General features: G+C 39.5%; 2 protein-coding genes across 3 annotated transcripts; one reads left to right on the forward strand and one right to left on the reverse strand.

Moving 5' to 3' along the window:
* The first annotated feature begins 30129 nt into the window (after positions 1-30129).
* On the forward strand, positions 30130-91338 carry zdhhc5 (zinc finger, DHHC-type containing 5). Of its 2 annotated transcripts, NM_001044485.1 has the most exon segments (12): positions 30216-30297; positions 35080-35601; positions 60533-60654; positions 60741-60898; positions 64067-64239; positions 67768-67870; positions 72198-72289; positions 86937-87063; positions 88129-88252; positions 88730-88830; positions 89975-90402; positions 90485-91333. In NM_001044485.1, coding segments are annotated over 11 exon segments (1716 nt in total). In that variant the 5' UTR covers positions 30216-30297; positions 35080-35452; the 3' UTR covers positions 90624-91333.
* A 22323-nt stretch (positions 91339-113661) lies between these two features.
* Positions 113662-120559, reverse strand: clp1 (cleavage factor polyribonucleotide kinase subunit 1). The gene is made up of 3 exons (NM_001008001.1): positions 120498-120559; positions 116385-117023; positions 113662-114629 (listed from the first exon to the last, which is right to left on the reverse strand). The coding sequence occupies exons 2-3, from the start codon at positions 117018-117020 to the stop codon at positions 113952-113954; spliced, it is 1314 nt and encodes a 437-aa protein (NP_001008002.1). The 5' UTR covers positions 117021-117023; positions 120498-120559; the 3' UTR covers positions 113662-113951.
* Between the last annotated feature and the right edge of the window lie 1337 nt (positions 120560-121896).

Below are 121896 nucleotides of genomic sequence, written 5' to 3' on the forward strand. Positions count from 1 at the left end.
ACAAACACTATGGCTAGCCCATAAAGCAGTAATTAGAGAACTAATCAAACTCAGCAAACAAATTAAACACAACAGGGAAGCCCAACAAGAAACCCTAGAGAAACAACTGAAACAACTAGAAACCTCCTTTTAATCCACACAATACCAACATACTAAAAACTCTACAAAAAACAAAGAGGAAATTAATGAAATCTTAAAATGATAGCCAAGACAGAATATAGACGAAAAATAAAATACTACACCAAAAGCAAAAGGGCTAACTTAATGCTAGCTAATAAACAAGCCCAAACGAGAATTAAACACCTAAAATACAAAGGAAAACATATCATAAACCCAACAGAAATTGCAACAAGGAACGCAAAAAACTCAGAGGAGCACTGAAAGCTTGTGGCTACCCAGACTGGGCCTTTGTCAAAACAACAGCAATGAAGCCCAACAGGAATACCAAAAGGAATGACCGTTCTGAGACACAGAGTAGGCACAATATAGTCATCCCATAAGTAGCAGTGTTTCGGAGAAACTCAGGAGAATTTTCAACAAATACCACATCCCTGTGTTTTTCAAACCTAGCAACACACTGAGACAAAAACTTGTACACCCAAAGGATCCAACACCAAAGGAAAACCAAAGCAATGTTGTATATGCAGTCCAGTGTAGCGAGGAGTGCACAGACCTTTACATTGTGGAGACAAAACAACTGCTCTCCAAGCGAATGGCTCAACATAGGAGGGGAACTCTACAGGCCAGGACTCTGCTGTATTTCTACATCTAAAAGACAAGGGACACTCCTTTGAAAATAGCAACATCCAAATTTTGGACAAAGAAAACTGCTGGTTTGAAAGAGGTGTAAAAGACGCTATTCATGTTAAAGTGGAAAAACCACCCCTAAACAGAGGCGGAGCCCTTCGACGCCATCTGTCTGCTACATACAATGCTGTTCTTACATCTGTACCCCAGCAGTTTCAGAACTCTTCACACATCCATTCATGCAACTCTAGTAACACCTGCTTTGAAGAGTTGCATGATACTTTGGTAATCCTTTTTATGTAACTCCACAGCATTCACGCCTCTGTGAGTTTCAAATGTCACCTTTCTAAAGAGTTACAAAGTGCCATTGTGAATGGATTAGTGGAAGAGTATATATGCTGAGGCCTTCCCATACCAGTCAGTTGAACTGAAGAAGCTGCTCGGATGAGTAGTGAAACGTCTTCAATGATTACTTAATAAGTCCAGTTGCTTTAGATTTATTTATACAAGCTATACCATGACCTGGATGAGTGAAAATCTCCATAGTCATTAGAAAGGATAGCAACAACCAAAACGGCAATTCTACCTTATATCCTTTACCTATCCAAAACAATGCAGATCCATATACCACCAAATTTCATTAAATACCTCCAAAAGTAAAAACGTTCATATAGGAAGGTAAGAATCCTAGACTAGCTCTCAGGACTATACAACTCCCTACCAATTTGGGGGGACCAGGAATATCCAATGTCTCCCTATACCACAAGGCATCCACCCTTGAGAATGTGATAAGAATGCATAGTGCACCAAGTTACAAGAGATGGGTCGACACAGAGACTTTCTACTCATCAGATCACACAATAGCAAACATCCTGTGGATACCCCACAAACTAAAATCAACCCTACCAGACACACTGTAATCAGTTAGGCTACTTCTTAAGTGTTGGAACATATGCTGCAAACAAAAAAATGTTGGGGACTTTCCCTCCACTCTCACCCCCTAAGTGCTTTTAAAGTAATGTTTGTCTGTGTGGACAATTCATCATTTTGGTTAATAAAAAAACATATCCTGGAATGTAGGACAATCATGGATGTGATGTTTTACATGCAGTGATTCTAATGAATGCAGGAGCAATGTATTTTAAGGAGGTTTGTTGCCCAAGGGTAGTACAAATTTCCTTGTGTGTAATTGCCCTAAAGCTGACGTGATAAAAGGGGACCTATCATGTCCACATCTAACTGCTGTTTTTTTACAAATGATAATTAGAAAAGCCTAATAATTATAAATAGGTACATTTCCTTCATAAATAAAAGAAGTACATATAAACTGTAAATTACTGTCTAAGGAATTCCCTCCCTGCTCCCACCTCCTTCCCTGAACATAGCAGAAGACAGCAGCAGCACTGGATCATTTTACGTGCCTGTTAGTTTAGCAGCCAATCAAAAGAAAGGCATGAAGAAAGAGACAGGAAGCAGACATGAGCAGTAGCTTTAGAAGCTCCTAGTGCCAGTTACTCAGCGTTACACAGAGCTTCAACATGCTGACACAGGCTGACACAGGCAGAAAGGGGTCGGCGACCATCACCCCTGGTGCCTCCATTAACTCCTGCCCTATAAAGAGATACATTACATATTTTATTAAAATGATCTAATCTGCTAAAATAGCTTCATTTATGTGTAGGTGAACCATCTTTAAGTAATCAGAGCAGAATTATGATGTGGCCGTCTCAGACCTAGAATGTTGGTATCTTTTCTTTATGCAATTTAATTTTCAGCTTACCTATCACCCTGGCACTAGAACGTTTAAGGTTTATGCTCTTTCCAGAATGTTCTCCTCTCAGAATGAATCTTTATTCTTCAGCCACACAATTTCTGGCTAATTCAGCATTCACTTTGTTGATAGTTAGCTGATCATCCCAGAGTTAAGAAAACTATCATCCTGGCTAAAAAGTTTTTTGGTGGCCAAATTTATCTTCAGACTGTGATAAATATGTTATATCTTGTGAAAAATATGCTACATTCATAGACTCGCACACTAAACCCATGGGGTCACTCCTTCCTTTATTTATCACCACTAGACTCTATCTTTGTGGACTTTATATCTGAATTGCCTATCTTCTGGACAGACCACTATTTTTATCATTATAGATCATTTAACTAAGATGGTTCACTTTATTCCACTTTCTAAACTTTGCCTACAATAATAACTATCATTCCTTTATCCAGCAACAACTTTCTTTGTTGAAACAACCAGAAGAAACAAGAAAAACAATCAGCAGAAAATCATCCAAGGACAGATCTAATGCAACGTACAAGTGAAAATGTCCCATAGTGAAAGGACACACCAGCACTCAAGCCCCACTACAGTACAAGCAACCTAGGGGCCCAAGACTGCTACAGAGCAGGCCAGGCTGGAAACCTACCTTTTACCACACACTGAAACTACTGGCTTTAAGAGGCTACCAAACTAGCAAGTCACTGGTGCCAGGTTCAGGCACTGCACAAACAACCTGCTGATGGTAGATCAGCTAACCAGCCTACAATGACTGGTGTCAACTGGCATGCATCTAACCACTGGTGCACAGCCAACCAATGCTTGTGCTAGGTGTTGCACAAGCAAGCCACCCTGCATGAAAGTCACTAGTGCACAGCCAGAAACATGCATGCCACCAACTAGTCGACAAACCAAACACCACACAAGCAAAGCACTGGTGGACATGCCAGCTGTCATCCATGCATGCAAAACATCAAGGCACACAGGCAATAGCACATGTATGTACTGCCTGCCCTATGCTGCCTGTGTGTATGGCACACACAGGCACCATAGGGCAGGCAGAGTATGGCACACACAGGCAGCATAGGACAGGCATAGTATGGCACACACAGACAGGGTAGGACAGGCATAGTATGGCGCATACAGGCAGAGTAGGGCAGGGAGAGTATGGTACACACAGGGATCAGAACTGATCCAAGTGGGGGAGTGTAGTAATATGTGTGGGGACTAAGCATAAATACCTTCAAGTGTATGATATTAATATCATGTAATTGTATCAATGTACATAGTTACATAGTTACATAGGGTTGAAAAATGACCATCAAGTTCAACCCTTCCAAGTAAACCCAGCACACACAAACCAAAGCTTACCTAGCTACACACTCACATACATAAACTATATATACAAACATTAATACTAACTGCAGATATTAGTATCACAATAGCCTTGGATACTATGCTTGTTCAAGATCCCATCCAGGCCCCCAATCTGCCACAACCTCACTGCCCTCACCGTTAAAAACCACCTACATAGTGCACAATATATCTGCATAGATTTAAACAGCAAGTCAGTCAAATGTTAATTAAAGGAACAGTAACACCAAAAAATTAAAGTGTATAAAAGTAACTAAAATATAATGTGCTGCTGCCCTGCACTGGTAAAAGTTGTGTGTTTACTTCAGAAAGTCTACTATAATTTATATAAATAAGCTGCTATGTAGCCATGGAGGCAGCCATTCAAAGGAGAAAAGGCACAGGCACATAGCAGATAACAGATAAAACACTATTGTATTCTTTAACCCAGTTATGAGCTGTGCCTCTCACATGACCTCCTAATGAAGCACAAGGTGTAGTACAAAACATTTTGAGGCAAAAGGGGATGTGATTATATACTGCTATTTTTTTTTTAATACATTGTAAAAGTCTAATAAATTGTTTTTAAATAATGCATTTGGAGTGCTCCCTTTCCCTTGTTTTGTTGGTCTGTATTTTTTTTGTGGGGGGGGGGGTGGGTGGAGGGTCAGCAAAATGAAAAATAAATTGGAAGAACAAGTTTTTGGGCAAGGATGCTAAAAGCAGAGGGTCTGATATATGAGGAGAACAAGACCGAGAAAGGGAATACAACTTGTGATTGGGGGCAGAAATAAGTAAAGGTGTAACATACTGACTGACATTTGAAGGGTGGTGGGTATAGGGCCCAGGGATATAGGGGCCGATTCACTAAAGGGTGATAAAATAAGCACTATTTATAGCATGCTTTAAATATTTTATTGCTTCTTATTTTTTGCGACTTAACGCTAAAAAGGACTAAAAGGACAGGCATCATAATTAAGATGCAATGTTCTTTGCGTTATTTAACTCTCGATGAGCTCTTTTCTTGCGTTAATTACCGCCGTGTTCGTTATCTCCCGCTGCGCGATATATATTTTGTCGCTTGCTATATTAGTGCACGATTTTACGCACGTAATCATTACTTTCCAAAAACTACTGATCTGAAAATTACCATTCCCCTGAAAACTGGAGGTTGTGAGACCTTTACACATGGTTGATTCCAGCCCCTAGTGAACAGAGGCCTGTTAAATATCTGTTCCTGGTACATGAGGGAAGAGTTTTGGATACCTTGGCCTGCCAAATGACAATTGTCATAAAAATCTCACTCTTTTCACATACCTCCCAACTATCTCAACTTTCAGAGCACAGACCGCTATCCCAGATTATGTATGTATGTATGTTTGTATATCTTTATTTATAAAGCGCTACTTATGTACGAAGCGCTGTACAGTAGAATACATTAATACAAACAGGGTGTTAATAAGATAATAGATAAATACAAAGTATAACAATAAATACAGATAAATACAGCAGCAATAAGTTAAGAGTCGAGGACACAAGATTATAATTAAAAATAATTTAAAAAAAAACACAAATACAAGAGTATTGTAGAAATGATGCTTATATTTGCTAACAATAAAAATACATTGCAAGCTAATATTCCAGTTATCCATTTTCAGAAGTAATTATACTGGTATGTCTGGGTAATTATGGCTAAAGGGCGTGCCAAAGTGGTTTAAAAGAGTGGTCTTAAATTTTTTAGCACATCGCTATGGTGGGTGAGTTTTTTGGAGCTCTGGATTAACCTTTATCTTAGGCCCCATATATGTTTAGGTAAATCTGCTTCTTCACGTATATAGCGCAGGGTGGGCAACAGCAACAAGCTGGGGGGCACTTAGTGTGCTTACATGTTTGTTGAGCACCTGGGAAAAGGTTCTTAGGTGGGTCAGAGGTCTAACACTATTTCGCAAGATGAGACCGTGACATCACATTTGGACAGAAATGCCTGCTCACTCTATTTAGGAAGGCGAAAGAGGAGTAACAGTATATGGGCGGTGGAGAAGTGATGAGTCCAAAGTCCAAATGCAATAAATTTCAGTAAAGACAGAGTTTACAGCATTGAAGTCTATTATGCTTGTGCATATTTCCCCACCCAGGGTCATTACCTGGGAAAGCATGAAGTGCAGCTTTCTTTTGCACACTCTATACCGAAGTATCATTTCATACATGGGAGCAAATGAAATCACATGGAAATGAAACCTTTACAGCATGGATGTAACTTTGCCGGCCCGGGCAACCTGCACAAAAAGCTCAGGTCACCCATGACCTCCACTACCCTCACTTCTCTTCTCCTGCACAACATCACAGGTCACACACAATTTCATGTGCATGTGGGTCACACTAGACTCTAGTCTAGACTTTACAGCACTGGCACATACAGTGGTGGTCATTTATAAAATTAGCGCAGCACAGAATTATTCATACAGAGAACATATTTGCCCTGCCTGTGTTTATATTTATAAAGCAGGACAAAACGAGCATTTAATGTGCAAACATAATTACGATTTTTTTATTCACAGTGCAAAAGTTTTTTAAATATGGCATATTTTGCAAATATTTATGTGGACACTCTGCATCCGAATGATGCCACATCTTTGGTGCCAGAAAACACATTCACTAGAATTGTCACTATATTCGCACATTATAAATGCGCACAGGGGCCATGCCCATGCAATATTTTTGTGCACAATTTGCATTTCACTGCGAAGACGGGCACAGCAGTGTAGAATGTAAGCGTCCACAGGAAAACATGTGCAAACAACCATATGCGATGCGCAAACTTTAAAAATGACCCCCCCACTGAGTTTTATGATTGCTGCTAATTGTTGGCGCATTGTTGCTGGTAAACACTATGTACGTATTTCATAAGGAGATAGTAGCTGCTGCTTTTTACTGGTTGGAAATTTTGGATGGGGCCATTATAGACCACTTTACACAGATGGGGCCATTATAGACCAAATATTACACAGATTAGCGGCTACGACTTGCTGCTGGTTGGAAACAGGTTTCATTGTTTTATTTTATAGGACAAACATAATGCATGCATTATTTTGATCACTGTATTGAGATCAAATTATGGAAAAAGGGTGTTTTTAAGTTGTGTCACATAACTTTTACAAGTTTACACACAAACACTCACAGTTTTGAATGTGCACTTTCCAAAAATATATGGTTTCCTTGGGGTCTTTGAGCAGTATGACACTGACAGGGTGCATTGTTTGCAGCAGCTGAGTTGGCAGCCAAGAAAATGTATATGCTTTATTTTTATTTGGGGTCCGTACACACCACATACTGGTAAATCTATGCATATTGGCCATAAAAATGTTTAGTAGACCACTGGCATTCAAATTGAAAGTGATTTATCATTGTATGCAAGATATTGTGTAGGATAAATGCAGCAAATTGCAAATTTTTAGAAATGTCTTAAGAATCTTGATGTAACAAAAGCTTTGCAGTTTGGTTGTGTGGTGTAGAAAGAAGTCTTTACCCATGTTGGATACGTCTGAATGAGCAGCTTCTAAAAATATATGATTTTCTGGGGGTCTTCGTAGAGTTAAGGGGGTCTTACAACACATAATACACTTGGCCGGGTGCTTTGTTTGCATCAGCTGAGAAAATTAATTTACTATTTTTTTAATTAGGGGCCACATACTGTTTATACATATTATTTATTTAGAGGCCACATACTTAAGGATACCTATGCATATTGGGCATTAAACTGTTTAGCAGACCACTGGCATTCATATTTATGGTGATTTGACTTTGTATGTATAAAATTGTGGAAGATAAAAAAACTGCAACATTTTTAGGTGATTAAATCTGTCATAAAAAACCTCTACACTTAGGAAATCTTTGCAGTTTGATTTTTTTAGTAGAAAGAAGTCTCTACCCATGTTGGATGCATCAGAATGTGTACTTTCCAAAGGTTTTTCTGGGAGGTCTTTATGTGTCTTAGAACACATAATACGCAGGCAGGCAGGCAGGCAGGGTGCTTTGTGTTCAGCAGCTGAGTTAGCAGCTGAGAAAATTCCTATGAACTATTTTTATTTGGGGTCTGTAGAAGTCACATACTCTTTTGTAATTTTGGCAAAGCTTCACGGTTGGTGGTTTGGAGTGGAAAGAAATATTTACCCATTTTGAAATTAATATACACAAAGTATATTTTGGGATCTCTACATGAAATGTACTTTGTTAGGCTGATGTACATTAAGCATCAAACCCAGTGGACCCCTGGCATTTACAGTATATTTGATGTTTTATCTTGTTACTTAATGACAGTGGAGAAAAGATGTTGAAAAGTGGAAGCTTTGAGGTGATTTTTGGAAATTTTATTACAATGAACAACTTTAGGAGAGCTTTGCGGGTACTTTGAAATAGAAAGACATATTGGGGGGACGTGACCATGCAACTGAGAGGATGCATCTCCACGGTGCTCCCAGGGCCCTCGGCACTATATAAGGCCATCATCCCTGCAAACGCCACCCACACCTACCAGCAGGAGCGGGAGTGTCTGCGGTAAGAAACCCCTACCCAGCGACACCTAAATTAGACTCCCAGCACCAATTATTGTGGAGTTACGCCCACGGGCTACGAAAGCCCCGGACTCGCCTGTGCGACTACCCAATCACGGCAGACGCAGAGACCCTGAATACCCACTCCCGGACCTCACCCGACTTCTGGAGAGCCCCTGCCTGAAATCAGTGGGGGGGAGTGTGCTCAGGACCCCGGGTGGCACCCTTCCCTTACAGTGTGCATCTGTGCCTACCCCCACTCTCACCTGCTAGCAACTACACTAGTGCCTCTACACTATATACTATCAGCAGCAATTGTGTGCTTACATGTAGATACAGCTGACTAACCTTGAAATTATATTTTATGCACACTGATTTCTGAGACTGTCTACAAATACCACACAAACCGGATATACCCTAAAAATCTTGTGTGCACCAGCCAGCTTTTCTGTCATTAAACTGCTCAATACAGATACCGCTAAACTACAACTCACAGCATCATCTATACTTTAGTTACTACCAATACCTCCTATTCACAAAAAACCAGGGCAGATGCAGCGGGCCGACTTGAACGCTTTGCACATGCACAGCACCAACCTCCTCACGAGGAAGGCCCCAATAACTCGCCATCTCCATCCCACTCCAGGCGCCCCGCCAAGACCGTTCTTGCTGTGGCTCCTACACCACAGGCAGCTGCGAACCGCCAACATCACCTACAACATGCTCTACCCAGCTAAATTGTGAATCCTAGATGGAGGCCAGACCGTATTCTTCTGCATGACGGCAGAAGCAGAGGATTGGCTAAACCGCAAGTAAATTGATTCAGCTTTGTGATTGGCCAACTTTCAGTTGATCTGGTTGGCCACTTGATCTTTAAATATTGTGTGTCTGTAAACTGTTATTCAGCCTATGATTAAGTATCCTGTTGGTATGAAAAGGCTATCCTTTTGCTTTTTATGTATGGATAAATAAACTTTGAGAGTTCTTATTTTACAACGCTGCTTCCTGACAATTTTTTGCTTCTTGATATCCGGATGTTCCTGCCAGCAATTACTCTATTTGTGATCTCCCTACTGGCTTCCTAAGCTGAAGGTCTGGGGCATGAGCACCCGGACCCACCTATACAAAGGGTAAGACGTTTTACTTGAAACAAGCTAAAACTGTGATCCATCAATGTAACCCCTCAAATGCATGGGTTTGTGGGTTGGTGTGGTTTTTTTTACTAACACGAACACCAGTCCAGGGTATCAGGTAAGTGAATACAATCACTGGGTGGTGTCTAACATGGCACCAAACATTTTGGCACCCCCCAGTGATTTGACCTTTCTTTCTCCTTTAATAAAGTCTTCCAAAATATTACACTTGGGGAACAATTAAGGCCAGAAGCCTTCATTTCTAAATGTGGATGGGATAATACTTGAGATAATTTTCATCCAATATCTGTTTTATATGTTGATAAAAATATTAGCAAAGGTTCTACACAGTATTATTCACACAGACCAAGGCAGGTTCTTGAAGGGGAGATAAACTGCTGCTAATATCAGTAAAATTACCCATTTAATTGAGCGAGCAAGTAATCAAAAAATCCTGTCAATGTTATCACTTAATTTCACCAAGGCATTCGATTACATAGGATACGATTATTTATTTAATCAAACTCCAGCATTGTCACAGTCTCCAGGGGGAGCCGATGCAAATGCAGCTGACGGGTCAACATTAATGCAATTGTGCTTGTACTTCAAAGCAACTCATAGTAACATAGTAACATAGTAAGTTGGGATGAAAAAAGACATACGTCCATCACGTTCAACCATAATGCCTATATCTAACCTGCCTAACTACTAGTTGATCCAGAGGAAGGCAAAAAACCCCATCTGAAGCCTCTCTAATTTGCCGCAGAGGGGAAATAATTCCTTCCTGACTCCAAGATGGCAACTTGTACTAAGAGCTATCTCCCATAACCCTGTATTCCCTCACTTGCTAAGAATCCATCCAACCCCTTCTTAAAGTCATATAATGTATCAGCCAGTACAACTGATTCGGGGAGGGAATTCCACAACTTCACAGCTCTTACAATATTTAAATGGAACCTGCCTTCTTCTAAATGGAGTGGGTGCCCTCGTGTCCGTTGGAAGGACCTACTGGTAAATAAAACATTAGAAAGGTTATTATATGATCCCCTTATATATTTATACATAGTTATCATGTCACCTCTTAAGCGCCTCTTCTCCAGTGTAAACAGACCCAACTTGGCCAGTCTTTCTTCATAACTGAGACTTTCCATACCCTTTACCAACTTAGTTGCCCTTCTCTGGACCCTCTCTAACTCAATAATGTCCCGTTTGAGCACTGGAGACCAAAACTGAACAGCATATTTTAGATGGGGCTTTACCAGCACTCTGTAAAGGGGAAGAATAACCCCCTCCTCCCGTGAATCTATACCCCTTTTAATACAGCTCAAAACCTTGTCTGCCCTTGCAGCTGCTGCCTGGCATTGCCTGCTACAGCCAAGTTTATTATCTACAAGGACTCCAAGGTCTTTCTCCATTATGGATTTGCCTAGTGCAGTCCCATTAAGGGTATAAGTGGCTTGCATATTTTTATATCCCAGGTGCATGACCTTACATTTATCCACATTAAATCTCATCTGCCACTTAGCTGCCCAGATTGCCAGTTGGTCAAGATCCTGCTGCAAGGATGTCACATCCTGGATAGAATTGACTGGTCTGCAGAGTTTTGTGTCATCTGCAAACACTGATACATTACTCATAATACCCTCCCCCAAGTCATTTATGAACAAATTAAACAAAAGTGGACCCAGTACAGAACCCTGAGGGACCCAACTGAGAACCTTATTCCAAGTAGAGAATGTACCATTAACAACCACCCTCTGTACCCGATCCTGTAGCCAGTTTTCAATCCATGTGCAAATGACTTCACTAAGACCAATAGACCTTAGCTTAGAAAGCAGTCGTTTGTGGGGAACGGTATCAAATGCTTTGGCAAAATCCAAATAGATTATATCTACTACATCCCCACTGTCCAGCTTCTTACTTACCTCATCATAAAAAGCAATTAAATTGGTCTGGCATGACCTGTCCTTCATAAAGCCATGCTGATTACTGCTCATAATGGCATTCTCCAGTACATAATTTTGTATGTGATCCCTTAACAAGCTTTCAAATAACTTGCCCACCACGGATGTCAAACTTACAGGCCTATAATTGTCAGGCTGAGATCTTACTCACTTTTTAAATATAGGAATGACATTCGCCTTCTTCCAATCCCTTGGTACCATACCTGATGAAAGCGAGTCTGAGAATATCAGAAACAGAGGCCACTGTAATTCTGCCCCTAGCTCTCTCAGTACCCGAGGGTGTATTCCATCTGGCCCAGGTGCCTTGTTTACATTTATTGTGTGTAACCCTTTAACCCTTTAAGTGCCAGCCGAATTCGTCATTTCAGTTCCCCCCAGTGCCAGACGTTTTTTAAGCATTTTGTACTCATTCACTTTAAAAATGTTTTTTGGTAGGAAAACCTCCATGAAACTAGGGAAATTATATATTGTTTTTTTCGTCACTAATTGGGCTTCGACATACATACCAAATTTTATAATTTTTCTGGAGATATGATGTGTATTTTGGGTGAAATATGTAAAAAAAAAATAAAATTATGAAAAATTTCTGTATATTTTGAGTTTTTTTTCCATAGAAAAGTTAATTTTACACACTTTTTTTTCTTGTTTGTAAAAGCCCTGATACTCCCAAGTCCAACGATACCAAATATGTGGTGGTACCCCACAGTTCCTGTCCAGAAGTAACCCCCAAACTAAAGCAATACTTAGTACAATATCACACCAGAACAAAGCGGAAAAGCGCTTGTAACAGTTGATGCAGCATAACTTATATGTAAATCTAGAATATCCCCTCATGTTTGGTATCTTTAGAAACTACAGACCTTCAGGTTTCCAGGTGCAATGTAGTTTTCACTCAAAAGCCAAATACCTTTTGTCAGTGCATTGTGAAATTTGGAACTTTTTTTGACATTTTTTTTTTTTTCTAAAACGTAAACTTGGACGCATGATCAAATGTGGATTTGACAAAAAAAAAATCTCATAAAAATTTTCTAACAAAGGCAAATTTGAAAGACAAACTTCTCCTGAATAAAATGATGCCCCATATGTATGGGTGCACATAAAGACATGGGCATCAAACACTCCAAAGCAGGGGCAATGCACAAGGGCAATTACAGCTAAAAATGTGGGTGCTGTGCTCCATGTGCACTACCTGCAGTTTTTCAGTGTTAACCCCCCCTACTTGTGAAATAACCCCCACAAACTATATATGTCTGAAAAGTGCACACCTTCAGCTATTCAGAGATGCCACTCTCCTCTTTCTACATGGAAAATTGTGGCCGCAGTCCCTTGCAGAAGTCAGCGCTTTGGTCAGAAATCAAGAAAAAAACAGATACAAACCTAGATTTCTCCCCAAAATCTCCATGGCAACTACCAAAAACTTACTAAACATCAATCTGCAAGTTCCCCTGAATAAAACGATACCCCATATGTATGGGTGCACATAAAGACGTGGCCACCAAATGCCCCAAAACAGGGGCAATGCATAAGGGCAATTTCAGTTGAAATTTTGGGGGCTGCGCTCTATGTGCACTTCCTGCAGTTTTTCAGTGTTAACCCCCCCTACCTGTGAAATAACCCCCACAATCTATATATTTCTGAAAAGTGCACACCTTCAGCTATTCAGAGACACCACTCTCCTCTTTCTACATGGAAAATTGTGGCCGCAGTCCCTTGCAGAAGTCAGCGCTTTGGTCAGAAATCAAGAAAAAAACAGATACAAACCTAGATTTCTCCCCAAAATCTCCATGGCAACTACTAAAAACTTACTAAACATCAATCTGCAAGTTCCCCTGAATAAAACGATACCCCATATGTATGGGTGCACATAAAGACGTGGCCACCAAATGCCCCAAAACAGGGGCAATGCATAAGGGCAATTTCAGTTGAAATTTTGGGGGCTGCACTCTATGTGCACTTCCTGCAGTTTTTCAGTGTTAACCCCCCCTACCTGTAAAATAACCCCCACAAACTATATATTTCTGAAAAGTGCACACCTTCAGCTATTCAGACACACCACTCTCCTCTTTCTACATGGAAAATTGTGGCCGCAGTCCCTTGCAGAAGTCAGCGCTTTGGTCAGAAATCAAGAAAAAAACAGATACAAACCTAGATTTCTCCCCAAAATCTTCATGGCAACTACTAAAAACTTACTAAACATCAATCTGCAAGTTCCCCTGAATAAAACGATACCCCATATGTATGGGTGCACATAAAGACGTGGCCACCAAATGCCCCAAAACAGGGGCAATGCATAAGGGCAATTTCAGTTGAAATTTTGGGGGCTGCACTCTATGTGCACTTCCTGCAGTTTTTCAGTGTTAACCCCCCCTACCTGTAAAATAACCCCCACAAACTATATATTTCTGAAAAGTGCACACCTTCAGCTATTCAGAAACACCACTCTCCTCTTTCTACATGGAAAATTGTGTCCGCAGTCCCTTGCAGAAATCAGCGCTTTGGTCAGAAATCAAGAAGAAAACAGATACAAACCTAGATTTCTCCCCAAAATCTCCATGGCAACTACCAAAAACTTACTAAACATCAATCTGCAAGTTCCCCTGAATAAAACGATACCCCATATGTATGGGTGCACATAAAGACGTGGCCACCAAATGCCCCAAAACAGGGGCAATGCATAAGGGCAATTTCAGTTGAAATTTTGGGGGCTGCGCTCTATGTGCACTTCCTGCAGTTTTTCAGTGTTAACCCCCCCTACCTGTAAAATAACCCCCACAAACTATATATTTCTGAAAAGTGCACACCTTCAGCTATTCAGAGACACCACTCTCCTCTTTCTACATGGAAAATTGTGGCCGCAGTCCCTTGCAGAAGTCAGCGCTTTGGTCAGAAATCAAGAAAAAAACAGATACAAACCTAGATTTCTCCCCAAAATCTCCATGGCAACTACTAAAAACTTACTAAACATCAATCTGCAAGTTCCCCTGAATAAAACGATACCCCATATGTATGGGTGCACATAAAGACGTGGCCACCAAATGCCCCAAAACAGGGGCAATGCATAAGGGCAATTTCAGTTGAAATTTTGGGGGCTGCGCTCTATGTGCACTTCCTGCAGTTTTTCAGTGTTAACCCCCCCTACCTGTAAAATAACCCCCACAAACTATATATTTCTGAAAAGTGCACACCTTCAGCTATTCAGAGACACCACTCTCCTCTTTCTACATGGAAAATTGTGGCCGCAGTCCCTTGCAGAAGTCAGCGCTTTGGTCAGAAATCAAGAAAAAAACAGATACAAACCTAGATTTCTCCCCAAAATCTCCATGGCAACTACCAAAAACTTACTAAACATCAATCTGCAAGTTCCCCTGAATAAAACGGTACCCCATATGTATGGGTGCACATAAAGACGTGGCCACCAAATGCCCCAAAACAGGGGCAATGCATAAGGGCAATTTCAGTTGAAATTTTGGGGGCTGCGCTCTATGTGCACTTCCTGCAGTTTTTCAGTGTTAACCCCCCTACCTGTAAAATAACCCCCACAAACTATATATTTCTGAAAAGTGCACACCTTCAGCTATTCAGGGACGCCACTCTCCTCTTTCTACATGGAAAATTGTGGCCGCAGTCCATTGCAGAAGTCAGCGCTTTGGTCAGAAATCAAGGAAAAACCAGATACAAACCTAGATTTCTCCCCAAAATCTCCATGGCAACTACCAAAAACTTACTAAACATCAATCTGCTAGTTCCCCTGAATAAAACGATACCCCATATGTATGGGTGCACATAAAGACGTGGCCACCAAATGCCCCAAAACAGGGGCAATGCATTACAATGGGGCTGCAATTTATGTGCACATCTCAAAGTTTTTCAGACAAAATTGCCCCTTACCTGTGAAAAAACCCATATAAACTATACATTGATTAAAAATAGACAACTTCAGCTATTCAGAGACACCACTCTCCTCTTTCTACATGGAAAATTGTGGCCGTGGTCCCTTGCAGAAGTCAGCGCTTTGGTCAGAAATCAAGGAAAAACCAGATACAAACCTAGATTTCTCCCCAAAATCTCCATGGCAACTACCAAAAACTTACTAAACATCAATCTGCAAGTTCCCCTGAATAAAACGATATGCCATATGTATGGGTGCACATAAAGATGCAGCCACCAAATGCCCCAAAATAGGGGCAATGCATAATAATGGGGCTGCAATTTATGTGCACATCTCAAAGTTTTTCAGACAAAATTGCCCCTTACCTGTGAAAAAACCCATATAAACTATACATTGAAATAGACAACTTCAGCTATTTAGAAACACCATTCTTGGTTTTCTACAGGCAAAATTGTGGATGCAGTTCCCTATACAAGCTGGACTTTAGTCTGAAAAAAAATATAAAGTTAGATTTCTCCCCAAAATCTCAATGGCAACTATCAAAAAACTTGCTCAGTATCAATTAGCAAGTTACCCTGAATAAAATTACACCCCATATGTCTGGTTGCACATAAGTACATGGCCGCCAAACCTGAAAATGCATAATATTGGGGCTGCACTCTATGCACCCCTTGCAGTTTTTTAACTTTAACCCCCCCCCCAAATAAACCCCTAAATTGTACTTTACTCACCTATTTCAGTTTAGCGGAGCATCTTTGATTTGAGTTCCATCTTTCCTGTGGTGTTATGATACCAGTTTTTTGCTTCTTCCTACACTACTTTAGAAATGACAAAATCTGCACCACATTTAGAAGGATATTTGCCAAAAAAATCCATAGTAATTTGGCCCATAAATGATGCAAGTGTCCTTAGAAGTTGCACTAAAGGTGCCAACAATAAAGCTTGGGGCATTAGAATCAGAGATAAAATTATGTGCACCATTACGTGCCGTGCAGCAGTCACCAGTGGCACACCAGTATTACGCAAAGTTTTTATATTTAGAGAGCCACTGCAACTTGTGTAACCTAACCAGAACATACAGTAGATATTCAATTTGTACTACAAGCACAAAAAACCGTAATGTATCTGTCATCCTGTGCTCAAGAACCTTTGCAAAAAACTTAAGGCCTACACTTACAGTAGTTAAATGCTGCCCAGAAATACAAAGTAATATACAAAACTATGCACAGATAACTGCGCTGACAGGCATGCTTTTGAGGTGCCAGTAAAAGGACTTGTGGCATCAGCTTTAGAGATAAAAACATCTCATTGATTCATCACACACCACAAGTTTTATCATGCGCCCTGTCAGTCACCCAGCACCTCAGTTCGCTATACCAACAGCACAATACAAGTCCTACCCCATAACCAAAGAAACACTGCAACTAGCCTGAATAACCATAGCTCAAACACAAAAATCTGAATGCCCAAGAACAAGTCTAAACAACCACAAGCTACAAGCACACACTGTTTTTCTGACAACCTGTGCAAAAAACAAAATCACATACCATAAAACCCTACTTTACTAAAAAAAAAAAAAACTTTTGCCAATAATATGACACACCTTACCAAACTTTTCATCACATATATCTATAACCTAGTTATAAGTAAAGTACGGACCTGCCAGAATAGATAAACTCAATAAATAAAAAACAGCGTCACTTTGCCAGCACAGCTAAGTTTGGAGGCCTGCAACCTTGTGCATAAAAACCTAGAACATGCCAAGTCCACTATTCTGATATGCTAAATCCTTATTCCACTAACAAACCCAGAGAACCATAACCTACCTATAAAACACAAAATTCAAGTCCTCTCATAGTGTACCACAGTATGGTACACTTCAAAACATGGGTGGAAACACAAAGCAGGCTTGCTAGGACATTTGGGACAATAATACCGGACATCTCGCCTAACACCCTTGGAACGGCAAACCTTACATTTTCTCTGGGCATATCTTTTATTAGGTGTTGGTGGAATTTGTGCTATAAAATGCTTACCCACCATTCGGGCAACATTGTCATTACCTGGCATGTCAGGAACCTCCTCTACATCACCAAACAACAAGGCAGGGAGCAACTGCAGCAAATAATTATAATAAGACAATCTGGGGCCTGGTACTGCCGCCTTGTAAACGACATAAGAATTATAAAGGGCCATTTGGATCATATAAATTGCTGCTTTTTTGTACCAGGCCCTGGTTTTTCGGGTGGCATTATAATAATGTTGTATTTGGTCGGATTTATCAACACCACCCATATGCTTACTATATTCTTTACTACACAGGGGCTTTGTTTTTGAGGGCCTACCGCCACTTCTGTGTTGGACAATCATGGTCTCATCGTGGATAGTAGTAAGCATAAGAACAACTTTGGTGTCTGAATATTTTATGGCCAAGAGCTCATTGCTTCTTAGAGCATGTACTTCTCCACGCTTCAGTTTCTTATCCAGCAATTCCCTGGGCAGTCCTTTGCGGTTACGGTGGACTGTGCCGCAGGCTGGGGTAACCAAAGAATTTAGGGCTCTAAATAAAGGGATGCCTGTGTAAAAGTTATCCACGTATAAGTGGTAACCTCGGCCCAGCAGTGGAGTTATGAGCTCCCAAACAATTTTACCACTGGTAGTCAAGTCAGTGGGACAACCGGGGGGGTCCAAATTAGTGTCCTTTCCCTCATACAGCATGAAATAACTAGTGTAGCCCGTGCTGCTTTCACAGAGTTTGTAAAATTTAATCCCATAGCGAGAACGCTTACTAGGGATATATTGGCGAAATTTTAGGCGCCCTTTGAAGAGCAAAAGGGACTCATCTACACAGACATTTTGGGAGGGGGTGTAAACCTCTGCGAAGCGCTGAGACAGGCTATCTATAAGGGGCCTCAATTTATAAAGCCTGTCATAACCGGGCTCATTAGGGGCAACAGCCGTTGTGTTGTCGTTAAAGTGAAGAAACCGCAATAAAATTTGATAACGGTTTCTTGCCATAACGGCTGAAAAAAGAGGGATGGAAAGGACTGTATTGGTATCCCAGTAGGAAGCTAAAGAATTACGTTCTACGAGTCCCATTGCCAATGTAAGAGCCAGGAATCTTTTTATTTCGTTTATATTTGTGGGATACCATGCCTGGGCTCTTGAAAAACCCGGTAAAGGGTTGCTGGCAAGATACTGCTCAGCATACAAATTTGTGTAACGGACCATGTCCTGTAGGATGGCCTCTGTAATATAGAGATTAAAAAAATCTATAATTTCAAAATTAGTGGTGTCCACACTGATGCCAGGGACTGCAGTGAAAGGGGGAATTTCAGGGACATAATTACAGGGAGGCCCCCACGCAGGCTCTCCAACTGCTGCATCAGTGCTACCCTCACCCTCTTCTACATCCATGGGTACATCTTGGGCACTACCACTAGCCTCTGCCTCTTCAGCAGTAAGCGTGCCACCACTACTAAACTCTGCGCTAACCGTGTCACTATCCTCAATCTCTGATTCCTCAGTAGAGTGGTCAGATGGCACATACTCAGACCCAGAATCGCTAAATTCTTCTGAGCTGGAGTCCATGCAATACCTAGCAGCTTCCTCTGTGCTGTAAAACCGTTTGGCCATTGTGCCAGAAATATACAGACAACTACAAATCTAGCAATCAGCAGGCAAAGTCAAAACAAGCAAGCAAAAAAAAAAAAAAAAAAAAAGCAAGACAACACTTGTAATGATGTAATAATGTAATAGGAGAACACTTGTAATAGGAGAAGCTAGAAAAAAAAAACTCACTGTAACCTTTTGATAAACTCAAGCCAGCAAGAGATGACCAGGAGTTAACCTTTGGCAATAGAAACTACCAGAACAATCTGAACTTAGCACCTCTGGACCTTTCTAGAACAACTGAAATCAAATGGAATAAAACCACTAAAAGCAATCAAAGAACAATAATTGCAATGAAATCAGTGGTCAGAGCCCTGGATCCACTAATGTCACTGCAAAAGCAACCTTTTTTGGGGCACTAAACACACAATAAAGAACAATGCAAAGATAAAACACCATAAAATCAGTAAAACCCAATAAAACCACCTAAACCAACAGAAGAACAATAATTGCAATGAAATTGGTGGTCAGAGCCCTGGATCCACCTATGTCACTGCAAAAGCAACCTTTTTTGGGGCACTAAACACACAATAAAGAACAATGCAAAGATAAAACACCATAAAATCAGTAAAACCGAATAAAACCACCTAAACCAACAGAAGAACAATAATTGCAATGAAATCGGTGGTCAGAGACCTGGATCCACCAATGTCACTGCAAAAGCAACCTTTTTTGGGGCACTAAACACACAATAAAGAACAATGCAAAGATAAAACACCATAAAATCAGTAAAACCGAATAAAACCACCTAAACCAACAGAAGAACAATAATTGCAATGAAATCGGTGGTCAGAGCCCTGGATCCACCTATGTCACTGCAAAAGCAACCTTTTTTGGGGCACTAAACACACAATAAAGAACAATGCAAGGATAAAACACCATAAAATCAGTAAAACCGAATAAAACCACCTAAACCAACAGAAGAACAATAATTGCAATGAAATCGGTGGTCAGAGCCCTGGATCCACCAATGTCACTGCAAAAGCAACCTTTTTTGGGGCACTAAACACACAATAAAGAACAATGCAAGGATAAAACACCATAAAATCAGTAAAACCCAATAAAACCACCTAAACCAACAGAAGAACAATAATTGCAATGAAATCGGTGGCCAGAGCCCTGGATCCACCAACGTCACTGCAAATTCAGCACCCAATAGCAATACAAAAGTTACAGTGCAATAAAAACAGAAATCAATTATGAAAATGCCAAAAAAAACACTAAAATGCAACCAAATAAATCAGATAATTATAGAGCAAGATCAGAAATAAAGTTTTAGTAAAAAAAAAGACTGCCAAAGAAAGCAAAGAAAGAAAGAAAAGAAAAGAAAGTTTTTTTTTTTTTTTTTTCTAAGTGTAAGTGTGTGTGTAAGTGTCTGTGTGTGCTTTGGAAAGTTGTAAATAAGTGTGTATGTGTGTAAAAGTGTAATAATGACAAAGATAGAAGAAGAAATGGAAAAAAAAAAAAAAAATTTTTAGACAGTTGAGATAAAATAAGCAAAATAAACAGTGGTTAGAGAGTTGTAGTTCAGCTCACACAATGCAGGCAGGCAATCAGGGCGACCAATCCAGCAGGAAGGCAGCAGGAAGGCAGCAGGGGGGCTCCAGCAGTCACACGTGCACAGCAGGAGTGAAGAGGCGACGCGGGGGCGGCGACATTTAAAGGGACAGCAGTGGACACGTCATCAATGCGTGTCCACTGCTGTCATTGGCTAAGGGACCGGATCGGTGCGGCTGGGCGACCGGATCGGTGAGTATGTCCATTCTCGCTCGTTGCCTAGGGGGTTGTGCAGGCTTTACAAGCGCTGCGCTGCTTTAAAAGCGAGCGCAGCGCTTGTAAACCCGATAGTGCCATAGGACGTAGATTCTACGTTCTATGGCACTTTGGTCCTTTAGTGCCTAGGACGTAGAATCTACGTCCTATGGCACTAAAAAGGTTAAGCACCATATCCTGTGCCAACCACTGCGTAGTTGGAGCTGAGGCAACAGTGCAGCTATTGGGTGGGACTTGGCCCACTGGCTCCTCTACTGTATACACAGAAGAAAAGAACTGGTTAAGCACATCTGCCTTTTCTGTATCCGCTGTAACCATATTGTTACTATAACTCAATGGGGCCACACCCTCAACCTGCATCTTTTTACTATTAATATACTTAAAAAACTTTTTGGGGTTAGTCTTGGCCTCAGCCGCGATGCACTCCTCATTTTCTATCTTTGCCTTCCGGTTTGCTGTTTTACAACACTTGTTATAGTGTTTATATTCATCAAACGCAGCTACTGTCCCCTCTGACTTATATTTCTTAAAAGCTTTCCTTTTTTTCCCTATTAACTTCTTTACCTCAGAGTTAAGCCACACAGGGTGATTCTTAACGCTTCTACTTTTTCTTATTAATGGAATAAATTGAGAACAGTAATGATTTAATATCATTTTAAATGACAACCATTTCTGCTCTGTGTTTTTATCAGAAAACATAATGCCCCAATCTATGCCCTGAAGCGCTGCTCTTAAGGAGCTAAAATTTGCCTTCCTAAAATTCAGTGTCTTTGTTGCCCCAGTGTAAATTTGTTTCCTGCACCAAACATCAAATGAAATAACATTATGATCACTTTTACCCAGGGGTTCAATATTAACTGCCCAGTCATGAGACTCATTCAACCAAGTTTTAGCAACACCAATCACATCATATTTCCGCTCCAATGCCAGTACCTCCAGCTCTCCCATTTTACCAGTCAGACTCCTTGCATTGGTAAACATACATTTAATACTGGTACCAGCGTGAGAATGACGTGTAAACAACTTATGGGCCTCCCTGCCATTATCAGTATCCTGAAGCAAGTCTCCTCCCCCATTTTCCCTTAATATGCCCACTACATCATCTATCCTGTTTACCACAGAATTTCCCGCTGCACCCTCCTCCCCTACTCCTAGTTTAAAATCTCCTCCAACCCTCTAGCCATCTTTTCCCCCAAAGCAGCTGCCCCATCATCATTGAGGTGCAGCCCATCCCTGGCAAAGAGCCTGTAGCCGATTGAGAAATCAGCCCAGTTCTCGAGAAACCCTCCTCCCTGCACCAATCTCTCAGCCACGCATTAATCTCCCTAAGCTCCCGCTGCCTTCTTAACGTTGCTCGTGGCACAGGTAATATCTCTGAGAAAATTACCTTGGAAGTCCTCGCCCTCAACTTCTCGCCTAGCTTTTTAAAATCGTTCTTGAGGACTTCCCCCCCTCCTCTAACTTTGTCATTGGTACCTATGTGTACCGCTGGGTCTTCCCCAGCCCCTCCCAACAATCTGTCCACTCGTTCCACTACAAATGCAATTACACTGAAAAGTCCAGATAGCTTTACTTTTACTTGCGCATATTGCCACAGGGTGCAGAGCCCTGGAGCCACTGTCTGGTTTGCATGTGGCCGTAGCTCCAGGGACACCTTAATTCAATAGGCTCAGCAGCCCTTGATTTGAAACATAAGGCAGGCAGTAATGCCAAGTGCAAGTATATGGTAGTACAAGCAGCACATATTGACTCACCTTTAAAAGCAACTGACTGCGGGGAAATGTGGGAATGCAACTGAACTTGCAGTTGTAAATTACCCTAATTAATTATTGCACTGATATTGGTCTCCACTCTACCAATTATTGTTGATATATGGCACGGAAATCACCCCTGCATCTGAAATTATGTGTCAAGCTTAGATATTACCGGATGGGATTCATCCCAGGGTATTAAATGAGCTGAGCGCTGTGATTGCCAAGCCTCTTCACATAATTTTTCAGGATTCGTTGAGGTTTGGCATGGTGCCGAGAGACTGGCGGATTGCTAATGTGGTGCCGTTATTTAAAAAGGGATCTCGTTCTCAGCCTGAAAACTATAGGCCTGTTAGTCTGACATCAGTAGTAGGAAAGCTTCTGGAAGGGGTAATAAGGGATAGGATAGTTGAATACATTGCAGTTCACAATACTATTAGTTTGTGCCAGCATGGTTTTATGCGTAACAGATCTTGCCAGACTAATTTAGTTGCCTTTTATGAGGAGGTGAGCAGGAACCTTGATGCTGGAATGGCAGTTGATGTCATCTACTTAGATTTTGCTAAAGCGTTTGATACAGTACCTCACAGAAGGTTAATGATCAAATTGAGGAATATTGGCCTAGAACATAATATTTGTAATTGGATAGAGAACTGGCTGAAGGATAGAGTACAAAGAGTGGTGGTAAATGGAACATTTTCTAATTGGGCCAGTGTGGTTAGTGGAGTACCGCAGGGGTCAGTCCTTGGTCCTTTGCTTTTTAACTTGTTTATTAATGACCTGGAGGTGGGCATAGAGAGTACTGTTTCTATTTTTGCTGATGACACTAAATTGTGCAAAACTATAAGTTCCATGCAGGATGCTGCCGCTTTGCAGAGCGATTTGACAAAATTGGAAAACTGGGCAGCAAACTGGAAAATGAGGTTCAATGTTGACAAGTGCAAAGTTATGCACTTTGGTAGGAATAATATAAACGCAAACTATCTACTGAATGGTAGTGTGTTGGGGGCATCCTTAATGGAGAAGGATCTAGGGGTTTTTGTAGATCACAAGTTGTCTAATTCCAGGCAGTGTCATTCTGTGGCTACTACAGCAAATAAAGTGCTGTCTTGTATAAAAAAGGGCATTGACTCAAGGGATGAGGACATATTTTTGCCGCTTTATAGGTCCCTGGTAAGGCCTCACCTTGAGTATGCAGTGCAGTTTTGGGCTCCAGTCCTTAAGAAGGATATTAATGAGCTGGAGAGAGTGCAGAGACGTGCAACTAAACTGGTAAAGGGGATGGAAGATTTAAGCTATGAGGTTAGACTGTCGAGGTTGGGGTTGTTTTCTCTGGAAAAGAGGCGCTTGCGAGGGGACATGATTACTCTGTACAAGTACATTAGAGGGGATTATAGGCAGTTGGGGGATGTTCTTTTTTCCCATAAAAACAATCAACGCACCAGAGGTCACCCCTATAGATTAGAGGAACAGAGCTTCCATTTGAAGCAGCGTAGGTGGTTTTTCACGGTGAGGGCAGTGAGGTTGTGGAATGCCCTTCCTAGTGATGTGGTAATGGCAGACTCTGTTAATGCCTTTAAGAGGGGCCTGGATGAGTTTTTGAACAAGCAGAATATCCAAGGCTATTGTGATACTAATATCTACAGTTAGTATTACTGATTGTATATATATAGTTTATGTATGTGAGTGTATAGATTGGTTAGTATAGGTTGTGTGCTGGGTTTACTCGGATGGGTTGAACTTGATGGACAATGGTCTTTTTTCAACCCTATGTAACTATGTAACTATTAAAGTTCTGCCTTGTTTGAGAAGTCTAGAGCAGGTACCTGTTTGCAAATTTTAGACCCATACATCACAAAACTTCAATTTCAATTTCAAATTTCAATTTATGAAGTCTATAGGTGAAATCTGATTGCCTGTTGTTGGCCCTGCCCACTTTTCTAAACTTTGAATGTAATCACCCAGTGACAAACTGTGGAAAGTTTGGGGATCCTGACATTAAACATGTGAAAATGGCAGTAGTTAAAATTTCCCAGCTGAAAACAATGAAAGAAATGTTATTGGCTTTTCTGCCCCGCCTACTTTTTCTAACCTTGAGTACGTAGTCACTTAGTGACTGACTCTAGCATTAAAACAATAACATTCAATAGGTAAAATCTAATTGACTGCAAAAAGACAGAGGGGCAGGATTGCTTAGAAAAGCACAAGCAACCTGCGCCGCTATAGGGCGAAGGGGCGTGGAGAGTTTTGGTGTTGTACCCCTAAAACTGTAGGAAAAGGAGTGTTTAGAAAATGGGGAGCAGATTCTAGAGCAGATATGACATGGACAGCTTAATACTACACACAGGACATTTGTTACTATATAGGTTAAGTGACTTGGTGATAACTGCAGCCAAGGTGACAGGCTAGGCAAAAAGTAAATACAGGTGAGATTATGATTTGCAGGCAGATTACAAAAACCCTCATGACAGATGAATAAAGTGCCAAATTTTCTTAGCTGTTAGTCACCCTAAAGCCATTAAGAGGGTAGAGCTAGCCCTGGATGTATTTTTTTAACAAAACACATTAAAGCTGGCCATACACGCACCAATAATATCACACAAAACCTCGTTTCGTACGATATTCGGTGCGTGTATGGCAAGTCAGCGAGGCAAACGATATCGCAGGAGGCTGCTGAAATTGTTGACTCGCCGATCGGGCGGGTTAGAAGATTTTGATTGGGTGCCATTGAAGATGACCAAGCAAAATCTATGTTCAGGGCTGAATCGGCAGAAGAAGGTAGAAATCCTATTGTTTCTACCTCCATATCTGACGATTCAGCCCTGAACGTCAGTGGAGGGTTGGAAGGATCTTTCGTGCGATCGAAAATCGCCACCTTAAGACCCTTTCATGCCAGATTCTAAAAATGTATGATTACTATTGGACAGTTTCACCCATTATCGTCCCCTACATTATTTTGTCCCAAAATTGTGAAAAAATATTGCCCTAGTCATCTTAAAAAACACTAGACACAAAACAACAGTCTGTTTATGTGTAACACGGTCTTTTAAATTAGCCCTAATTCTGTCCATAAATTGTAAAAAGCTGGTCCGAGTTTTCACATAAAACACTGGGACCCACTGATGATTACTTTGGACAAGTTCATCCATTTTCTTCTCCTAAACTGTCACAAAGTTTAAAAAATACAACCCTAATCACATAAAACAGTGAAACAGAACCGCCCCAAAAAAACTAAGCCTGTTTACAATGACAGCTACTCATTATTTCAGTTTTTTTGGTTTTCTTCCCTCCACCTAAAAGATTTCAGTTTGTTTTTCAATTGAGTGGTACAGTTTATAGGTCACATTAAAGGTGAAAAAAAAGTTCTGAAATGATTTCTCTTTGTCTCATTTTTGTACAGCACAGGAACCTAACATTTTACCAGGGGTGTGTAGACTTTTTATATCCACTGTGTATATATATATATATATATATATATATATAAAGAGAGAGAGAGGTCGATGGGAACAGGCACTCACGTCTAGAGGCAGTTGAATATGCCTGGGTGCAGTGTATAGAATATCATACAAACTTGAATGAACATTCCACACTCGCAGGACTTAAGAAATAATAAAGCATTTATTCACGTGAGATTAACATTTCGGCTGTCTCCACAGCCTATTTCAAAGTGAGAGTGTGGCAAACAAACTCCCCTGAAAAACCCAAAATAGGAGTACATATGGCATCACCAGTGGTGTAAACAAACAAATAAAACAAAGTGAAAAATAAAGGTGGAAGTGAAAAAAACATACAAAGTTTGAACACAGAGATCAGTGAAATCTACTGCAAATAAGAGATATCAGGAAAGAGAAAAGCGGGTAACCCTATTCTGCTGAACTGCACCTCACAGCCAACCCCACAAGGGTCTCTAACTATACATATCTTCATGCTATACATAACAAGTGGTGAAAATGCAATGTAAGGATTATTGTAAAGGTCTTTATTAGCCAACATATAAGTATGTTGCAAATATCCGCCAGTGTTTTATCGGCGCTACCAAGGAGCGCGATGAACAGGTACATAAAACCATGGCACTGTCAATTCCTCTAGTAGTATAGTTATGGAACCAACTAGTGGTACCCTACTTACATTTATGTTCTGGTCGTATCAATGGACCAAAGATCAATTATACCATAAAGGAGAGAGCTGGTATACGTGTACAACTGTGGAGTCAATGTCCTTCCACGGGAGACCCAAGTGTCAGTACTGCGTTCCACGTTCATAGTTGATCTGGTGCAGAAGTGCCTTCTGCTTATTTCATAAGGCAGTGCTAGATTGCTAACAGCGTTAGAGTGCTAACAGCGTGCGGTATATAGGGCATCTGGTTTATTCATAATGATCCGACCTGATGGACACGATTAAGCCACCTACAGCTGAAGAGTTCCCATATTAGACAGAAGACAGCACACAGATCCAGATGAAGTAAAGAGTAATGATAAAAGGTGAAACAGAGCTCAAAGAATAGCGCAACATGTAAGCGGCAAAAAGTATCTAAGAAATTAATAACCCAAAGCCCAATGGGGAATAGGTTTGCAACATTTGTAGCTGGTAGAGATTAGCAAGAGTAAAGAGAAGTTATCCTACAAACAACACAATATAACTAACAGGTTCATTTCAAATAGAATGAAATATACAAGTTCATTCAGACTATAAGGGCTAATGGTGTTCAATTTGTGCATCCACTTCAGTTCCCTCTGTAGATGTAAATTTTCACGATAACCCACCTAATTGGAGAAGGAATAAAGTCTATGACCATACACCGTAGCCTTGCTAGCAAGGGTTTGTGAGTCAGAAAAAGACCAGCAACAGGAGTATCAGCCTTTCCCATTGCTAGCACAGAATGAATTGCTGACATGTGATTTGCCATACGATCCCTGATTATGGTAATAGTGTTGCCAATGTAGAGCTGCCCACAGGGACATTTAATAAAATAGATGATTAATTTTGATGTGCATGTAAGTCTATGCTGGATGGTTAAATTTAGGGCCGCCAAGTGCTCGAATCATTCTTTTGGTAGCAGTGTGTGTCATTCTTTACGTGTAGACTGTTACCTCCTTTGTATGCAATTTGTGGAGGGGTCCTGAAAACAGGGGGAAGTGTACAGTCTTTTTCCAGTACTGAGTATCGAGTCAGTAAGGGGTTTCTTGTCAGGAATGAAGGTTGTAATAAATGTCAATCTTTCACCTTGGCGATTTTGATGTTAGGTATCATCGGTCCACAGGATCTGGTTGCGTGTTAGTGCCAAGGCTCTCTCTTTGCAGCCAATCAGTTCTTGAAGGTGATATCCCTTTTGAAGGAAGCGTTGTATGAGATCATCCAACTGTTGATATAGTAGATCTCGATCTGCATTATTCCTCACAATGCGTAGCATCTGGGAGCACGGGATGCTGTTTAGTAGGTGTGGAGGATGACAAGAGGAGTGGTGGAGCAGGGTGTTGAGGTCAGTTTCTTTTATATAGGCAGTGGTCTTCAGGGTGGAGCCAGTGATGGTTAATGTTAAATCCAAGAAGGCAATTGAGGAAACATCAATATGTGCAGTAAACCATATTGTGGTGGGTAGTTCATTGAGTTCCTTGACCACTGATCAAAATTGATCCTCTGTGCCAGTCCGTCGTCAATGAAATGAAACATCTTAAAAATGTATAGCCCGTAAGTGGGATAAATGTATGTATTTTCATGTGACATGTATAAATTCGCAAGAGGGGGCAACATTAGACCCCATACTGGTCCCACTGGTCTGTAGTTCAGTGTCAGACCTATATATATGTATATATTGCTACAACTATTCAGGTAGCTTGCTTCATTACATGTCTATGAACACTGGTTATGCCTCTGTGCTTCCCTTATACTTTGTTTCATTTCTGTCCCTACACTGATTACGAGTCAGTACGCAATGGGTTCACGATTAGCTACTGTTGCCAATGTCAATCATTCATTTGTTACTTGTCTGCCTTTCACTTTTTTGCAACATTTGATTCCTGTATCTATGTGAAGTTTCCGTGTAATTCTGTGAGAGCCATACATGTTTGGCCGCGGATGCTGCGGGGCAAGGTAGGGTGGGTCCCAAGGATGCCAGATGCGATGCAGAGGAGGGCATGGCCTGCACTCGGCAGATAGAAGAAGTGTTCTATCTGCCGAGTGCAGGGGCAAGGTGGGGTGGGTGCCAAGGATGCCGGATGCGATGCGGAGGAAGGCGTGGCCTGCGTTTGGCGGATAGGGTGGATGCCAGATGTGATGCGGAGGGAGGTGTGGCCTGCGCTCAGCGGATAGAAGACGGTTCTAAGGCTTAGAACGAGTCTTCTATCTGCTGAGTGCAGGTCACGCCCCCCCGTTATTTTTTTTATTAAAGATTTGGCAGAGAGCCAGATGCAGCCATCAAAAGAGCCACATCTGGCTCCCGAGCCATAGGTTCCCTACCCCTGTACTACACAGTTGTCCCTGCATTACTTAGATCTGTTCCCTACACGTTTTTGTTTTTTGTTTACTCTTGTTACTATGGTTACCTGCACTAGCTTTTGGCGCTCTTTTTCTTGGAGGGGTATTTCTAGGGGGGTGGATGGGTTTGGTCTTTTGGTTTGTCCCTGAGGAAGAGTACAGTCAGTACTCGAAACGTTGGATTTTTTTGAATAAATGTTTTCACTTTATCGTTAAAGTCCCTGTGTGTGCGGCTCTCTGTCCATATATATATATATATATATATATAAATAAAATATCTAAAATACATTCTGCAGCACTGGATATGCACAAGGATATTGCCTTATACTTCTCATTGTAGTCACACACTGTACACAATAATGCTTGTGCAACATTAAATGTCTTGTGATGCTGGGGGACTCTCACTGTCATAAAATGCTTGTTGCACAGTGTTGTGGAACGTTTACGAGTATCATAGAATGCTTAGGGCCACAAAATGCAGGGTCGGACTGGGCCACCAGGACCCCGGGAAAAATCCGGGTGGGCCCTGCCAATCCCAGTCGGAGCCTGACAATATGTTATGAATTGGTGGAGGCTACTGCATCTTTGCGTGTTTGATACTACTATTCTAACCATGGAAAAGGGGTGCGTTTTGAGAAATAGACACAGCCAAAAGTTTCACCGCAGGGAAACAAATTATTTTGTCCCTCTTTGCAGTTTTCAAATGTTGGGAGGTATGAAAGCTAACCACGTGCAGAGACAAACTGAATTTTAACGTTGATTAAACATTGGCAGAGGCAGCACTGCTGGTGCCTAGTAACGCCAGTACCCACCATCTAAATAAACATTTTTTACTCGACACATTTAGGGGTTTCAGGGAAAAAAACAACTAACGCCATTAAGAGCGGAGGCTTCGCGGCAGGGCACAAGTTGGAAACCACCATCAAATGCTTTCTTTTCGCCTATCCCCTCATAAAGCTAACATATGCGACCACAGAATCTAAAATATCTGACCAATCAATACCTCTCCCCTACGTCTCATTTACGCCCAAGCGAAGCAGCGCGCAAGTCTCCGCACTTGGACATATTTGACGTCACCGTCTCGCGAGATGAGATTTGTGACGTCTGAATTAAGCGCCCGGAAGGATCCAAGGAGCTGGACGGTAACGGTGCTGTGGGACTTTTAAACTGAAATCGGGGACTGCGGTGTATGTTAGGAATATCGGGACTGCTGGGCGGTATGTAACCCGTTAAGAGCACGCAGAATTTCTTATTTCATTTGTACTTTTTTTGAACTCTTTATGTTCTTTTTCTTTAGGGGAAATTCCTTGGGGGACTTTTTGTCTGCCTAAGAAAACTATACATCTTTTTTATCTAAACGAGCCAGGTTTCTAAAGCGTTTATTGATACTGACAGAAACATTTAAATAGCAGATTACACATTCTAATGAACCTTTAATGGGTATTTCTATTTGAAACTAACAAGCTGCATAGTTCTTAAGAATCATCTCAGAGGTTGCTTATTACAGAATCTTATCTTCCATGTGTCATTAAGTACCAAGATGAAATGTCATAAATATAAATGCCAAAGCCTTCTGAACTGCTTGATGCTCAGTGTGCATAGTATTTTCTATTTTTTTAAATTAAAAATATCACCGTTCCCCCCCTAAGCCCCAGAGCAGAAATCTGGGGCGGGGGGAAGTCAGTGTACAATATTGTACATGAATTTTCCCATGGGTTGCCTGCACTTTTTTTTTTTTTGGCCAGCCTGCTCCCTAACCCTCCACACGTCACTCTCTCCAATAGCTAGTAGGACTGCGCAGTGTATTTGCAGAAGCAGAAAGTCCCACCTCATTATACATTATACCAGGGGTGGCCAATATGTTGATCACGGTCCACCAGTCGAACCCGCTGTGCGTACCTCTAAATTTTTAACCTTTACGTTTTTAAACTTAGTGGTGAACACAACTTTCCCTGTTTTGCTATTTCTTAATTAAAGTTCGATGTGCACAAACAATCAACCGCTTTATGGAACTAAAAATCAACACATTACACCTTTCCTTTCAGTACCAAGTGAATCATTGGGCTATTCTACAGGTATGCTTAAAAGTCCCCATGTGACCATCTTGTCATTTGGTCACTGTTTTATCACTGTTGTACATGCATTCATCACCCCTAGTACCCACTGGTGAAAAATGTTGTGCATCAAACAGTATACTTGTGTGTAAATGCTCACTTGTTGTTCTCTCCCTCACTACACTCCTCTAATTTGACTGTAACGCCCTTTTTACTGCCTCCATGAGTCATGAACCCACTTGCGTTTTGGTTTAGAACCTTCTTTCCTGTGTTGTGACATTTTACAATAGTGTTGTGCAACTGGCGGCCCACAACCCCCCTCTGTGTGGCCCCCCTGACTCGCTGCTTTGATGGTTTAACTTTGGGTTAAGATTTAAATGGTATCGGTACTGAGATTAAATGGCCACCTGCATGGTTCACACCTCAGATTCAGGCTGCAAATATCCCTGTTTTGTTTAAACATGTAATCCCCTGTACTGTGCACACCTTTTAATCTCTGCATTGTTCACACCCTGCATTGTTCACGCACTCCTACAGACTGTAGGAGCAGTGCCAGCATTGTGTCACTGTATGTACTGCCTGCCCTATGCTGCCTATGTGTATGGCATTCACAGACAGCATAGGGCAGACAGAGCATGGCACACACAGTAGCATAGGGCATGCAAAGTAGGGTACACAGGCAGTACTCTGCCTTACCTATGCTGCCTGTGGGAGGTTAACCTGGCAGGGGTTTGTTCTGGGAGTTTGTTAACAGTTGGAAATAGCCATTTAATGGTCCCTAAAGTGCGTAATTATGTGCTGGGCGTTGCTGTGCTATCCACAGGAGAGGAGAAGGCATATGGATTTAAGGGTGTATCTTAATATGACCTAATATAATTCTTTCACATATGAATGATGGTTAATATCCCCGCAGTGAGCACCAACCATTTGGCCCTCGGCACCACAGAAGTTGGACAGCATCTGTTCTACGTCCCCTCATATATAATGGACAACACCCAAAATGCTTTGCAACAATTCTGTGTAAAATATATCATGATTATAAATCAGTCTACAAAAAGAATAAGTAAACCTTTTTTTTTTCTATCAGTAAAATTACTCTAAACAGTCTCCAGAATTACCTACCTTTGTCCCAGCAGTCTCTCTGACCTGGTTCCTCAGTTAGAAGTCGATCGTTTATCTTTGCTTCCTTGTGCAGAGTGAAGCCCCGCCCCCACTCCCTGTTCAGGTCTCTCATAAAAAAAAAACCAAAAAAACCCTGCTAATGCGCAGACTGGCTCCTGCTGCCTCCAGGCATGCCCAGAAGGCTCTCCAGGCCGACTACATGTAGTCGAATTGAAGAGAGAACTGAACAGGAAGTGGGTACGGGGCTTTACTCTGCACAAGGAAGCTAAAAAAAATGATCAACTTCTAACTGAGGAACCAGGTCAGAGAGAATGCTGGGACAAAGATAGGTAATTCTGGAGGCTGTTTAGAGTAATTTTACTGATATTAAAAAAAAAAAAGGTTTACTTATTCTTTAAAGATTACTAGCTGGGAAAAGAGATCCCATAAGGGAGATCCATGTGGTTTCGCTCTCCAACAAGAGTCCCCCCCCCCCCCCCTTCACTGGGGTACTTAACATTTTCCAAAGACTGAGATTGGGACCTATGTTATCTTCTGCATGGGTTATCATTGTTCACCAATGCTCAAGGATTCTCATTCTGATTTTTCATATTGTCTTCCCAAAATAGTTTTTTTGGCTGGGGCAAATAAAAAACTCCCCTTGTCTTACATCTACCTGGCGTCACCAAACTCCTTATCATGACGCTGCAAGCCTCAAAATTTATGCATAAATAGTTACGCTTGATTCTCATTTAATCAAGCCAGGATCCTTGATAGAAGTTATAGAGGTAATGGCACCCTAGAAATACACTATTTTTAGAAAGGGGGGAGATAGTGGAGTGGCTAATAATGGTCCCAGTTCTGTATAAATTTGTAACTTATGTGATTCTCCTTAAGAGGAAATACATTGGGCCAGGTTGGAGCTGCAGAGTGCCATTGAGTCCTATGGGAGGCTTCCAAAATCATGCTAAGTCTGAAAGTTTTGGCCGCCGTTTATGAGCGCTCAATACGAAAAATTCGCGCAAGTTGTAACGGCTACGAAAAAGTAGCGACAATTTACGTAAAAAAACGTAATGGCGACGAAAAAGTTGCAAAATGTTCGTTTCCAATCTGAATTTTTCCCATTCAAATTCGTGGATTAGTAAATCAGCCCCTAAGTGTTGTATAATAGCTCTCGGCACAGTGGTATGGGGTCGCCACCACCAAAATAATGGATCAAAATTTGAAAGGAATCCACTGGAGAGCTCACGTCTGTGCAAACAAGTGTGAACTTTATTTAGAGATGCATAGCACTACATGTTTCGGACCACATGGGTCCTTCCTCTGCACTGGATACTGAAATCAAAGTTGTGTTACAAAACCATGTTATAAGAAACAGTTTAATGGTAATAATTCATTTAATCCTCTCGGAGCAACAGTCTGTAGGATATAAATCCACAGAGCCTCACACTGAAGCAGTAGTTTTATCTGTCACTCCTTCGTCTCAGGGGTGGAACATGATCGACGGCCATGCAGCGAAGGGAAGGTTAGGGGTGGGCCATTTTGACAAAGTGTCTGTTCTCAGGTTGTTCCCAGGCTTGTTTTTTCTCTTTGTAACCAACTGATTCCTCTGGTTGTTGATCATCAGCTTGTGTAGTCTGTTCTTTGGAATCTTTGTTTGCAACGGCTTCTTAATTGCCTTTCTTTTTTGCCTGTTCTTTCCTTTAATGGAAGTAGTTTATGCACAACTTACTGTGCTTGCGTTTGGAAATGAGCCCTCAGATGTGTTTAAGAGGCTTGTAGGAGTCCCCTCAATACCAGGTGTCATGGGTATTTCAAACATAATCATTTTACTATAGAACTTTTGAGCCCTATGGCTACATTTTGTGGACAATATTTTGTTGTTGTGGAGGGGTCCCCATAATGAATTACATCAATTTGTAGCAACAATGATTGTAAATAAGAATAATCTCAATTCGTGCTCTTGCCCTTAGCAAAAAAATCTGAGAAAGACAATTGGTGAGTAAGAACAACTGGTATAAAAATCCGTGAGCATAAGCGAACAATAATAATAATGTAAAAAGCTTGGTGTTCACCCATGTTTGGGACTCCAATGAAGAGAATTCCATGGGACACCAGGCTTGCATTTTGGAGAAACAAAGTTCCCCAGCAGAGAAGGTAAATGGGATAGAGAAAACAGGTTGGTCCCCCTTATAGGATCTTCCTCCCTTGCTTTGTGTCCCATGAGATCTCCTTTCAGTCCTTTTTGTAAACTTTAGAGCCCATTTGACTGCTGGTAGGAAAAAGTGTGCTTCAGTTACATTCACTCTTTTACTGCTAGTGTGCTTGGTGTGAATTTGAGGCATCTGTTATTACTCTAAAGTTTGAAATTGGTGGTGGCAAGTTGTATGGATTTTCTGGGTGGTTGTTTATCTTTAGGGTGCTTTTTTTTGCTGTGCATTATTGTGATATAAGTTATATTATACACACAACACAGGGCAATAAAAGCATGAGTGATTGGAGACTATGCATTACCATTTGTCAATGTTTCTGTAGAAAAATTGCATTTCTTAAATCTTTGTCGCACTTGCCTAAGATAGATAGATGTCTGATCACACCTTGTGTCTCAACCCTTTCTCCTTGTAGATTGTAAGCTCTTTTGGGCAGGGCCCTCTTCACCTCTTGTATCGGTTATTGATTGCTTTATATGTTACATGTATGTCCATGTATGTAACCCACTTATTGTACAGTGCTGCAGAATATGTTTGCGCTTTATAAATAAATGTTAATGTAATGTATGGTTAAACTTTTTACAGCCTCGAAAATCTGTGCTTAGTGTCGCTTCTTTTCTTTTTTTTTTTCTAGGCCCTGAGATACGTCTACCAAAAATACATGTTTTGCTTTTGTACTGCAAATGCCCACTAGTACATTTGGATTATCATCAAATTGCTAGAATCTACAGGAGAGAGAAACACTGGAAAAAGGAGCGTTGTCTGCTTTCCATACCAAATAATTGCTAGAGGAGGGTAGTGGTGGCAAACGTATTAGCTCCTGAGTTCTCAAGAAGGAACAGATTACAAATCATCAAGCCTTTTCCAGTTCTTTTTTTTCTGAAATACTTTGGATTATTCAACATGCCTGGTGATAGTTTATTGTATTTGTTTACCTTTTTTTGACATTTTTTGTTTACATACCTCATTCCCACTATTCTGTATTTCATATTACCTACCAACTTTTTATGGTGCTATGCTGTACTTCACTGACGCCTCTCTACATCTTCACGATGCCTGCAGAAAATGTTAAGTCATTTAAACCAAGCAAATACGTACCTGTGGCTGCAGCAACTGTTTTTTTGGTGGGATCTACAACACTGTTCTTCATTTTCACGTGAGTCCATGCTACTTTTAATCCTGAACACAGCAGTAAGCTTGCGTTATACCGGAGCAGTACAATATATGGCTGATTATTCGTTTAGTTGTTGACAACTTAGAATCCAGTGCAATTTGCATCAGAATTTAATAATCAGCCATGTAGCATGAGAATGTTATAATCAGCCATGTAGCATCAGCTTCTATGACATGTGAACCTTATTTCCTGCTTGATGATTTGCAACATCCCCTAAGCTTAGCTTCTCAACAGATTACTAGACCACACTGAGCATGCCATTGACAATCTAAATAAAACCCAAGATGGTGGATCCGTGTGCACATCTTTGAAGGCCTGAAGCATTACTGTTATAGAGATTCTGGCTGGGGAGTGAGTTCAGTATACAAAATAAGGAGTTTCTACCCATATTTGTTTTTAGGGTTTGGTTCTCCTTAAAGGAGAACTACACCGCCCTCCCCCCCCCACCCAGGTATAAAAGCCCCCTTAACTGGCCTGCATCGACCTCCCCCTTTCTCGCATAGTCTATAACTTTAAAAACTGGCCCTACAGAAAAACTCAACCTAAAAGAGCAACATACCTGGGCGGCATCTTCCACTCAATAGAAAATGCTTCGGGTCTTGGACCCTGCTTGGGCATTCACAGTTGAGGCTAGCAGGAAATCAGTTTCAGCTGTGTATGCTCAAGAAGGGCCAGGGCCAGTTTTTAAGTTATAGACTATGTGAGAAGGGGGGTGGGTGTCGATGCAGGCCAATTAAGGGGGCTATTATACCTGGGGGGGGGGGGGGGGGTAGTTCTCAACAAAAAAAAAAAAAAAAGATTTTTTCAATATGGCTTAATATGCCTTATCCACAGTACAATTGACAGTTTTCTTTTTCTCAGTAATAATAAAACAGTACCTGTACTTGTACTTGTACAGATTTGTACAGATTTAATGTATGGAGATCCAAATTAATGTATGGAGATCTGCTACCCATACAATTTTCTGCCTTCTTTTGGTTTCTCTTTTATTACTCTTTCCCTTTTTACACACCCCCTTGCTCTCCTTTTTCCTAACCAAAATGCGCAGTATCTGGACTGTCTTGCCTTTTTATCCTTCTGAGCTTTTATCTCCCCTTATTTTTATCCCCACTTTCACATCCTCTTCACTATTCTGTTTTCATTTTTGTTACCCCGCTCTTCCCCCTAACACACCCTGCTTCCGCCAATACCTTCATTATGCTACCTTCTGCTTCCCAGCACTGTATCTTCTGTACACAGTGCTGCAGTTTCTTTCAGTCCCTCACATGCTGTTACCAACAATGCTGCCCCCTCTGCCACAAGAGAGGCTAAATCTGATGTCAGAGGCTGCAATGGGACGCAATTCAGATTTCTGGATATTGTAGTCTTTTTGCCATTAGCAAAACATCAGATTTATAATAATTTAGTCTTTTTGCCATTAGCGTAACATCAGATTTATAATAATTTACTTTTTCTCTAGCCCCCATACATTGAACTCATAGGCCCAATCCAGCAGTTAGTAATACAGCATTAATCTCACATAACGTAAACAGTCTTAAGGTATTGCTATAAACAAGGGCATTATTAAGCATATCTCCATCCCTTACCTATTCCTGTACATTTAGTCCTGGGTGCGGATAAACTTTTGGTTAAGTGATGCACGATAAGGATAAAAGTCTGTATTAATTCCGGTGACATATTATTCCAAATAAAGGCTCAATGAAGTTCTGTGTGTACAAAGTCCTTTGGATTACAGAAACCGCCCGAATAAATGCAACATTCTGGCAAAAAGTTTTACTTTTGGACCCCTTTAGCAGCCTAGCATCAATTAGTATGTGCAACATATAGGCTTAAACGAGTTCAATAAACATTGCCACAAGTCACAGTAATTTCTTATTTTTTGTGCTAATAGCTCCATGGTCAGATCAAAATTCCGTTTAAGGGAAATTTCAGGAATGTTATGCCCGAGGCATTGACTCTGGCTGTTGGGTCTGAATACAAAGCCTTAACAGGTTTTATGAGCTGGTCCCCCAGATTGAACCTACTTATTGTCAGTTATACCAGACCCCAGTGAACCCGGCCTAAACCCTTTTCGGCGTCTAAAGAGAGTTAAAGGAGTGGTGACCGAGTGGCTTGGGCAGTCTGGACTAGGTCTGTTATTTTACTGGTGGCATCAGGGGCCTGACGTTGATGGATAAAGCCCACCTGATCTGGGTTCAACAGGGCCGGCAGAATGGATTGGAGTCTGGTGACCAACAATTTAGCATAAATTTGTATGTCAGTGTTCAAGAGGGCTATGGGTCCATAATTTTTTACCAATTCCTTGTAGAAATGGTTGCCTCCAGCATTTTCTGGGGGAAAGTGGAGGTGTTTTGGGCTGCTGATATACTGCAAGAAAGTGAGTGGCCAGTACGTTAGAGAATAATCGATAGTAGGTGTTGGACAAACCACCTGGGTCGGGTGCTTTGTGTAGCGGGAGGGCCTTGATCGCCTACTGGACTTCCAAGAGTGTAAGGGGTTCATTAAGGACAGTCTGCTGTTCGGGTAGAGGTTGTCGCAAGTGGAGTGAGGGCTAAAAATCCGTCTCTGATCTAGTAGTATCCAGAAAAAGCATTCGCTATTGCCAGGGGGTTGGGATAAGTTACACCCTGGTGCTTACCTGTCTGGCTAGGAGTTCATCTTTAGGCTGCTATATGTCTCAAGGGGCTTCATTTGTTGGCTCTCTTTGGGATCCTGCACACTTTCTGGAGGTTTCTTGTCAAAGAAAGCTGTCAACGTCATGAGCTACCTCCTACCTTATTTGACCATGATTTCTGGTAGGCAGGGTGTGATCGGGAATGGAAATCAAATGGTGGTCAAGGCTGGAATGGTCAGCCTATTATCTTGGTGCCTTAATTTTCTGAATACTGTGTTTCCAAAATTGTTTTCTTCCCTTTGGGTTAAAGCCCTTTTTTTTAATGCTAGACAGTATTTTCTTTGCTTTAGTAGCCATTGAATGACGCTGCTTTTATACAGATTATTCACAAAATCACCAGATCCTTCTTATTTACCATACATCTATCATCCTGCATGAAATGTATAGTATCATCGGCAAAAAATAGAGACAGTACCCTACAGACAACTCTGGTCCAATTAGAAAATGCTCCATCTAGCACCACTCTTTGTAATCTATCCTTAATTACATTTTCTATTCAAGTACAACTATTATATTTTAGGCAAATATTCTTTAATTTAGCCAGCAATCTTCTGTGTGGTACTGTATCAAATGTTTTAGCAAACTCTAAGAAAATCACATACATTGCCATCCTAGAGTCTAGGTTCCTGCTCACGACCTCATAAAAGGCAATTCATTTTGTCAAGATCTATTACACATAACGCCATGCTGGCACAAACTCATAGTATTGTGTCAATGTATTCAAGTATCTTATCCCTTATTACCCCTTCCAAAAGCTTTCCTATGACTGATGTCAATCTAACAGGCCTATAGATTTCAGACTGAGAACACAATCCCTTTTTGAATACTGGCACAAAATTAGCAATTCAAAAAATCTCATGGTAATTAACTTAGCTCTTCAACAGTGTTTTTCTGATCACAATTCATTGCAGGAAATACAGCAATAAATTCTGAATAAGTATCCACTGTAGTCAGAGCATAATTCTTTGTTGTCATGTGGCAGTGGCCAAATGTTATCAATTTCTTTTCCTTGCATCCCTTTTAATGTGTTCATAATTAATTGATCATTTTTCATTATAGCACTCCTGCAGTGCAATTTTTCTTGCAACTTGGATATTGGCATTCCACTTTTAATTGGTCCCTAATATGTTTTCTTTTCTCCCACATGACTGGTCCATTTATGGGCCCAATTAGCCTTAACTATTAACTGTTGATTGTCTACAGGTGAATTGTTGATATGTGTACTGGTCAGCTTGATGATGAGCCCAGACAGAGAAAGTAGCAAAAGGAATACAGTCACAGGGAAACATGCATCAGTGTAATAGAGCTTCTCTAACAGAATCTTGCATTGTAATTTTTTTTTTTTTGCAAAAAAAAAAAAGCACAAACGGATTTTCTTCATTTCCGAGGTGCCCTCAGCATGATCAGCAGAACAATGGGAAGGTAGCAAGATTCTGGCTCATGACTCCTCCAGATTAATGAGTAGGAGAAACAAAAGCTTATCTGAAAGCAGTTCCAATGTCTAGCTCTTGCTCACTCTGAAAGCTTAGGAGCCGGCACTATGCACTGGCTGCCTACACACCAATAGTACAACTAAAAAAATACATTTGTTGGCTAAAGAATAAAATGTTAAAGTGTACACTATAATATAGAGATTAAAAGTACACCATAAAAACCATGACATAATCCCTTTAAGGTAATATTTGCATCTATAAATCCTATTCCAACAGAGCTTTGCAAACCTTTTTGCCAGAGCAGTAGCCAAAACTCTGGGCTGCTTTATCAAAAAGGTCTATATAAATACAGCCATATGCACTCACAGAAAAGCTGCACCGAGTCCTCTTTCAAAAGAAACACAGGATTTCTTGTGTCTTGTGTACACATGTTCTTCTGTGCCAGACTTCCTGCTCTCAGAAAAATCCTTCAGGGCATGACAGGAGTCTGCTCCTCTTTCCCTCTGCCCCTCCCCCTCCTTCCTTCTCTCCCTTTCATAAGAAATTGCTAACCCTCCCATAATAATGTGTTCCCTACCTCCCATCTCTGTATAATCTTAGCTACCAGCTAGAGCTGCAGCACAGAAGCTACCGAGACAAAGCTAAAATGGCAGCTGCTATCTTAAACAGTGGGAGCTTCTAGGGCTGTTTACTTGGGTATGGTAAAGCTTTCTACAGAATAAATATAGCATTCTACCCTGCACTATTGTGACTAATCTGTTGGCAATAAAATGCAAAAATACCTTTCCTTCTCCATTAAAGTAGGGATGCACAGAATCTGCTATTTTAGGATCCGACCAAATCCTGAAAGATTTGGGCAAATACCAAACCGAATCCAAATTTGCATATGCAAACATTGGGGTAATTAAGGGTTAACAAGAACCATGTAGGGTTAAATTTTCAAATCCTGTGTTTGTGACAAAAAGTCACATGATTTGAAGGATTCAATTCGGCATGGATTTGTCCAAATCCTGAACGTCATCCTGGATTCACTGCATTTATTTGACACGTTTACACCTGTAAATACTTTAACACTGTGTACAAAGCTCCATCTACAAAGCTGTGGTTTACTATCCTAAATAGTCGCCCAGTCTAGTATATCTATAATAGGAGAGAACATATGTTTTAATAGTTTGCCATCATTTCAGGACTACTTTCCAGTGAATGATATGTGGTAGTAAGTAAGACAGCAGTATTTTAAGTGATAGTAACTGTTAACTAATTTAGGCCTTATCATGCAATAATTTCTCTTTGTGCAAACACAGTTTTAAAGTGTTAAAAAGACATGCATCAGTTTCCTGTGTCATGTAATTTGATGTTAAGTGAAGCCAGTTTAACGGAATTCTCATTATTGCTGTAGTGTTATATAATATCTGGTAGATTTAGGCCTCTGTGTGCAAACTGCTGTTGCAGTTTTATCATGCTAATGCATTGTTTTTTGTTATTTATAGTGAGGATATAGAAGAGTTCTATAATTCATTTAAAGGACATGTAAAGCCTACATTTGCCTACAATGTTTATCAGTTGGGCACATCTCCCTCACCCAAATGGCATCATTTGTACTGCATATATCCCTTTCGCTTGCCAGCACCATCACGTTTTCCTAAAGCAAATAGCAGTTTTCACCCGGTGGCCATTTTTCCTTTGATACATAATCAGTTACATTTAAAATCTGCGAACAGCATATACACACACACACACACACACACACACACACACACACAGACACACACACACAGACCCTTATTCAGCATACATTTCATCAAGAATACAGGCTCACATAGGCAGAACTGTCTCTAATCCAAGTTCTGCTTTGTTTGAGCTGAGCTCAGGAGAGGAGGTTAGGAGAAAAAAATTGAAGCAGACAGCTAGAGCTAAGTTTATATGGGAACCAGCAATGTCATCTCTTTACTGGCTGCTAGACTGGAGGGTGTGTTTAGTAATCTGAGCTGAGAACAACTGAGCATGCTCACAAGCCAGGAATCAAAGCAAATTCCTGAGGGAGGGGAAGGGAGTTACAGGAGCCTTTCTATTAAACTCTGGACAACCAGTGTGGCAGATATTGAAAGATTTCAAAGAGACTGTGCTCTGATTAAATTTTTGTGTGTGGGGTTTGCATGTCCTTTAAGGTCTTTTTGTTTCATCAATAATGGAAGGGTTTGTACGGGGTATAAGGGAAATGCGCCATACTGTGATTTTCCTTTCCTGGCCATCTTCAATGTAATCTGTGCATGGGTTAGCGCCTCCTCCTTGACCCCAGGAAGAAGACCCTCACCTATCAAAAACTTTAATGCTTTCCAACTCCCTTACACAGGTGTCTAAGTACCAAGATGTCAAGGTCTTTTATGATAGAAAATAGGGTGGGGGAAAAAAATGCTTACATGGAAGATGGCCAGGAAATCACAGTAAGTATGATGCAATTTTTCCTTTTCCCTTGGCCATCACCATGTCAGCTACATATGCGATATGTAGAAGCTTAACAATAGAAAGAAATCTTCGGCACACCACTTACATACATGCTTTCATAGAGTGCTTGACTTCCTCAGATGCTCCCAATCCTTTTCAGTATACCTTTGTGAAGGGAAGAAGCACAATAATATGCCAGCAGTGCCTTTAACACATTTATTGCAGAAATAAGTGGCACAAGCTTTCGGGGGATAACCCCTTCTTCAGGTGCAATACACACAAGTGAACATTTTACTCGTTAAATACCTCAACAGATCATGTGATACCACCACGTGACCCATTAACCCCATCTCGGGGTTAATAGTTCCTCACGTCTCACTCCATTTAAATCCTGTTTGACTTAAGTTGTTTTTCATTATAGCCTCTCTGGACGAATTTTTGAAACATCCCTTGTGCTTTAACCTCATATAGCTCCTCATTAGAATCCATCTCACTCTACTTAACTGACTATATGGAAGGCCTTTAATTTCTCCATGGGAGTGGCAACTATTGGGCAATAAGATAAAAAAAAGTTTTGCCACCAGTTTAACTGTTTTTTGGTCACGAAAGGCCGTGCTAATAGCCGACCTATGTCCATCCATCCAGATGCGAAGAGTCAAATCGGTTTTCCCAACATATGATAATCCGCAAGGACAGCTTACCAAATAAATTACATGAGAAGTGGTACACGTAATATGATGTTTGATTTTTTGTCCAGTTTGTGGGTGATAAAAAAAAAAAACTCAGCCGGTGTCATGTATCTGCACAACGTACAATTCGGACATCTAAAACAGCCTGACTTATACGTTTTAAGCCACATGGGCCCCTGTTTCTGATATATCTTAATCGGATCCATTACCACCAATAGATCATGTAAATTTTGGCCCCTTGTATAAGCCATAATTGGAGGTTCAGGGCATAACTTCCCAAGATCACGGACAGCTTTAATAATAGGCCAACTATCTTTTACCAGTTTACTTATTTGGTCTGACGCCACATTATATCGGGTAGTAAAAATCAATCGATCTTTTGCAGTTTGTTCTCTAGGGGCCGGGGAATTAACTCTATGAACCGCTGTATCTAGGGCTTTTTGTAACGCTCTAGCCTCGTATCCCCATTTCCTAAATCTCTCCCACATTTAGTCAATCTGCTCCTCACATTTGTCACCACTAGAATTGTTGCATAATACCCTGCAGAATTGAGAGATAGGCAAAGCCCTTTTCAACATAAATGGGTGGCAACTGGACCTGTGCAAGAGTGTGTTCCTGTCTGTAGTCTTTTGGAAAAGTGAATAATGTAAAGTTTGTGAGTTTTTTATCACTCACAAACTGGACAAAAAATCAAACATCATATTACGTGTACCACTTCTCATGTAATTTATTTGGTAACCTGTCCTTGCGGATTATCATATATTGGGAAAACTGATTTGACTCTTCGCATCCGGATTGATGGACATAGATCAGCTATTAGCACGGCCTTTCGTGGCCAAAAAACAGTTAAACTGGTGGCAAAACATTTTTTAGAAATGGGGCATAGACTGCCAACGTTCAGATTTATGGGTATTGATCATGTCCGGGCCCCTAGACATGGGGGTGATAGAGCCCGGATTTTGCTACAGCGAGAGATGTATTGGATTAAGAAATTGGGGACTTTGGCCCCAAGGGGGCTTAATGAGCAATGCCAGTTTAACTGTTTTTTGAGTACACAATGAAAGAAATGTACATTAATGTTTATTGCCTAACATGTGCTCTTGTGATTTTTTGATATGACCCCCCTTTAATTAAAGGGGAGGTGGTGGGGTGAACTGTTGGGACACGCCTATGGATATTTAAATTGATGTTTTATTGTGGCCATTTGTATCTTGAGAAAGGGTCTAGTCCAGAGCCGAAACGTTGATCGGATGTGAAAATAAAGACTGAAGAGCCTGGCGTGCACCTACGATGTGTTTCGAATTGTATAGTAAATATTATCAAAAGAAACCCTGAAAACAGTGACAACTCACAGAACATTGTCCAATGAGTCCAAGGCAGACAGATTCTGCTTATATTCTAAGTAGCTTATGCTAGTGATTTAAACTATAAATACATATAGTGACATGGTAACTATGTATAAATATATAAGGGGATCATAAAATAACCTCTCTAATGCTTTATTTACAAGTAGGTCCTTCCACCTGACACAAGGGCACCCACTCTGTTTAGAAGAAGGGAGGTTCTGTTTAAATATTCGGAAAGGTTTTTTTTTTGTTTTTTTTTTACTATATCTTATACAAATCTGAAGTTGTGGAATTCCCTCCCTGAATCAGTCGTACTGGCTGATGCATTATATAGCTTTAAGAAGGGGCTGGATGGCTTTTTAGCAAGTGAGGGAATATAGGGGTGTGTGTATATATGTATGTATATTATGCCAATAGAAAGCACTCACGGCCCCATGTGATTAAAAAAAAAAAATCCCAAAATTTTTTATTGCTCCACACTCGCATCAACGTGTTTCGGTTCACTGGGGACCGTCGTCAGGATGATGATCCAATCCACTTTTTTTGATGGTCCCCAGTGATGAATTTATTTTGGTGAGCACCTGGCGTGTATTCTGGAAGTGGGTAATGCCGTTAAGGAGAACTGTATATATGTATATGTATACTCCTTGAAGACTGCAGATGTGGGTCCTGTGGAAACAGAACAGAGTTTAAATCTCACATGCAATTTACATACAAGAAATTAAAAAACTGAAAGGCAACCATTACTAATAGCCAGCATGATAATATACCTTTAGTATACAGGAATTGTATGAACTAACACCTTCAAAATAAGTATACTGGTAAGAGATCTCAGAATCAAACAGGCTTGTTATAAATTACTCAAGCCAAGTTTAGGAAAACACCTGATATCTCAGCAAATACATACTGGTATCCGGCACTATAATAGAATCTGTGATTATTCTATAGTAAGGCACCTCTAACGTCTTCACCTTTACTCCCAAAAATTCCACACCAAATAAAGCAAAAAGTAAGACACTCGCTGAATGAGACCTGTGGGTGCCCAGCTCTTGGCTATACAGGTATAGGACCCATTATCTACAATGCTTGGGACCTGGGTATTCTGGATAAGGGATCTTTCTGTAATTTGGATTTCAATACCTTAAGTCTGCTGAGAAATAATTTAAAGGTTAATTAAACCTAACATGATTGTTTTGGCTCCAATAAGGATTAATTATATCTTAGTTTGGATCAAGTACAAGGTTCTGTTTTATTATTACAGAAAAGGAAATTATTTTTAAAGATCTAAATTACTTTATTATAATCGACTCTATGTGAAATGGCCTTCCCGTATTTCAGAGCTTTCTGGGTAACAGGTTTTCAGATAATGGATCCCATACCTGTACTAAACTTTGAACAAGATTCCTGATTATCAGGCATAGTGAAAAGTTTTTCCAGAACGGAAAAGCGCCAAAGTTAAATGCATTATGCTCCTTGCACAACCCTGATATATGAGGAAGGATAACTCAAATGGTAAACCTCTTAGATCCTATTAGAGAAAAAATAATACACCACCAATACACATTGCAAACTACATGTATTTAAGGATTGAGACCTACCAGAAATTCTCCTATTTCCCAAACCGGTCATGATATTAACTAAAATGGGCCCAGTGTAGGGGAAAAAAAACAAGATGAACACAAGTAGAATTCCTGACACTAAGCCAGAGAACAACTAATCTGGCAATGTCAGCACTTGGAAACCAAGATAGACTGTAAAAACCACACATCCATTCTTACGACAGGGGACACCATCATGACCTAGTCCTCAAATCATGAACTACTGCTGTAACAAATAAGTAAAATCAGGAATGCTAAAGGACTGTGTTAATATTTGTTCTACCCTGCATTTTGAATATATCTTATACAAATCTGCATCCCAGCGATCCTAGTACTACCAGAAGCCGTCATCTGTATTATCAGTCTTTAAAATACTGAATATTTGCGTAGTTCTAACCCACAGACACTGGTATTATAAAACTGAGAAGCACAGAGCCACAGTTATGAAAACATACAGTAGTGATATGCCCTGCAGTTCAACTGCAGCCATCTACATCAGTGGTCCCCAACCCTTTTTATACCATGGACCGGTTTCAAGGTGGTGGTGCAAACAGTGCATAGTATATAATTCAATTATTACATATATAATGTAAATGTAATTATTACATTTAATATTATGAACTTTATTATTATTATAAAATGATACAGCTCATCATAATACAAAATCAGTGGTAGACCTAAGCTTGTTTCCCTGCAACTAGATGTGCCGAGCTCCCTTGCTCTTCTTACTCCCACCTAAGTAGTGACGTCCCCTGCTGCTTAGTATGGAGCTTTAAGTACTTTGGTCCTTGTCGCAATCAGTAGAAAGCTTCCTGAGCGTCACATAGCTGTTGTCATTGCTGTGTAATACATCAGGGAGTTGGGATCACAGGTAACTGGGACCAGAGGTGGCCCAGCACTGGTCCCCGGCCCGGTGGTTGGGGACCCCTGATCTATACCAAATTTGTAATAGGGGGTATATCCATTGTGCAGAACTGCTGAAACAGTCACCAATGCCAGTGCAATTAAAAAGCACCGTACCAATGATAAGTTGTAGAAACACGCCAGAATCGGTGAAGAGAATTGCAGCCTGCAATTGCATAATGTATCCCTTATGGTTATACTTCACTGTCGCAATATAAACATCCTGCGTCATTTTCTCAGTTTTTTTTCTAACTTGACTAAACTCACTTCTTAAACAGAAATGTCTCTGCATTTATTAAAAAATACAATTATAAAAAGCATGATTGAAAAAAATTGTTGAACAAATATGAAAATTAACGGCATACCTTGAAATCTTTATTTAAGAATTTGCTATGCATTACAAGCAAAATAAACCCCGAAAAACTTTAAAACCTTGAATTAAATATTTTACAATTTGCAAAGGATAGCTCCTGCTAACATCTACATTGCCAGCTTTTAGATGGTGTAGAATGATATTAGAGTTATTCATGATTTATAAACATAATAAATTCCGAAAATGTGTGGTTTTAAAGTAATTTTTTAAATACACAAATTTTTGAGCTAAAACTTTCAGTATGGGGAAAAAAATACACACAATAATAAATCTGTCGCAAAGGGGGGTGGGGGGCTACTGTGTTCTACTAGTAATAAGCTAACTTTTTAAAAAAAGAGTGAATGTTTGCATATTTATTAGTTAATATGATTATTAAAAGCACAAGTGAAAAAAGTGTAACAAATATAAAACAAAATTAAAATAATAAAATTTGCTGCCTGTCGCTTTCTTTGGCGCAGGTGTCGCTCTCTCTGACGCGCGCATCAGCATTTGACTTGTGCATAGGTTTTTTTTTTAACCCGTGCGTCATTATTTTGCCAAAGAAAGCAACATGCGGCGAATTTTTATGCCGCAGGAATTATTTCGCCCATCCCTAATTACAGGTTAAAAAAAAAACAAAACCCATGAGAAACTCTCCAACTTTAAATTAAAGGAATATTTTACAATTAGCAAAGGACAGCTCCTATTTACTTCTACATGACCTTACTAAGCTTTTAGATGCCGTAGTTTGTTATTAGAGTTTTTTGTGTTTTTTACTCTTAATAAATTCCAATAATTTATAGTCTAGGTTAATTATTTAAATACAGGATTTTTTGCTCTAAAGTTTGAAATCTAGAGCGAAAATTTTTAACTTGGAGGCAAGTTTTGGAGGCATAAAGACCATAGTTACTACCAAACAGAGCGTCCTGTAGTCTGCCAATCCACATAGAGGCTACAAAATAACAAATTACATCCCCAGGAACTATTTTCATGCTTGTGTTGCTCCCCAACTTTTTTTATATTTAAATGTTACTCATGGGTTAAAAAGGTTGGGGTCTCCTGATATACAGTATTAGACTCTGTTGTCTAATACTGTAAAAGCATAAACAAAACAAGACCCTTGCCAGAGTTGGGCTCTAACTACTACACAAGGGGGCACATTTACTAAGATGCATTTTTTATTTTTGGCCATGAAATGGGATATGGTATAAATTCGAAGTAACCACAATCATTTCTGTAGTTCTAAAATTTCTTGGCAATGCTTGGCAAAATTAAACGTTTGTACGAAAATATTGCAATTGCATTCCGGAATTCACGCATTCCAGAAGTAAACACCATGAAAATAGTTCTGGCTTTGAAGCCTCCATGTCTGGCTTTGGAAGCCTTCTATAGGATTCAATGGCACTCGACAGATCAAACCTGACGAAAATATAGTCCTGATGAAAGTGTAACCTAAGCGTTACCGAATTCCGAAATTCTTTGCGAAAAGTACGTTTTTTTTTGTGGAAATTTATCGAAAACCACGAAAAACTAAATTTTTGCATACACTCTGAAATGTTCTATAATTTAGAAAAAATACAAATTTATCTGAAAATTGTTTATTAAATGTGCCCCTTCCGTTGTGTTCCGATACCAGTCCCCTTCTGGGATTCCCAGCTAAACCGAAAAATACAACTCCACTCCACAGAGTCAGTGTACCTTCAGAGTCCTTTTTGTTTGGGAGAAAAAAACAGCAGCACTCCAAGCTGTTCCACACAGGCACAGACCCTCCCACACCAGTTTCAGTTCTCAGTCTGTCTGGGAATTCACTCTGGCTGCTAGCAAATCTAGCCTGCTAATTATTTCCCAGGTGAGCCTTCTTTGGGGAATTAGCCCACTTAGGACCACTATACATAAAGGGAGTAGGAGATGAACATAGGGGAAATATATCACCCTTTAAACTATTATCCCATTACCAGTTCACAGTGGTTTTAACTAAGGATGCACCAAATCCAAAATTTTTAGGATCTGGCTGAACCTCCGAATCCTTTGCAAAAGATTTGTACAAATACTGAATGTAACCCTAATTTGCATATGCAAATTAGAATAAGGATATGGTGAAAAAATGTCAACTTCTGTGTTTGACAAAAAGTCGCATGATTTTGAGGATTCTGATTCAGTTTGGCCAGAAGCATAGATTTGGTCAAATTCCAAACCGAATCCTGGATTCAGTGTTTCCCTAGTTTTAACTTAGTTTTGTGGAACATTATAAGACTTCAAATAGTTATGTCTATATGGCACTTAGATGATTTGCCTCCAAATTATTGCTTTGGAGGCTCCCTAGAACAATCCTGGCTCATCATAGTACTCCATATTATCATCCTTGTGATTGTCCTAAGAAGTAGTAAATTTCCAGTTAGAGCAGCTAGTGGCTGATTTTAAGTGAATGGGAACATGATATAATTATTTAAATAATTATTGCTTTAATATCATCCAACATTAGAAGCCACACCCTACTCCCAGTGCATGAATATGTGTTATATAATGGAGAGAAGTATGTTTAGTGGGGTTGAGCAGTTTGTAAGAATCGGTGAGAGGCAGGGTGCTGTGTGTGGTAAATCGTTTATTAGTGGACAGCAGTTACAAAAATTTTGCACTCACAAGAGTCAAAACCCTAAACAAAGACATCAAAGACTTTTATAGTCATTTACGCTGGGAGGCAAGGAGTTACATGGGAATCAGAGGAGTATAGGACGTGTAAAAAAAAGAAAAGATAAAACTTTGTGGAAGATGCCACTGAAGCACCTGCTAATAACTTTGAACCATGTTGATGGATCTAACAAAAAAAAAAGACTATTGAGTGTCCTTTGTGATAAAACTCTCTTGTTTTCTTAACCTTTACTAAGTATTTGTCAACTGCCTTTTCTCTGTTGTGTGTGTTGTCAGTGTAGTTACAACATACTGTCTTGCCTAAGCAGTGCTGCATAAATTCTTTCTTCAACTGCTGAGGCTTGTGAATGAATGTAAATATATCCTCATATTCATTGGTGATGTCATGCAGTGAAAGATCTGCCATTATGTTGAAGGCCTTCTTGATTCTACAGCAATTAACCGATGTGATCCCATTTAATTAGGCGGTGTGCAGGATTATGAGAAAGTTTGATGTCTGTTGCTTTCGTGTACTAGGTAGCAGGAGTTAATCTTGCAATAATACACATACCATGCAAAGCCATAGGCACATTAACAGTTGTTGATGGGATGGCTACAACTAATCTTAAAATAAGAATTGTTGCTTCTTTGAGTGTTTACCCTAGAAGCATAAGCTAGGTGATGCCAATTTGTATGCCTATGCTGGTGGAAAGAGAGTTAATATTAATGGATCATTTAAACATAAATTACATGTTTTACCAAGATCCTCAGGCATAGGCGGATTTTCAATAATACTAGGGGAGGCTAAGACTCCCCAAACCTGCTTAGCACATTAGAAAAAAAAAAATTACTTTGTATTTGACTTTCTGAGTAGGTCCGTGCATTTCTGCAAGCTCCAGATCTGTTGTAATCAGCTGCACTCCGGAACTTTATTTTTGTGGCTTCTCCAATTTCCATATTTACGTTTTTTGGTTTTTTTTCTGTATGGTTTTGCATTCCACACAATCAGTTTCCCCATTTATACATGACATACGTTTGAAACACTTCATTATCTGAAAATTCTTTCAGATAATTTCTTAAACGCTGCGTAAAAATTCCATATAGTTTATCTTTCTCCTGCATTGAACTCTTAAACATTTAAACCAAAACAGAGTTTGCCAGTGCCATTTTAATTTCACTCTCGTCACTTCCCCGGGTGTGTCAGGTCTAATGCGCATGCATCCTTTGAAGTAATTTCCTGACCCTGCACTGTCGTATACAAACCAAACAAACAAATCCTTCAGCTCCATAGCAAGTAGTAACCATATAAATGCTGAAGTAGAACAGACCTCAATCAGAAAGATGTAAATGCTGTGTTCTTTTTTTCGAAACCTCCTACTCTGCTCGTTTGAGAAAGTGGCGTCGCTATAGTAACCAGATGCAATAAATATTACTGGTGCAACATCTATTCTGAAGCAGAAAGAAATACAGATTCCCCTACAGCATCATAATTATTTTTAATACATTTATTGGTTACTTACAAATGCTGGAAATATTACAGGAAATCACCTCTGGTAAGCACATGTAAATCTAGAAAGCAAAATTTGGGAACAAACTTTATGTTGGGTTGAATAACGTGAAGTCACTGAATGAAATTGATTTGTTGTTGGCCCCACCCACTTTTTCTAACCTTGGACCACAGTTATATTGTAAAAAACACTGTGCAAAATTTTGGACCCTGGTTTTAATAGTGTCTGAATGGCAACAGTTTAAATTATTTAAGTCAACAAGTGATATCTGATTGGTGGTTGGTAGCTGCAAAGTTTAGGGACCTTAGGATTAATAGTTAAAGAACGGCAGCAGTTTAAATTTAAACCATTAAAAGTCAATAGGAAAATTGTGATTGGTGGTTAGTGGGTGTGCCCACTTTTTCTAACCTTGAGTCGAAGTCAACCAGTGACAAACAGTGGGCACACCCACTAACCACCAATCACAATTTACCTATTGACTTTTAATGGTTTAAATTTAAACTGCTGCCGTTCTTTAACTATTAATCCTAAGGTCCCTAAACTTTGCAGCTACCAACCACCAATCAGATGTCACTTGTTGACTTTAAAAATTTAAATTGTTGCCACCCTGGCATAAACTGTGAAAATGACAGCATTTTAAATTTAAACCAATAAAATTTAAAGGATGAAATCTGACTGGCTGTTAGTGGCCCAACTCACTTTTTTTTTTAACTGCAGTCCCCCAGTGACCAGCTTTGCAAAATACACTTTGCATAAAAATTGTGAGACTTAGAGCATTTTACACTTCACCATTGAAATTAAATAGTCACCTAGTGACCCTGGTGTTAATACTGTAATACAGGTTGAATATCCCCATTGAAAATCAATAGTTAAAATCGGATTGGCTGTTGGTGGCTCCACCCACCTGGTGACTGCAAAGTTTGGGGACCTTAGTATTAAGAATGGCAGCAGTTTAAATTTGAAGATATGAAGTCTATAGGTGAAATCTGATTGGCTGTTGTTGGCCCTGCCCACTTTTCTAAACTTGTAACATAGTCACCCAGTGACTGACTGCAAACCAATAAAATTCAATCGGTGAAAGCTGATTGGCTGTTGGTGGCTCTGCCCACTTTTTCAAAACTAAAACTGCAGCCCCCTAGTGACCAACTGTGAAAAGTTTGGGGACCCTGGGGTTAATACTGAGAATGGCAGCAGGTTGAATTTATCCATTTACAGTCAATAAGTAAACCCTGATTGGCTGTTGGTGGCTCTGCCCATTTTTTTAACCTTGAACCGCAGTTACCTGGTGCCTTATTCTGCAAAGTTTGGGGACCCTGATGTTGTTATTGTGCGAATGGCAGCAGGTTGAATTTCCACTAAGTCAATAGGTAAAATCTGATTGGCTGTTCACAGCTCCACCCATTTTTGGGCAGCCAACAATCATCATATTTCCATTCAGGCTGACCCGATGAGTATGTCATTCAAAGCTGTAAGATTGGCAGCAGTTTCAATTTTCCCATTAAAGTCAATGGGTGAAATTTGATTGGCTGCTGTTGGCCCCTCCCACTTTGCTGGGGTTTTTTTTTTTTTTTTTTTTTTAAAGAAACTTGAATGTGTAGTCACCTAGAAACTGACTGTGCAAAGTTTGGAAACTCTGGCATCAAACCAATAAAAATCAATAGGTGAAATTTGATTGGCTGTTGGTGGCTCTGCCCACCAACTGTGAAAAGTTTGGGGACCCTGTGGTTAATACTGTGAGAATGGCAGCAGGTTGAATTTCCCCAACTGAAAGTCAATAGGCAAAATTTGCTTTAAAGACAATTGGGGAAATTTGATTGGCTGTTGTTGGCCCCTCCCACTGTGTGGTCATCCAACAAAGTCGCTGTTTCATTCGGGGTGACCCCATGATTATGTTATTCAAGTTTTGGGGGTGTAGCTTCAAAGCTGTAAGAGTGGCAGCAGTTTGAAAATCTTCCCTGTCAAAGTCAATGGAAAAATTGGGGTGTTCGGAGCGGCGCCACAAAACAACTGGGGGCGCAATCGCTTAGAAAAGTACAAGCAACCTGCTCCGCTATAGGGCGAAGAAGTGTGGAGAGTTTGGGTGTTGTCCCCCTAAAACTGTAGGAGGAGTAGCATTTAGAAAATGGGGGGCGCGAAGAAGAAGAAGAGGAGGAGGAAGATGATGATGATTATGATGATGGGTTTTACAATCCAACATAAATATTGACAAGTACTTTAACCTCTCTTTATTTTTAACCTTTCATTGTCCTTTAAGTGGAGTTCCTCAGGTGTTTGAGACCCTGAATCTACAGACAATTAACCATAAGAGTTATTTGCATCCTTAAAACCTTCTAAAGAGAATTGTGTTTTTCCAGGGTACATTTGTTGGGCCAGGGTGATAATCTGTAATTAATCTGTGTTAATACTGTAAGAATGGCAACAGGTTGAATTTCCCCATTGAAAATCAATAGTTAAAATCAGATAGGCTGTTGGTGGCTCTGCCCACTTTTTTTAACCTTAAACCGCAGTTACCTTGTGCTTAATTCTGCAAAGTTTGGGGACCCTGGTGTTATTACTGTGAGAATGGCAGCAGGTTGAATTCAATAGGTAAAATTTGATTGGCTGTTCACAGCTCCACCCACTTTTGGGCAGCCAACAATGCACTATCCTATATATAACCCTTTTTTCAGAGGCGGGCCATGTTGGCCAGGCGCCCTAGGCGACCCAGCCGGCCGCCTCGCCCACCTCTACCCCCTCCCCGCACATGCACAAATGCGTGCACCCGGGGGATGTCGTAGAGGGGGAAGCATGAAGGGAGGGACACCGTGAAGGGAGGGAACGCCGGAAAATCATCAGTGGGGGTAATAAATCCCGGACAAGGGGTTGGCAATAGGGCCCCCTCACTGTTGCGCCCTACGCAGGTGCCTCCTCTGCCTACCCCTGGTTCCGGCGCTGCCTTTTCTGTTGTTAACTCTCTGACAACTGTCACACTCTGACAAGTGGAACAGAGGTAACGTGAGTTTTTTTTTGTTCAGTTTCACAGGTAAGACTGGGAAAAACAAATCTCCTTAATGAGGCCAAAGTATTTCTTTATAAAACCAAGATTAGAGTTAAAATGAGTTTGTAAATAAAACCAAAACATATCCTGTGAACCATTCCAAAGGGTTAAGAGCTAGTGAAATAGTAATTTATGGTCTCGCCAGCAGCTGTATTGTGATACAACTTGATGTCTTTAGTTCTTCTGTCATAAAATTTGTCACGAAGGTCCAGAGGTACAGAAAACTACATTTTAAGAAGAAATTTCTGAAGCCGAGCATCTTTCTTGAGCATTTCATTCCACTCATGGTCCCACAGCACACGAACTTCATCAATATACGCTTCAGCATCATAGCAGCTATTACAGCCATAATAATAATTGAAATTCAGAAGCCATTAACAAACGCATAACCATCCAAAAAATAGTTTCTCTTCACCACCCCATAAACCATGCTATATGGTAATATTTGTGCAACTTACACCAGCCATTGGGTGGAAGCATAAAAATCCATTTTTGTGTCTTGCAATAATTATCGCAGTGTAAAATAGCTATGGTGTTTGTTGGGAGAAATTTAAACCTGTACATCACCATGCAGACAGATGTTTGTGTGATAAATTAAAAGGTGTCAATATATTTAGTGACTAAAAAAAAAAATATTTCTGTGCTTTCATTATTGTGGAACTTTCTTTTTAATCATATCCATGACACGGCCTCTTTAACATTCACAGTCCATCTCTAAATCTCCACGTATTATTGACATTGTTTTAAGTACTTCCTGAAAATATAATTTTGTGTTCCTTATACTAAATCATTAAATATTTTTTTCACCAAGCATCATGTTGCCCACACCAAGGTGAAGATACCCCGTATGATCAATCGTTTCTGTCATTTTAGCTCCTGCAAAATCAACACACATAATTTTACGTGGAATAAAGCTACAAAAAAAGTACACTAACCTCAGAAAGCCATATATTTTCAGAAATAAAAATCAAAAATGGGTACACGTGTCTTTCTACTCCAAAGTACCAAGCTGCAAAGCTTTCCTAAAGTTGTCGATTTTGATGACATTTCCAAAAATCACCTCAAAGCCTCCATTTTGCAGCCTCTTTTCTCCTGCAGGTCATTAGGTAACTATATTAAGCACCCTAAATATGAACCAAAAAGTCTGCTGAATAGTTTGATTCCCCCTGTACATAGGTTTATGAAAGCACATGTAACTTAGAGACCCCCAAAATATACTTTGTGCATACTACTGCATTTCATGGCTTACATTCACCTAATTGATAAATACTTTGGCAATTTTATGTGGGGTAAAAGCTGTAAAAAGGTAGGGTGACCCCTGAAAACCATATTTTTGTAGAGTACACATTCAGACAAATCCAAAATAGCTAAATATTACTTTTTACCCCAAAATACTGAACAGCAAAGCGTTTCTAAAGTTAGCGGTTTTTATGGCATTTTTGAAAATTGCCTAAAAATGTTGCAATTTGCCTTATTTATCTAGCTTTTTTTACATACAAGGGCACATTACCCTAAATATGAACAATAGAGGTGCAACAAAACTGGTAAAGGGGATAAAAGATTTAAGCTATGAGGTTAGACTGTTGAGGTTGGGGTTGTTTACTGTGAAAAAGAGGCGCTTGCGAGGAGACATGATTACTCTGTACAAGTACATTAGAGGGGATTATAGGCAGATATGGGGTGTAATTTTTTCCCATAAAAACAATCAATGCACCAGAGGCCACCCCTTTAGATTAGAGGAATGGAGCTTCCATTTGAAGCAGCGTAGGTGGTTTTTCACGGTGAGGGCAGTGAGGTTGTGGAATGCCCTTCCTAGTGATGTTGCAATGGCAGATTCTGTTAATGCCTTTAAGAGGGGCCTGGATAAGTTCTTGAACAAGCATAGTATCCAAGGCTATCGTGATACTAATATCTACAGTTAGTATTAATGTTTGTATAAATAGTTTATATATGTGTTGGTATAGATACCCCAAAGTATATGATATGTTGCACGCATTTATCTTGCACAATTTCTTACATACAAAGGCAAATGAAATATGAATGCCAGATGTCTACTGAACAGTTTGATGCCCAATATGCATATGTACTGTATATGATATACCAAAGTATGTGGTATATATATGGACTCCAAACTGAAAATAGTGAATATAAGTATTCTTGCCTGCCCTCTGTTTATACCAAAGTACCTAACTGCAAAGCTATGCTAAAAAAAACAGGAAAGGAACTATAATGCAGGGATAAAAATGCAATAAAACCACACAAACTGTGTAAATCAATGAAATAACAAAATAAGTCCGTCATGCTGCCAAAATTTGTTTTTAGGGGAAAAACAAAAGACAAATGAATAAGTTAAAAAAAGTGTATATATACATCTAAATATATTTAATATAATATGTTTTGTGACTGTGTGTATATAAGTGAGCAAAATGAAAAAAGGAAAAAAAAACTGTGCTACATGTGTGTACATTTATGTGTGTAATTTTGCAGATACCTTACCTGTTCTGTAGTAGGAGGGATAAAGGGATCACTAGAGCAGTGCTGTCCAACTGGCGGCCCGCGGGCCGCATGCGGCCCGTGACCCCCCTCTGTGTGGCCCCCCACCTGTCTGGCTGCTTTGATGGCTTACCTTTGAGTAAGCATTAAATGGTATCAGTACTGAGATTAACTGGCCCCCTGCATGGTTCTCACCTCAGATTCAGGCTGTAATTCCCCTGTATTGTTTAAAATGTAATCCCCTGTGTTTTCACACCTTTTAATCCCTGCATTGTTCACCCCCTGCAGTGTTCACACCTCAGGCTCAGACTGTAATCACTCCCATTGTTCACTTCTTCACACCTCAGACATAGGTACTGTAGGCAGAGTATGGCACATACAGCCAGCATAGGGCAGGTAGAGTATGGCACACACAGGCAGCATAGGTCAGGGAGGGTATGGCACACACAGGAAGGGTAGGGCAGGCAGAGTATGGCACACACAGTCAGGGTAGGGAAGGCAGAGTATGGCACACACAGGCAGGGTAGGGCAGGCAGAGTATGGCACACAGAGGCAGCATAGGGAAGGCAGAGTATGGCACACACAGGCAGGGTAGGACAGGCAGAATATGGCACACACAGACAGCATAGGACAGGCAGAGTGCTGCCTGTGTGTGCCATACTCTGCTTGCCCTATGATGCTTGTGGGAGGTGAACCTGGCAGGGGTTTGTTCTGGGAGTTTGCTAGCAGTTGGAAATAGCCATTAAATGGTCCCAAAGGTGTGTAATTATGTACTGGGGGTTGCTCTGCTATCCACAGGGGAGGAGGAGGCATATGGAATTTAAGGGTATATCTTAATATGACATAATTCTTTCACATATGAATGATGGTTGATATCCCCACAGTAAGGACCAAGCATTTGGGATTTTGCTGTGCTACCACCATTGTGATAAAATAGGTGTGGTTTGAAGTGGGTGTGGTTTCAAAAAGGGGAGTGGTCAAAACTGGCTTCCATTAGAGGCCCTCCACCATGTATGCTAGAGAAATTCCGGCCCTCGGCACCGTAGAAGTTGGACAGCACTGCACTAGAGTGTTCTGGATGGTCTTTGAGATGTACAGTGTTGGAAAGCAGATCTCCTGCAATGCTCCCCCTCCTGTTGGTCAGGCATGGTGTCAGCCTGTTTGGAGCTACATGGGACAGATATTGACAAGAAAATGCATAGTGGCCAGTAATAACAAAGAGAGTAAAAGTGATGTGACCTGAGGCAGCATAAATAGATGCATTAATGTTAAAACAATATCAGTAAATTAAACTTGAACCTCTAATGTGACAGAAAACAACACAACATTTTAACATCTGACTTTTGACCAAAAAAAAAAAAAAGGGAAACCCCACCTATAGCAGATGGCACTTAAAGGAAAATATATCCTCAAAATGAATACTTGACCAATAGATATCATATTAAGTGGCTTATTAAAGAATCTTGCCAAACTAGAATATATTAGTAAATATTGCCATTTTACATCTTTTACCTTTAATCTTTAAAGCGGACCTGTCACCCTAAGAAATAAGTCCAAATTATTTTCTATATTGTTAGTTGAGCAAAATAAACTTTACTTACTCTATATAAATAATATAAATCTTGTTTCCTTCCGTCTTGGAATTACTCAATCAAAGCAAGCAGGCAGGCACCATTTTGTGGACACTGTTATTAAGGCAAGCTTTGTATCATGCCAAAATCTTGTTTATGTGATAGAATGGGGGACCTGATGCCCATGCCCATGCGCTGGCTACACAGTTAGATAAGGAGGAGGGAGGGGAGAAGTGAGATGTGCAGTGACATCTAGGAAGTGCTGAATGGAAAGCTAAAGTTACTGTCTGCCCTAAGGCATAGAGGCGGGGCAAGCAATATATGATTGACAGCTGTGATTTTTAAATGCCTTTTATAATGGGTTTAGATGTGTTAATATAAAAATGAATTTGGGTTTCATGTTTAATTTGAACAGGACTTTTATTATACAGATTTTCATGTCTGGGTGACAGGTCCACTTTAACCATCTTTTTGTGATAGTCTGTGTGCAGCTCTAACTGTAACAGGAAGAAGTGTGGGAATGAACGACAGAACTTTGTCCATTAATTGGCTGATGTGGCCTAACATTTATGTATGCACCTTGATCCCTTGGGGAAATATTCTATTTAATATTACCCAATGGCACAAAAAAAGTATATTTCTATAAAAAATGGTTTATTTAGATGAAGCAGAGTTTTACATTTGAGCTGTTTATGCTGTATATTTTTAGACTTATATTACGTTGTTTGGGGTATAGTTTCCTTAAGAAAATAAATGTGGCTAAAGATGGCATATTTTATATACTGAACTTAATGCACCAACCTGAAGGTTTAGCATCTCTATATCTGCAATGATTCAGGCTTTCAAAGTTTGCACAGTACCATACCATCTTGGATTTTGTTAGGGGTGTCAGTGACCTTAGTACATGCTCAGTGTGTTCTGGGTGCTGTTGGGAAGTTGTTTTGTGGTTGTCAAATCAAATAAAAAGTGTATGTATGTATTCATTTATAAAGCCAGTAATTGACTGGCCTGCGAGGGTACCCAGATTTTTTCCCCTGGCTTTAGTGGGCCCTTTCTGGAGCATAGAGCATCAACTCTTAGGCCATGGGCACACACAGTATTTGCCGTGTTTTTTTTTCCTGCCCCAATTGTCTGCATTGAAAAGTACAGTTTCCGCCTGAGTGCAGTTACACAGTGTGATGGTTAGCCCAAGAAAGCCTGCTTAAGGGTTTTTCTTTGGCCCGACCTTCGCTCAAGCGGGAGCTGTACATGTCTCTCAGCCTGCACCCAGTTGTCTGTAACGGGATTGCGGTAATGTTAGAGGCAAGGGCTACCCAGGAAGAATTTATATAAAGTAAATGAGAGCAAGAATAATATATTACACAAAACAACCATATAATATGGGTTAAAACAGCAGAAAAAGAGGTTTTGCCTGTACACTGTCTGCACATTGGCATGAGAGCATTATTGCAATAAGGCAACAAACAGAACATACAAGGAAGCACAGCTGCTCACACAGAATTAGACCCAAAGTTGCCACATTCACTGCTGTGATATCTCTATTTAACATGTTTGTTACTTGAACTGCCATGTAGTGGGCAAAGAACAGTTCCAACTTGGTAATAATAATCAGTTATATTTGAACAACAAATCTCTCAAATATAGGGATACCAGAATTTTTCTCTGTAAGCATTAATGATTTTGGTGCTCATGATATTAACCAAAACAAGATGAAAACAGTCTGTCTGCAAGTTTGGATGTATGGCTGTAAATTATTATTAAGCTGTATCTCTGCTTTTAAACCAGCGGTTCTGGATGCATATTTGGTCACAGGGACATTAAAGGATGATTTGCACTTCTCCTCCCAAAATTCTTTAAATGAGAGTTAAAACCTCTCATTTTTTAAATTTAAGGACGGTGCTTTTTGTATACCATGAGGGAAGTGAATTGACTTCTTTTTTAAGAAGGATATTATTATTATGATTGCATATCGAAAGGAATGGAAAAAAGAGTCACACTGGTGGGGTGGAATGAAATAGGTCAGAAGTGTTGCCAGGTAGATAAATCCAGACTGGTGGCTGTGGGATGTTAGTGAGGCTTATTGTGAAAGATTTGTACCAAGAAGCCTGACAATGCTTTTAGTCAAACACATGGAGAAACACACGAAATGGGGAGGTATAAGAAGAACCATGGGATATCACATGCATCTGCTTATCAAATGAAACATTGAAACTGTATTTTCTTTTTGTCAATGCAGATGCCCCTGGCTTAGTGTGGAAGTGTCCTTTGCTCTCCCTGCCTATAACGCAGTCATGTTTCTCTTTGTACTGGCCAATTTTAGCATGGCTACTTTCATGGATCCTGGCATCTTCCCTCGAGGTGAGTCTGTTAATCCAATTACCAAACACCTACTATGGCATTGAATTCTGTCACCTTTAGCTGCTCCCTCTTAATTCTTTTAACAGCGGAGGAGGATGAAGATAAAGAAGATGACTTTCGGGCACCTTTATACAAGACAGTGGAGGTAAGGGGAGTGCAGGTTCGCATGAAGTGGTGTTCAACATGCCGTTTCTATCGTCCACCTCGGTGTTCCCACTGCAGCGTTTGTGACAATTGTGTTGAGGTGAGTAGACCTAGTAATTATAATGTTTAAACACAAAAATATTTGGTTTTGCACTGAATATCTGTCTGTTAAAGGACATGTAATGCAAATTTTCCCTAGGCTCCTGTGTAAAGTGGCATCAAGTCAATGTCACTATTTTTTCTGCAAATCTGAAGAATGATTTTAGGCAGTGGGAGGGGGGCTCAGAAACTTGTGGCCTAAGGTAACTATCTCCCTTGCCTTTTTCCTTGAGCTCCCTTGGGCCTTTCCCTTCTTTATGAATAGATGTTATTGTAGCCATATAGAAAGAATGTGAGAAAACAGCATTCTTAAAAACACATCAATAAATAAAAAGATATGAAAACTGAGCATAGTATATGTGAATATGATAGCTCCAGTGGTGTAGGGGCTAATGTGATATATATACAGTAGTGATGTGTGGGCCGGGCCCCATTTACTTGCTTACTAGGCCCCACCAAACTGCTTCATATGATCTTTAACATAAAAATGCTTGGTGTCAGGTATTGTGTTATGCTTGGAAACCCCCTAAAATTCCATAATAAACAGCATATCCTTCTAAGACCATGCTATGCTTCAAGGACATTTTGCTGAAAAGAGGGAAGTGGCAGATGAGGTCCTTTGTCTTAAGTGACACTTGACCGTTTAATCCAGTAAATTAATGGTTTCATGATCTAAACTAATGTATTAACTAATAAGATAACAAAATCAACAGTATGTAGTTAAAAGATGTTAATGTTGTTTATGTGAGGGTATAAAAGGGCATGTAATTAGGTGGGGAGCAGACAAGTTTGTCCGAAGTTGTTGAATGCTATATTGCTATTCCATGCTTGGTGCACCGAATCAGTAAACTTCCTTTTCTAAGTGAGCATTACAGACGTCTCCAGGTATGCTGGTTTGTGGGTAATTGCCCAGACTTGTCAAAGGCCTTATGGACAGAATTTATGGACTGTTCTTTAGACTGTCTTTAAGGACATGTAAACCCCACACACAAAAGTTTAATCAGTAAACAGCCTCTTTGAAATCTTTCAATACCTGCCACACTCGTTGTCCAGAGGTTAATAGTAAGGCTGCAATATCCCCTTAAAGGACAATGAAAGGTTAATATAAATTAAAAGTAAGTCTAAAGGCACTCTTTTTAAGTACTTACTGCATATCTAAATTCCCAAATCCCTGCTTGCTTCTCTGAGATATGGTGCTGGCAGCCTACAGCAGTGTGAAGACTACAGTGACATCACTGAAATCTCTCTTCCCTTCCTGTAGGCTGCCAGCGGCAACCTTCCTATTCTCTGAGCATGTGTGTAACTTGATCCTGTCTCCTGTTCTGAGCTACACATGCCCACCAGCCAATCAGAAGCGGATCTGGCAGAGGGGAGGGGGGGAGGGAATGAAACACATGTGCAGTATGAAGCAAGGAGGGAAAGGAAGGGAGAATACCTTTTTAGAGATGGCTGCCTGTTCTAGAAAATGTGAAGTAAGTGTGACTGAGTAAATATTTGATTAGGTGAGCCAAAAGTGTGGGGTTTCTACTAAACAATGGGAGGACTATTGGGCAGTATGCTTTTTAAATTTTGACTTGCATTCTCCTTTAATCACTTAGATTTCCTTTTCCTCCTGTAACCCACTCGCCCCCCCCCCTCGGGAATTTGTTTTGATTCCTGGCTTGCCAGTTGTTCTAAGCTCAGATTACTAAACACGCCCTCCAGTCTAGCAGCCAGTGAAGAGATGGCATTGCTGGTTCCCATAGAAACTCAGCTCTAGCTGTCTGCTTCATTTTTTTTCTCCTGAGCTCAGCTTTACTGTTACATTGCTCAAACAAAGCAGAACTTTTATCAGAGACAATTCTGCCTGTTTGAGCCTGTATTCTTGATGAAATGTATGCTGAATAAGGGTCTGTGTGTGTATGCTGCTTCCAGATTTAAATGTAACTGATTATGTATCAGAGGAAAAATGGCCACCTGGTGAAAGCTGCTATTTGCTTTAGCTTTAACGAAGGGGATATATGAAGTACAAATGATGCCATTTGAGTGGGGGAGACGTGCCCAACTGATATACATAGGCAAATGTAAGCTTTACATGTGCTTTAATTCCAATTGGATGGACTATTTTTGCAAGTTCTGGTATTCATGACAGTATAAACATGTGCCGATACTTCGCTTTTTTGTTCTTTGGAGTGCCACAGTTTGATTAGTGAGATGAGAGATAAAATGCTTCTGAGGCAAACAACTGAAGGATTGGAACTCGGCACCTTTAGGGCTCTGGTACACAGGGAGATTAGTCGCCCGCGGCAAAACTCCCTCCTCGCGGGCGACTAATCTCCCCGAGTTGCCTTCCCCCTGCCATCCCACCGGCGAACATGTAAGTCGCCGGCGGGATGGCAGACGCGGCGGCGCGATTTCGCGCAAATCGCCGAAAAAGACTCGCGAGGCTTTTTCGCCGGTGGGATGGCAGGGGGAAGGCAACTCGGGGAGATTAGTCGCCCGCGAGCAGGGAGTTTTGCCCCGTGTACCAGAGCCCTTAAAAACCCTAAGCAGATATTTTCTTCTTTTGCATTATGTATTGCTTAGTAGTTCTATGATGCAATGGAATGCCCCTATCTGATCAGATGGGAAACTGGTCAGATGGGCAAACGTGATTTTTGTGTAAACAGGAAGATTAAATCCTTTGAAAACTCCTAGGTTTGTTTGTCCTTTACCACAATGTCCTGCTTCATAGTTCTTCATTACATTGAAAATGTGTAATTTCATTGATCAGAATGCTTTTTTTAATAGATCTTTCTGTATGCATGGCATCACTTTTATATTAGAACAAATGAGGTCTCATATTCAGGTGTGGTATACATTTTTTACAATAAGAATGCGTCTGTTATGCACAAATACTCTAGTTTCAAAACAAAAAAGTATTTAAAACTGCAAAGTCACAGTTTGAGACCAGGTTACATGGTTGTAATGATTACGGATTTCAGTATGGTGTGGACAACATAAAAAGTAACCTTGCATTAATGTAGCTGCATACATTTGTTTTTATTTGTTTTCTCTTCTATTCGATCTTGCATGTAAGAAGATCCTGTTTACCTTTTATTCTTCACCCTGTGGCTACCTTTAAATGCAATGTAATCTTTCCCCTGTTAATTTTTATTTTGACATGATGATTTTTCTTTTCATGTTCCAGGAGTTTGATCACCATTGTCCCTGGGTAAATAATTGCATCGGGCGCAGGAATTATCGTTACTTTTTCCTCTTCCTGGTGTCTCTAACATTGCATATTATAAGCGTTTTCATCTGTGGCCTTTTCTATACAATGGGACACCCTGATCAGCTTGGAGATATTCCTGCTGCAGTCACGTATCCTTTCAGGGGGGAAAATCTTGGTCCCTGAACCTCTCCTTAAAAGGGATGTTTGCCTATAAATATAATAAATATAAATCTTTTAGTATATCATAGAAAAACCTATTCTAAGCAATGTTTTTAGTGGTCTGCAATTTTTTAATGGATTCTAAATTATTAGTCTTCCAGTTCTGCATTTTTTTTGTTGTAACTGTAACGCTTTCCCCAGCAACCAAAAGACAGATTGACTATTTATTATGAATTTTAATTGCCTTTAATTGTATTCTTGTCCTCTACTATTTGTCTCTTATTTTGACTTTCCTACTACTACCTGGTTGCTAGGGAAATTAAGCTCTAGCAACCTATCTCATATTTCACAGTAACAGTTTTTTACATCATGGCAAACTGTTAACCCTACACCTGCATTTTATCCTTTGCTCTTTTAAGCTCTTAATACATGGGTGAAACCAGACACTAAAGCACCAACTCTTAGGGGCCCATTTACTAACTTTAGTATTTATTTTTACGAATTGTGGTTTTTAGAGCTAAAAATTGTAGATTTTACTAATTAAATGAAAACTTGAAAAAACTGTGATTTAATAAGTGAAAAAACATGAATCCCCCCAAAAACTATACCATCTAAAAGTTATTGAGGTCATGTAGAAGTCAATGGGAGTTGTCCTAGACAAATTGTAACAATCTTAATTTGTGGTTTTAGAGGTTTCCAGGTCTTTTGTTTAATTTGTAAGCGCATCAAAATTCTTACATAATTCGAAACGTTTTTTGTATTCTTTTAATTTTTGATCTGCATTTTAGTTAGTTCGTGCATTTTATATTTGGATGTTTAAATAAATAACTAGACATTTGTTGTTTTAGTGAAAAAGAGTTTATTCGAGGCTTCAAAAAACTCTATAACCACTGAAACCAGAATGTTGATTAATGTGCCTCCATGGGGCTTATTAATCAAGTAGTTTTATTAAAATAAGCTCAAAGTTCTACCAGACTTAAATGTGTGCTTATTTATTTAAAAATTTGAATCTAAAAAACTTGATTGAATAAAACCTTAAAAAAAACTTTAATGCATCACATTTGTATTCTAGTTATATTTTTTAATGGGTCTTCAAACTCTCAAAAAAATTAAAAACATTAAAAAACATATTTAAAAAATCACGTAAATTTTGCCTAGGATAGCTCCTATTGACTACTTCATAAACTTGCAAGCTTTTAGATGCTGAATATTTACATATTAGTTTTTAGAAGTTTTTGCTCCTAATAAATATTAAACCTTCAAATTTTGGAAACAAAAAAAAAAAAAAAATTTAAAAAAATTCAAAACATTAAAAAGATTTTATTTTGAACATTGATAAATCATCCGCTCCTGACGGTCCTAAAACGTCATGTCTGTAAATGCAAAGGAGCTGATTAACTATAAAAAGGCATTAAACTGAATTTAAACAAAAAGCCAATTTAATTTGGGTTCAGGAAAACCATTTTAGACAAAAAGACCCTACCAGTCTTCAAAATAATGGTATATAACTTTAATAATTACATGAGCTAAATGTGAAATGTGTCTTGCAGACCCCAAGCGGTGATGTTTAATAATTGTTTGTATTATTAATCAGAAATGGTATACTCTAGTTAATATATACTCACCAAATAAAAATAAGTTACAAATTATTAAGCAAATTTTTGAAAACAATTTAAGCCTTATCTTATATTAGTACATTAGTAATTGGTGGTGACTTCATCCCAAGGTATTTATTTAGATAGAACTCCCTTATGAAACAATTAAAAAAGACACCAACTTTTAACCCAGTACAATTTATATGACCCTTGGAGACTACTGAACAATAAATTAGAGAATACACATCTATTTTATACTTGAATTTTTTTAACCTCAAACTTTACAAAAAAATAAATAAAGCAGAAATTGGCCATCATCTCTTGGTCTAGCCATGCTCTAATTACACTCTGTATTAAAGAAAAATATAAATATTATACTTGGTTTACCCTGGAGGTTGAATACTTCTCTTTTACTTGACCTTGAGATATCAACAGACATAAAACCATCACCGTTGAGCATCATCGAAGAGCATAATTTGATAACATTTTTAAAGGAGACATTTTATATAAAGTTCATATTCAGTTATAATATTCATCCTCCCTCAAAATGTAAAATGATGCAGAAAGAAAGAGGTTTTGAAAGCATTTTACCTAAAACTGCCATTATATGAGAGCTGCAGAGACAACCATTCAAGTCTGAAGCTAGAGCAAAATGAAACATGGGAGTGTCCTTCAGTCTCCCATAGGAACTGGTCACAGCACTGACTGACAGGCTTTACTCAGCGGCAGCAGAGAAAACCCCTCCCTCCTTCTGTGTCTCTCTGCTTTTGCTGCTGCCAGGGAGGGGGGGAGAGGAGCGAGTAGAGCAGGAACGACTGCCTGTGACATCGCTAAGCCCCGCCCACCCTATATCTTCATAACACAGATTTTAGAATCTATACAACTGCTTTGGCCAGTAGGCTACAGCCTGCCCTCCTTCAGATCAAGTGGGATTTATAAAGGGCAGACAAGCCTATGATAACTCCAGAAGACTAATTAATCAAAAGCAAATGTCAGCTTTAGTCCCTTATCTTTATTAACAACATTATGAACCTTTACACAACAGCCACTGCACAAGTCACCATTAATATTTTTTTATTGCAACCCTTCAATGTAACCAATGGTAGGAGATGGATGCTCCTTGACTCTTTTAATATATGTCTTTAGAATAGAACCTACCTATTAATCTACAACATAGTATAGTTAATGTTGTAATCTCATTGATGATGTCCTCAAGAAAGCAATACTTGTTACCCCTGAATTAGTGTTGCTGGTGTTATTGCATCATTATATTAACTTTGAGCAAAAACTATCCTTATGCACATATTATTAAGTAAATTACTTCTAGCCAGTTTTTGGAAACAACCTTCACAAAAATAAAAACGTTATCCATAAAGTAAATAAAAATAGAACAATGTAGAAATAGAAAAGATGTGCAATTCCTTAACCAAGGGGAAATGCAGGGGAAATATAAACCTGTAAACAACTTTCTGAAACAATGTAAAATAAATGAATGCCTACCTCTTGCTAATCTTGCATGTAAAGGATATAAGTTTAACAGCTTGCTTTACTTAACGTAAATCTTTTTTTTTTTTTTTTTTAACTTCTCATCTCTTCCCACCTCTCTTTTCTGTGTATTATATTTGATACTATAATACCCAAAATTATAAATTAAAAAACACAATACAAATTTTAAAACCAACATGATTTTTTATGATACAAAAAATATAAATTTCATCTGCAAATAACTTTCCTTTAATCTATGTAGGTGAATTATCTGCAAATTTAAAATAAGACACCATTGTACCAGTCAGATGACTGGTCAGATGACTTTGTTTAGACTGTGCTGATTTATTAGTTTCTTGAAAATTATAGCGTATGGTCAGCCTAATTTATCTCCTTTATCCTACTTTCAATCTCAAAGATTTCCTTACTCGCTTTTAGTATTTCAGTTTTGTGTGTCGCTGGCCTCTTCTTTTTTCCAGTGGCAGGTCTAACAGGATTTCACATTGTGCTTGTTTTTAGAGGACGCACTACCAATGAACAGGTAAGAAGCTTCTCATTCAAGAATCATTTCATAAATATTTGTATTTAAATACATTACATTGAACCACTATTTATTTATTTGCTAACACATTTATTAACTTGTTCTTGTGATTTCCAAACCTTAAAGTGCCAGCAGAATTTCACATTTCAGTTACGCTTAGTTTATATGTTTTTTGAATGTTTTGTTTAGTTTAGTGTAGGTAGGAAAACTATATATCATTTTTTTCTGGAGAACTTGATATTTCTCGATCTACCTGAGTTTTTGTGTATTTTAATTTCTGGAACAAGATTAAGAGCTCTACCGGTAAATACCAAAAAAGATATATATAAATATAGGGATTTATACCAGAAAAATATTTAATTTTGTGGGCAAAAGTTCAATTGATTCAGAAAACTTCAGCTACTGAAAACACATTTATGAAATTTTTAGTGGGGTAAAAACACACAAAATACGCAAAAAAGCATATATTTTTGGAAAGTACACATTTGGGTGAATTCAAATTGGTTACCCATGTCTTTCTACTCCAAACTACGGATTCTTAATACTTTCCCAAAATGTGTGCTTTTGATGAAAATTGACTCAAAGCATCTTATCTCCCACATATCTTTAGGTACCAAGAAAAAACATAACTAAGCTAAGCTGAAATGTAATTTCTGAAAATTGTCTCAAAGCTTGCAGTTTACCTCATTTTATGCCTTGCATTTTGTAACGTTCCAGCATAAAACATCCTAAATATGAACACCATGGGCCTACTGAACAGTTTGATGCCCAATATGCATAGATTTACCAAACTATATGGCGTACAGACACTCCAATGGAAATAGCGCATATGAATTTTCACACTTAACACTGACTCTGGATGCTGCAATATAAGCACCCGGTATATGTATTAGGTGCCATAAGTGAATTATTTGAAATGTTAAAAGTGTAATTTAAAAATAAAAAGTACATCCTAAAAATTGAGAATCCTTTTAAAGAACTTTTATAGTATAACAGGTAATGAATTGTCTTGATAGATATTTTTAGACAATATATCTGGTAGTATGGTGGAGAGTTGTGGGACCTTCCACCTAGAGACTTAAGTTCTATATCTGGGGCTTGATATTGCAGTCTGGGAATTTATTCTCCATCAGATGGTATGACCCATAGAACCCTTTATTCATAAGTTGAGTCCCCCTGGGGCGCGATCGCCCCTTTTTGTGTATATATTTTCTTTGATTTTGGTGTATTTTTAAGTCATTTTATTGCATTTTCAGTTATGCATAGGTGTTGTTCAATTGACTTTGAATGTAAAACTAATTTGCCCAAGCCAAAAAACTGTGATTTCACAAAAACATTGATTTTAGTGATTTTTTTTTCCTGGATTTTAGCGATTTTATTGCATTTCACATTATTCTTTGTTACTTGTCTTTGCCCATGGACATTTTCTCTGCTGTATATCAATTTGACTTTCTGTATACCACATAGTTTGTTAAATCTATGCATATTGGGCATCAAACTGTTCAGAAGACCCCTGGTGTTCATATTTAGAATGTTTTATGTTGATACATTACAAAATGTGGGGTACATAATGGGGCAAAATGCAAGCTTTGTGGTGATTTTCAGAAATGTCATAAAAACCGTTATGTTACGAAAGCTTTGTAGTTTTGTAATTTGCAGTTGAAAGATGTATTTACCCATTTTTGTTTTGTCAGAATGTACTTTCAGAAAATATATGGCTTTCTAGGGTCTCCGTACTGTTTGGGGGTCTGACGGCACATAATATACACACCGGGTGCAAAAATTGCATGAGCATCATATGTGAAAATTCATATGCACTATTTTTGAGTGCCACATAGTTTGCTAAATCTATGCATACAGTGCATCAAACTGTTCAGTAGACCCCTGGCATTTATAATTTGGAAAGTTTTATGTTGATACGTTACAAAATGTACATAATGGGGTAAAATGCAAGGGTTTTTCAGAAATGTCATAAAAATCGTTCTATTTAGTATAGCTTTGTAGTTTGGTAGTTTGCAGTAGAAAGATGTATTTACCCATTTTTGTTTTGTCAGAATGTGGACTTTCGGAAAATATATCGTTTTCTAGGGTCTTCGTACTTTTAATGGGTCTTATAGCACATAATACACATACCGGGAGCTTATATTGCAGTGTATGCACTTTGTATGCACTTCCTTTTGGGGTCTTTAAATGCCAGATACATTGGTGATCCTATGCACAATGAACATCAAATGGTTCAGTGGACCCTTGGCTTTTGTATTCAGGATGTGTTTTCTTGGTACCTAATGTTATGTGGGAGATAAGGTGCTTGAAAGTGGAAACTTTAATGCGACTCTGTAGTTTGGATTAGAAAGACATGGGTGCCAATTTTGAATTCACATGAATGTGTACTTTCCAAAAATATATGGTTTTGGGGGGTCAGTGTCTCTCTTTTGGTGTTTTTACCCCACAAAAAATGCTGTAAATCTTTTTATTAAACCTATACTTGCCAAGAAGTCAGGATTTTGGGGCACTGAGAGCAACATCCAGGGGGTTGGGAAGCCACATGTTGCTCACAAGCCACTGGTTGGGGATCACTGCCCTAACTCTACAGAAACCCCTGAAAACCATTTTTGGAAAGTACATATTCTGAAAAACCTAACATGGGTAAAGACACCTTTCTACAACAAAGTACCAATCTGAAAAGCTTTCCTGAAGTTTGCATACACCTACGTATGTGATATGTACTGACCCCAAATGAATATATTGCATGTGAATTTTCTAGCCTGCGAACCATATATTTTTGGAAAGTACATATTCTGAAAAACCTAACATGGGTAAAGACACCTTTCTACACCAAGCACATCAAAGCTTTTCTGAACTTAGCAGTTTTGAAGGCATTTCTGAAAGCCACCTAAAAATGTTGCAATTTGCCATTTTAATCTCACACAATTTTTTACATACAATGGCAAATCACCCTAAATATGAATGCCAGAGGTCTGCTGAACAGTTTGATGTCCAAAATGCATAGATATACCAAACTTTGTGCTTATGTACTGACCCCAAATGAAAGTAATGTATATAAATTTTCTTACCTACCAGAAGAGCCCCCAACTGCATATTATGTGCCATAAGACCCCCTAACTGTACAGAGACCCCTAGAAAACCATATATTTTTGAAAAGTGCACATTCTGACAAATCCGAAACAGGTGATGACACCAAACAGCAAAGCTATGCTAAAAGAAATGTAACAAACAACAATGCAAGTGTAAAACTGCAATAAAATCACAAAAATGAAATACAATTAGGCAAATAAAGGAAATAGCAAAATAATACAATAAGGAACTAAAAAAAAAAAAAAAAAAATGTATATGTGTGTCTGTTTGTGTATAATTGGTGTGTGTACACCTCCTAAAAGGTGTGTGAATATGTGTATGGAAGTGTGTGAATATGTGCAAAAGTGTATAAAAGAAAAAAGCTAACTTAAGTAAAATGTGTATTGTGTATGTGTGTAAATTCATGAATGTTTGTGTAAATGTGTTAAAAAAAAGGCCACTTTATAGTAGCAGGAGGGTTCTTTCCAGCGACACTGGTCCCAGGATCGAAAGGAAGGAAGTGCCTGGGCAGGCTCACAGGGCTGCAGAAGAAAGCTACAACTGAAACAAGTGAAGCCATTGCAGGACCGACTTTCCAGCCCCCTTGGCTCGTTGTCTAGGGGGTTGGGGGCGCACCGGACTCTCTGCATCTGCGGCAAAAGCCGTCCCTGCAGAGAGAGAAGATTTACTACTAAATGGGTAGTCACAATGCCCCAAATTGTAAATGCCTGAACAAAAAATTATTAATTGTCTATATCTTGATATCTCATCTTTTATCTGAACTTTCAGTGCATATTTATCTTTATTGCATTGTTACCATTTTTTTTTGTTTACTGGTGACATGATTTGTAACTAAGTGCTCTCTTATAAAATGTATTGATCATTTTAATTCACATTATTACCACTATATTATAAATATACCTTTTTCTTCCACTCTTTCTTTAATGCAGAAGGGGCCAGACTTTATAAATAAGGGGTCTTCTTTTAGTGAAGTTTACACATTAGGGGCTACCACTCTGTGTTATAGTAAGTTGTATTGTTATATATATATAAAATATATATAAACAGCACCCATTATTCAATCCATGAAAGGGTGGTCTAACAAAAGTTCTGTGGACAGTGCTAGACTTCTTTGATAGTAGTTTGCAGTCTACCTTTTGGCCACCCAAACTCTAGTGCCCGTATTTGGTACAAGTAATATCTTAAAGCTTTCATTCCCACTCATTATGCTTTTCCTTTTTTGACGTCATAGGTTACAGGAAAGTTCCGTGGAGGGGTGAATCCATTCAGTGATGGATGCTGTCAGAATGTGAGCCATGTATTATGCAGCTCCACTCCACCCAGGTACTGTTGTCTCCCAGGTTAAATAAAACAGCTGTCCCAATTGGTACAGTGGTACAGAGGGCAAGGGTACGTGCAGAGTAAGGATATATATATATATATATATATATATATATATTCCCATTATTTTATATATATATATATATATATATATATATATATATATATATATATATATATTATATATAATATACCCTTACTCTGCACGTACCCTTGCCCTCTGTACCACTGTACCAATTGGGCTGTATGCTTGCACACAAACCAAGGACACACATAGATTCTAGGTTACATCAGACAATGAAAAGAAAATAGATTTGTCTTTTCCTACCGCACATTTTCCAGATGTAGAAGGGAAATATATGCTAACATGCATATGCCAATATGATAAGATTCTTTTAGAGGTTACTTATTGCTATATAAAGTATTGGGGGGGGGGGGGGGACTGTGTAAAATATAAATAAAAATCACAAAAATGCAATACAATGATTTGCAAATCATTTAAACTCTATAATAAATTAAAATAGCACAAAAACAGCATATCAGATGTTGAAACTTAAGACATCTAATAATTTTCTGAAAAATATATGCTTGTTTTGAAATTGATGCTAGCAACATATTTCAGAAAAGTTGGGAAAGGTTGTGTAAAGCTAAAAAGAAAAAATTGGTGAGAACATCTCACCAATTGGCAACGGGTCATTAACATGATTGGGATTAAAATGAACATCCCAGAGGCTGGGTCTCTCAGAAGTAAACATATGAAAGATTACATCACTCTCTGTGGGGATATATTGCATAATTTTAAGAATAACAATCCTCAGTGTAAAATTGGGGATTTATTTATTATTAACAGTATATAACAGGGCTGTCCAACTGGCAGCCCTCTCTTTCCTTTATGTAAGCTTTAAATGGTATCTGTACTGAGATTGACTGGCCCCCTTAATGGGTCACTCCTCCGATTCAGGCTGTAAACCCCTGTATTGTTTAAACATGTAATCCCCTGTACTGTTCACACTTTTTAATCCCTGCATTTGTCACCCCCCCCCCCCGGCTCAGAATTTAAACCCCCACCTGTTCACACCTCGGACAGACTGTAGGAGCAGTGCCAGCATTGTGTCACTATATGTTGCCTGTGTGTCCTATACTTTGCCTGCTTTATGCTGTCTGTTTGTGCCATACACACAGGCAGCACAGGGCAGGCAGGTATGGCACACATGGCCCTCCGCCATGTAGGCCAGAAAAATTCCGTCCCTCTGTACTCAGTTGGACAGCACTGGTATATAATATTCATATAAATCTCTGTACACAAGGGACAAGGATAAAAACCAGTACTGGATGGTGGTAATGTTTATATCCTCAGGCACACTCACATATGTGTTCCCCTGTAGTGGCTCTTTCATGCTTTCAGCTGCTTGGGAATGCATAAGTTAGTACAGTTGAAAAATGGACTGTGTTGACTCATGTGTTTCGTTGCACTAGAATGCAAATGCTCGCCTGTAAGAACCTCAACAGCAGTAGCAGTATGAAAGAGGCAGGCATTATGGCCCACCCAGCAACCACACCACCCCAAATGGCCCAAATTGGGCTCTATTGGGCACCCCTACATACTGCCCAACCACACACATAAAATTAGAAAGGAACTATTGCCACAGGCCCTGGCCATTCAATGATAGACAATCTAGGCCAAGTTCAGAATCAGGGCAGCAGATACTTTAAATTACATTGGCAAAGTCAAACTCCTGACCATTTTCCACACATTCTCAAGTGCGATCCTTGATCTCAGACCTTCTTGTGCAACACATTACATTAGGAGGCAGACTTTCCTAATTCTTTACAGCCTGGTGCATATCTTGGCTGTTAAAAAATCATAAATCACGGGTACAAAATTCACTTCACATAAATGCCTCCTATAGACAGCTTTGTATAGAAAGTAGCTGCTACTAGAAGCCCAGTGTGTCTTCACCCTTAAACAAAGAAGTAGTACTGCACCCTAGTGTCCATCCAGAAAAAGTTCATGTGAATAAGTCCATAAAAAGTCAATTTTCCTGTTGCTGCTTAATAAGAGAAAACATATAGTGCACATTTTCATTCACCAACAAAAATGAAATTAAAAGACGGATATTACCTAATGACTTTTTCTACCTTACTAAACAAACAATTTTCTACCATTCTTTTCTTTTTCACCTGGAAGAAAATAACCAATGGTTAGTCATAAGGTGGATAATTATAAAAAAACTTTGAAAGTTAACATCCGCATTCAACCCATTTTTAGCAGTACTCTATTTCATCTTCCAATACAGTGTATTCTCCTTCTGTCATGGTCACTTGTTCAATGATATGCAGCCATAATTGGCTCACACTGTGCATTCGGTAAAATGTTTGCCTACACTTGTACCACTTTATGTACCATTTTTTATGTTACTTCTGTGTTCATTTAAACGTAATCGTTTTTTTCTGTCCTGTATTGACCAGTCCATAAGGGCATTTTTGGAGATAAATAAAATTTTTAGAAAGGTAAGTAAAATATCCTTTTACTTTAATGTTAAAACCTTGTAAAGGGTGTGTAATATTTGGCCCTTTATGATGCTATTACAATTTTGGCAGGACAGGGAAATGTGCTATACTGGGGAGTTCCCAAGAATTGTTGCTTAGAAACTAAAGAGGTTCTACTGTCAGTAGATATTAGGCTGTTACTTGTGTATAAAATGTACTGACAAATAAAGTTCTTATCTCTTTACAAGTTGTCTGTTTATTCTAACAGTTCCTCCCTTGCCACTACCTTCTTAGTTTTCACCAACATAGACATGGGGTACCCTCTTTTCTTAAATGTTTGCGTGATGATCTAAGCTTGCTTATTGTACAGATCATCTGATGGAGTTATACGCCTTGCACGTATATAATGACTTTTAGGTAAGCCTTGTTGAGTACCTGGTAGGTAGAAACTGTTATATAATAACATGTTATTCCTGTCTGTGGATTTTCAGTAAATATCTATCTGTAAGCTTTCTCCTTATTTCATTACCTTGACATCTAAGAAATGAATAGAAGTGATTTGATATTTCAGTGTGAACCTTATGGTTCTATTCGCTTTATTAATGTATTCTGCAAATTGCATTAACTTTTGTTCATCACCTCCCCAGATAAAAGGGATGTCATCCACATATCTGTAATAATGAGAAATATTGCGTGAGAACATTTGATTATTTATAGATATGCCTATTTTGATGTCATACATGAAATCTAAAATAATTTATAGTCAGCACAAATTCTTATAGGTTGAAGGGGACCTATCATCCTAAGAAATAATTACAAATTGTTTTCTATTGTGTTTGTCAAGCAAAATAAACTTCAGTTATACTATATAAATTATTTTAAACTTATATCCTTTAGCTCTGGAATTCACAATTGCAGAAAACAGGCAGGCTCCATTTTGTGGACACTGTTATTAAGGCAAGCTGTGCATCCTGCTAAGATCTTGTTTTTGTGCCAGTATGGGGGGACCTGATACCCATATCCATGCTCTGATTACACAATTTGATGGTGAGGAGGGAGGGGGAATGTGAGGAGTGCAGCGACATCTAAGAAGTTCTGAATTGAAAGTGAAAGTAACTGTCCACCCCACCCCTTTGCCTAAGGCATAGAGGTGGGGCAGGTAATTGTAATGTTGTTCCATCCATCCCTGCATGAATGTTAACTGTTCTTTTTAATATGCATTACCAGCTTAGCACTGGGTGGAGTAATGAGAAAGGTTGTGACACAGGAAGTGAAGGGGAGGGGACACACTGTGTGGAGAGAGCAGCCATGAATAAAGCAGAGTTCAACCCTGCTATCTAAGATCTTCATATGGGTTTTCTAGTTCTGCTACACCCCTGTACCTGGTTATCACAGTAATATATGATTTACAACTGGGACTTTTAAATGCTTATATAATGGGTATAGATGTGTTAATAAAAAAATGACTTTGGGTTACATGTTTAATTTGAAAAGGGCTTTTATTTTATACAGCTTTTTATGTCTGGGTGACAGGTCCACTTTAAATAAAAAGGAGATCTTAGCATCATTCAAATTTGTGGTATTAAAAAATTGTGAATACTCTCAATTCCCTCTACATGTTGGGATACGTATGTAAAGGCTATTAACGTCCACTGTGTACAAAAACATATGATCTCATATGCTTACACTTTTTTTTGTCTTATTCAGAAAATCTGTGATATCCTGCAGACACATAATAGATTTCACTATTGGTTGTAAAAAACATAAATAGCCATAAATGGCTGAAAGATGGCTTCCCTGCCTGTATGTGCCATACTCTGCCTTCCCTATGCTGTCTGTGTGTGCCATACTTAGGGTTGCCACCTCTGCCGGCTGGGGGCGGGGGTTATTATATGCTGGGGGTTGCTGTGCTATCTACAGGGGAGGAGGAGGCATATGGATTTAAGGCTGTGTGTTAATATGGATCTTTATTATAATCCATTAAAAATCAATCCAGCACTTAATCATAGGCTCAAAGAAATTTGTTTATACATCTATATATACATGGTAAAGCATACATCCACCAGGATTAAAACCAATCAATGTGGAGCAACATTCTACCCCCACTACTACAAACATTTCCATTCGGTTAACTCTATCAGGTACAAAGTCAGTTTCACCAAACTTAATAAATGCACAGCACAGGGTTAGGAAGTAAAAATACCAATATTTCAAAATAAATAATGTATTTTTCACTCAAAGCAAGTAACATCAAAAGTAAAATTCAAACCTAAAGGAATACGTGTGCGTATACTTCCCGCTTACGGAGATGGGTATGGGTATCTCCTCCTCTCCTTCCAATCCTTAAATGCATATTTAGTATTACAAATTTGACCAATATGCTCTCTTACTCTATCCTTCAGGGCCTGCATTGTGCACCCCACATTTGGTTTTTTTGCATTTTTGGCAGGTCACCAGGTATATTACTGCTGAAACTGGGAGTTTCTTTAACAAAGGTGGAGTTAAAAAAACAATTTTTGGATATAAAAGTTTTAAATGTGGCAACAAACACTGTGTAACATGTAAACACCTTGAAGTCTCAAAGGAATTTTGATTTTCAATAACGAATAAAAGTTATAAAATACAGAGTTTTATTAATTGTAATAGTGCAGCAGTAATATACCTGGTGACCTGCCAAAAATGCAAAAAACAATATGTGGGGTGCACAATGTGGGGTGCAAATACTAAAAATGCATTTAAGAGCAATGTCACTAGACATTTTGCAGAGTGCAATTATAGTGATAAAAAATTCTTTTCAGTACAAGTAATAGAACAAATAAAAATTTGAAGGAGGGGAGGAGATACCCTTACCCTTCTCCGTAAGTGGGAAGTATACTGGATTTTTTATTTACACACACGTATTCCTTTAGGTTTGAATTTTACTTTTGATGTTACTTGCTTTGTGTGAGAAATACATTGTTTATTTTAAAATAGTGGCATTCTTACTTCATAACCCAGTGCTGTGCATTTTTTAACTTGGGTGAAACTGACTTTGTACCCGATGGAGTTAACAGAATGGAAATGTTTGTAGTAGTGGGGGTAGAATGATGCTCCACATTAATTGGTTTTAATCCTGATGGATGTATGCTTTACCATGTATATATAGATGTGTAAACAATATTCTTTGAGCCTATGATTAAGTGCTGGATTAGCATGAAACGCGTTAGGCTTTGTACATGGGGTTTGATTTTTAATGGATTATAATAAAGATTAGATCTTTGCGGACTTAATCTTTAAAACTGTAAGTATTTCCCTCTTTTGGTCACTAGAGGGCTGAGTCTGCAATATTTAAAATTCCAATTTAACTAATTTTGCTTGATTTTTCCTGGTTTGGCTATTTTTGTAATATTCTGTATGTTAATATGACCTAATATAATTTGTTCACATATAAATGAAGGGTGATATCTCTACAGTGAGCACCAACCATTTGGGTTTTTGCTGTGCTACCACCATTAATGTGGGTATGGTCTTCAAAGCTCTTGTGATAACATGGGTGTGGTTTGAAGTGGGTGTGGTTTAAAGGGGGAGTGGTCAAAACTGGCTTCCATTATCGGCCCTCTAGGCCAGAGAAATTCCGACCCTCAGTACCACAGAAATTGAACAGCACTGCTCTAGAAGATATGTTGTATGCCAGTGTATTCACCTCTCCTGCTGCTACACCTTATTGTGAGCGATTTGGTGGAAGTTGTATGTTGCCCCTTTGAGCGCTGCTTTGTCCTGTTCGCCTCTTTGGGTTCCAAAGTGTTGCTCCGCTCACTGACCTGTGACTGCCCAGTTTTTCTCTGTGTGGGTACTCCCCAAAAAACCTGCATTCTGGAACTTCTTCCTCCTATGTCTGATCCGGAGCTGGTTGCCGGTGACGTAATCAGGCTGCACCTTACGTGTGCTCAACACTCTTGCTACCTCTGCAATATTTCTGTAGCTTGCACTGCAGAAATTCAACATTATAGAGTGAAACACCGGCCTTCAACTCTACTTCCATTTCGGTAAGTTCTTGCTGAGACATATTTTCTCTTACTTTCTGCAGAGTTATAGTGATGTCCTGTTGTACTCCTCTTGTACAGAATTTTAATAGCATCATAAAGGGGCTGAATATTAAGCACTCTTCACAAGGTTTTGACATTAAAGTAAAAGGATATTTTATTTGCCTTTCTAAAAATGTTATTTCTCAGTCGGCCCTACCTGTCAGTGCAGGATGACTGGGGTTAAGTTGATCCTCTGTGGAGGCAGGACAAACTGAAAAAAACTTTCTCCCATCTCTCTCTCCATCGTGGCTCCACCTCTTCCTCCAGTTTTTCAGTTTGTCCTGCCTTGGAGGCAGCAACTTTTCCTATCTCTTAAATTATTTTATTTCTTTCAGATTAATTATTATTTTTCGTTATGATTTTATTTATCCTTTTATCTCATATTAACCTGGCTTGGAGAAGACTCAGACAAGAGTACTAGCCAGTGGTTGAGCCCCTCTGTGTGTGCTTCCAGGGAAATGGTGGATAGTACTGAGAGAGTCTAGAGGAGTGCTTCCTACTATTGCCAAGCACCTCACAATGAGTCTAAGAAGGTACACTTAGTAGAGCCCCACTGCACAAAAACGCTCCTTATAACACCATTAGCTGTGCATTCTACCTGCAGACAGCAGTTCCAGCACAGGGAAAGTCATGAAAAAGGTTTCACTGCCACCCTCCACAGATAACATCTGCTGTATGTTACCATAGTTATACCAGGTACATTATCTAAGAAGTCTACTCCTGATGAGTTATTATCCCTTATGGAAGAAATAGATCTACCTGACAGATCACGTAAGATGAAAGCAAAATTAAAAAGCAGGGAAAAAATACTGCTAAAAACAGGGACCACTCTCCCTCTCAGGGCCACCTTAAGTATGGCCAAAAGGAGAGCATATCTGATCCTACAAAAATGACCATTACCGCCTTAGTACATGCTTCCCAGGACGCTCAGTCCCAATCACATATACAATCTTCAGATATAAATGACTCGCCAACACCAAGTGCAACACAGAATCCCTTAGTGGCATCTGACCTTTCACAACTTATGTCTTGGATTCAATCCACAGTGCAATCATCTGTACAACAGGCTTTCAAAGCGTAAACACTCGCCCTCATCGGTTAGAAGACGCAAACACTCTCCTTCTCCTACTCATCTACCAATCGGGCGAGTCCTCTGAGGAAATAAGTGACATAGATTCAGATGAGTAATTTTTTTCTGACTGTCAGTCTAGCGAATTAGATCATCCAAACAACCGGAAGAAGTCAAAAACATCCTTAAAGATATCTTTGCTACTTTGGAGATCAAGGAAGAGCAAGTAGCCGTTTCAAAAGCAGATAAGGTTTTAGGCAATATTTCAAAAAACACAGCACTAAAGAAAGAATTTCAAAACACAACGTCCATTCTGAGACCGGCGGCCGCATCTGCCACAGTCACCAGAACAGCCAAATTCTGGTGTCAAGAACTACAGAGGCACCCCCCTACTGACCCAAATCAGTTCAACGCAGAATTAGAAAAAATTAAATCTGCCCTAGCATTCCTAGGTGAGGCAGCCATGGAGACGGCTAAGCTGTCGGCCAAAGCTTCAGCAGCATCAGTCACGGCGCAAAGAGCCCTGTGGTTGCGCCAGTGGTCAGGTAACACAGCTTCCAAGCACAAGCTTACATCTTTCAAATTTAATGGGTCACAACTCTTCGGCCCAGAATTGAAACAGATAACATCAGAGGTCACAGGCGGCAAAGGTGTCTTTTTACCACAGGGTAAGCGACCCAGAAAAGAATTCCACAGAAGAAATTACCACCATCGCTCATGGCCTTCCAACAACAGACAACAGAACAATGGGAGTTCCTAAAACTTTGGGACAAAAATCATCAAGACCTGTCCCAAAAGATCAACCTATCCAGCAAGGTAAAACAGAGCCTATCCTGGTGGATACACCTTCCCAAAAACTGGGACCATCCAGTTCAAGAAATAGTCACAGCAGATGCCAGCAGAGTGGGCTGGGGAGCAACTTGGAAAATTAGTTACACCAGCACACCCTTACCTCCTCCAACAGGTTAACTACTTGGTTACACGGCCCAGAGAGTCGGCACTCTCAGCAAAGTCCAGTAGAAATTATTTCAGCTGGCACAACAAGTAAAGTGCAAGCGGGGTATAACCCCTGCGTGTTTATTCAAGGCGCTGGGGAGCAACTTGGCCATCAAAGGTTTGCCAGGGCACATTGTCACGTCAGGAACTCAAACCCAACATCAATGCATTAGAGTATTCTATGCCCTCCTTCATTGGCAGACTTACATGAAAGGCAAGCATGTGCAAATTTAATCCGACAACAGCACAACTGTAGCTTACTTGAATCGGCAAGGAGGAACAAGAAGTGCATCTGCACTTCGAGAAGTTTCCAGGATCATGACATGGGCGGAGACACACAAAGTACTCCTATCAGCGGTGTTCATCCCGGGCATCCAGAACTGGGAAGCGGGCTATCTGAGTTGCACCACGCTGGACCCAGGAGAATGGAAACTCAAACCAGAGGTCTTCCAACGCATTGTAAACAAATGGGGCTGACTATGTCTAGATGTCATAGCATCGCGATTCAAATCTCAGACCCCAAGGTTTCTGTCAAAAGTCCACGACCCCAAGGCGGAAGGAGTGGATACACTCACAAGCCCATGGCACTGTTAGCTGGCATATGCGTTTCCACCCATACCATTTATCCCTCGACTGTTGCACCAGATCAGGACGGAAAAGATTCCCACCATCCTCATAGGCCCATGGTGGCCACGCATAGCGTGGTTTGCGGAACTGATTCAGATGTCGCCAGAGCAGCCAGGACACTTCCCCTATCTGCCGATCTTCTATCACAAGGTCCAGCAAAGGCAGAGAACATACACAAGCTGAATTTAATGGCTTTGATGTTGAAACCAGAATATGGAAAGAGGAAGGATTCTCAAACCAAGTAGTTCATACCTTACTTGCAGCAAAGAAACAGTCCATGCATTCAGTGTATCACAGGGTATGGAAGCGGTTTCTTACTTGGAGTCAGACACGCAAAATACCTTGGCAGTCCTGCATATCCACTTACATTCTGGATTTCTTACAAGACGGCGTCGACAAACAATGAAGTACTTCAGCACTGAAGGTTCAGACTTCTGCCCTTCTGCTCAGCTCAGTTACGTAAACAGTGGGCCAATCTACCTGAAGTTAATTTGTTTTTCCATGCACTCCAAAGGATCCAACCATCATTGAGAGATCCAGTTCCCCCTTGGGACCTCAATTTAGTTTTCCGGGTCCTCCAAAGAGCCCCATTTGAACCTATGGGTTCGGTGGACCTAAAATTTTTGTCTTGGAAAACAGCCTTCCTCCTCGCAATCTGCTCAGCTAGGAGAGTTTCATATCTGGCATCTTTGTCACACCTGCAACATTGGACCATATTCCATCAGGATAAAGTGGTCCTCCGCACAATTCCATTTCACCTTCCCTAGGTCACATCAACATTTCATCTCAACCAAGAGATAATTCTGCCTTCCTTCTGCCCTAAACCTAAAATAGCCAAGAAAGTCAACTACATTCTCTGGACGTTGTAAGGGCGCTAAAGTTCTATCTACACAGAACAGCTGATTTCAGACGTTCCAATACCCTGTTTGTGTTGTTCGGAAACAACAAAAGAGGTCTGCAGGCCTCCAAACGCTCCTTAGCAAGATGGATAGTTGCAGCTATATTTGAAGCTTATAGGACTATGAAAAGAGAACCCCCCCCCCCTTTCTGTAAAGGCACACTCCACTAGGAAAGTTAGTGCTTCTTGGGCGCTCCACAATTTTGCATCAGTAGAAGCCATATGCAAAGCGGCTACTTGGAGCTCATTACACACCTTCTCAAAATTTTATAGACTAGATGTTATAGCCTCCTCAGAGGCGGCCTTTGGCAGGAAGGTGCTACAAGCAGCAGTAGCGCATAGCTAGCTCCTGCATTATCAGTTAGTTATTATTCTCCATTTGTTAATGTTACTACCCCCCCTGTAGTTAGGTTCTGTCTCCACTGGCAGGCTCTGGTACAAAACTGGAGGAAGAGGTGGAGCCACAATGGAGAGAGAGATGGGAGAACGTTTTTTTCAGTTTGTTCTGCCTCCACAGAGGATCAACTTAACCCCAGACGTCCTGCACCGACAGTACGGGCCTACGAGAAAAAGATTTTTCGGGTAAGAAAATCTCCTTTTATCTCCTGAAATGTCCTTGTGGACTGTGTAAGATAGACCTGCAGACAAATACAGTTATGTTTGAATGAACACAGAAGTAACATAAAAAATGGTACAAAAAGCGGTACAAACTTTAAGCAAACATTTTAACGAATGCAGACATAGGGGCTGATTTACTTACCCACGAACGGGTCGAATGGAGTCCGATTGCGTTTTTTTCGTAATGATCGGTATTTTGCGATTTTTTCGGATTCTTTACGAATTTTTCGTTACCAATACGATTTTTGCGTAAAAACGCGAGTTTTCCTATCCATTACGAAAGTTGCGTAAAAAGTTGCGCATTTTTCATAGCGTTAAAACTTACGCGAAAAGTTGCGCATTTTTCGTAGCGTTAAGTTTTAACGCTACGAAAAATGCGCAACTTTTCGCGTAAGTTTTAACGCTACGAAAAATGCGCAACTTTTTACGCAACTTTCGTAATGGATACGAAAAACTCGCGTTTTACGCAAAAATCGTATTGGTAACGAAAAATTCGTACAGAATCCGAAAAAATCGCAAAACATACGAAAAAGTCGCAAAATGTTCGTTTTCAAGGCGGAACTTTTCCAATTCGGGTCGGATTCGTGGGTTAGTAAATCAGCCCCATAGTGTGAGCCAATTACGGTAGCATCTTATTAAACAAGTGACCATGACAGAAGGATGTAATACACGTAAGTTACTGCAAAGGGAATTATACTGGATGATGAAATGGAATAGTGCTGAGAAGGGATTGATTGAGGATGTTAACTTCAAATGCTTTTTGTAATTATCCTTGGTATGACTAACCATTGGTTATTTTCTTCTAGATAAAAAAGAAAGGTAGAAAACTCACTCAATATTTGGGTTCTTGCTGCTCGTCACTTAGGCTAGTTAGGGATTCTGTTCGTTCTCCACTGTCAGGCGTGTTACAAAACTGGAGGAAGAGGTAGAGAATAGAAAAAAGGACATTTCACTTTCAAAGTTATAGCAATCGGTACCTCAGTCAAATGTTTACAGAGTGTTGTCAAAAGAAGAGGTGATATTTTTCAGAAAACAATAACGTTTCTTTGTTCACCATTTGCTATGTTGTCTTTGTACTGTTTTCAGTTTAATATAGGGTTTAAATGAATTGCAAATCATCCAGTTCTCTTTATATTTTACACAGTGTCCCAATTTTTTTGAATATGGGCTTATAGTTTAACATGAAATCTATTTTTTTCCAATATCATTATAGTTTAACTTTAACATGAAACCTAGTTTACTCTCATTTCAAGGGATAGTCTTGTGTGATCTGAATACAGTAGGTCTGTTAGTAATTATGGTCCTTCTATTTGGCAAAATTATTACGCTTTAAGTGCCTATACTATGTAATCTGTTCATTAATGGCCAGCGTCTCTTCCTAATTGTTATGCTCCATCACCTTTAAGTGTATTATTGGTTATGAAAAAACATTTGATTTAGAGATTAGGACAAATGTCGGAATTTTTTGCAGGTTTTAGATTTGATGGAATCGTCTGTGCTGAACTGAATCTGAACTCTAAAAATCATGTGACTTTAAAGTGCTGGACAAGTAAAGGTGGTTATTGTCTTTAAAGGATGCATTTTTAAACTGGATTTTCCTCAAATCTAAACTCGCTAATTAGGGTTTGAATTTTTCATGCAGAGGAATGTTTGGTAGAGGGTTTGAAATTTTACCAAAATGTATGGATTTTGTGCAGTTATAAATTATCATCATTCTGCAGTCAGTTACAGGAAGTTACCCGTCCGTCATTTTGGGTATTCCAATAGTCATGTCTGCGTCTGCACTAAGACTGCCCTTTCCGACTAACGGATTATGCATATCACCAGGGATCCATTCAGCTGGCTCCAGTGTCCTTGACCCTTTATTAATGTTAATTAGAGTTTAGGTGTGACAGCACCTTTCCCAGACCAGTACCTTTGTTTCCCAAATTAGGAAAATCCTATTGTTTGGACCAGACAACCAGGTGCTAAGTTATAATTAGACTGTTTCCTCTACTAGAGTTTCAGGTTTCATTATTGATTAATAAAAATATTGGAACCCACAATATATATCTATATTACAAGAGGGACTTGGATTTCTTGACAAGCATAGTATCGATGTTGGTACATATGGTTTATGTATGTGAGTTTATAGACAGGTCAGTATATGTTTGTGTGCTAGGTTCGCTTGGAAGGAATGAACTTGATGGATTTCTGTCTTTTTTTCAACTTCCATAGAATTAATTTTGACACTGTGGTGTTAATACAATATTAGTTTTTGGAAATTACAACACTATATTAATTTACCTTTTTTTTTCTTTCTTTACTGTTTCTCTCCTTGCATATTTGCACTGGTCCACTTCTACATTGTTATTTGAAGTTGAAAACTTTTTAACAGGCTTGGGAGCAAGCAGTGGATCTGTATATAATATTTACTTTGTACGTCAGAAATCGTATAAGATGTGCAACAAACTGCAGTATTTTTAGCCGATTTTCAGAAATATCATAAGACTGATGCTTTAGAATAATTTTACAGTCACAATAGGAAGCAGTTAGGAGTAGGAAGACATATTTACTTGTTTTGGATTTTCCAAAAATACATAATAACAAAATACATAAAGTCTGCATACACTTGTGCATTGTTTTCCTTTTGGGGCCCCTGCAGCCCATTTTAGAACCCTGGGGTTCTGGTATGTGGATATAAGATGCTGTAAAGCTTGAGGCAATTTTCAAGTTGTTTGCAGAATAAATACATATTTACCTATTTTGGATTTGATTCGGTAGAATGTGTATTTTCAAAAATATGTGGTTTTTCAGTTGTTCCGTTGACCCCTGACATTTATACTGTGTTTAGGATGTTATATGTTGCTACCTAATGACATCCTGTAAATTTTAAGCTTAGATTCTTTAGCATTTTCAGAAATTTTTATAAAACTAAAGTTTAGGAATACATTGCCGTTGGGAATTTGGAGTAAAATTAAATATTTATTCATTTTGCATTGGTCATTGTGTTCTTTCCAAATATGCATGGTTCACTGAGGTAAACCTGCTATTACTAAAATTTTTGCCTTAATCTAAAGTATACTTGTTTCTGGAACAGTGCTTTGTAAACTTGGCAGTGTAATGCTGGGAGTTTTTGGCCTATACAAGTCAGGATCTGACTGAAAAATATTTTATTTGTATTCCTGAAAAAATCTAAAGTCTTTTTGCCACTTATAGTTGAATTAAAGGGCACCATTCACCTAAAAAACACAGCCTCAGCACTGGATTTCTGTTTAGGTTCCAAGATGCATGAAGAGAAAACTTCAGCGCATCCTGTCCCCAGTGCTTCATATGTGAGCTAAAAGGATGCGCATGCATGCAATCCTGAGGGGAGGGGGCAGAGAATAGGGGATTCTCCACCCCCCCCCCCCCTCCCCTCAGGATTGTGTGCATGCACATCCTTTTAGCTCACATACGGAGCACTGGGAACAGGTGCTGAAGTTCTCTGCGAGTCCTGTCCCCAGTGATACTTGCATGCCCATCCTAAATTTATGCCGCCCTTGGCCCTGGCCTTTGTGGCCTTGCCACAAATCCGAGCCTGCACTTTGGGTGGGAGAAACAATAGTATTTCTTATAAGAAAAACCCATTTCGAGTGCTCTGGCTCCTGCTCCAGGAGGGAACGTCAAGTCCAGGCAGCCATGTTGGGGCACACGCATGTGTATAATAAGCAAGTGCCCCAGCTCACTCGCTATGCACATATGGGATGGGAATAGGACCTATGAATACTTAATACTATTCCTCCCTATTCATAAGTAAGAGTCATTGTCTCTTGATTGGTTAGCATTAACTTTCTGATGCTAGCTTGCTATATCCACCTTCCTGTTATGTATTTAATTTTGACTGATTTTTACCTATGTCTTCAATAGATACTTGAAGAGCAGTCAGCCCTTGCTTCATGTGTCTCCTCCATTTTTACACCCAGTAATATCAGAGAATCAAATTGGCCTGAAGATCTTGGAAAATGGTGTCCAGAGCCCCTCCCAGCACTACCAGGTATGTTCATAGCATATTCTCCTCATTGATTTAGTGTTTTACAGAAACTTGCTATATAACAGGTGTATGATTTGGCCCAGATCTCCCAACCAAACCCAATTAGATTGCTTGCAAACATGTAGACTTGTAAATGTTACCTGTTGAATGTTGCTGTAGTTTCCTATGCCTCTGTTATTACACTCCTCAAAAGCTATTTTTTTTTTTATTCACTACGGACTAGAAACATTCTTACATTAAATTTCCAAACTCCACCTATAAAAGTCACAAGATTAGTATTATTAGTCATTAACATTTCTTGTCAGCAATATTACAGACTCTGGAAAGATTATATAGTATATTGTTAATGATTAAACAATATATTGCTACAGTTTTGGTGTCTGTCTCCTTAACTGAAGGGAGAAAAAGGAAGGGGGGTTGGGGAAGGGAGAGGCATGGGAAGTGAAAGTAGGGTGAAGATCTAGTCCCTTATCTTATTGAGCCTTTTATTGGGTCTTGTGTGTCTCATATTACCACTTCAAGTAAGCTTACTTCAAGTAAGCTTGATCAGAAAGGTCTATGTAAATACAGCCATAAGCACTCACAGAAATGCTGCACTGACTTCTCTGTCAAAAGATTAGTTGTGTCTGCTTTCCTGTGCCACACAGCTCTCTGCTCTCTCCTGCTCCCCCCTCTTTCAAGAATGTTAAGAACTCACCCCCCCCCTTAGGAATGTGGATCTGAGCCAATCAGCAGGAATCTGACTCATAGTCTAACTAGTGAGGCATTATGGGAACTTTCTTTACATAGCTCAGCATTCTTTCTTCCTGTTTGACTTCTGATCATCTGAACGGGTTAAGAGCACTATTGGGACAACTGAAGGTATGCCTGCAGCTTGAGATTAACTCTTTATTAGCCTTTCCTCCTCCTTTAAATATAGTGAATTCGGTCAATTATGTTGTGTGAATTGCAAGCTTTCAACAAACAAGAAAAATGTAGCAGAAACAGGAACTAATGGTAGCTCCCCCACATCAATTTACCTTTTCTAAAAGTACCATTAAACCAAATTAAACATTTTGTACATTTTAGTCTCAAAGCAGCTTGGAATTGACTGAGTCACAGTCTGCTGATGCAGATCCCCCACCTCCACCAAAACCTGTTTTGAGCCATTTTACAGGACTACGTGGACACTTGAACACTACAGAAAAAGAGGGTAAGGAGCTGGGATACAAGTGGGAATGTAAAGGTGGCCATACATTGTAAGATCCCCTCGTTTGGCAAGGTCGACAAGCAAGTGGATCTTCTCCTAATGTCCACCAACGGGTCGAATTAAATTGGAGGGCATGGCCTCCATCAGTTCGGGGACTGCGTCAACGAGCCGATGTGGTCCCTGATCCGACTGAAAAATCAAACTGTCAGTTTGAGATCTGCCGAATTTAGGCCAGATGTCAGTTGGGGAGGCCCGTCATTGGTGCCCATACACAGGCAGATAAGATGTCAAATCGGTCTAAAGGACCGATGTCAGCAGCTGAAATCGTCCCATGTATGGCCATCATTACTTTAATGGGGTGCTTAGAATGTTTGCAGCTTAGTATAAAATATATCCGTCTATATCAGTATCAATAAAACAAAATGTTGTGATTTTAGTTATTCTGTAATATGTTGTTTCATATGTTTTATTTTCCTTTAGTTGAGAATGCTTTCTCAGCCACAGAGAGTGCCCCCACACCTACAATGTACAGATACAGGCCTGGCTACAGTGGAGGAAGTGTTCCTCAGGCTGGAACAAAGGTGATTGCTCAACATGACCAGACCTAAATAAGTGGGACATCCTGGGAGCGCTGTGCCACTGTATAAAAGAGCTACCCATGCATTCCTATAGGGAAATGTTAAAAGATTTTTTTTAATTGCTCTTATTTTTTCCCTTTGAAATTACATGAATTGAAACTATGGCAACATAGTAGATGCCCAAAATGTAAGCAGACATGTTCCCTGCTCTTTGGAGCTGCACAAAAATTAAGAAATTCTGGAGGGAGACTTCATTAATGATTATCTTTTTAATTGTACTCTAATCTTCCCTAAATGGGCCACTTAAGAGCAGCACCAGGTTGATGATCATAATTTCAGCAGTTGCAAAAAATCCATTCTTCAGGGACGGATCAACCCACAACCCCCACTCCATTTCTCGCTTTGCCTAAATCATCTAATTTATTCAACATGGACTGGATAGATGGCCTCTATAAAAAAAGAAAAACTTGGAAAGAAATTCTTTGAGACATGCAAGAGTTGTATAGTGGTGCTATCTATTGAAAAACACCCAATGCCGGTGCACTGCCTCAAAGTCACCTCCTGGTAAACATTGAAATACAATAACCACAAGTAGGCAATGTAGACAAGTTAGGGTGTGAAGGGATTACACTGGTAGATCTGAATGTGTGGTTCAATAGCAATAAGGCGATTATGTTATTTAATCTGGCAACAGATATACAAAAATAAATGTACTGTCTTAACACTATATCAAAGGTAACTTTATTGTTATTTATTGTAATGCATGGGAAACGTTTAAAATGTCTCCAGCCTATACTATTGGGAAAAGAGACCATGAGACTGTGTTGGATCATTAATAGTGTAATGTAACATCAACTATGAAATGTAATGCCTGTATTATATTGTGTCTCTCTAACCACCAAAAAAAAGTTTACTTAAAAAGAAATAAAATAACTTGCACACACTGTTTGTTATATTTTAGAATGGTATATAAAAGGTTGGACATTCATACAGTTTAACTAAACATGCATATAAAATGCAGAATGCCTTGTTTGCTTCCTTATCTGCCTGCTTTCTCTGTAATCTTTCATAGTTGGTATGTTGTCTATTTTATTTGTTTGGTATTCCACCTTACTAAGCTACTTTCTTGCCTTTATGTTTGCTTAAGCTTGCTCGTGTGGACAGTCTGCAGGACTCTTCCATTCCAACATCAGAGTTATCTCGTCCCTCAAGTTCTCGTTCTGAGCCAAGTCTGGATCCAGACCCTGAACATCTTCCTGCACGGTCTTCGAGTCTGCGTTCTGCAGTAGGAATTCCAGGGCCATTACCCTCCCTTCCCTCTGAAGGAACAACATCTACCTCATATAAAAGTTTTAATCAAACACAAAATGGGAGTTTATCCTACCAGAGTTTGCTTAGTCCTTCTGATGAAACAGATCCTGAAACAGCTGGATACTCTTCTCCATACCTATCAGCTCGAGAACGTCCCCGACCTGCATGCCCTCCTCCAATAGCCCCCCGCTATGGCAAACCTAGAATTAGCAATTATCGACCAGGTGATGCAGATGCAGCAACTCTTCCACTTTTGACTCTAAGGTAAACAGATGTGCATACTCATGTTAATTCAAATACTAGCTAACTAAATTTCATCTCATCTTATTTTCTCATCTTATTTTAGGGATGAGTCACCTGTAAAATCAACACATTCATGCAGTAATAGCCAAACTACTGTCTCTCCTTCAGTCAGCCCATCTCGACAAGGCGGAGTAAAGACTGTATCTGGTGTCGGAGGCACCACATATGAGATATCTGTATGAGTGTAAAAGCACTCTTATTATGTAAATGGTCACAAAGTGACAAAGTACCTGTGGGAGCATCAGAGCTGGCCAAGACTGACACTTTTCAATGTGCTTAGGTCAAGCTACCTGTGCGTTCTGAGGATTTATTTTGGAATTTTTATAATTGCAATCCACTTTTCTTTTGATACCTGTTCACCAGGTAGTCAGTGTTTTTAAAGGACTGTATCTGTCCAAAATAAGGATGTCTTTCTGGGGTTCAATAATTAGTAAATTGTATTGGCAGAAAAGCATTTTTACTGCAGAGGCAAATCAAGCTTTACCTTTGTGCTGCAATCAGTTTATAGGACATAGTATATTTCTATGTAATACTTGGATGATGGTGACACCTGATTAGTAGTATTGGATAGAATGTAATTCTCTTACATATTTGAAAGTTAAGGTGTCTCTTTCCGGTTTAATGCATATTTTCTTTTCTTTATCAGGTGATAATTACTGGCAGAAATATATGTATGTTTATTGTATATTTATACACACAAACATACAAATATATATAGAGAGAGAGAACAGACACTACATATCCAGTCCACTCAGAAGGAGAAAATTATCTTTGTTTTATTTTTAAAAAAAAAAGTACAATAGGAATGTGAGTCAGGTTGAACAAAATGTTCTTTGTCAAAACTACATTGCAGGTGACTAAACTGTATGACTGTCTAGTCATCCATTCCAAACTTGATTCTGTGTGATTTCTTCTTGACTCCAGAAAGGACAGACCAGTCTCTGGAACAAGTTAGCAATTTTCTCACTTATGGTATCCAGTCCTTTCTTGAAATCAAAATCTGTTTCTTTTGCTCTTGTTGTAAAATAATTTTCTGCACTTTAAGATGGCGCCGCCTTTCTGCTAGCATGTATGCATTTAAATGTAGTTATAATTTCCACCCTCAAAAGGGGCAGCATACCCCCCTTGTTCAACATGAGTTTTATTTGCCAATCTGGCCTTCCTTTCTTCATGAAAGACAAAATCTGGGAAGCATGTCCTCACCACAGTGGATTTAAAATAATAAGTGATTATGAATTTTTAAAAAAATGCTTTTTGTATTTCCTGCCCTCATCTAGAGCTTTACTTTATAGACTATATATTTGACATAGTTACAGTTACACAGGGTTGAAGGGTCCTTTAAGTAAACCCAGCACACACACACCTATACTGACCTATTTATACATTCACATACATAAACCATATATACAACATCAATACTAACTGTAGGTTTCCATATCACAATAGCCTTGGATACTATGCTTGTTCAAGAACTTATCCATGTCCCTCTTAAAGGCTTTAACAGAATCTGCTACAACATCACTAGGAAGGGCATTCCACAACCTCGCTGCCCTCAGTGAAAAACCACCTACGCTGCTTCAAATGAAAGTTCAGTTACTCTAATCTAAAGGGGTAGCCTCTGGTGTGCTGATAATTTTTATGGGAAAAAAAGCACATCCCCCAACTGCCTATAATCCCCTCTAATGTACTTGTACAGAGTAATCATGTCCCCTCGCAAGCACCTTTTTTTCCAGAGAAAACAACCCCAACCTTGGAATCCTCCATCCCCTTTACCAGTTTAGTTGCACATTAGGGGTGACATCCTACCCTACTGCATCTGGATTTGTTCTGATGCACTGGGGATCTGCAAGAGTTTTGATAACTTTTTACATCTCCTGCATGCCAATCCCCAGTGCTACAGACCCGAAGAGGAACAAGTTGCTCATGCATACATGTGCACATGAAGGGGATAGCGGAAGGCCAGGAGTGGTTTACAACACAAACATGAGAAAGTACAGTCACATGAGTCATATGACACATGAGTAAGGAGAGGGTAAAACCTTATACAGGTCCTTTTTTATTTTTTTCATTATGGAGACTTCCCATATTCTTTATCAGCTTAGTTGCTCTTTTACAAATTTCAGTAAAGTTCCTTTAGTATTGGCAAAAAGTTCTATCCTAGATGGAGCTTTACTAGTGCCATCTAAAGGAGACAGACAGTGCCTTTGCTGACTGACACTTCTTGTGGCAGCTAAATTAATTATCCACAAATACCCCTAGGTACTTTCTCAAGGATTTGTCTAACTTTATCCCATTAAAGCTATGGGAAGCTTCTATATTTTTAAATTTTTATCACCACTGACTCTCACTTAGCTAGCTAGAATGACAGTTTTTCTAAGTCCCTTTTAAAGTTGACACATTGTGGATGGGTTACATTTCGAAAAATATGTCTCTGAAGGTTTATTGGAGCAAAATTTCAGGGTGTTGATTCCAGAAAGATCCTTGTACAAGTCATTTTGAATTGAGAAAGCCAGTCGCATGACTGGTGAAACAGCTTCAAGAACAAAACACAGCAAGTCCAGTTGAGTCAGTAAAGGTTCACACTCAAGTTATTAAGGTCACTTTAAAGTTTACTTTTAGTATGTTATGAAAAGGCCAGTTCTTAAATTTTTTTTAATGATTTGCTTTATTTTTTTTATTTTTTATTTTTTTAACTTTTTCAAGCATTTATATGGGAGTTACTGACCCCGGCTGCCAAAAACTGTTCTCTGTGAGGATACACATTTATAGTTTCTTTTTATTACTTCTATTGTTATCTTCTGTTCAGGTCTGTCCTCTCTCTATTCCTGACTCATTCATGCTGCTTGTTTGCTAGGGTAAACTGGACTCTGGCGACCAGATATCTGCTGAATATAAAGGCAAATAAAAAACAGAAATAATACAAAATGAAGACCAATTGCAGATTATCTCAGAATAGCACTCTTTACATCATACTAAAAGTTAAAGGTGTTTAAGAACAGATTTAAAAAGGGTCCCTGCAGCACTTAAAACACTAGTCCAGTCAGAGATTTCACTTTTAAAAACTAGAAAGGGAAGTTTGAGAACAAACTTTATGTTGGTTTGAAAAACTTGAAGTCAATAAATAACCTTGGACCACAGTTATATAGTAAAAACCACTGTGCAAAATTTGGGGGCCCTGGTTTTAATAGTGTCTGAATGGCAGCAATTTAAATTTCCCCACTCAAAGTCAATCTGACATCTGATTGGCGGTTGTTGGCTCCACCCACTTTTTCTAACCTGAAACTGCAGTTACCCAAGTGACTAACTCTACAAATTTCAAAGAATGGCAGGAGTTTAAATTTAAACCATAAAAATCAATAGGGGAATTGTGGTTGGTGGGTGTGCCACCTATTCTAACCTTGAGTCAAAGTCGCCCAGTGACAAACTGCAAACTTGGCATAAATAACATAAGAATGACAGCATTTAAAATTTAAACCAATAAAATTCAATGGATGAAATCTAATTGTCTAATCTGATTGGCTGTTCGTGGCCCAACTCACTTTTTCTATTTTTGAACTGCAGTCCCACAGTCACCAACTCTGCTAAGTTTTGGGGCATAAAAATTGTGGGACTAACAGCATTTTACATTTCACCATTGAAAGTAAATAGGTGAAATTCAATTGGCTGTTGGTTGCCCTACCCACTTTTTCTAATTTTAAACCGCAAATACCCAGTGACTTTAAAGGAACAGTAACACCAAAAAATGAAAGAGCTTTAATGTAATAAAAATATAATGCACTGTTGCCCTGCACTGGTAAAACTGGTGTGTTTGCTACAGTAACACTACTATAATTTATATAATAAGCTGCTGCGTAGCCCCGGGGGCAGCCATTCAAGCTGGAAAAAAGGAGAAAAGGCACAGGTTACATAGCAGATAACAGATAAGTTCTGTATAATACAATAGTGTTTTATCTGTTATCTGCTATGTGCCTGTGCCTTTTCTCCTTTGAATGGCTGCCTCCATGGCTACATAGCAGCTTATTTATATAAATTATAGTAGACTTTCTGAAGTAAACACACAACTTTTACCAGTGCAGGGCAGCAGCACATTATATTTTAGTTACTTTTATACACTTTCATTTTTTGGTGTTACTGTTCCTTTAACAACCTTGGAATTAATACTTAAATAATGGCATCAGCTTAAATATAAACCAATGAACCTTTAACCTTAGTCCCCCAGTGACAAACTGTGAAAAGTTTGAGGACACTGACATTAAACATGTGAGCAGTTAAAATTTCCCTACTGAAATTAAAGAAAAGTGATTGGCTGTCGGTGGCTCTGCCCACTTTTTTTAAACCTTAAATATGTAGACTCGTGTAGAGCTTGGGGACCCTGGTGCAAATAGTATATGAATGGCAGCATTTTAAACCAACAATATTCATTAAGTGAAATGTGATTGGCTCCACCAACTTTTTCAAACCTAAAACTGCAGTCCCTTAGTGTCCAACTGTGAAGAGTTTGGGTACCTTGGTATTAATGCTGTGAGAATGGCAGCAGATTGAATTTCACCTTGAAAGTCAACAGGTAAAATTTTTTCTAACCTTGAACCGCAGTTACCTGCTGGCTAACTCTGCAAAGTTTGGGGACCTTTCTATTAATAGTTAAAGAATGGCAGCAGTTTAAATTTAAACCAATGTCTATAGGTGAAATCTTATTGGCTGTTGTTGGCTCCACCCACTTTTCTAACCTTGAGACGCAGTCACCTAGTGACAAACTGCAACGTTTGGGAACTCTGGCTCCAGTCAGCCAAGCTAGTCCACTGGTCCTAACTGACTTTTTCTCTCTTCCTGTTCCTACAAAAACAGCAAGCTCCTCCCCCTGGCCTCAGTATGTACCAAAAATTAAATAAAACTTTTTAGTATTTACACATTAAGCAACATATCAGCATTATATATATTAAGGATACATTCTTACTCCATATTGTACCCTTACATGCTTAGAAAAGCACACCGCTATAGCATACCTCCCTACATTTTGAAAATGAAAAGAGGGACAAATACATTCCCATTTGACTAAATTTGGCAGGTATTTAAAGTCTTAACACATTTCTGGGTGTTTTGGGGTCCTGTTTTATGTGTTATTACAGTTTTGCTGAAAAAGGTGAAATTGCTCTTTAAGCTGCAAGTCTCAGTTCCCCTACCAGACCTGTTTAGTTTATTAGTTACAATTGTATCTCAGTGCAGGTGGGCTTATTACCTTTATGGGCTCTCTGCCAAAAGCTACTTTTAATTAAAGTTTGTATCTTCTTTAGCTTCAGTGCAGGAGAACAAAGGGAAATGAGGGACTTTTCACTAAGAATCCGGGACTGCGGGTTGAGCTGTCAAAAGAAGGACTGTCCCGCGAAAATCGGGACAGTTGGGAGGTATGTGCTATTGGACAAAGAAGAGTGGAGAGTCTGGGTGTTGTACCCCTAAAACTGTAGGAGGAGTAGCATTTAGACAATGGGGGGCACTAAGAATATGAAGATTAAGCAGAATAAGCTGAAGTCAAAGAACAGTATGCTGGGTTTTTCAAACCAACATAATTACAATTGTGAGCTTTTAGCCATTGCTCAGTCTGCATGCAAACACCACCACCAAGAAAACAGACTTTAGTTTAGAAAGCAAGCACTGTGCCACTGTGTACATGTTCTACAATACACTTATCATATGTGCTACTATTGTAGGATATATAACCTCTCAATCTGTAATTCTATATTTAAACATTTACAGTTTCTGAACATAAAATCAGTCGTCAAGATACATATAAGAAAACCTCCCAGGTATAGAAAAATGTTGCTGAAATGCATGGTCTGAATCCAAGAACAGGCACCTAAACTCATCTCCCGAAGCTTCCTAGAATGTTATTGCATCTCTGCAACTTTATTAATGTAGCGATGCATAATTTGCTGGTGCTATATAAATAGAGATCATGATATAGTAACAACTGGTGAAATTAAAATCAGTAAAGAGAACTAACCATCCCGCCTACCACTGTCTTTGATCTGAAACTGATTGAAAGTGTAATTAATTGTTTATTATACCTTGGTGTCAGAAAAACACAGTTTTATTATTAGAAAGCATAAGCTCAGCACCCTGCTATCCAGACGATTACAGCCCCACCCCATCCAAAAAATCTCTCCTAAACAAAATCAGAACTACATAACAGGCTGACTCCTTAAAATCCTTGAAGGATTCCATGTTTTTATTCTAAGCTGTCTAAAATTCCCTTAAGTTTCACCCAGCCTAAATGTCAAGACTTGAAATAAAGATCTAATGAACAAAGGGTCATCACATGAGGAGGTCCTTAGAACTTTTTGGATTTATCACTCAAAAGCAACAAAATATTGGGCCTGTAGTTTGTAAGCCCTATATTGTAAAAACCAACTTGCTGGTGTCTCACCTCAGGGGCTACAAATTCATCATCCCCCTCATCTGCTATTGTTAATTGATTCACAGCTATTTTTGACAGATTTTGCATTATATTCTTACAAAATAGGACTTCGTAGACCTTTTGTTTGAAGCCCTAAACTCATTTCAGAAGCTTCCTAGATTCCATTTCAGCAGATTTTATTTCTGCAACCTTCCCAATACATATAGAGATCCATTTATATATTTATATATATATATATATATATATATATATATATATATATATATATATATATATAGCGAGTCATATTAAGACATATTAAATCCATATGCCTCCCCTGTGGGATAGTGCAGAAACCCGCAAGCACATTTATTACACCCCTTAGGGCCCGTATAATGACTATAAATGCTAACGTACTCCCAGACTATAACACACACAGGCGGCATAGCATAGCACGTACAGGCAGTATAGGGCAGGCAGAGTATGTTACAGACAGGTAGTAAAGAGCAGGCAGAGTATGGTTCACGCAGGCAGTATAGAGCAGGCAGAGTATGGCACACAGGCAACATAGGGCAGGTATAGTATGGCACACATGGGCAGGCAGAGTATGGAACACACAGGCAGCATAGAGCAGGCAGTACATACAGTGACACAATGCTGACACTGTTCATACAGTCTGTCTGAGGTGTGAACAGGGGAGCAATTTGGGCATTTACAGTCTGAGCCTGAGTTTTGAACAATGAAGGGACTAAAAGATGTGGACAATACAGTGGTGCAGCCCACCAGTTGGACAGCACTGACTAACGCTTCAGCACATGCAACTGCCCCTGGCTTACTCTACTCTGATGGCCAACAGATGGACAGCACTGTATTAGAATACAACATTTATATCGTGGTTTGTAAGACAAATGCTATAAAACAATCCTTTGGTAAATAAAATAATCTATGTTTGTGTTCTTTGTTATGATGTCAAATATATTATATACAACATTCAGACATCCTTGCTTTATGAGGGGGTTAAAAACAGGATATCTACCAGCATTTATTTTGTAAAGGTTAACTGGTTAAAGAGTTTAGGGTGTGCATAGTTTAAAGTTAAAAAAAAAAAAAAAAAAATCATCTTTCTGCCTCCTAACTGGAATTATGAACATGCTAAACCAATAGTGACAATGGCTTTACAATATCAAACTCTGCACACTGCTCAGTTCTGGATCTGGGACTTTGTTTAAATGATTTTGAATATAAGGATTTTAATCCATGCTAATTTGTGGCAATCCTTGCTTTCTTCCTACAGTGAACTATTATGACTGCTTATGGTAGGAATAGAAAGAAATCTTCGGCACACCTTATATACATACTTTCACAGGGTGCTTGACCTCCTCAGCTGCTCCCAAGCCTTTTCCATGTACCTTTGTGAAGGGAAGAAGCACACCTGAAGAAGGGGCCATCCCCCGAAACCTTGTGCTATTTGTTTCTGCAATAAATGAGTTAAAGGCATTGCCGGCATATTATTGTGCTTCTTCCCTTCACAAAGGTACATGCTATGGTAGGAGGCATAGAAACTGGTTTCCACCTGTGATGGCTTCAGTAGGCTCAATCACAATCAAGGCTTACCTTACCAGATGGGAGGAGGAGCTTTTGCTCTAATCAGTGAGACCAGTGAATAAAAATATTAGTATAGCAGTAAAATATCACTATATGTTTACCCAAGAGACAGCACATACAGTAAATTTGTAAAATTTCAGTAAAACTATGCTGTTGCAACTGTGGACAATGGGTCTAAATATAGAGGCATACATGGCAGCTTATTCTCAGGGGTTGTCCTACAAGCTAAAAGATAACCTAGTCTCCAGAGACTATGCTGAGCAGCTACAGGATGAGATTGCTCTCAAGTATCAAGATTGACACCTGGTGTAGGAAAAGCAAGTGAAAAAAGAGCATGGCAAGAGTTTGCGACTGATCCTGTATCCACAATTTCAAAGAATTCTTCATGGCTGCACTCCTTAGTGCCCTTCCACTCCCTCCATTGATCTTAGGCAGGTTGGAAGGGTACTTCTTACCGTACATGAGAAACTTTGGAGGAGTTTTGCTGACCTATGACTGTACAGTGGTGGCAAGGCTCATTTCACCAATGTTTAACTCTGAAGCAGGGAAAAGGCCCATGACTAGGTAAGCTTGGGGAGTCTTATCTGGGCAGAATTGAACCTTCTTCACTGAACAATAGATTTCTGCTTCTTGTACAAATTCATCTGGATTCTAAAACTGTACATCTTCAAGCCTTTCTTGATTCAGAAGCTGCAGGGAATTTCATCAACTCTTTAGCCTTTGATATTTCCCTTTTTCCCATGTCTGCCCCCTTGCGGGTATTGCCAATTGGTTATAGACTATTGACTCCTGGAATAATCTCTGAAACTACAGAAGAATTGCCTTTAATTTAAATTTCCTTTTGTCTCAAAAATAGTTTGCCTTCTACTTTTCACCGGTTACCAGTTTGCCCTGTTTTTCAGGTACTACCCTCTGAATATAAAGACTTTCCTGATGTGTTCTTGTAAAAGATCTTTCAAAACTCTTTTTCCTCATCACCCCTGTGACTGTCCAATTTATTTTTTTCCTGGAACCATGCCATCTTAGAGCTGTACCTATCCTTTATCTCCTTCCAAAACTCAAGCGATAAAGGAGAATGTTCAATATTATCTCCAACAATAGTTTACTTGACTTTTCCTGTCAGGGCTGGATTCTTCTTTGTGGTGAAGAAGCATGGTGGGGTCTTTGTCCCTGCATAGATTTATAGGTTTCTAAACAAAATAACTTTAAAAAATGTAACTATTTACCCCCCATCTCTGAATTATTCAACCAGCTAAAAGGTGCTAAGGTCTATAGTAAGCCAGACCTCCATCTAGATTCATGAAGGGGATGAATGGAAGAAAGCCTTTAACACCAGAGATGGTCATTATGAGTATCTGGTAATGCCCTTTGGGTTCTGTAATGCCCCTGCTGTCTTCCAAGAATTTGTCACCAATATCTTTAGAGACCTTCTGAGTCTATCTAATGATAACTTGTCTTCTCTAAAGATTAATCAGCCGGTGCAAGAAGTCCTTTCTCGAATTAGGAAAATTCTCTCTATGCTTAACTGGAGAAGTGTTCCTCCCAAACTATGTCTCTCTGTTTTACAGCAGACCAATGGTTTCAAACAAGCCAGTCATTCATGAGTAAAAAAGACCATGGATCTGTTAAATCGTCTTCTATGGTGGCTGGCTATGCAAAAAGACGTCAAAGACTTTTTACATATTGCTTTGTCTGTGCCTCTTCATCTGTGTACCTACTTAGCCAAGGACATTGATTTGCCTCCTTACAAAGTATACACAGTCATGTGGTAATTGACCTCTTCAGCAAAATGGTACATTTCATTCCTCTACATAAACTCCCACCTGTGGTTGAACTTTATACCTTACATTTTTATCAGGAATTTATCGGGATATAGGGGTTCCCAATTTATTTCCAAATTTTGGCATTACTTGTGTAAAGCCCTTGATATCACTCTCCAGTTCTCTTCAGCCTACCATGCTCATTCCACTGAAGCTGTTAAATGAGTTAACCAAGCTCTTAAGCATTTTTTAAGATGCCATGTGTGTCTCTGTTAGAATGTGTGATGACCAGGTGAACGGGTATAGCAGAACAAGAAAACCCACATGAAGATCTTAGAGAGCAGGGTAGAACTCCGCTTTATTTCTGGCTGCTCTCTCCACACAGTGTTGCCTCCCCTTTACTTCCACTTCCTGTATCCACAGCCTTTGTCATTACTCCACCCAGTGCTAAGCTGCTAATGCATATTAAATAAACAGTTTACATTCTTGCAGGGATGGATGGAACAACATTACATCCCTCCCCACCTTTCAAAACAACAAACTGAACTGCAACAGAAGCTATAAATGTACTGGGAGGTGGACTGCCTCATGCTTTACTGAAAAATAAAATCTTTGAGGTGGCTCTGCAATCTTCGGGTTGCTCTCTATGGATAGCATTGTGCTATTCCAGTCTGTGAGTTTTCTGGAATTGTTGGTGATGGTACTGCAGCGTACAGATCATGCATGTACAGAAAGCTCACAAGAAGAAAGTTGCCAAGTTGTACCACCAATGTGCTCATAAACAGATGACGATGGAAAAAAGCTCGGAAAAGTTTTTGTTAGAAAGGGGATCCACAGCTTTCACTGCATTACAAAAAATTATTCTTGATACCAGATTTCAAAAAGATTTGAGTAAGTTATCACAATTCTGTCACACAGGTGAATTGGAATCATATCATTCCAAAGCACTAAAGTAAAGACCAAATAGGATTAATTATTTCATGGATGGAATGGTAGCACGTACTCAATTGGCAGCCCTTGACCAAAATTTCAATGTAAATCGTACACAAGCTGTTTTGCATAAAAGTGGAAAGGGAGGAGAAAAAGGTGAAAGCCAATTGAGTTCACCAAATCCAAAAAGGGATTGGGTTCCAAAAAAAAGATATGGTGAAACTCAGGTTCAATGGGAAACCCGGAGGCTAAGTATTCCAAAACACATTACCTTGGTAGAAAGACCACACAAAGCACAACTCATTAAAAATTTTTGCTCCAGATTTGAAAGGTACAAAAATACTGGATAATTAAAACTGTCAAAATAAGGATGAGTAAAATCTGTAACATTTGAATGAAGCATAATTGGTTGAAATATTTGTTATTGTTGGTCTTCAGGTTAAAAAAATAAGTTTTTTTTATCTGATATTATTGTCCAAAAACAATATTTTTAACACTTCCTATTATTTTTCAATAAGAATTTATATTTTCAATGTGAATGTTTTGAAAATATTCATTTTCATTACTTTAAATACTGTATTATATCACATATTCACAATGTTGCAAATAGTTTGCAAATAACCAACATTTTCAAATCAAATTTTTCAATTTTTTTCAGGCACAATGTATGTTGTATTGTACTTATGCCCCTAGGCTAATTCACTTTATTTTGTAGCACACAGAAAGGCGGAATGTTATTTTTTATGAATGATGCATACGTTTGCGTATGGAGTGGACCGTGAGGCCTAAGTTAAACCCTGCATTGTGGCTCTGTCCGTATTGCATGGCCAAAGAACATGAGCACAAAGGGCAAAGTCTTTTACACTGTATTGTTCTTGCACTTTCACCCTTATTCAAAATTACCCCTTTAGAGTTTTGCGAATACCTGTGTACCTGCGGCTACTGCACAGAATAGCTACTGCATAGGATAGTTATCCTATGCGGTAGCGAGAAGTGAGCATTGCAGAGGACAGTATCATGAAGTGCTGCAAAGCCCTGTACTTAGCATCTGTCTTAGGCCAGGTTTTAATAACATCCCTAACGCTTCAATATGCTTCCTACCATATATATCTGGACGCATTAGGCATCCACCTTCTATTTTTGGATGCATAGGGGCCAAGTCCTTAACTGCCTGCCCAGAAGCATTTGCTAAGCTCAGTGCTAGCTTTGACTCCTGAAGCTGAAATCAATACTGATTTGAGGATTTTTCATTGAAGATTACAAGGGGCAAAAGTGCTTGAATAATGAGCATGAAAGTGCGCACTCTTGGACCTCTTAGTGCTCTTGAAATTGCTCCCCACGTGATCATGAATCACAGAGTATTTGATCACATTACAGAGTACACTACAGAGTATTTTTTATTCCATCGCAATTTTTAATATAAAATACTGACAGTAAATGTATTATAAAATCAGTATTTACTATAAATAGTAATAAGTTTATCCTATTATCTTCTAAATGTAAACCAACATAATAAATAAGACAAATAGACATTTCAACAGTATTAACTTTTTTTTAATTAAATTAAAAGATATCTTCAAATGCAGTGTTTTCGGCAGGATTATCAAAGGCTTCCCTAAATCCAACAAAGTGTCTCTAACCACAGGATGGGATATGAATTCTGTTTTTTGGACCAAGGATGCCATGTGTATGATCTGTATGCTCCTTTACGCATGTACCTAAGAAAAGGAAAAATTATGAAACATTTACTCATAATGCACAGGCATTTGAGCCCCCAGTCCGGAAACTACCCCCAGAGGGTGGCCCAGCCATGCTGCACTTACTTGATTATCTGTGCCATTCTGCTGTCATTAAGTGGTAGACTTCAGATGAGATCAGAAGCTTCTGTGCCTGCATGCTCTGTCCTCTATACAGTGTTCCACACTGTGTTAAGATCCGTACAGGGATTTGATAGGTGAAGTTACAGCCAATTCAATCCCTGTGCGGCTCTACTAGGACCTTGCCCTACACTGTACAGAGAGCTGTGTAGAGCAGTGGTCCCCAGCCTTTTTTGCAGCACGGACCAGTTTCAAGCAAGGCATTTTTTCCAAGGACCGGGGTTGTGGTTTGGGGGTTGGCGCAGCCAATGCATAGTATATAATTGAATTATTACATATATGATGTAAATGTAATTATTATTGCATTTTATTATTATTATTATATTATAAAATATAATACAGCTCATCATAATGCAAACTCAGTGGGGGACCTGAGCTTGTTTCCCTGCGCCCAGCACCCTTGCTTTTCTTACTCCCACCTAAGGCTTGACATCCTCTGATGCTTAGTATGGAACTTTAAGTACTTTGGCCCTTGTCACAATCAGTAGAAAGCTTCCAGGGCTTCACATTGCTGTTGTCATGGCTGTGTAACACATTGGAGAATTGACATATCAGGTATTTAGGACCAGAGGTGGCCGAGTTTAGCACAGCCCACGGCCCGGCACTGGTCCCCGGCCCGGTGGTTGGGGACCCCTGGTGTAGAGGACAGCAGGGGGCACAGATAATCATGTAAGTGCAGCACGGCCGGGCTGCTCTAAGACCTAAAAAGCCACAAGGCCCGGGACTGCCTTCCTTATCCATGGTGGCCCTGGGAGCAGGACTGGTTCAGCAGAGCCCACAAGGGAACGGGCCCCCTATACGTGTAAATTCTTAGTATTACAAAAAAAGCATATATTACGCTTATAGAAAACAAGGTGACAGGAGACTACTGGTAGCAATGGAAAAGCTAGCTGTGTCAAAAAATAGGACGAACAGATCAAGCCTAATAGATAATTAAATAAATAATGATTGGACAAAATGTATTTAAAAAAAACATTTATTTTTATTTCAAATATAGAAATGGATAGAAGGGTTTTTTAATATTTTCCTTTTTTAATTTAAATTTTTAAGTTGACCCAATTCCTAGAGTGAGAACAGTTGTGCTAACGTAACAATAAAGACTTGTGCAGGAGTAAATAATTCCATTAGAATTAATAGAGCACAGGGGTTAAATGGGGGAGGCAAGACCTGTCATTACAATATGCCTGCACATAAAAGCGCTGCATAACATGAATAAGGCAGATATAAGCTTGGTGGGGGAACACCTACATGCTTCAACACACCTCTTAAATATACAGTGCTAACTATAACTATTTAAAGCATTAATTACATAAATAAAAAAGGAGCATAGTAAATATTTGAATTCCAGTCATATATACGTTGCCCAAAGTACATAAAAACGCACAAAGACCTCCGGGTCGACCGATAATGTCGTCCAACGGTTCATTGAATGAGGGTATTGCTGAGTATATTGACGTGTTATTGCAACCGTGTATACGTCAGATGTGCAGTTATATTAAAGACACCAACGATTTTTTAAAAACAATACAAAGTATAGAATTACCATTGAAGGGCATGCTCCTGGTAACTATGGATGTACAGAGCCTCTATACCTGCATCCCGCATGAGGCAGGAATAGAGGCTGGAAAGAAATTAATCCTAAACAACCCAAATTATGAGGGCCCACCAACTGAATTTATATTATCCCTGTTGAGATTTGTTCTTTATAGAAATTATTTCAAGTTTGAAAGTGTATATTACATACAGCGTACAGGGACGGCTATGGGTTCCAGGGTTGCGCCAGCTTATGCTAATGCTTATATGTATGATTATGAAACAAGTTATATTTTAGCACACCCTTTATTTAGACGCTATGGAGCTTTCTATAGACGCTTCATAGACGATATTTTCTTTGTATGGACAGGTACAGTAGATGAATTGAACACATTTGTGGATGAACTGAATACTATGGGTCATCCGATTAAATTAACTATGAAGTGTGATACTGCTAAAATTGAATTTTTGGATGTATTAGTTTCTAAAGAGCAGGGTAAATTACATACATCGATTTATGTTAAAGAAACTGATAGGAATACCCTGTTACATTATCAAAGTCATCATCCCAAACATTTATTGAACTCAATGCCTAAGTCACAGATGTTGAGAGTGGTGAGGATAGACAGCAACCAGCAGCAGAGGGACAGGGACTTAGACTTGATGGGTAAGAAATTTTTGGCAAGAGGCTACCCTGGTAAATTGATACAGGACACAAAAAAAGAGGTGGAAGGTGTGTATATTTCTCCCAGATTTCTCTCTTATATATATTAAGCTCCAGGGAAAGTATGTCAGCAGTGAAAGAGTGTGCTTTCACTGCAGTCGGCCTGGAGTGAATGGAAGTGAGCGGGTGGGACTTCCATTCAACAGGCTATGCAGGTTTTGGTGAAGCCTGGCTAATTAGTGGCCTCGTTAGGCTTCAGGGGAAACCCCTTTAAACATGGTGTTTGCAGAGTTACTCACTCTCTCCCTTCCTGGGGAACTGCCTGCATGCAGTAAGGAGAGACCTGGACACAGTAAGTAACCAAACAAACTACTGTTTTTTTTTTGTAGAGTTGGATGCTAGATCCTCTCTACTGCATAGAGAGGGAGCTGCTGTATGTTAGTTAGAGCCGGACAGGCTAGGATTTATTTTTATGTTTTGTTTTCCAATATACTCCTGTGTGCCGGTTATATATGAATAAAGCTGATTGAGGTCAGCTTAAAACTATATGCTGGGTGTAAACTGTTGTTTTCTGAGACCAATCTGATCCCTGCAATCTACCAAAACCCCCAGAGACTGCATTGTTTGGACGAGTTGCCTTACAATATATATATATATGTATAAATAAATTACTGGGTGGGCTAGGCATGACCCAACTGTCTTGGTACATATTGGATCTTAGAAGAAAATGGCTCTTGAAGCACCACAACCGCCAGAGAATAAATAAAATCCGATCTTTTAATAACATCCTTTTAAAAACCCAGAAAGCCTGACGCGTTTCGTGCTTTTAAGCACTTAATCATAGGCATACAATCTGAGTATAACACATGCCTTTTAAAGCCCATTAATCAATGACATCACTTCCCCCCTTTTTTTTTTAATTAAAAAAAAAAATATATATATATATAAGGCAGAATAAAGTATAGAAAACATATCAATATGACATATTTAATACTCTGGCAGCATCACTTAGCAACGCGTACATATGGCGCGTACCCACATATTACATGATAACTATCAGCCCTCAAAAGGGAATTCCATGGACAAGGTTTCCTATAGAACTCAGTTTCCACAGATCCACCGTGACCCCTTAATTCAAGATTCAAAAATGTAATCCGTGCTTTATTATACTCACTTGTGAATTTTAAATTTAAATCGTTACCATTTAGTTCCTCAACGAATTGTGAAAAAGCATATTCAGGTCATCCACAAACCTTCTATAAAACACTACGTGCTGTACTAAAGGCGATTCACCTACAAAGACGCGGGACTCTTCCCACCAACCCATGCACAGATTGGCATAAGTAGGCGCAAATTTAGCACCCATGGAGGTTCCACATTTTTGTAGGTAAAAAAAACGCTTTCAAATTTGAAAAAATTGTGCGTTAATAAATACCGAACAGCATCCAAAATAAAATCTTTAAGCATTCCATAATATGAGCTATATCTATCCAATTGATGTGAAATAGCCTGCAAACCTTTTTCAAGAGATATGCCGGAATAAAGAGACGTGACATTCACCATGCCCCAAGAAAAAGAATCCTGCCACCCAAAACCTGTAAAATGTGTTTCATATCCTTAACATATGAAGCTAAACGTGACACTAGGGTTTGGGTCTCTAGAGCACTGGGCTGACTTTTCTTTGGGGGACAATCTGTATAGCTGTGATGGATTGCATCTCAATGGAAGGGGGTCCGTTCTGCTAGGGGAGAGAATGGCTAAGAGGCCTACACCAGATGAAGAGTTGCAAAACGTCTCATTCTATATATTAACAGAACTAACATACCTGGGGGTTAATATAGCACTACCTCTATGAAAGTATACTGCAAATCATAAAGATTCTAGCTCTTATATGTAAAACAAAAGTAACTGCAGACACAAGGCACTTGCTGAAAACTTAAGTTTAGTAGAGCCAAAAATCCTATGGTGACTTGAGCATTCTTCTCTTTGAAGAAAAATGGTTAAAAAACCCAACATACTGTTCTTCAAATTCAGCTTATTCTTCCGCTTTTTCGTCTTCTTCTTAGCACCCCCCCTTTTCTAAATGCTACTCCTCCTACAGTTTTAGGGGTACAAAACACCCAAACTCTCCACACTTCTTCGCCCTATAGCGGAGCAGGTTGCTTGTGCTTTTCTAACCGATCCCGCTCCTGTCTTTTTGTGGTGCCGCTCCGAACACCCAACTTTTCCAATTGACTTTGACAGGGAAGATTTGCAAACTGCTGCCACTCTTACAGCTTTGAAGCGACACCCCCAAACTTGAATAACCTAATAATGGGGTCACCCCAAATGAAACAGCGACATTTGTTGGATGACCCCAAAGTGGGAGGGGCCAACAACAGCCAATCAAATGTCACCCATTGACTTTTATTGGGAAATTGAAACTGCTGCCAATCTTACAGCTTTGAGGCTGCACTCCCCAAACTTGAATCACATAGTCATGGGGTCAGCCTGAATGAAAAAATGATGACTGTTGGATGCCCAAAAGTGGGCGGAACCATGAACAGCCAATCAGATTTTGCCTATTAACTTGGCGGAAATTCAACCTGCTACCGTCCTCACAGTAATAACACCGGGTCCCCAAACTTTTTATAGTTGGTCAATAGGGGACTGCAGTTTTAGTTTTGAAAAGTGGGCAGAACCACCACCAATGGCCAATCAGATTTCACCTATTAAATTTTATTGGTTTGATGCCAGGGTTTCCAAACTTTGCACAGTTTGTCAATAGGTGACTATGTTCCATGTTTAAAAAAAGTGGGTGGGGCCAACAACAGCAATTAGATTTCACCTATAGACTTCATATGTTTAAATTTAAACTGCTGCCATTCTTTAAATATTAATAAGGTCGCCAAACTTTGAACCACAGTTACCTGGTGACTAGCTCTGCAAAGTTATGGAAAGTGGGTGGAGCAACCAACAGCCAACCTGCTGTCATTTTCACAGTATTAACAACAGGGTCACTGGGGGACTGCATTTTTAGGTTTAAAAAAAAAAAATGTTTTTGTTTAAATTTAAAATGCTGCCTTTCTAACTATTGATGTGCAAACTTTGCACAGTCAGTCACTGGCTGACTACATATTCAGGGTTAAAATAATTGGGCGGGGCTAAAAATCATTTAAATATTGAATAAATCCAATAGGATTGTTTTGCATCCAATAAGGATAAATTATATCTTAGCTGGGATCAAGTACAAGGTTCTGTTTTATAATTACAGAGAAAAAAGGAAATCATTTTTAAAAACTAGAATTATTTGCTTATAATGGAGTCTATGGGAGATGGCCTTTCCGTAATTTGGAACTTTCTGGATAAGGGATCCCCTATCTGTAATTCCTTTTGGCAGGTGTAAGCATCCTTCTTTTGTAACAATCCACTGGTTGTTTCACCATTTCCCACTTGGGATAGGACAGCTCCACGTACCCAATCTAAAGCATCAGTCAGTATCATACATTTTTTGTAAAAGTTTGGTGGCGTTACAACCACAGTCTTCCACTTGTATGCAGTTTTGGAACAACAGTTCCAAAGTGCTTACCTCGGTCGTGGATGTGAGTGAATTGCCACTTTAGAGGCTTGTGTTAAAGCCCTATAGGAACAAGAAGCAACACTGCGCTTCATTGAAAACCTTGAGAGGAATCTCTTGCTCACTGAGCAGGAGCTAGTGGGGTGAGATAGTTTGGGGGGAAAATAACAGCAGCAGGATGATGAGGCAGTAAGCTGGATGACAGAAAATCTTATTTTTATTAACGGAGCATTACCCTCTATCAAACTGACATACCTGGCTAGAGGATGTCCAACAAAGTTTGACAAAATATGGCAACCATGGCTGGACATTGAGGGGGACCCCCTGCCTAGAATAGGGGACACTCCTGACCCATCATGCTAAGTGCCTACGCCTCACTAATTCCAATGCGAGCATAATATGTAAACTTTTATACTACTTCCTTCTCTTTCACTCTCCCCCTTTCTCTATTTTTTTCTCTTTCACCATTTATACCTTGTTTTGTTTAAAAAAGGAAAAAAAAAAAAGCAAATAAAATAAAAAAAAATTGGAGATGGAAAATTAAGAAGGGTGAGATCCTTGTTATCACAGGGGGGTCACTTAGTTGATGAGAACAAGCAAAAACCAGAAATTCTGAAATCTTGTTTTTCATCTGTCTACACCAGTGCTGTCCAATTTCTGTGGTACTGAGGGACGGATTTTTTCTGGCCTACATGGTGGAGGGCCGATAATGGAAGCCGGTTTTGACTACTCCAATTTTTTAAACCGCACCCACTTCAAACTACACCCATGTTATCACAAGAGCTTTTAAGACCATCCCCTCATTAATGGTGGCAACACGACAAATACCTAATGGTTGGTGCTCACTGAAGGGATATTACCCTTCATTCATATGTGAAAGGATTATATTACATCATATTAAGACATACGCTTAAATCCATATGCTTCCTCCTCTGTGGACAGCACCATATAATGACTATTTCCAAATGCTAACAAACTTCCAGAACAAACCCCTGCCAGGTTCACCTCCCACAGGCAGCATAGGGCAGGCAGAGCAAGGCACACACAGGCAACATAAGGAAAGGCAGAGTATGGCACACACAGACAGCATAGGGGAGCCATAGTACTGCCTGTGTGTGCCATACTCTGCCTGCCCTATGCTGCCTGTGTCTGCCATACTCTACCTTCCCTATTCTGACTGTGTGTCATACTCTGTCTGCCCTACCCTGCCTTTGTGTGCCATACTATGCCTGCCCTATGGCGCACACACAGGCAGCATACAGTGACACAATGCTGGATGTGTCAGAGAGAATGTCTGAGGTGTGAACATGTGAACAATGTGGGTGATTACGGCCTGGATTAAAAGGTGTAAACAATACAGGGTATTGCATGATTAAAAAATACAGGGGGATTACAGCCTGAATCTGAGGTGTGACCAATGCAGGGGGCCAGTTAATCTTAGTACTGATACCATTTAAATCTTACACAAAGGTAAGCCATCAAAGCAGCCAGACAGGTGGGGGCCACATAGAGGGGGGTTGGCCTGGAACATAATATTTGTAATCTATCCTTTAGCCAGTTCTTTATCCAAGTACAAAGAGTGGTGGTAAGTGGAACATTTTCTAATTAGGCCAGTGTTGTTAGTGGAGTACCGCAGGGGCCTGTACTTGGTCCTTTGCTTTTTAACTTGTTTATTAAATGACCTGGAGGTGGGCATAGAAAATAATGTTTCTATTTTTGCTGACTACTAAATTGTGCAAAACTATAAGTTCCATGCATGATGCTTATTACATTTAACTGAAAGCTGCTATCACTTATGAAATTTTTAACATTACACACCAATATAAATGTGTGGCTCGGGTGCTCAAAGCCCAAGCCTATCGCTTAAAGTCATCCATTCCGTACATATAAGGGGATTCTATGAAGAGTAGTTAACTCACCGCAGGTTGTTGTTGGCCCAGGTGCAGCAGCCCTGAGCCCGTAGCAAGTTTCAAATCCTTGTGAGCGTGCAATCACCAAACCAACGACCATTCGAATATCAGATAAAACTTCTTATTATTTATTTGAGGATGCTGCCTCTTTGCAGAGTGATTTAACAAATTTGGAAAACTGAGCAGCAAAATGAAAAATGAGGTTCATTGTTGAAAAGTGCAAAGTTATACACTTTGGTAGAAATAATACCATTTAGTGTATAACTTGCATTTGTAAGTGCTTTGGGGGGATCATTAACAAGTTGTCTAATTCCAGGCAGTGTCATTGAGTGGCTACTAAAGCAGATAAAGTGCTGTCTTGTATAAATAAGGGTATTGACTCAAGAGATCATTTTGCAATGCAGTTTTAGGCTACATTCCTTAAAAGGATATTAAAGGAACAAAATATTTAAATACCTTATAAGTCACAAAACATCTCTAACATTAGGTCTAGCCTTTCCCCTTTGCCTTTTTTAAATGCTTCGTGCAGAATTTTAGTGACGAACTGCTCCATAGGAGCACGGCAAAAAGGCGACGGGTGCTTGAATTCCTGGGTGCACTGACCCGGAAGTTGTCCTCCTGTCGGAGGACCTTCGGCACTTAAGCTTTTTATTAGTGTATGCAGTTTAAATTTATGTTTCTATTTCTTCAGTTTGGGGGGTAATGTTGCGATCATAAATTTAAACTTTACATAAGCTGATAAAAAGCTTAAATGCCGAAGGTCCTCCGACATGAAGACAACTTCCGGGTCATTGCACACAGGAATTCAAGCAACCGTCGCCTTTTTGCCGTGCTGCTATGGAGCTGTTCATCACTAAAATTCTACATGAAGCATTTGTGTTACTTTTCCTTTAATGATATGGACAGGGTGCAGAGACATGCAACTAAACTGGTAAAGGGGATGAAAAATTTAAACTATGATGTTAGACTTTCCTTTACTCTGTACAAGTACATTAGAGGGGATTATAAACAGATAGAGGATGTGCTTTTTTTTTCCCCCATAAAAACGATCAGCGCACTACCGCCCACCCATTTAGATTAGAGGAACAGAATTTGAAGCAGCATAGGTGGTTTCTTACGGTGAGGGCAGTGAGGTTGTGGAATGCCCTTCCTAGTGATGCCTTTAAGAGGGGCTTGGATGAGTTATTGAACAAGCACAGTAGCCAAGGCTATTTTGATACTAAAATGTACAGTTAATATTGATGTTATAAATTATATATATATATATATATATATATATATATATATATATATATAGGGTTTATATGTCTGTGAGTGTATAAATAAGTTAATATAGGTTTGTGTGTGCTGGCTGGCTGGAAGGGTTGAAGTTTGGTCTTTTTTTTCAACTTTATACAATGTCACTGAACATCATTGAGCCCTTCCCTTTTGCAAGATCTGATAGTGGAATTGCAAAAAAAACAAAGTTAGGCACAAATATGCAGTAGTTCCCTTCTACACCCAGTAATCCTCAAACTTTTTTTTGGTGTAACTGGTTAGGGTCAGCTCTTTCTTGCCTTTACTTTATTAAGGCTTTTGTACACCTTTCAAGTTTTTCTTTCAAGTTTTATCAAATCTTTGATCAAGCCAAAAGCTTGGTATCTAAAATGTGATATCTCTCAAATGGAACTTCAGTTAGAATGAAGAGACCTCTGTATTTAGGCTTAGGGGTTGTTAATGCACCCCAGGACAGAAAAACCTGGCGTTTTATCTACTTCAATAAGTCCCACTAGTAAGTCTGTGTGCCATTTCTAATATAGCATTTCTATACTGCTGTGGCACCAGTTCAACAATCTCACCACTTATTAAATGAATTTGAGGCAGTTAGCAATTCCAAAACATAGTGTAGTGCAGTGCTGTCCAACTTCTATGGTGCCGAGGGCCGGAATTTCTCTAGCATACATGGTGGAGGGCCGCTAATGGAAGCCAGTTTTGACCACTCCCCTTTTTGAAGCCACACCCACTTCAAACCACACCTATTTTATCACAATGATGGTAGCACAGCAAAATCCCAAATGCTTGGTCCTTACTGTGGGGATATCAACCATCATTCATATGTGAAAGAATTATGTCATATTAAGATAAACCCTTAAATTCCATATGCCTCCTCCTCCCCTGTGGATAGCAGAGCAGTCCTTCCCAAGATCTAGTGCTGGGCGGTATGACCAAAAATTTATATCACGGTATTTTTCAAAATTATATCGGTATCACGGTATTTGACGGTATTTTTTTTTCCCCATGCATGATTAGGTGACCACCCCAAACACCCGCCACCCGCACCCCCCCGCCACCCCAAACACCCCCCCATCCGCACGCAGCCCCCCCACCCCTCCCATCCGCACGCACCCCCCATCCGCACGCAACCCCCCCACCCCCCCATCCACACGCACCCCCCCCACCCCAAACAACCCCCCATCCGCACACACCCCCCCACCCCAAACACCCCCCATCCGCACACACCCCCCACCCCAAACACCCCCCCATCCGCACACACCCCCCCCACCCCACCCCAAACACCCCCCCATCCCCTTCACATAAATATAACCCCCCACCCCACCCCCCCCAAACACAACCCCATCCCCTTCACATAAGTATAACCCACCCACCCCCACCCCAAACACCCCCCCATCCCCTTCACATAAATATAACCCCCACCCCACCCCCCCAAACACAACCCCATCCCCTTCACATAAAATATAATTACTGGCCAGGCACCCCCCCGACAGCTCACATTGGTATCCGACTCTGAATGCGTCCTAGCGATGGCGCTTTTGTAGAGTGTGCGCGCTGACGTCACGTGCGCGCTGACGTCACGTGCGCACCCGGAAGTATTCAGCACACCGGTATGTAGAAAATTCATATCGGTTTAAAAAAAAAAAACGGTGATTGGTTTTTACCGGTATACCGCCCAGCACTACCAAGATCTTTAATAAAAATGTGCAGATCAGAAACTTATTCCAACTCAGGTCAATATTATCCCTTTATTGGATTTATGCAAAACATAGGTAAAATGGCCTGTGATACCTCAATATTCTTGTAATAATTTACAAAGATTTTGCTGCTGCTATGTTTTGCATATAAAAACATAAAACTACATAAAACTGCAGTGGTAAAAATTGTGGCTCGGTGTTTGACACGGAAGAACAAACACAGGTTTATATTTTTCCCCACATTCAGTAATACAAAACCAGATCAAAAAAACAAGTCTGCTAGCTACCTGGGGCTATACAGCATTGCTATCACTGTTATTTTAAGTCCATAAATCTTATATCCATAATAAGTAACACACACTTAGGAAGTGGTCTAGGGGCAGGAGAGAGCACAGTAAGAGTCTGTCTTTCAGTATCTACACCTGTGATGACTATGAACCCTGCCACACTCCTTTCCTCTATCCCCTCTTCTGCACCCCCTCCATCTAGAGGCACCACACTTAATAAATGGTGTGCCATATCCCTGCCAGGTGTCACAGGAACAAGCTTCAATTGATTGTCTTCCTGTGACATACCTAGAGGGAGACAAGAGTCTGGGATTGAGGGTGCTCCCACTTTGTAAACTCTGACCTCCGAGAATTTGATCTCAAAAGCATGAGGGTATAGTGAACCACGTGGACCATAGAAGTACTCCCGTACGCGCTGATCTCGAGATTCTCTTCTACACTCTTTAGATCTCTCAGAAGCACCTCCCGATTTAGGAAGAAGTAAAGTACGAACAAAGTGCGGCAGATCTCTTAGTAGGTCATTATAGAGACGCTCTTGATCTAGCACCAGCACCACATCTACTTCAAAAGCAGATGCAGCATGAATCAATGCTTGATATCCAGAGCCTTTTACCCAACCACAAGTGTTGATAAGGCAACCACTGACTGATGCACGGCGATTAGAATCACAGCGGAGATTGAAAACGTGTGCCAGACGAGAGGTAAGCTGGGGGCATAAAAAATATAGATTAAAGGGAAGTGAAAGTTAACAAACAACAATAATATGATAAATAACGGCATTAATGGAACAATTACAGGACTAGTAACAAATATTTTACATTAAAATATACCTTCTAAACACTTTTATAAGCATATATAAAGAAATGTAATATTATATTATAAGTGAATTTTTTATAGATGGTATAGGGCACAGGCTGCAGAACTCTCCTAACTCTCGTGACATCCTTCCAGGCAGCTCCCCCATCCTTCTCCCTTTGCAAGCTTAGCCAAAATGCTAGCTCACACAGGCTAAAGACACAGAAGGAAAAGCCCTCCATCCCCTACCCATCTCCCAACGGACACAAAAATACCCATTAATCACTTACAAGCTAAGGAATGCAGGAAACTTCTAGTTTAAACAAGAAATTGAGCAATTGCCACATTACCCTTTTTGCTTTGCTTCACAAATCACTTATAATATTGCAATTTCTGTATGATACATATGCTAAAAGGAATATTGTAATGTTAATTACAATAGAAATATTGTAATGTGAAATATCTGTGTTACTGATCTATAAACTGGAATTTAACTTGTATATCCAAATATAGTTACATGATGATACTTATAATACAATGATATCGAAGATGAAAATCGAAAAAAAAGGCTATTGTGCTACTTAGGTAACCCTTAATATAAAGTAAGCCTCCATTTGTACACAACTTGCATGACAGTGGACTGGTGGCGATCATACACTTTAGAAAAAGGTTTTTGTAACCTTTTTCGTCCCTGTGAGCATCAATAACTTTTTTGGGGGTCCTCAGAAATCTGTGTTTGAGCCATGACACGGTTTCTAGAACCTGTACTGTTAAAATCAGTGAAAATCCAGAAAACTGTTTTTTAAATAAGGCAGGATCCAGGTCTGGACTGATCTTAAAAACAGAACCAAACAGCCCCCAACAGGTCCAGTAAATACTGACTGTCTTGAGAGAAGCACCTGACTACAATTTTCCCTTTACATAAACTGATCCTAGAGGGTCACATACCTTTGCCATACACAAATACATAACTGGATTATTTAAACAATAATTATATGAATTAAATCATTATGGTTTTGACTCATTTGCTAAACTGAGTTCTTAGTTCTAGGTCTTGAGTGAAAAACAGACCGTGTTTTAGTTTGTATTTAAGCAGATATATTAAAAATTCAAAATGCGTTCACAAGTGTTTACACAGCACTGTGAATCATATGAAAAAATTAGAGCCCTCTACTGTTCCAACTTAATTTAACTCTATTTGAAAGAGCTGTTAATGTGGGCAGTATATTTACATTATATATTCAAAAGCTAACGTAAGTTTCCTATGGAACTTATACATTCCCTGTCCTGCTGGTGGAGTCCCATTCCCACAGAAGCATTAAATAAGAAGGGTTTCTGCAAACATTCATAAAAACTGTTAATTCATTTTTATATCTTACTTAACCTCATTACTATATTATGGTGTAAAAAGAAACTCTTGGCACAGGTAATGCTGACCCAGCAAGCAAGGTCTTTGAAAGATCCATAATAATCAAAAAGTAAATTAAATTGCAGGGGCAATGGTGATATGCATGTTTTGATTAGGCTACATAAGACCAATGAAGTGTGCAGCACTATCATGCCTACCAAGAAATTAATGGAGAACAGTTTTAAAGATAAAACAGGAATGAGAATTGTCTGAACAAAAATATATTTAAAACTGGAGTAAATTGTTTGGAAGCTTCACCTTGTTGTATAACTTTATGTTTGTCCCAGGAGTAGTGGATCCAAAGTGGTAGACTAGAGGTGCCTGAGCAGAGAATCCTTCTTCCACATCTGCTGGCCTCTCCACACATAAAGCACCCACTGTGCCAGGGACAGAAACAGAACCCTGTCCCACATCGAGCTCCACAAGTGTGGGTCTGCGGCCTCTCCGCACAGCATAATTTAATAACAGTCGACACAAGGTAGATTTGCCTACATCCGAGGGTCCTGCGACAAGCACCCGGGGACCGCGTTCTCCTTCGCGCTCTGCTTGTGCACGCATCTGCTCCAACCCAACTTGAGTGTTCAGATAAAGAAGCATAGGTGTATCCCGAGAAACGTAGGCCACATCTGGGCTTCCCCAAAGCTGCACAGTGCATCCATGCCAGGTAAATATTGCTGCCCGGCTTCCAGGGGGAAAAGTATACTTCTTATTTCGAGTCAGCTCTGTTCCAAATACCTCAGCCAACCCTGAAACCAGTTCCACTCGCACAGGATCTGTGCCCTCCACCTCAAGCCTCAGTTCCGTTTCACGTTCTAACTCAAATTTTGTTGATGGGCCAGTGAAAGAGCTATCTGGAGCTGATGGGCCTGGTGCAGAAAGGTCTTCTGAAGACATTATCTGAAATGTTAATGCACACAAAGTAAGATGGCACAAACTACAAATTATCTTTGCATATTCTTAAATACATCAAAGACTGAAGTGAAATACATAAACGGAAAAAGTGTACTGAAGGATATGAAAGTTGGCAGAAGATCAAATAAAAAAGGGAAAACTGTATATGTAGAGTTCAACTGAAAGATAACATAGGTGTGTGTAGAAATATAGGAAAGAGAGGTGAGAGAACCTGCAAGCATCAGCTAGAAAGAGACTTGCGTGAGAAGAGCAAGAGTTTCTCTGTGGTGGATGTGAGCAAGTTCCCACTTTAGAAGCCCAAATTAGCAGCAAATTGCAATGCTAAGGTTGACTGACATAACTGGGCCACATGGGACATAACTGTTGTACTGTAAAGTACTTAAGACATTAAATTTTGAATGTGCAGACTTTGGCAGTAAAAGGGCATCTCTGCAACAATATAATTGGGAAAGTCTTTTCACAGGATTAAACAAAAAAGGAAAATAAAATATCTTCAAAATGCTACTTTACTAATATACCTGACAGTATATTCCCCTTGTAAGTAAGGACAGAAATAGCAAAGCAAAACTATTATGATTTGATAGAAGGGTTAGTAAGGAAAGGTTGGTAAAGAAAAATGTATATTTAAGAGATCCAAGGTTAGCTGGGACAGCTGGAAATTTTCTTTGATACAAAGAGGCTAATATAGTGCGCAAACACTAATTAGGCAAGATAAAATAGAGAGGAAAGGGCATTGCAGTGGAGTAAAACAAAATTATTTTTAGATGTGCAAAATAATTTATAAATGAAGCAAGAATGGTGAGAGTATCAGAGGTAAGTAAATTGTTAAGTAAAAGCACAGTCATTTTTCATGTTTTTACACAACTAAGGAACCAGTTAATGAAGGTTTCCTTTTTAACAGACTGAATACTAATAATTTAACTATGGATGGCTAGTTGATGGAATTCAAAAGAGACTAGAACATGTGAAATAAACAAAGGTCTAGGACCTGAGGGTAGTCACTCCAGTGTACTTTAATAAACATACTAAACAGCCAAAGATAGACCGCAATCATAGAGCTAAAGTTAATGACTTTGAGGTTAGCATTGGAAGTACTTTTTTGTTGATGATACTAGATTGTGAAAAACAATTTTGCAGCAGGATGTTGCCACTTTTCAGAGAGATTTGACTAAACTCAAGAAGTACTAAGGCAAAAAAAGTCTTACATTAAAAAAAGGAATTAACTCAAGGGAAGAAATATGTATGTAATTTTGCCTCTTAATAGATCACTGGAAAAGCCTCATGTTAATAACGTAGAAAGGGTGCAGAGATGTGCAACTAAGCAGGTAAAAGGGAAGATAGCACAAGGAAAGTCTAGAGAAATGGTGCTTGGAAGGGTACCAGTACTCTTTACAAGTAAATTAGGGCAATATAAACAGTGCTTTTTTTTTTTTACATAGAAAACATTAAAGAACAAGAGGTCCCTATTTAGGATTGATAAACTCAATTCTAGCAGAAGATAATTAAATTTTTTTTTTTTCTTTTTATATGCACTTTATTAGTCAGCCAGTACCTTTAGATGATATATGGAAGATCTGGAAAATACACTTTTCATTCAATAAAGATAATTTTTAAAGTGATGCTGCAGCAACTCTACCCTGGGTGATGTGATGGCAGATTTTTCACTGCATTGTTTATACCAGTAATCCCCATGTATTGTTCACAGCTTTAAGACCCTGTTTTGTTCACACCTTTTAGTCCCTGCATTGTTCACAACTCAGGCTCAGACTGTAAAAACCCACATTGTTAACATCTCAGACAGACTGTAGGAAGAGTGCCAGCATTGTGTCACTGTATGTACTGACTGCCCGTGCTGCCTGTGTGTGCCATACTTTGCCTGCCCTATGCTGCCTGTGGGAGGTGAACCTGGCAGGGGATTGTTCTGGGAGTTTGTTTGCATTTGGAAATAGTCATTATATGGTCCCTAAGGTGTGCAATTATGTGCTGGGAGTTGCTGCGCTATCCACAGGGGAGGCATATGGATTTAAGGATATGTCTTAATAAACTTCTTTCACATAAGAATGCAGGGTGATATCCCTGCAGTGAGCACCAACCATTTGGGTTTTTGCTGCACTACCACCAATTAATGTGGGTATGGCCTAAAAAGCTCTTATGATAACATGGGTGTGGTTTGAAGTGGGTGCAGTTTAAAAAAGGGAAGTGGTCAAAACTGGCTTCAAATATCGACCCTTCACCATGTAGGCCAAAAAAATTCCGGCCCTCGGTACCACAGAAGTTAGTTAACACTGCAATAAAGTATTTAAAACTTAGAAATAATTACACAGCATGATTAACGCTCAAGTTTTTTAAACTGAAGATAAAACATTTTAGGGCAAAAATAACACTACACACAAAAATGGGCAAATTGATTTTCTATATCTGTGTACACTTGGCCAGTTGTGCATTGTGTGTAAGCCACAGAAAACATACATTAGTGCAGCACGCATATATTCTGGAGCAGCGGCATTAACAGTAGTACATTCTAAGAAAACTTCTAGGAGCACTCTGTTCAGGTGTGCTCCCAAGGAAATAATTAATGTACAATGCATGTAATGTATGCTTTAAAGTTGAAAGAACAGCATGCTCTTGGGAGAAGATTTAATGAAGCAGGCTATCTGAAATAAAAATGAGACAGAGGGTCATATCACACCACCCTATATCACTTGCTAGATAACAATTCTGTATAGGCAACAGTAGGCAAAGTTTAAACAATAGTGTCCAAGGGCCCTTTCACTGTCAAGGAATAAAGGAATTGGTATAAAACTTACTACCCTGCCCAAAATGGCAGCAGATTTTACTTTCATATTCTGTGGTTTTATTTGTTTTACCAGTTTAGTTGCACATCTTTTCACTCTTTCCACATCATTAATATCCTTCTTAAGTACTGGGGCCCAAAACTGCACAGCATAAGGTGAGGCCTCACCAGTGATTTCTAACTATGCAAAATGATATGATGTTTGTATACCTTGAGTCAATTGCCTTTTATATGCAAGACAGTACTATAACCCCGTTAGTAGACACCTATGGATTAACTGTGTTTTCCCACCCACACCTTAGCATCAAAAACCTTGAAACTGTCAAACACTTAAAGGGGCAGTAAATCCAACATGGGTTTAATGAAAAAGGTTTGCTCTAAACATTGAGTAACTTCAAGTTCACTTTTTAGCTAAAAAAATATATATATATATTTTTAATTATCAAAACAACAGTTAAAAAGCATGTTCAGACTTTTTAATTAAACCTATTTTGAAATGTGGTATACGGTCCGTTTAAGTTTACAATTTCTATTCAATCGGCGATCCTCTACCCTTTATGCGCACCATAAAATACCTAATAAACTAGATGGAATTACTCTACTTGTAAATGTAAGGAAATGCAAATAGAGAGACTCCTTCCCAAGCACTACAGAGGAAAGCATACCACCAGGCCGCAGTGCCAAATCTCCGATTAAAAGTTCCTCAGCTCAGTTAGAGTCTCGCTCGTTGTCTTCACGCTGGCCACTAATTCAGACGTCACAATCTCATCTCGCGAGACTGCACGTCACATCCCGTATCCAGAGGCGCTCGCTGCTAGTGCCAAGGGGCCGCTTGCCTCTGGGTGGTTATGGACGTATTATTTATAAAGTAAATAATATAAAATAAACTCAGTGGGATACGGTCTTTCAGTGAGTGAATGGATGAATAAATAAATAAATGAGTGAGTGTCGGGCTTAGAGGTCAGTGTGTATTGGGGGAGTGCAGTGAGACACACTTGAGTAGGTGCTATGATCAGTGACTATAGGACTGAACTATTTGGTTGTTTTTCTTGTGGAAGCTCTGCCATTGCTGCGCTCGGTGAGTTTGGGGGTGCGCTTGAGGGATACTAGAGTTGAATCAGTTTTATAGTGGGATTTTTTTGTTAGATGATGCATTAAGTGGAGCCTGTGGGTCTCATTTATTTACAGGTATTGGCATTCTGAGGGATGTTGCCCTCAATATTTTTTTTTTTGGGGTGGAAGAGGTGTACATTTTATACATTTTGTATGGGGTTTGGGGTGGGGTTTTTTTTTCCTCTGTAGGGAAAATGAAAATTTTGGCATATGATTGGATATTTTGGAGTGTACTTTTTTGATCCTCAGGGTGTGGGGAGTTTTGGGGTGTGCTGCAGGTTTTTTGTTTGGTGAAATGTTGGAGTATGATGCATTTTTTGTGCTGTGTTTAGCAAGCACTATAGAACCTTGTGTATCATTTTATGCCTAGACCCTCAATAACACTTTTCAATAATCACTACAGCGCTACACAGAAATATCTGTATAGACTTTCTGTGGTTCTGGACACAAACAGATCAGCAAAGGAAAATTTTAAAGGTTTACTTTCCCTTTTAAACTTGCAATAAAAAAAAAATAAACAAATTAACAAATAACCTTGTACAATATTGTCAGTAGTAGGAAATCGCTAAAGTCTAAAGGTAACGTGTTACTGAATAAACTAACCCTAGACCAGGGAAAAAAATGACCTGTCCCTGAAGTACTGCACAATTCCTCATTTAAATTTTATATCTGCAGAAAAGAATATATATATATATAATTAACGATTATCGTAATCCCATTAATAGGGCACAAATAGTACTAAGTAACAATAATAAGTGCTAAAGGGCACAAAGTATCCTTTGGGGAAAATGTTTTAAGCATTTGGGATAGGTTGTATATACATGGACTCATTTTAAGATTTCTCTATTTTTTACAGATTTGATTACCGTATATACTCGAGTATAAGCCGACCCGAATATAAGCCGAGGTACCTAATTTTACCTAAGAAAACTGGAAAAACTTATTGACTCG

This window comes from Xenopus tropicalis, chromosome 7 (assembly GCF_000004195.4).
Source record: "Xenopus tropicalis strain Nigerian chromosome 7, UCB_Xtro_10.0, whole genome shotgun sequence".
In the NCBI taxonomy this organism is placed as follows: Eukaryota; Metazoa; Chordata; class Amphibia; order Anura; family Pipidae; genus Xenopus; species Xenopus tropicalis.

What these genes read in the sequence shown, in the direction of transcription:
- zdhhc5 (XM_012961245.3), top strand. Translation starts at nt 60,588, where the DNA reads ATGTTTCTCTTTGTACTGGCCAATTTTAGCATGGCTACTTTCATGGAT. An exon ending in GATATTCCTGCTGCAGTCAC is followed by an intron (nt 64,240 to 67,767) that starts GTATCCTTTCAG and finishes ACTCGCTTTTAG; the next exon opens with TATTTCAGTTTTGTGTGTCG. An exon ending in GCCCCTCCCAGCACTACCAG is followed by an intron (nt 87,064 to 88,128) that starts GTATGTTCATAG and finishes TGTACATTTTAG; the next exon opens with TCTCAAAGCAGCTTGGAATT.
- clp1 (NM_001008001.1), bottom strand. Translation starts at nt 117,020, where the DNA reads ATGTCTTCAGAAGACCTTTCTGCACCAGGCCCATCAGCTCCAGATAGC. An exon ending in ACATAAAGTTATACAACAAG is followed by an intron (nt 114,630 to 116,384) that starts GTGAAGCTTCCA and finishes TTATGCCCCCAG; the next exon opens with CTTACCTCTCGTCTGGCACA.